Source organism: Canis lupus, chromosome 13 (assembly GCF_003254725.2).
Source record: "Canis lupus dingo isolate Sandy chromosome 13, ASM325472v2, whole genome shotgun sequence".
NCBI classification, from domain to species: Eukaryota; Metazoa; Chordata; class Mammalia; order Carnivora; family Canidae; genus Canis; species Canis lupus.
In genome coordinates, this window is record NC_064255.1 from 11,598,050 (window position 1) to 11,742,228 (window position 144,179).

General features: G+C 33.7%; 1 pseudogene; it reads right to left on the minus strand.

The window, feature by feature from the left end:
- Window positions 1–269: 269 nt before the first annotated feature.
- LOC112662509 (60S ribosomal protein L13-like) lies at window positions 270–75,408 on the minus strand (annotated as a pseudogene).
- Window positions 75,409–144,179: the final 68,771 nt, after the last annotated feature.

Consider the following 144,179-nt stretch of genomic DNA (forward strand, 5'->3'; position numbering starts at 1 on the left):
GAATTTCATCAAAATTTGAAACTTCTCATCTAGAGATACCGTTAAGAACATGAAGAAGCTGCTTCAAACATTAACAGACATGCTGTTTGAGGATTTCTTTAGGTTAAGCCACTAAATGGTAGATTCTTAAATTATATTCTTATCTATAAAAATAAAATTATGCTCAGCTTTGAGTGAAAAGAGTGCTATGATTGGTATTCAATTGATACTACTGAAACAATTATTTCCAAATAAGGTTAATACAAATGTAATAACTTAAAGGGTTGACTCTACAAAATATTCTTTGAATAACTTTGAGAATGGAAACCCTTGGAAGCTGAAATCCATCTATTTTTACAATAAACTGTTTTTTTGTTTTGTTTTGTTTTTAGGAGTTGCCAATAGCACTTTATTTTTTTCTTTTCAACATCCTGTTCTGCAGCTTCCTTGGCCCTTTTTGCCCAGATGCCAAAGAGCCGGGCATTGCATGGGCCATGCGGAGGCTGGCAAATGCCTTGAAGTTCTTCTCCTCTTCTGTGATGACTCTGGCCTTCTCCTTCTTGTGGACATTCCGGATGGGCATGACCGGTCCCGTCGTCTGTGTTGCCAGTTTGAGTTCTTCAGCTGAGCTGTCGCCTTCTTGGGGGCCAAAGGCTTCCTGGGGAAGAGGAGGAGCTTGGAGCAGTATTCCTTGAGCCGCTGCGCGGTGGCCTGCAGGGACTCTCTCCGTGGACTGGTTCCGCCGCGGGTCCACCGAGATGCCAATGGTCCGCGCCACCTTCCTGCGGAGCCCGCCTCCCGGAGCTCCTCCAGGCTGGAGCCCCTGCAGCCCGCACCTTCGTGTGCCAACTCACCCTCACCGTGGGGCAGGGAATAAAGAGGTACGATTTCTTGTAACATTACAGCTCATTTCAAGTTAGCCTGATTCTTTATATCAATGCATGTCATTGGCAACCAGGTATTATGAAGCAATACACTTAAGTCACCTTTTTTTCTCTAATCACAGAACACCAAAAATAATGGCAATTTATATATTCATAGAATAGCTTGAGGCTACAATAAAAGCATTAGATGTACTTTCACTATTTTCACATTATTTCCTAAAAATGTTTTAGTGTCATCAGAGGGAATTGTCTTAACAATCTCTAAAATGAAGGAAACATACCATCTCTAAAATCAGTTATTATCAAAGGGTTTCTAATAAAAGCTGATGAAATCTTGTTTCCAACAGTAATTTTTATTATTACAACCTTTTTCAATTTATACCACAAAGTGGGTCAAAAATAAATGAGCTTTTTAAAACTACTGGATTAAGCATCACTGAAGTTATCATTTGTAAATTGAAATATCTTTATATTAATCAAAATAAAATGATGCAATGATAACATGCATATAATATTCAGCTATTACTGTTATTAGAAACTACATTATTTCTAAGTATTCAAGGACAAGGCAAATATTTTATTAAATTAATAATTATTAATTATTAAATTAATAATTGTTTTTCTTTAGAACATTGACTTAAATAGCATTAATCTGGTCACAAATTAAACAGGCTATGACAAGAATATAATCTCCACAATTCAAATTTAAAGAAGAGTCTACACTTATAAGATAGAGCTATTAATAGATCCTTTGTTACTAAGAATTTTTTTCTGAGAGATGTATAATAATAAAGAAATAAAATAAATTTTGGGGACACAATTTTTCACTTTCAAAATCTTTCAGTTAATAGTTTCATTTCCCTGGATAGCCTATCAGCAGAAAATCAGGAATTTAGACATGGTGTCATAATTTAGACACCATGAATAAATCATTGTGTAGATTTCTCAAGCTTTGGACCCTGCAATGTGTATTGTTTTTACTTTTTTCTGCTTTCTGTATTCTTGTTTTTGTTTTGTTTTGTTTTGTTGTGTTTGTTTGTTTTGTTTTTAGGATAAATACATCAGCAGTAAGAGGGAGTGGGAGGTATACTACAATGAATTTTTGGTAAAATTTCATTAAAGAAAACATTAAATATGAACCAATTTGATGTGATTCAAACTAGAGATTAGTTACCAATATATTTATAAAGGAACTTAAAACTTTAGTTTAGGGATGCCGGGTGGCTCAGCAGTTGGGTGTCTGTATTCGGCTCAGGGCATGATCCCGGGATTCCGGGATCAGGTCCCACATTGGGCTCTTTGCGTGGAGCCTGCTTCTCCCTCTGCCTGTGTCTCTGCCTCTCTCTCTCTCTTTCTCTCTCTGTCATGAATAAATAAATAAAATCTTAAAAAAAAATTAAACCTTCAGTTTATAGCAATATGCTAACATAGGATATCTAGAAATATTAAAAGTGTAATTTATTTAACACACTTAGTTTTGTTGCTGTAAACTCTTGAAGTTCAAATCAATAAAAATGTAGCTATTTTTCAATCATTTCTACCATCAAAGAAAATGCATTTGCTTCCAGACAAATCCTTCCATGCTATTGCCATAGTTTGATTTACTTTCTAGCGTGTGACAGGAGGCACCAGGTCTAAGGGTTCCCAACTGCTATAAGCATACTTTAACCTGTCAAGTCTTTAGGGAAATAACTTACCCAAGTAAGTTTGAGGTAAAGGAATTGCCACCTTATCCACCACTCCTCTTCCTACTCCAACCCTCGCTCTCCATGGCATATAATATAGCCACATACTTTCAGCCCAAAGACTACAGTAAGACACATTGTAATCAAATTGTTTAAAGTCAAGGACAAAGAGAAAATTTTGACAGTACCAAGAGAAAAGTGTTTTTTCCCTGTATAAGAATAGCTCATAAGATTGACAGATTTCTCAGAAGAAACATTGTAGGCCAAGAAAGAATGGGATGATATATTCAAAGTAATAAAACAACTACCACATAAGAAATCTATACCGATGAAATTATCTTTTAAAAATGGAAGAGGGGATCCCTGGGTGGCGCAGCGGTTTGGCGTCTGCCTTTGGCCCAGGGCGCGACCCTGGAGACCCGGGATCGAATCCCACATCGGGCTCTGGGTGCATGGAGCCTGCTTCTCCCTCTGCCTGTGTCTCTGCCTCTCTCTCTCTCTCTCTGTGACTATCATAAATAAATTAAAAAATATATAAAAAAATTAAAAATGGAAGAAAATTGGGTGGCTCGGTCGGTTAAACATCTGCCTTTGGCTCAGGTCATAATCTCAGGGTCCTAGGATGCAGTCCAGTTCTCTGCTCAGTGGGGAATCTGCTTCTTCCTCTGCTCCTCCTCCATGCTTGTGCTCTTTTCTCTCAATAAATAAGTAAGTAAGTAAATAAATAAATAAATAAATAAATAAATAAATAATAAAATAAAAAGAAGAAGAGGAAAAGAGAAAATCTTTCTCAGACAAAAATTGAGGGAGTCTATCATAAGACCTGCCTTATAAGAAATACTTAAGGTCTTCAAATTGAAAACATGTTACCACAAAAACATGTAAAAACATTACTGTAAAGACAAATATATAGGCATAGACAGGTTAAGTAATGCTATAAAGGTGATGCATAAGTCACTTTATGCTCTAATGTAAAGTTAATAGATAAAATTTTCTTAGTGAATGCACAATATAAAAGGAAACAAAAAGAAAGTAGGAGAGGAGAAGGACAAAAGAAATGGAAGATAAACAGAACCAATTAACGAAATGCCAATAGTCCTCACTTATGCAAAAGTACTTTAATATAAATGAATCAAACTCACCAAACAAAAAGTACAGTGTCTGAATGGATACAAAAACAAGATGTACTTTCACCAGTTCCACCTGAAAGGAGCTAAAATGTCTCCACTAAGTCCTAACAATAAGTTAAACAATGGAGACAGTAAAAAAGTAAGTGATTGCTAAAGGTTGATGAGGCTGGGAGTGAATAGATGGGTCATAGAGGATTTGAGGGCAGTAAAAATACTCTGTGGGATACCATAATGAGGTATTTGTCCAAATACACACCAAGAATGTACAACACCAAAATTGAACTAAAATGTAAACTCTGGGTTTGTGTGACAATGATGTGTCAATGTAAGTTCATCACTTGTAATAAATGCACCACTCTGGGGAGGTTGTACATGTGTGAGAACAGGAGATATATGGAAACTATATTTTCTGCTCACTTTTGCTGTCGATCTAAAACTTCTAAAAATAAAAACAAAACTAAGATCCAACAACTTCCCATCTGCAGAAGACTTACTTTATAATTAAAGACACAAATAGGATGAGAAGTGAAGATAAAAGCTACTTCAAAGAGAAACCAACAGTGCTTACGCTTATTTTAGAAAAAATGGACTTTAAATCTAAGTGTAGAGACAAAGAACGTCATTATATGCTGATAAAGGGTCAATTAAACCAGAAGATATAATAATGATAAATATACACCCATCAAACTTCAGAGTACCTAAATTTATAAAGCAAATATAGACAGAACTCAAGGCAGAAATTGACAGCAATATAATTTCTATTTCTATAATGGAATTTCTATAATTTCTATAACCCACTTACAATAGTGGATTATATGTATGTGTGGTGTCCAGAGAGAAAACTCAATAGAGAAATAGATGACTGGAATAGCACTTATAGACGAAATGGACCTAACACATGCAAACTTTTTTACTTAACAGCAGCTATTCACAATCTTATGGCACTCTATAACAAATTGATTAAAGACTTAAGTGTAAGACTTGAAACAGTAAACTACAAGAAGAAAACATAGGAGGAAAATCTCCTTGACATTGGTCTTGGCAATGATTTTTTTAGGTATGACATCAAATGCACAAGCAACAAAGCAAAGATAAATAATGGGGACCATATCAAACTATTAACCTTCTGTACAGCAAAAGAAACAACAGAATGAAAAAGCAACCTACTGAATGGGAGAAAATATCTGCAAATCATACATCTGATAAAGGGTTCATATTCTAAAATATATAAGAACGCATACTACTCAATAATTTACAAATAAATAAATAAATAAATAAATAATCTGATTTTTTTCCCCAATGGCAAAGGATCTGAATACACATTTTTCCCCAAAGAATAGTTGCCAACCACTCATCTGATAAGAAGTTAATATCCAAAATATGTAAGGAACTCTTAAAACTCAATAGTAAAAATACGTAAATGAATAATCCAATTTAAAAATGAGCAAAGAACCAGAATAACATTTCTCAAAAGAAACAAACTGCCAACAGGCTTATGAAAATTCAGCTCATACTTTTATTTAAAAATCCAAACAAAAGGGGCAGCCTGGGTGGCTCAGTGATTTAGCGCCACCTTCAGTCCAGGGCCTGATCCTGGAGACCCAGGATCAAGTCCCAGTTCAGACTCCCTGCATGGAGCCTGCTTCTCCCTCTGCCTCTGCCTCTGCCTGTGCCTGTGTCTCTGCCTCTCTCTCTCTCTGTCTCTCATGAATAAATAAATAAAATATTAAAAAAATAAAAATCCAAACAAACAGAAGTAGATAACCTAGTGAGTGACAGTGAGGGGAAAGGAGTTATCCACACAGTCTGACATAAAAAATATATAAGATCAGGAGCACCTACATGGCTCAATCAGTTAAGCTTCTGATTCTTGGTTTCAGCTCAGGTCATGATCTCAGGGTTGTTTGATCAAGAGCCCTGCGTTGGGGCTCCCTGCTCAATGGGTTTTGCTTCTTTCTCTCAATCCTTTTACCCCTTCCCCCACACACCCTCTAAATCAATCAAACTTTAAAAAAAAACAAATCAGGAGATTGAACAAGCATAAAAATTAGGCTAGAGATTACCTCTGGGTTACCATTAATGTTATTAGAAAGGAGTTTATTGCACCTCAAGAGTGCTGACTGGGTTTTATTTCTTGACCTGGGTGGCTATTATATGATGGCTCACTTGTGCAAAATTTATTAAAATTTATCATTCTCTTTAGGTGTGATAATTTGTAATTATGAATGGTTTAACTGTAGATCACTTTATCAGAGGAAGGTTTGTGGGAAAGAAAAAAGAAACAATCTGGTGACTGGCTTTTAGCAGTATGTACTCATTTGTCTAGGATTGATAATGGTAAATAGGCCTGGAATATATAAATTTATGAGGCATGGCTTCCAGGAAAATGTCACATAAGCCATTTAGCCTCTGAGTATAAAATGAAGATGTTTCATTACCTGGCTTCTGTGCCAATATGGTCACTACCCACCTATCTTAGAAATATATCTCTTAATCTGGGTCAGTGAATATCAAATGAAGAAAGAAAAGACCTAAGGAGATATGTCTATAGTCCTGGCCTCTTCTGTTTTCACCTTGTACTTATTTGAAAAGCTTTATGGACCACAGTCTCTGATTCACGAAAATCTGATTAGGAAATCCAGTATCAGTGCCGTTTTGATGATACAATATAAAAAATAAGTATGTTTATAAAAATAATAAAAACACAAGTATGTTTATACAATTCACAACTATAACATAGTGTTAAAAACTGCTTGATAACCATGGTAGTAAAATTCATGACACTAATATATTCTTGAAATTATTTAACTAGATATATTAAAATAATTCACGTAATCAACATAATACATAAAGTATGTGATACAAATATTTGATAAAAAGTATTTCATATAATCAAAGACTAATTTGAAATTTAAAATGCTTCATAGAAAATTAAAAGAATATCTTTAACCTAATAAATGTTACTTATCACAACTCTACAGCAAATTTAAGGACCAGAATGTACACATAGACACCACATCTTTAGTATTGTTTCTGAACTCATAGGCAACAAAATAAATTAAATAATAAGAAAAATATGTCAAAAATTGAAGTTATAAGTATTAGAGAAAAAGAAAATATACTTACCATATCAATTGCCATTAAGAAGTATTTAGAAGTATCTACAGTAATGAGTCAAAAACATTTGCGTTTTACAAGAACCATTAAAATAATTTCATTTCCAAAATAAACAAATTTAAAATATAACAGCAAACAAAACACATGAATAAGATTAATCTAATAGAGAAAAACATTATTTTAATCAAAATATAAAATTTACTTAAAAATATAGAAAAACAGACCTAAAATGATGCATTTTATTCAAGGAAATAAAGACACAAACTTAATGTAATGTGAAATTCCAATATGGCACTTTAGGGAATTTGACAAGGTAATTCAAAATGCCAGTGAAATAAATAATCATTAAAATCTAAGAGTATTCAAAGTGTTTTTATCCATCACCTCAGAATAACTTTTCAAACTTTCTAACTAGTCACAAATTTATACAACATATATGGCTTTATTTGGAGGTTTGTTTACAATTCTATAGTCCATTCATTTTTTTCAATTGTCATATTTTGCCAGAATAAGATTAGTCAATTTAATTTAATCAAGAGTTAAATAATTTATAACTGAGATAGTTTACAGTTTAATTTTGTCAAGGACCGTGGTCCCAGACCTTTAGACAAATGCTATAAACCTCTAGTCAGCAACTTTGTCCTTCCGTCAACATAGAATAGCATGAATTAAGGTGCCCATAGTGTTTTTGGCTGTAATTCTTACAGAGGTATAGAGAGTAACCTTAGTCAGTTGAATGAAACATATATAAATATATAATATCTGAGTTAATTTTAGGATTGTCCATTTTTTGTTCTCACTTTCTGAGGATTTGTAGATCAAAGGCAAATATATATTTTACCATACACTGCTATTGAAACTCCTAGTCTTTATAGGATGATTCATTAAAACATGTCCTCAGTGGAAAAAGATGTAAACATTTATCATTCAGATAAATATGTCAATTAAAACATACAGTTTGTTCAAACAAGAAAAAGAGACCAAAGATTCACAGTGGTCTACGTAAGACAAACTCTGCTTGGGAGACAATAAGAACATTGTGATTATCTGGCAACTGCTATATTTATCTTAATTTGAGTTACAATCCTCACAAGGTACAATATTATACTCCAGATCAAAAATACATGAAAATATATGGCTATCAATTGATCTAAAGATGTAACCATCATAAGTATAAATAGGAAGTGAATTGATAAGGGAGTTAAGTGCATTTTATAACAGTACCATTATCTTTTTTTTTTTATTTTTTTAGCTTGAGATAACACAGACATACAAAAGCAATTAAGATAGATGCAAAAAATTAATCTAGTAGAGAGGAAGTACAATATTTTGCCATTGCTCATATTTCATATTTTGTCTAAATAATATTTTATATTTTTGTTAGCATTTATAAGAATTGAAAACAATGTAATATGTCTTTTGATTTAAATGATTATATGGTCTTATATTTCCCATGCTCAGATTTACAAAAAAATCCATTACATTTTTACGCCTTTGGGCATTGCTTCTTCCCTTCTTAGGTTCAGAGTTATTCCATCCATACATCATCTTCTACTTGGTCAAAGAAGTTTTAACTTTAATATCCTTGGTATACTATCATGTGTTAATCATCAAATGTTTTTGCACATGCATAAAATACATATGGATATTTAGTTTTAACGTCATATGTGTAATCATAATTAACATATAATTTTAATACTTCATTTACGTAGGCAGCTCTGGTAAATATTGTAGTATATTGCTTAGATGTCATCTCCTCTAGCTCTTTCAAGAACAAAATAGTCTTCCCCAACTTCAAGTCTTAGAAAACTCAGGAGGCTAAATATTATGCATAATACCTGACAACCCAGTCTTAATCAGTGGTAGAAAAAAGCCTCAAAACTGTTCGTCCCAATTGGCCATTTTAGTTTAATAGTAAAAGACCAATTAATGATAACAATACTTAGCAAAACCTTCAGAAGGAAAAGAGAATGTTTTATGGACCATTTGTGTGTGTCTGTGTGTTTGTGTTTGTCTGGATGTATTCATGGCAGCTTTAGGTTGTTAGTTTTTAAAGTCAGTACTTTTTAAGTGAAAACAACTTGACCAAGAAATCTGTCACAGAATTTTTGAAACCTATTAAAAACAAAGTCGATGAGAAAAAAATCCCGTCCCAAACAGACTAACCCCATGCCTACCCTAATTTGCAGACTTACTGGTTCCTGCCTCCTCTCTTCTCTGCCTCAGGGAGGAAGATCCCCACCAATGGCTCTACTTTCTAGCTGATCACACCCATTTACCTATGCAGATTTATGTGGCACAAAGAGTACTTCAAGAAACCAGATGTCTCTCAGGGGACATGTTGCTAAGTGTGTACTTGCCTTACGACTTGTTTGCAACCAATTAAAAAAGAAATCTAAAACTCAGTCCTACAAAGAGATCACAACATGAAAGAATTGTTTAAAACCTCTTTTTTTTTCTATCTTATTGTCAGTCTTTTTGGACTATTTTACGTACTAATTGAAACAAATTTACTTAAGAGTCAGAAGTCATCTAGCTGTTTTCTAGTCTCTTCACTTTCTAAACTATATTCACTCTGTTTTTAAAAGGACCTGAAATTTTGGCTAATGTAGGATATAATGGTGGTGGCAGAAACTTAAAAAAGGTGTTTTTTGTTGTTGTTTTGTTTTGTTTTGTTTTATACTTCCAATAGATGCTGCTGAGTTCAATTGATGCCTTGGAAAGGCTGAGGATGATCAATCCTCAATTAAAACCTAAATGTGAAAGGCATATGGCTTCATTGGCAGCATGTACAGGGACTCTCATTTCCTGCAGCTGGAACATAGAAAATACGTAGGATCAGGGCTATAACTTAATTATGAAAGAAGCAGAGCTCCTGAGAAAGTTGTATTCTCAATCCCAGCAATATGTTACACTAAGGTCAGGGCTCTGAAAGGAAGGATTGGGACTCTGAGACTTCCTATGGAGTTTTCTTTGTAAATGCACACTCAGAAGTCTTCAAACATCAGATTCTTCTGACAGCTTTGCACTTGGAAAATTATCCCTTTGTGTCTTTGTGCCAAAGCTCAGAATTCACCTCTTGGTTGAAGAAAATATAGAGGTGTCTTCCTTGTAGGAAACATGTGCTCCCCTCATCATCTAACTGCCTATTTCCTCCTGACCACAAATTTAATTAGCATTGTTAATCATTTCCTGTGGCTGCTGCAACAAATCACCTAGGTGCTTCAAACAATAAAAATTTATTCTTTCAAAGTCCAAAAGCAGTATTACTAGGTGATAAAGTGCCATCAGGGATGTGTTCATTCAAGGGGGTCTAGAGAAGAATCATTCCTTGCCTCTTTCCGCTTCTGGTGCTACCTACCTTCCTTGGTTTGTGGTCATAATGTTGCAGGGTTGCAGAGTTTTTGTCTCTCAGAATCAAATGAATCCTGTAGACACAAAAGGGTGAAGTGAAAGTTTATTAAGTGAAGTGTTTATTAAGAATGGGAAAGAAGGGATACCTGGGTGGCTCAGCTGTTTAGTGTCTGCTTTCTGCCCAGGGCATGATCCTGGAGTTCCAGGATGGAGTCCCACATCAGGCTCGCTGCATGGAGTCTACTTCTCCTTCTGTCTGTGTCTCTGCCTCTCTCTCTTTCTGTGTCTCTCATAAATAAATAAATAAAATCTTAAAAAAAAGAAAAGAATGGGAAAGAAAAGCACCTCTCTAGAGTGAGAGGAGTCCAGAATAGATTGCCAATGAGGTCTTTCATGGTACTCTTTTACAGGAAACTGACCAGGGAACTTGGTAAATTTCTTGTCAATATCATGGTGGACTTGTAAATATCATGTCTATATTTAGAATAAACATGGTGGACTTTTAACTATCATGAGACTAAACAAGGGTTCATGTAAATATCATGAGCCCAGACAAGGTGTTCCCTTCTCTCTGGTTAGTACTTCATCCATAACATTTCTCCACATCTGGGATTTCTGTGAGCCTGGTTTCAGTCTCCCTGCATGAGCTTGATCACATAGCCTCCTATCAATCCCTACCTAGCCTCTCCTGCCCCTCCGATCTCTTTTATATAAAGATGCCTGTGACTGTATATAGTGCCCACACTGATAATCCAGGATAATCTTCCCATTTAACTATCCTTACCTTAATCTCAGCTCAAAGGCCCTTTTTCCTCATAGGATAACATGAGTTCTCAAGCATTAAAGACTTGATAGTTTTGGGTTGTCATTCCTTAGCTTACTACAGAATTAATTCATAGCAGTATCTGACATGGAAAGAGGTAGGCATAGTAAAAAAGGAACAGACTATACTATTAATGAACTACAGAATTTAGTCAACAAGTATGTATTAGCAGAAGATGGGATGCTGTGTGTATGGTTGGATCCTGAAGATACTGAATCAAGAGTGGTGGAATGTAAGGTTGGATTAAGAATTCCCTTCCACATAAAAGCCCTCTCCTGTGAAAGGCAGCTTCTCTACTGCACCAGGAAGTAAGAAAAGAAGTCACTGATGGGGCAAGGGTTCCTATTCCTGATCAGCTCTAAGAAATTTGGGATGCTTTTATATGATGAGGGCAGGAAGGAAGGGTGTGTAACCCTGGTGATCCACTTCTGCATCCCTTAGCATTTTTTCTTGCCTGATTGTAACTGAATATATATGTGCAACATTTCAACCCTGAGAAGAGTAAAGTTAATAAGAACCTTTATCACTTAGGAATGAGAGTTTAAGTGTAAGTGATAGTGATAATGGAGAATGAGGATTTAGAATAAATAATAGAAAAGGAAGATGATGGGAACTAGTTGTGGCCCTGAAAACAACTGCAGAACTGGACCTGCATGTCACTAACCTTCTTCCAAATTTTAACTGAGGAAGTGAGGCCCAAGAGAGCCATAGAAAAGCTGCTTCCCATATATGTGTAGAGAAGTGATTTGTATAGCACATGGTGCTATGAAATTGTAGAGAAGGTATTTTCATGCTTCTAAATGTTCAGGGCTTTTGGAGCAAAAAATACAGACAATCTAGGTTAAAGAATTGTTTAGTAGTAACCCTAAGAGTAAAATACCTCTGAGAGATTTATTGGTTTACCTCTTCTGAGCTATGTGTTTACAGTCCAATGAAGAATTAAAGCCCAAGCCATTAGTTTATATTCCAAAAAACTGTAAAATCCCAGACACCTCTCTCATAGAAGATTTGAGGGTTTTCTCCCTTTCTCCGGAGAAGAGAGTGGCAGCTGTGCAGCAATTCCTCTATAAACTCCCAAATTTATTACATCAGTGTTCCTCCTCAGTAGTACATCCTCCTGTATGTGCAGCTGACAACTGCCTTCATTGTATTGCCCCAGAGAGATTGGGGTAAGGGGAAATGATGCTGCTTTGCTATAGGTAATTCTGATGCCTCAGCCAGAAACTGCATGCTTTATTTTATCTTACTTATTTTTTAAATATTTTATTTTGAGAGAGAGAGTGTGCATGTGCATATGTACGAGGTGGGGGAGGGACAAAGGGGGAGAGAGAGAGAAAGAAAACAACAACAAAAAAAAACAAAACCAGACTCCCCACGGAGCTGAGTGTGGAGCCCATCACAATGCTAGATCTCATTACTCTGAGATCACAACCCAAGCCACAATCAAGAATCAGATTCTTTTTTTTTTTTTTTTTTTTTTTTAAGAATCAGATTCTTAACCCACTGAACTACCAGGCACCCTCCACATGCTTTGTTTTAAAAAACAATCCATCTATCCATATAAAACTTAACAGGAGTAGACCTTGGCCGCCGTAGAGCTTTGCTGCTAAGATGCATTTGCTTTATTAAAACAGACAAACAAACAAACAAAAAAGCTTTATTGAGGTATAATTGATATGCTAAAAACCGCACACGTTTAATGTTTACAATTAAATTGAGTTTGGACATAGGCAAACACCAGTGATTCACTATCCAGAATCTCCCAAACTTCTTTGTGTTCCTCTGTTTTGGGATTTGTTTGTTTTGTTGTTTGTTTTTACTTTGAAGAGAATTATTGTGAGTGGAGTAGTTGGTATACACTCTCTAGCTGCCACACAACTAGATGCCCAGCAGTGCTCAAGACAAAGCTTCATTCTTTCTGGCCTGCTCACAGACAAGAAGTGAAGATGACAGGGGACTACTGGGTCATTTCTGCCCAGTGTGGTACTCCACTAATGGCATTTTCCCCTCTGGGCCTTTCCATCTAATTGGCCAACAATTTTTGAGAACTTCACTGCAGTCTGAGAATCTTCTTTCCAATCCTCATTTCTTCCTCTTTTCACAGTTATAAAACCTGTATCATGGTTGAAGGCTCTGCCTACCTTTTCCCACCATACATCTCTTCATTGTTTAATTAGGTCTTTGCATTTGCTTCTCAGGAGAACTGAACTAACACCAAAACAGTTTGGATATAGGCGGGATCCTAAACAACACACAGTTGCCTCTTCTCTGCCATAATATATTCTATAGAAATAGGGCATTTCACATACATTGAACTACTATATCAACAACATTCTTTTAATTCTCTCTCAATAAATAGAAAGTGATCAGTAGATTAAAAATGTTGGTAAGACACATGCATCTCACACAGTGGATAGCAAAGCTCACAAAGATTCAGGGGCTTTGTACTACCATAAAACTATGAGGTGTCTAGCGCTATAGGTTATCAGTATACTCAGATGACTACTCCAGAGTAACAGATTAATTATTACATTTTACACCTTCCATAATAAGAAAAAGAAGCAAAACCTCTAATAGACATCTTTAGGTTCTGGATTACCATGTTCCACAATTGGTAATACTATTTTAATGCATGTACAAGGTGACACAAGAGGCTACCAGCGCTGAGTGGGGATCAGAACAGAAAAGGGCACTACAGAATGTCCAGGGCATGATGAAGGTTCATACTACTTTTTGCCATATAATCCAGCAGACCCTATGGTATTAAAAGTATTAGTGCTACAGGACTATGGATGACTTATGGAGTTTATAGCAAGTCCTAGTAGGATAATGACATGTGACAAAAACCATGCTATCTACAGAGGAAAATTATACATCTTCTGCAAAATAGCTCCTAGTATGGTATTGAGTCCTGGTAGAGATGAAATGCCTAACCAGAACATCAAATAAGCTCTGTTTCATCCTTTAAGTTATAAGATTGGGTAAACCAGTCAGCATTCCATAGTAAGGCAAATGTGGAAAATCCAGTTCAAAAGCAATATTGGAGTAGACAAATACATTATGTGAGCAGATAGTCAGACCCTATATCTTCTACCATGATTGTACCAGTGCATCTCCATTAGGAATATAATACTCACCAGGCATAGCAGTGGGAACTTTGGTTTATCCTACTAAATGTCACCTTGTAAGTACTCCAGGAAAAGCAGCTGACCAGAATTATGGAGAATATACTTCCCTAACATATTATATGAGTAAGTGGATGCAAGGATCACAAGGGTTAAGTCTACACTGGATGCCGTTGGGGCTTCCTAGAATTTCCCTGCTATTAGAATAAATCATTCATTTCCTTGGTGTCAGGAGTGTTGGGAGCTGACAATAGTCAACTGTGTACCTCTCCAGGAATTGTTCTTATCTGAAGAATGCTTTCTTGCCCAAAGTTATACCTCTTATCCAAAAGACTAGTCAGTGCAAGAAAGGTAGGCCAAGTTCCATTGCATCAATATGGGACAAGTTTGCAGGGCCATCCCCATCACAGATATCTGAGTTTGATGAGCTGAGACTGTTGTTATAACGAAATATCACTTCAAGTTCTTGTTCTATCACTTTCGCTTTTTTCATTTCTCTACGATGTACATCAAAAAGCACTTCCCAGTTAATCTCCTGGACATAAACTCCTGTCTCAGATTCTGTTTCCCAGAAAACACAACTTCCAAGTTCACTTATTTATATTATGATTTTTAAGGTTATGAAACTGTTGATAGATTTATATATTCTGGGCTAAAAACAAAACAACAACAACAACATAAAGGAAATAGGAATTTTTTTTTGCTTTTCCAAAGTAATGTGAAACTATTGTGGGTAGTCAACATATCCTTGCTTTAAAGGTAATGAATCTCTCAGATCATTGGCTTCCTATCAAAGAAGATGGAATGTAGAGAGATTTTTCAAAATAAATGTGATATCAGTTGTCCTACTGAGATGGTGTATCCTCATTTAGTTTTTTAATACCCATAGGTCATTTCCTGGTGTCATTTAGACAAATAAATCATAAACATGGGCAAGCCCCGGTGGCGCAGTGGTTTAGCGCCGCCTGCAGCCTGGGGTGTGATCCTGGAGACCTGGGATCAAGTCCCATGTCTGGCACCCTGCATGGAGCCTGCTTCTCCCTCTTCCTGTGTCTCTAAGAATAGATAAATAAATAAAATCTTCTTTAAAAAAAATCATAAATACTAGATTAGATCATTTCTGGCTCCTCCATATTCTGGACTGTAAATTGTAATTTTATTCATTAATCCTGGTACTCGATATATATATTTCTTGTTTTATAATGTTGATGAGGATTAAGGTCTTTGAGATATCCCATTTAGAATTCCCCTTATCCATGTCCAAGGCCTGTGGTCTTTTTGCAACAGCTGCACAAATTCATATATATACATATATACAGATATATCTATATATCTATATCTATATCTATATATCTATATCTATATCTATATCTATATATATATATATATATATATATATTAAAGTAATCTCTATTACCCAACATGACCCCAAGATCAAGGGTCACAATCTCTATTGCCTGAGCCAGCTGGACACCCCTACATAAATTAGTTATAAAACACACCCAGGGAAACATGAAAACATTCCCAGTTACCGCAACTTAGCAAACAGATTTGTGTTACTTATTTTCTCTAATGGTCTTTCTCTTTTATGTAATCTCAAACATGAAAATCAAAAAACAAAAATTTTATCTCATTCAAAATACCTGAGCTCTGGCATACAGCTTAGGTCCATCCAGACAGTTTTGATATTTTAACGAACCTGGAGAAAAAGATTAAGATTTGTTACCCATACCATTGATAGGTTCCTACCATATGCCTCAGGGTTTATAAGGCAAAAAAAATTTTTAAATTTAAAAAGAAAAGAATAAGTAAAGTAGTCCTTTAGATGCAGAGAGAACTTCATTCTTAAGATAAATAGCTCTTTATCTTGGTGCTATCTCTCTTGGACCCTTTCCCAGAACTTTTTACTGTCCAAGTTGATAGTCTGTCAAGACTTTTGACCTGGGTATAGTAATTTCTCAGAGTTTAACTCTTTCTGCAATTGAATCAATCCCTTTAAATTTTATTAATTCTCTACTAGGGTTTTTATGGATTTGAAGAACAGGTTTTTAAGAAAAAAATACTACGATCAGGTAATTTGTCTTTGTCCAGACTATGTAATGCATCATAAATAGAGCAAGAAATTAGCTACTCAGAATCTTTCTCATTAGTCATTTCCCTAGGAATTTCCCCCACATTAACTCTGTCTCTGTTAAAAATGTTCTAAATGGAGAATATGAATATCACAAAGCAGATTTAAGATATCAATTTCAAAAAGAAAATTTTTCAAGCAGTGCAGAATACCAGCCCCTAGACAATCTGGGTGGTAGATTAGGTTTGGTATCCCCCTTTCAACATTTTTTTTAAAGATTTATTTATTGGGATGCCTTGTGTGGCTCAGTGGTTGAGTGCCTGCTTTCAGCTCAGGGCATGATCTCTAACTCTGGATCACAATAAGGACAATGAGGCCCCTAGTAGCTAGTTGGTTAAGCATGTGCCTTCAGCTCAGGTCATGATCCTGGGGTCCTGGGATCAAGCCCCAAGTTGGGGGTCCCTCCTCAATGGAAAGCCTGCTTCTCCCTCCCCTTCTGCAGCTCCATCTGCTTGCATTCTCTCTCTGTCTCTTTATCAAATAAGAAAAATAAAAATTAAAAGAAAAAATAAAAATAAGGACAATGGATTTATGTTATGCTCTTAGAGACTAAAACTCCCTGGAGGACCCTCAATGTCAGCATATTTAACAGTAGCTTTCAATGGGCCTAACCAGCTGAATAAACCTGACTTGTTTACATGATTTCTTGCACAGATATTGATATTTGAAACCATAAACACAGTACAATACATGAGTTCAAATAAAAAAAACATGAGAAGTATGCACATAGCATGTCTCATGGACCTACGGTGCTCACCTGCACTTTATTCCGCTGCCTCTATCCTTTGCCCTAAATAATAACTATAATGAGTATGTTCTGTAAAGTCTTGTGAGTCCTTTCAAATATCTGACCCAGGGAATTTTGTACTATTCAATTTCTCTTGCTCAGGTAAATAAATTCAGTACCCTTTCTATAAATTTATACCATTGGAAAAAAAAAAAAAGAAAGCAAGCTTTCTTCCCCTTCTTCCCTCCCCACCTTCCCTGACTTCCCCCTCTTCCTTCCTCTTTCTTTCTTGCTTTCTCTTTCTCTTTCATTAGAATACAATTTCTTATACCTGTACAATTCTCTATCTGGTATACTTCTTTTGCTTTTGTTTTGTTTCATTTTGTATGGCAGATATGCGTGCTGACCCTTCTGGGGACAGGCATAGTCTAAATTCAGATATCTAGTCTCACTCAGAAAGACCTGGATGGGATCAATTTGACAGAAAGCTCCCTTTTCTAGAGGTCTTTTTTTTTTTTTCTTTTCTTTTTTCCCCCTCTGGTTTGCAGGTAATTTGTCTTCACACTCTAGTCTCTGAACCTTCTCTAATTATACAAACTGGATACATGCTAGTTAGAGTATGGGTTACACCTTTGGGGAAGGTTAATTCCCTGCAATTTACTAAATATATTTACAGACTTAAGAAAAAGGAAAGGAATCATTGAAAGAACCTCTAGCCTTCCATTATCACTTCACCTGGTGTTCTTCATCAAAATTTCATGCAAATGAGAGAAAGGTTTAATTGTGACTCCTAGATTTTGGCCTTGGGTAATTGAGTGAACACTGGTGACGTTTAAAGGTAGGGGAAGCCTTGGTTGTTTATTTTGTTAACTGCAGTGTTGAATGATAGAACGAAGTATTTAACTGTACAATACTGTGTTTGAGTTTCCTATAAGACATTCAGGTGAAAATGACAAATGGGCAGGTGAATATTTGATATACTTAAGAACAGATGGTATTCAATAGGAGTTTACTAAGATACCTATATTTGTTTTGAGTGTATCAGTATTGTAATGTTATAATGAGATGTCAAGTATTTTTTCACAAAGAAAAATTTCAATGTAATTTGAAATTAAGCAATAAAATTATTTTCCAGGTTATTATCATCATCATCATCATTATTATTTTAGTTTTGGTCAACTATCCTCAGGGTACATAAACCCCAAGTAAGCCACTGTTCATCCCAATAAAAATCAATGGTTGTCCTCCCATTTCACTCCATTATCAGTAAGGACTAGAAATGACAAAAATAATGGATATAGCACAATTTGACTTGGAACATTTTCTTGAAGACAACAAATAAAAGCTCTTCAACATAGAGCACTATCTAAATAATTCATCTTTGGGCTTACTCTCTTGTGTTGTCATATTTTATTTAGAATACTTCTTCCATAAAATTGTTATAGTAAGATAGAGATGGATCTACGTCCCTTAGCTTGCAAAGAGGTGTAAGTAGAAGATAAATCAAAGACAAGTTATGAGGGCAAACTAGAAAGTGAGCAACAACTGAATGGGGCAAGTCATGTAGTCTGTCTTACTGGTGTATAAGATAAAACAGAAATTTTGGATTATAATATAGTTTAAAGGAAACGAACTAGGGGTGGTGGAAGAGGAGGAGGGCGGGGATGGGGGTGTATGGGTGACGGGCATTGAGGGGGCACTTGACGGGATGAGCACTGGGTGTTATTCTGTATGTTGGTAAATTGAACACCAATAAAAAATAAATGTATTAAAAAAAGAGTAATTTTACCAGAAGTCTGTCATTCTCTGTGTATATGTATGTGTGTGCATACTCACATACATATATATTACTTATATATGTATATATATATTAGTATTTAATTTTTGAGACCTGTAACAATAGTAAGCTGAAGTTAGATTTCATCTTCTATAATGCTTAACTCACTCAAGACCTTAATGGTATTGGCATTTGTTAGTTAAGGATAGATCACTAGTTCCCTCTCATAATCTCTTCTTTCTCTATAACAGACAACCTTCCAGGTTCTGTTTTTTTCTGATGAAAAATTTCAGTAAAGCCTTAGAGTCACTGTCAATATAATTTTGGAAATTATGAGTTTTATATAAAAAATTCAAGTGAGAATAATTATTTTATGCTTAAAATGGTATATGCATTTAATATATATTTAATTAGGTATAAATCACCACTAATCAATATTAGGAGTTATATATATCTGGTCAGAAAATATTCCCAGCCTTCCAAACACTTTGCATTATATTGATGATGATTTTTCTAACCTAGAGCTGACCAATTATTATGGGGAGGATTTACAAAATCTGCAATAAAATATCAGAAGTAATATTCTGGATGAGAATTTATAACTGGAAAGAATGAGATAGGAGAGTAAGAGTAAACATAATGTCTCATGGTTGAAACTGCTAACAACTTTTTCTTAAGATGTTTGATAAACTGGGTCACCTGGTGATTCAGTCAATTAAGCATATGACTCTATCTTTAGTTCAGGTCTTCAAACTGTGAATGTAACTTTTGGACAAGGGTTATGAGAAAACTGCTCAGTCACAAAGCAAGCATATCCCCCAATGCTCACTTCAAATTTAGCCAAGTAAGACTGGAGAAGGGAAAAAAATCTTAGGAAGCAGAGACAAGATTCATGGTAAAATATCATATGGGGATTCCTTACCCACTGAGGAGGAGTACTGGTGGGGGTCCTTGATTATAACTGCCGAGCAGGGTATCAGGTTTGCTACAAACCAGTGGCTTCTGTGTCTTTTCTCTCTTTCTTTTCAAATGGGAGTGTTTATTGTGGTGTGTTGGGTATTTAGAAGGTAGATAAGTTGTCATTTTATTTTATAATAACTGGTTCAAGTCTGTCTGCTACAGAGATTACATGTAGGCATCTTGGACTTGAGTTACCTTTTAGAGAAAAAAATCATTTTTTGTTTGTTTTGGATTCTAAACTGAACCAAATGCTTTGTGATCATGGGGTATTTACTGCTTCAATTTTATAATAATTCTGATTCTCTGTTTTTGGATTCTGATGGCATTACACTTTCTGGCTCCTTTTCAGTGTGTGTGTGGGGGAGGATAGTTATATCCAATGAATTGTTAGTAGAAATTTTAAGTGTCACTTCTGAATATCAGCATGTTACTGGGTGCATAAGATTCTCTGAAGATCCCTATTATTCTGCCAAGAAGAATGCCAATATTTACTTGGGTGACTCTTCTTTCAGCCTGGGTCCTAGAGTAGCAAGTGAGAGAGTTGCTTGGCTATGGACATGTAGTGTGAACAATAAGTAAACCTTTGTTATCTTACATTATTTTAATTTTAGAATTGGTTGTTACTGTACATTAGTTGTTATAACCTGAATAATACAGAAATAATTATTAGAGTATTTCACATTACTTAATTGAATATTTACAAAATTATTAGTAAGTTTTTAGATTTCCTAATTATAGATGAAAAAATAAAGCTTTAAAATGCATATTTCTTAACTTTTAAACATGTGTGTCTGCTCACCTTTTATTAAACTTGTGATCAACCACAATTTTGATAGTATATCTATGTGAGTTCCTAAATGGGGGATGGGAAATAGATGTTAGCATATTACCCAGGAGCCAAACTTAAGGATCCTCTAGAATTAAATGAAGATACATATATTCCAAAATATCTAAATATTAAAAATGTATCTTTTCCTTTGTTTAAGCCATAAAATGTATTTTACTTGGAACATACCAGTACTCTTGCAATAATGTATTTATAATATACTGTGATAGTGAATGTCTTATTTATGGTAGTTAGCAGTGTAATTCTTACAATGATTTGTTCTTTCATTATAGAATAGATAAATAACACAAGGATTGTCCTATCAGACTTAGAAAAATCAGGTATCTTTCTCAGAATCAATCTACCGATAGATCAAAAGTTACAGGTAATTATAAAACACAGGCAGAGCATGGAAGACTCTGAGGTGACCAGTCCATCTCCACAGACCATTGTCATGTTAAGACACCTTGGTCCAAATTTAACATGTCAGCTTCTACATGATGCAATCAGAGTATCACTTTCAAAGAGACCTTTTGAGATTGTTAATTGTTTTGGGCCCACACAGGAGAGGAAACTACATAATTGGTTGAACAGGGAAGGTTTAATATAAAGCATCATTAACTATGGTAAGTGATTAGAGGGAGGAGTTATTGTGAAGTAAAAAAAAAGTGAAATCATGATATAGAAATAACAGATTTAAGGAGCAGTCACAAGTCCTGTGGTTGAGAGAAATTACCGGGGTAATTTCTCAGGTGGCTCATAGGTTTAGCGCCGCCTTCAGCCCCTGGCGTGATCCTGGAGATCCGGGATTGAGTACCACGTTGGGCTCCCTGCGTGGAACCTGCTTCTCCCTCTGCCTGTGCTTCTGCCTTTCTCTCTCTGTGTGTCTCTCATGAATAAATAAAATCTTTAAGGAGAGAGAGAAACTACCCAAGGAAAAACCAGCAGAGCTGGAAATATGTCATCTGGAACTTGCCAGAAACCCTACTACTGGCTAAAATTGTTCATTGTGGGATTCTGCTACCTACTGTGCACTTCCCTCAGCAGGGAAGACCCTGGCTGAGGTGCGAGGAGTGTCTGTCATCTACGGAAGGCTGCTGCTGACATGGACTGCATGAGCTGGACACTGGGACCCATTCTTTTACAAAGCTGTCAGATGTCACAGGAAACTGCTGGTTGCCAGATATTGCTTCTTGCCCTGTGCTGGAAGATAGTCACTAGAGAAGTTGTGAGCAGTGCAGGAACCTGCAAAGCCAGCACAACAGAAGTAAGAAACAAAACTCTTTCTCTGACAGTGGGCTCTACTGACAAAACTTTATGCCAACTGACAGAGGAAAAACATATTTTAAAGGACCTCACTCCATTTTCACAGAGCTATCTAAAAAGGTGAATTTGTAATCAAGAAGCAACAAAACTATAAGGAGCAAAATCAAGAAATATCAACACTTTTTACAAAAATTACATATCTCATATATTTCTGGGTACTGTACCCTACAAATCCATACATTTCAAATGTATTTGCCATGAGTAACCTAGGCCGCTCAGATATGTCCTGCTAAAAGCTTGCCATAGAAGAAAACATCTGTTCTGTTAATAAATGCTATCAAGAGATCCAGTTAACACATTTAGAAGAACATTTATTTAATTAGACCATTTTTCCCCAGGTGACTTCAGGGAAGGAAACTTGAATTACATTTCAGCTGGTAATCCTTTTATTCTCAATTGGTTATTGGGTAATAGTGTTGGCCATAGCATTTGAATAATGCAGAGGGATAGCTTGGGTTTGGGATATAATCAGGGTTTTTATTATTAGAACATAGAAACTTATGAGAAATAACTGATTAAAGTACCTGTAGGAGAGAGGAAGAGTAAGTCTATTATTTCATAAGATGTGGAAATGTTGATGGCAAGAAGGTTTCAAAAAAAAAATCCTTTGAATATATTCCAGGTTTTCCAGAGTCAGTAGTTTATACATTTATTTACATCATTACTTCAAAATATTGTTTTCTGCTCATTTTCCAGACTATAACCTATCATTTTAACTGTATTTGTAAGTTGACCAAAATGTTTACTGAAATGCACATCATTTTCCATCTTACAAAGTCATATATTATATTATGAACATGATATTTTACATTGTCACTGCTTACTATATTTTCATAACAAGCAATTACAGGCAATCAATCAAAATGCCAATTGTTTGTATCACAGCATTTAAAAATCTGTGATCATTAATTTCAACATTCAGAAGCACTGAAAGATCAGTCTCAGTATCATAAAGACATGAGACGTCATGAAATAAAAATAGCTTCATAGATTTTGCCAAAGTCTGTCACTTCTTTGCTTTCAGATATCTTCTCCGAGTAAATAAATTAAAAGGAAGGAACTAAAAATCTATATTGTAATAAAAAGCAGGCCATGTGTGAAATTATTTTTGTTTTTATTTTACAAGAAACAATACTAAAGACATCCGCATTTTCTAGGGAAAGCTCAAGTGCAGTATACATTTCCCTAACCAAGGAAAAGTTTCTAAGCCTCATTTGTTTTTTGTTTTTTGTTTTTTTAATTTCCTACTTAATGTGGTCATGGTAGAAAAGAAAAGTGAAAAATGATTATTTCTTAGAGGTAATGTGGAAGGGAAAAGACTAGGTGAGCATAATTTTTGATTTTGGGTGTTATACTATTATGTGAAATTTAAAAATTTAAAAATTTGACTTGTAAATGAAAAAGACCAACTGAATGGAAGGCATTTTTGAAGAAATATGTGCTGATGCTCAAGGTCCTCATCTATTAATTTTTTCATGGGCATAATTTTGCATACTTCTTTGGCTACACCAATAGAAGCCACCCAGTGGAGCCTATACTCAGCACCCAGAGGTCAACAGGCCATAAGCTTAGTCAGAATTATATGAGAATAGGGATAACAATCCAAAGAAATGTGTTTTCCTTAAATATCTATAACAGTATTTTTCAAGTGAGGCCCGTTATAGGGTGGAAGTTTCAGAGGCCATGAAAACTGTAATAATTTTGAATTGCAGAGCTGATATCTCTAGTTTAGGTCAAATTCTACCACCCAGTAAATTGCAACTTTAGTATGTTAAATGGCGCTTAGTAGCCTGACAAAGTTTTTTTTTTTTTTTTTTTTTTTTTTTTTTTAAATTTTTTTATTTATTTATGATAGTCACAGAGAGAGAGAGAGAGGCAGAGACATAGGCAGAGGGAGAAGCAGACTCCATGCACCAGGAGCCCGATGTGGGATTCGATCCTGGGTCTCCAGGATCGTGCCCTGGGCCAAAGGCAGGCGCCAAACTGCTGCGCCACCCAGGGATCCCGACAAAGTTAATTAGCTTCTAAAATATTAAACTTATTTTTACTGAGTGACTAACTGGAGGAATCTTGCTGATTATGGAGTATAACATGAACATATTACTATTATTAATAAAACTAATTATGTGATAATTATTTCATAATTTGACATTAGCTTGTGTGTTCTAAAGACATAACACACTAAATTAATTCTTCCTGAGCAGCAAGCTGCCACTTAGTACCCAGAAAGAAGTAATTTACTAATACCTGATTCTTTAAGAGTTCCATATCTTGTGAGGATAAACACTGTATCTCTAGAATATTTTTCTCATCATCATTTATCATGGAATTATTCCTAGTATTATAAAAGCAAAGCATATAATTATACCTTTATGCTTCAATGTATCACTTTCATTTTTAAAAAAAAACTATTTATTCATAAGAGACACAGAGACAGAGGCAGAGACAACTATTTTATTTTATTATTTTTTTAAGATTTTATTTGTTTATTCATGAGAGACACACAGAAAGAGAGAGGCAGAGACACAGGCAGAGGGAGAAGCAGGCTCCATGCAGGGGGCCTGATGTGGGACTCGGTCCTGGGACTTCAGGATCATGCCCTGGGGCAAAGGCAGGCGCTAAACTTCTGAGCCATCCAGGGATCCCCATCATCCTGCATTTCATATTGCTTTGGATAGTTAGATTTTAACCTAAGTAATTCAACACATTTAGTTCTCTATCTCTGTGAGTAGCAAGTAGAGGAAGGATGAACAGCATCTGAAGACTTTCCAGCTGTTTTTGTCTTCCTGTTATTTGACTTTATTTGTATTTTTAAAATTAGGCATTTAAAAAATTGAACTATCCTATCTGTATCTCTGCCTCCTGCTACTTTATGATTTCCTTACTATAAAACATGGTTGTGACAGTAATAAGATGTCTTAAATAGTTTAGAAAATGCAATCTGTTTTATCATCATAGTATAACATAGTTTTATTATAGTACAGGGAAATGATATTTGCTGTATTCAAACAAGAAACCATTTTTGCTTTTATTATCTGTCAGCTTTGAAGCTGAACCCTCTCGACTTTCACTTAAATGCTTACGTATGTTTTCCACCCTAAATCATACTTGGCCTTAGTTGTGGTCAATAGTTCACTGTCTTAATATTGAGTAGGTCTCAATGCATTCTTTATATAAGCTGTTTCCTAAGTACATTACCTCTTTGCCCTTTTGTGTAAAGTTCTTTTGTTTAGGACCTAAAAACCTTCAGATAGATTGTTTTCCCACTTTTCATATTACTTTTTTTTTCATAATGATGAATCCTGAATATCTGGTAATAAATCTGCTTTTGGTTAGTTCTTTTTGTATTAAATAATAAATTTTTACAGAGTGCACACTGTCTAGGCATTTTAACAAATACAAAGAATGTAGATATAAATATGAAAAAATCCCTACTTTCAAGAAACTGACTGTCAAACAGCAGTAGCAAATACATAAATAACTTCAGTATGATATGATGAGTGATATGACACAGACAAGGTACAAAATAGTAGAAAAAGATGTGATCAATCTGGTGGGATATGTTATTAAAATTGTACATGACTTTCTGAGCTTAGATCTTTGTCAGTGGAAGACTCTGAACTATATTTGATAAATGGTTTGCAACTTAGAATGACTTATTAGAATGACTAATGAGCCTAAATCATAATAGTATTATTACACTGTTCTTTTAATCAAAATACTCAACTAAACAGTTTTACAAATTACTATTGAGTACAAACCTACTTGATCAACCATCTCTGAATTTGCTCTTATATTTAATGGTTAATTTTACTTGCATTTCCCCAATCTAACGTATCACACTAATACTAAAGGTTATGTTCTAAAATTTGTCTATTACATCCTAAACTCTGGAATAATAACCTAAATTTCAGAATATAGTGGACAATAAAATTTTTTTTCTGTTTGTTTATAAGCAATCTCTTCCTTTCTTCTGAGAATAGTCCTTTCTACTAGATCCTGCTCCTATCTTCCCTCTATCCATAGGGTTCTAGAAAAATCTTTCATATTTTACTATGGTCCTATCAGCTGCAAGTTAATGGTTCAAGACAGATTGTCTGGCATAAGATAAAACAACAAGAGCACATTTCTGCAATTTTTCAAACTTAATTCTTCAAAAATCTTAAGTAGCAGAAATATTAAAACATATATCATATAATTTTAGCAACATGAGATTAAAGACATTATTCAGTGAGAAAAAAATGAAACAATCAGAAAATTAAAGAAAAAGGATACAGAAATATCTAGAAGCATTTAAGCCAATAATTATAAATATTACTGAGTACAGTTGCATTGCTAAACTTTCAACTTTTTGATTTGACATATTTTTAAAAATTCTGTCAATTTTATCTAAGTCAATTTAAGGAACAAAAAATGGCAGCTGCAATCCAGAATGTGTAGCTATTAATCACTGAGGGCATAGATTTCAAGGGGCCATGTTTTGGAGAACAGTACTAGAATCTAATATATCATAGACTTACGATGTTGAGGTTAATTTAAGCACATGATATTTAGTTCAGTTATTTAAATGATGACAGCCAACAGCATTCGAATAGGCTGCAAGTCGAGATCACTGTACTGATAGCAATTTCAGCAATACAGTCAAGAAACAAAGATATGTTTTATTATTATTATATATTTTTAACAAAATACCAGTTTACATTAGGGCAAACAAGAGAGCAGAAAAAGTCACAAAACAGTATTCCCTATTTGTTGATAAATTTAAGTAATCTCCACCTCTCATAATAGCACTAAATAGAGAAAAGAGTATGGGAATTGTGACAATAAATGTGAGGAATTTAGAGTAAGACTTTCATTTGTGTGACTTAGGTTCTTAGAGGAGCAGACACTAAGACAGTATTAGACACAGAGGAGATTCACTGGGAGAAATACTTGTGAGGGATAGTGGGTATGGGCAAGAAGGCTAAAAAAGATTTCAGACTACAACACAGGTTTGACCACCGTAGAAGAAACAAGGCAGGATGGTTACCTAGGAAGTCTCTGATTGCAGCGTGGTTACAAGAAAGTTTCAGTCAGGCCAGTGGAGTCCTTGAGCCAAAGCCGACCATTCATCCAAAGAGTCCTGTGTCTTGTAGAAATCGACCTGCATTTGTATCCTTGCTATATTCAGTCACTGGCTTGAAACAGCTCATGGGACCCCTGGCCCAGTGCAAAAGCACCACTAAATTCAGAGAGTAGCAGCTGGAACCAACAGGCAATTATATTGCATGAGCAGTATATCTGAATAGTGTATTTTATGCTTGCTATTAACTCTAGATGTCTTATTGTCCCTCAGCAGGGTACTGATGCAATTTAACAGAAACGCACTAACTCCACTGTCTCTGTTGATATCATTGCCCATTTATCTTTTGAATGCTTGAATCATTCCACTTCAGTGGCCTTCTCCTCCAGCAGGACATTTAGGCATCACTTGGATTAGTTGGGGTTTTCTGAGAAGCAGACATTCAAGCTGAACTAGACTGAAAAAAGATTTATTGAGGAAAATTTCTTTGACAGAAAAAACAAGAGGAGCCAGAGATAGTGAAGAGAACCTTCAGAGCATGATTCATGTATTACCTCTATGGCAGAGAATGGGAGAGAAGAAGGGTCAGAGGTCTAAAAAATATTCAGCTGGTCAAATGAGTCCTGAGCCAAAGTCTCCCATCAGAGGAATCTTACATCATTTTGTATGTATGGGTCTGCATTACTGTATGTAGCTACTCTCAGTTATTAGCTTCAAGCAGTCTTTCTGGGGGTGTGGCTTAAGTGCTAACAGGATGATGGATTCAGAGTACAGTAACAGGGGCCTTTTGTCAATGTCCCTTCCTACAGCAGGAGATCTGGGTGGGACATATTCATTATCATCATGCCATTTCAGTGGTATCACAGAATGCATGTTCCCCAAATAAGTGAATAAATGAGCAGATAGTAGTTGAGCCATTTCAAGTTCTTGTTTGAACACTGAATTTTCTCCTTGCCCTGTCTTCCTTATTTTGGAATGATAGATAGCATTAAGGCAGGAAACAATTTGATTTCTGGAGAAGGGGAAATCTAGTAGCTCCTCAGGTGAATATAAATTTAATTTATAATGAATCCACCCAGCAAGTTCTGCCTCAAGACAAAATCAACACAATGGAAATCTGAGTTGACTCACACTATGGTACTTGGTACAGTGTCACCATGTACCTAACACCAAGTTCAGCACTCTATAGTTCACAAGACGTAGTACATTTGGGATTAGATGTGCCCAAATACAAATCGTATCATACTTTTGCCATTTTATGTCTGCAGAACCTGGAGTGAAATTTATTTCACCAAATCCCAATGTAATATAAAATACCTGACACAAGGATTGTTTTGGGGGGAGAGAGGGATTTTATGGGATCAAATGGAGAGCCTAACAGGTGTTCAGTTCATATTACTTTATTGATTGGTAGACTAGCAATGTTTGGCTGCAAACTTAGGCATTACATTAAAGCTGAGTACACTTTTAATGGTCCTTGTATTATATGAAAAGGTGTTTTAACACAATGTTGTATCTTGCTTTATAATAGTTATGTTCCAGTAAGAGTATATTGTAATGTTTTCATGGATTATATACATTATATTAATAATATAAACCATTAATTTATCACTTTTTTTCAAATCTGCCTGTACACCATAATCACTGTGGAATACTTTAAAATGTCCAGATTCTTGTATGCAGGCAGTCTCTGGCTTACAGTGGTTCAATTTAGGATTTTTTGACTTTATGATGGCGTGAAAGCAACACACATTCAGTAGAAATTGTACTTCAAATTTTGAAGTTTGATCTTTCCTCAAGCTGGCAATATGCGGTATGATATTTTCTGATGATGCTGGATAGTGGCAGTGAGCTGTAGCTCCTAATAAGTCACATGATCACAAGGATAAACCACTCATCCCCTTACAATCATTCTCTACCCATACAAGCATTCTGATTTTCATGTTCAGTACAATATTCAACAAATTATGTGAGATTTTCAGTACTTTATTATAAAACAGGCTTTGCTAGATAATGTTACCCAACTGTAGGCTAATGCAAATATCCAGAGCAAGTTTAAGATAAGCTAAGTTATGATGTTTAGTATGTTAGGTATATTAAATGCATTTTTGACTTATAATATTTTCAATTTATGATGGGTTTGTTGGCTATAACCCCATCATTACAGTACATTAAAGAAGATCTGTACTTGCTCAGATAAACTTAATCAGAACCTCACAGGATTGAGTTTTTAAGTGATGCTTAGTTATCTAATTAGAACACAGTTTTATACTATAATTTGGTAACCATCCTCCTAGCATATTTTTAAAGATTTTACTTATTTATTCATGAGAGACAGAGAGAGGCAGAGGCATAAACAGAAGGAGATACAAGCTCCCTGTGGAGAGCCCAGTATGAGACTCAATCCTGGGACTCCAGGATCATGACCTGAGCCAAAGGCAGATGCTCAATCACTGAGTCATCCAGATGTTCTCTCCTAGCATAGTTAGATAAATGAAGAAAAATATAGTTTTATGATACTATTCACAATAGTGAGCAACATCACAACTTTAAATGTCATGAAGGCTTTCATTTTCTGATCATTAGGCCCTTAAAAACAAGGAGTTACCCCTGGATAAAAATGAGAATTGTGTTTATTTGCTTATTATTTATTTATTTATTTATTTATTTATTTATTTATAATTTTATTTATTCATTCATGAGAGACACAGGAAGAGACAGAGACATAGGCAGAGGAAGAAGCAGGCTCCCTGTAGGGAGCCTGATGTGGGACTTGATCCCAGGACCCCAGGATCACGACCTGAGCCAAAGGCAAACACTCAACTACTGAGTCATCCAGGTGTCCTGAGAAAGGTTTTGTATTAGTTAACCACTGCTGTAGAACAAATTGCCCCAAGATTTAGAGGGTCAATATAACGTATATTTGTTTACTCACATTTTCTGAGGGTCAAGAATTTGGATGTCATTGACTCAGGGTTACTAACAAGGGTTCAATCAGGATGTTGGTCCTGTATAGTCATAGAAAGGCTCAATTTGGGGAAGATGCACTCCTAAACTCACTCATATGGCTGTAGGCCATATGGCTGTAGGCTGGTCTAAGATCTCCACTTGTTGGTTGGACACATCAGTACCTTGCCAGATGGATTTCTCCATAGTTCAATTCACACATCAGTTGACTTTCTGCAGAGTAAGTAAATCAGGGAATTAGAGAGAGACCTGAGTCAGAAACTACTGTATATCTACAACCTAATCTCAGAAGTGTTCTCTCATAACTTCATTTTATAAGTGAGTCGATATGCCCAATCTACATCCAAGAGGAGAGGATTACCCAAGGTTGTGAATACCCAAAAGCAAGTATCATTAGGACCCATTTTTGAGGCTACCTACCATGGCACTACCATTAAATTCCATATCACTGATTTCCTCTCCAGTTCTATTTATGTTAATGTATTAATTCATTTACTTTTTATTCATGGATGTTATTGATTTATTGTGGTCTCTTTGAAGACATAAGCCCATTATGAGTTTATGGATGTTTTATTCTGTTCAGGCTACTATAACAATATGCCACACTCTGGGTAGTTTATAAACAACAAAAGCTTCTTTTATCACAGTTCTGGAGGATGGGAAATCCTAGATCAAGGTCCCAACAAGATCACCTTCTGGTGAGGACTCATCCTTGTTCAAATCTGGTGGTCTTCTCACTATCTGCACATGGAAGAAGGGGCTAGGGATCTCTGTGGAGCCTCATTTTTAAGATTGCTAATCTCATTCCAGAGGCTCCACCCACATATTCTAAACATTTCTCAAAAACCCCCTCTCCTAGTACAATCAAGTAGAGCATTAAGATTTCAATATATGAATTTTAGGACATAAACATTCAAACCATAGCAATGCTCTTCAGAGAAAGAACCTGTATATTTCCCATTCATTCTGTTATTTCTAGAGTAATAATGGATTTATCCATCCTGAAAACTAATATATGACTAATCATTTGATTTCTCCACAAAGTTTTCAATGTGGTTCTATTTATCACATTGCTTGATAAATGCCTAAAGCCTGAGTTTTTAAATCTGTTTTCAAGAAGCCCATGCGATTGGATGACCTACTGCTACATTCTCTAGTGATCTCCTCTATATTATACCTGGCAACATTTTTAGTTTGAATATTAGTTCTAATAACCCCAAAATTCAGATGAAATATGGCATATCAATAGGTTGATACATGGACACTCTGAAGATGAATAAATAGGCATTCTGAATAATGTGGTTTTCTCTATATTTTTTTCATTCAACCAGATACTTTGTAACTAACTTGCTTATTATGACTTCTCAAAAGTAGAAATTCAAGATATATTTATTTGCACAGTAGAATATTTCTCTCATAATTCACAAAAACATGCAGTCTGAACCTTGATCCTTTCTTTGTCCTTTTCTCAGTGTTCCCTCTTTTGGAACCCAAGTCCTATCTCAGTGCAAACTAATATAGAAAACTTTCCCAGAGCCACTATTTTACTTAACTAAGTACTCAAGATTTTCTCTATACTGTCCCATTTACTGGCCAATATGGACCCTTTTCAATTGTCACATATTACTTTGAAAAACTTTTCATTCCTGACCTCAGTTGAAGTGAAGTATATCAGATCAGGTGTTATCAGTTGCTGTAACAAAAAACAATTATTGAAATATACAATAGTTGAAACAGACATGAGAAATATCTATGTTATTTAGACAAAGTCCACCATGGCCATTCCTGTTTGATGGGCAGCTTATCTCCAGTGGTGATTCAGGAACACAGGATTCCTCAAATGTGCAGTTTTACATTTTCCAGATTTGAATTCTGAGGTCAGGTAATCATGTACAACAAATCAGTAGAAGGAAAAAGAATGTGGAAGATTGTGCCTAGCAAATATTCATGAGCCAGTATTAAAAATGGCTCACAGAATATCCATTTACATGCCACTGACTAGAACTCTTGAAGAGAAAAGTATCAAAGAATGTGCATGTATTTTGAAATCACTATTATTACCTGCTGTAAGTTATATCAGATATTTGCTTAAGTAAAAAAAAAATGTGTCTAGGGCAAGATCATAATTTAACAAGAGAAAATTTAAAATGCATAAGCAATTAAGTCAAATCTATATGACATACTGAAGTGTAAATTAAAATTATGGACATATAAATGAATAAGTATTAATGTTATAACTATGGGAGATAAGAATTTTTTTAAATGTAGCCATATGTTGCTAAACATTGAAGAGTAAAATCAATCTCCATAAGTAGATACTTAGATAAAGAATGGTGTTTGATCACTATTGTGATCATTATCATAATAGTTTCAGACAAAAGACATTGAAGAATAATAAGTCCAGTGGCTGAGACATAATATGAAAGACAGTATGTGCATCTTATCTTTACTGCATATAATATACTTATAATTTTTTCGATTTTATTTATTCATTCATGAGAAACAGAGAGCGAGGCAGAGACAGGCAGAGGGAGAAGCAGGCTCCATGCGGTGAGCCTAATGCAGGACTCCATCCCATTACCCTGGGATCACGACCGGCCAAAGGCAGACAGTCAACCACTGAGCCACCCAGGTGCCCCATATAAAATCCTTATTTATTTTAGAGAAATAATTTTATATTATAAAATGTGGAAGACTCCATCTTACCTAAGTAATTAAATTAATATCATTAGTAATTAGAGGGATAGATATTACGTGCTTCCTGATATAATATTGAGAAGGAAACATGACCTTCATGCAATTCCTGACCAAAATACATAATCTGATTCTGTTTATAAGGAAACTGTCTAACGTGTAGCCATGGAATTTTAATTTATGGAGGTAACTGAGTGGCAACACAGAGAAGCCAATGCCATTGAAAGATTTTTATTACTTACACTTCTGAGAGAAGTGCATGCCATACCATGCAAGGCCACAGGGAGAGTATATTGGTTAGGAGACAGAAGCAGGAGCAAGAAGAATGTTTAGCCCAAAATCTTTAATGGAGTTTTCACAGGGAAGGAAAGGCAAAACAGGGTAAACAGTTTCGGATAAGCTAGTTTGAATAATTTCAGCAAGCAATAGGAATAATTAATAATTGCCTCCATTTGGCCCTAGATGATTTAGAGGAGGGGAGGTACTGGCTTTTGTGTGAGTTTGATAAGAAAATGGCTGGTGGTAAGGCTCTGGACTGGTTAATTTGGATGTGAAAAGCATGCTCCCAGGTAAAACTTTGCTATCTAAAAATTGACTTAGCTCTGAGAAGGGTCATTCTGTTCCCACACAGTGAGACTATAAATGCCTAAGCATTCAGAATACAGAAAATAAGAAAATATAATTAATATAATTTGGCCAGTGTTGAATGAATGCCAAACAGACAAATACAGAATCTATGAAAGCACATTTGGAATGAAAGCATAGAAAAACCCAATAGAGGTACTGCTACAAAATGAGTAGCTTATATTCTTCAAAGATGTTAAGGCATAAAGATAAAAGATAGGAAAACTATCCAATTTTAAGGAGATTAATGTCTTGTTTTGTTTCTAAAACACAGCAAGGATTCACCTTTACAGTTAATCAGGCCAAGGTTAGCATACCTTCAGCAGTTCATTCTATTGCCACTCAGTCTGGTCATGCAATTATTCTAGAAGAGAGGTATAGGAATGGCAGGGAGTGAAAACAAAGAGGTAAATTGATTTCATAGGTCCTGGATAATGTGCTCTTTCATGAGAAATGAAATAAAGTATGTTTGGTTTTGTTTTTGAAATATGTTCCTAAATAAGGGCTTGTTGGCAGATGGATTCTGAGGAAAGGACGATAATTTTTTATGTCCACTTGTCTAACACACTAGTATGAAAGAGAAGAAAGGACTTCTATAGCAGAGTGTTTACTGAAGATTATTTGGTCTGTCGGTTTCCTGTTCAGGAGGTGTTGTTTGTAAAGCTCAGAGCTCCTAAAAGAGCTACAAGTGATTATATCAGTGGTGAAACTTGATATATCTTAACTGCTGGGAGGTGAGTGTAGCTGCTGCAATCATCTTTTGCTATAATTTAAGGTGGGACAATGGAAAATATGACAAGATTTGGAATGTAGAGAAAGTCAGGTGTAATTTATTTGTCAGCATTAACTTTATTCGTGCTCTAAAGATAAGTATATGTTAATGATAAGAGCTGCTTTCACTATCAGGTTGTATTTTAATTTCCTTTCATAGTGTATTTTATATTATCTGAAAAGGTTGTCACATTTATTTTACGAATGAAGACAAACTTCCCAGATAGATTTCATTTGATTTTTTTTGAAATTTCACATAACGTTATGAGAAAACTTTTGGTTAAAATGTTGTAAGAAAGATCAATTTAGACCTAAATAAACCAGAAAAATTGAAAGAATGTTTAAAAGTAAAGTAGTTTGGTGATCTCTGGGTGGCTCAGTGGTTTAGTGCCTGCCTCTGGCTCAGGGCGTGATCATGGAGTCCCAGGATAGAGTCCCAGGATCGAGTCCCACATCAGGCCCCCTGCATGGAGCCTGCTTCTCCCTCTGCCTGTGTCTCTGCCTTTCTCTCTCTCTCTCTCATGAATAAATTAATAAAATCTTTAAAAATATATATAGTAGTTTGATAGTAAGAAAATGAAGAAGCCAAGATAATCTTTGTATAATTAAAAACAAATTAAAAATGATAAACTAGCAATTTGATATGGGTTATAGGTAGCTAATATAGTAGGTAATTTGATATGGGTTATGGAAAATCTATGATTAATATTTTGGGTATTTCTATACAAATAGAAGATTTAAGCATAAAAACAAGATTTTTATCTAAGAAGATATGGAAAAAATATACACTTAATGAAAGCCTAAAATAATTTTATCAATGTAAGTATAAATAGGTTCATATGAATTAAAAGATGATAATATATTTGAAATTATGTTTCATATGTGCAGATGATGGGAATCTTACAAATATAAAGTGCACATTCATTACAATTATTATGGTGAATTTTTAAAACTAAGCATATGTTGACCCACAAGGAAAACCTTAGTAAAGTCAAAATGCAGAATTTGTTTAGGCCAAGTTTCTCTATGAAAACAATATAAGTAAAAATTAACAGTGAAATCCAAGTTAACAAAAAACAAACACTTTACCTTAAATATTTGGGCAAAAGAGAAATATCAAAATTACATTTATACAATTCTGAGTAAATTATTTAAAAAAATAACTCACATATATATTTATATACACACATGTAAGCACATTCACATAATAGTGATAAAACTCTATTCAGAGAAAAACATGAATTTAAATGTCTGGTTAGCAGAAACCTATAATGATTTTTTTTTAATGTTCATGGGTTGATAACACTTCATATATCTATTTAAAAAAATGCTTTTTCTTAGGAAGACTATACAATCTCAAAGGATATCCACACATCTTATTCCAGGAGCCTAATCCCACACTTAAAAATCAGTGTCAAAAATATTCAAAAATGAAAGTTTTAACTAAAAAAAATAAAAAAGAAAAAAAGAAAGTTTTAACTAAGAACTAGCATTTCCTTTGACGTTTTAGCCAAAGCACTGTATTCTGTAAACATGAAGGTGTTAAATGACTGCTAAGCACTAATCACAGTAGAGTAGAGTGGGGGTGGGGGGAGAGAAACAAACAAAACAAACAAAAAACAGGGCAAGAGAAATTTATTTAACAACGTGGAATAAATAAAAGCAATGGAGTGCCTGAGTGGCTCAGTCACTTAAACATCAGACTCCTGATTTTGGCTGAAGTCATCATTTTAGGATTATGAGATTAAGCCCCATGTAGGGCTCTTAGTTTAGCACTAAATCAGGTTGAGATTTTCTGTCCTTTTCCCTCTGCCCCTTCCCCCACTTGCACACTCTAAATAAATAAATACATAAGTAAATATCTTAAAAGTTAAAAATATGTGCCAACTGTGTTAGATCTGACACATTTCATCACTGAATGTTAGATTAGTAGGACTAATACTAGTAGAAGTATTGAAGTAGTAGCTGTGGTAATGATAGTAGTAGTAAAACTAGAATTTATTTTTTTTTTAAGTTTTATGATATATTTGGACTTGTTGAAATTGGTAGTTTGGAATTTTACAACATAATATCTAGGAACAAAATATGCTTAAAACTTTAAAGAAAGTTTTAAGTGGCACAGTCATCTACACAAAACCACATGGCCTGTGATTTATAGGATATCTCCAAAACTAGTAAAAAGTATTTAATATATATAGGTCAACAATGAATAAATATTTCATAGTAAAGAATCATATATTTGGCGTGAATTTGTAACATGATTTGGGAAACCTCTTGGTTTATATTAGAATATATTAGAATTGATCTATGTTAACAAATAATGTCAGCTATGTTATCCAAATGTTAAATTATCTATGTTAAATAGGTTAAAATGTTTACCTGTTTTCCCTTCACATAAATTTGATACTTTTTTTCCCAAATATATAAGCATTTGAGATTGACTTCATCATATTTAAAAGTCTAATTGAAATTAAACTCAATAATATCATTATTGAATGACATTTAGAGATTAGATATGCTGCATTTTGGAAAATCTACATGGAGACACCTGGGTGGCTCAGCAGTTGAGCATCTGCCATTGGCTCAGGACATGATCCCTGGCCCCAGAATTGAGTCCTACATTGGGATTTCCACAAGGAGCCTGCTATTCCTTCTATGTCTCTGCCTCTCTCTCTCTTTAAATAAAATCTTAAAAAAGAAAAAAGAAAAAAGAAAATCTACATGAAGTTATATATGACATTCAGTGAAAATTTGTTTTATAACCTTAAATGCATTAGGATAAAATCCAAGTATACAGTATATACAGTATATAATTTATTATTTATTATGTTTAAAAAACTCCCAACAGGAATTTTTTACCTTTTGTCAGTTAACTCTTCATAGAATCAGAAGATAAACATTCAGTTTCCACTCCTTGTTTCATTGTCATGTGCTATCTGTCCACCTTCCTGGTTTTTCCTGCAGATTCAGGATTGTCAGAGCCTGATAAATTGGTGCTTTCACTTAGAGCATCTCCCTTACCCTCTAAATCCCCAATCCATCTACCACTGTCTGTGATTCTTGACGACAGGCTTTGTGGGATATTCTGTTAGCACTATGCAGCTATACTGAAGGAAGAGACAGGTTTGCTACTGCAAAATTTGTGAGCATGTAAAAAAAATCCATATTTTTAGCATTTTCTTTTTCTACTTTTTTTTGTGTGGTGTGCTATTTGATTTCTTTAGCCATATTTGATTATGTGGTGTTTTAATTTTAATTAATATTTTCATTGTATGATTTAAATATAGATTTTATTTTCTCAGTAATAAAGCTCAGGAGTATATCTTAATATTATAGGAATAATGACATTTTTCAAGGGGCAAATGGGTAAACATGAAAATATAAAGGAATTTTAATTAGCTGATTTGTTTATTTAACTGAGGAATGCATGCATTGACTGTTGTGCTATTAGAAAATGATAAAAAGATATTTCACAAATATGACTATTTGGAAAATTAAATAAAAATTCCAATGTATAAATATTACTAATTTCCTACTTATGGTGATAGTTTAATAAAATTTTGATGGATGTTGACATTTATTAACTAAGTAATTTAACTTAGATAAAACAAATTTAATAAGAAAACAGTTCTAATATACTATTTTTAAATGTTTTATTTTGTTTTATACAATATTGACTTGTATTATAATATAAAGCATCTAACAGTAAGACATGGATTGTGGCCAGGGAAGGCCTCAAATTCCAGCTGTCTCTAAAAGATAAAGGCTTCAGTGCTTTCTTGATGAAAATTAAAAAGAAAGATACCAGCTATAAAATTGTGTTTTCTTTAAACAAATGACATCTTTGATTATATATACATATTGTCTGCCTCCTAAAACTATTGTTTGCCTGCCTTTATTTTCTATTATAGGAATATGTTTTGGATATTTGTGTTCACTTTATGTGATTAGTATCTGTTTGTTGACTATGCATTTATTATTGGTCTGTTATATAAACAGTTTGCTTTTGCAGCTGACCTCCAAAGAAATTTTAAATAGTTTATAGCCAGTAACTTATCAATGAGTAAGTATTTTTTAGCTTAGGAAAGAATTATGTTCAAGTCAACTTTCTTCTAAAAATGTGGCTGTATCCTTTATTTTCTATGAAAGTTTGGTAACCTTACGATGATTATCTCTATGATTTTTGTTTCTTTATTTTTAATCAAAAAGAACTTCCATGAATTTGTTAAATATCTGAGTCATCCAGTGTCTGCTTATTTAAATAGTCATTCTAATACATGATTTTTTTTTTTAAACTACACTGAAAATACGTGAATGGATATAACATCTCATTTAGTCAATAGGCAGTCCTAACTCAATTAAAGCTCCAGAATGATTGTCAGTGAAATACAGTTGCTACTCAGGATTTAGGTGGTGTTACTTATCTAGAAAATATGCATTTTGAGAATGGAAATGCAAGGAAAAATAATTCACATGACAGTTTTAGTATAATTGAAGATTTCTGAAATATCTAAGATAATCATTACTCTCATGTTTTATATATATAGTTTGTGTTAGATAGTAAGGTTCATATACAAGTATGAAATGGATTGTTTTTTAAAGATTAATTTTAATATATTTCAGAACTATTCAAAGTTTTTGGAAGAAAACAGAATCAGAGTAATCTATTTTTGAAATTTTACACCTATTTTTCAAACACCACTAATTGGATTTAAAATTTAATTTATATTATGAAAATCGTGAACAGAATCATTTTATTTTTTAAAGCTTAAAATGAATATTTTTAAAAACAACAATCTTGATGAAGTTTGCTTACTAGTGATTTTTTTCCTAACAAATATATTTGTGATTAGGTTTTCAAATAAGTGATTTTTTTTTTTCTAACTGGTATAAGAAACATAATTCAAAGCAAATGACTACCGTGGGCCTACTATCTAGAGAGTCTTCTGAATCATTGTTGGTCCTCAGAGCATAATTTTTGTTCTTTCAAGTCCCCACTGAGTATTTTGCCATCATCAATTATAGCCTACACACCAAGATTCTTCTAACATTTCAAACCTCTGTGGTAACACAGTGAGATCACTGCCATTTGTTGCCCCCAAAACACTCAGTAATTTCTGTTATTTTATTATGCTATAAACTTCAACTGGTTTAGTTGCCCTTGTGAAAATATATCTTGTGATTCCTTTACCCTGGATCTAAAAAAGCAGTAAATTTCTAATCTGCTTTCTATGTATAAATGAGCTTTGAAGGCACAACTGAGAATTGAATTAATTTTCTTTCTTCAAGCCACTAATATATATTTTGAAGGATTGTTTTCAAACTTGGTCAAATCACATGTTATATCTCACAATTGATAAGTTTAGATATAAATATGCAAATAAAACCACCTACACAGTTAAGTACCGAACTCTTATGTGCCTATGTGCATGTACACACACAGGTTCCTTACCAAAAACTGTCAATGTTTAAACTTTTTTGCCTCCTCCTACACTGCTGCTTTGAAGGTTAAAACAAAAGGTTGGAGAGGAACTTTTTTTTTTTTAATCAGGGAAGGTGGCATCAGTTATAGAAATCTAGGTCACTTTTGCAATCCTTATATAATAAAGATATTTTAAGATATTCCTCTTAGAAATATGTTTGATATTTCCGATCTATATTGTAAATGTTAAATTTATCAAATAAGTGTTTTCCCTTGACAAATATTAAGTTACTTCTATGTCAAAAACACTTAGCTTTGCTGAGACATCAATTTAAGTAGCATAATTAGATATAGTCTAACAACAGCAACAGCAAACCCTTGAATTAGTTACTATTATTTTTCGTGTTTGAACCTCAGAGACATCAAATGACTAGCCTTCCCTTGCACAGAGTCCATAAATGAACCACATGCTCATTAGCATATGCGTTACACAGAAGGTACTGGTAATCTCTGAGCTCTTCAGCTTTGGTAGGAGTTGGAATAAATTGGATTATGTAATAGCTCACTTGGTTTAGCTTTCATCTCAGAAGTTTGGATGTGGGTCTAATATTCCTCAGGAATCACTCCTGGAATTTCCTGTGAGTTAGCATTCACTTGAGCAATGTAATAAATGCATGCCTGTGAGGTTGCTGAAACAATCACAAAAACCTGAAACCATAAAAAGAATGTCCAAAGGATCATTCAGTTGACCTTGCTTGTCCCCTGTAGCATTGATTAAGTAGACTTTATCTGGATCATGTTCAGTCATCATTTTAGAGGTAAAAGATTGTAGAAAATACTGAATCTTGAGATATTTTTCAGGAGTGGAATTTCTCTTCTGATGTTATTCTATTGGCCAAAGCAAATCATGCAGCCAAGCATGGAAGAATAATCACTCGAGATGAGACACGAATACTACAGTACATTTATAGACTCTGATACCACCTCTTACCTTCTCTCTTCCTTCTTTAACCTCTTAAACGTAATTGCCCACTTACCCAGGCAAAGCTCCTGTTGCAGTTTCTTAATACACACTGACTACCCATATTTTCTGCTGTAGCACAACCTTGTTTGCAGTTGGGTTGATTGAAGTGATACGTGTCCAACTGCGGCAAATAAAAGCCATTTCATCTCTTCTTTCCTCTCCACTATCTGAATTCTACACGTTGACTTGGTAGCGTCATAGGAACCATAGATACAGTGTGGCAATGTGTCACTGTATTTAAGAGTCATTCCTTTGACCTATAGTAGATTTTCTGTGAATAAGAAATAAACTTTTCTTGTTCTATAACAATGTAATTTCAGGATTTATTAGTTAGTCTGGGGATCCCTGGGTGGCGCAGCGGTTTGGCGCCTGCCTTTGGCCCAGGGCGCGATCCTGGAGACCCGGGATCGAATCCCACATCGGGCTCCCGGTGCATGGAGCCTGCTTCTTCCTCTGCCTGTGTCTCTGCCTCTTTCTCTCTCTCTGTGACTATCATAAATAAATAAAAATTAAAAAAAAAAACATTTAGTTAGTCTGGCTTAACTTGACTAATTCGGCTGCCCTTCCCTAGGAACTTTTATCACATATGTTTATCTCAAATACTAGCTATATATATATTTTACTTTGGTAAAAATTGCATTATGCTAGGAGGACACAGAGTTCTATTTCTCATTTTGATTTATTCTATTTTACCAGCCAAGCTCATAAAGTTTTAGAAATGGTACAAGATGACTTCATAGCCTAAGTAAGCAATAGAAATCATAGTAACTAAGTATGCATATACAGTCTGTTCTAATTTGTTTAAAACGAGCAGCATCTTATATCTTGTTCAGATTTCTGTTCTTTTGCATATTTTGCCCACATTTTTCAACAAATGCATACACACACACACACACACACTAAACACAAGTGTTTGCACATCTTTTCTTTCAGAATGTATATCTCAGTCTCTCTAACTATATTCTACTGTAGAAGACAAATGTGGCAGATACTGTTAATGGTTAGCAGTTTGCAGTCAGATAGTTTTAGTGAACTGTTAGTAGTCTTGACATATAAATTCCTTGGTTCCTTCTTTGTAACAGACTCCCTGTATTATTTAAGTGACTCAGGGTAAGCCAGGCACACTCCCAGATTCAGTTATGAATTCTCACTAATTCGAGTGAATCACGCTGCTCTCTTGACCTACACTGGTGAATGGCTCTGGAATGTGATTGTAGTCTAAGTCTGCTAACGAGACACGAGACAGCATTACCTGAGAGTAAACTGGGTAAAATTTCTTCACTCCATTGAATACCATGGACATTTTTCCCATTTATACACGTCATATTTGTTACCTGTCACATCTCCAGTCATCTTGATGCCAAATGAACGATCAAGCCAACATCTGGAAAGGGTTAAAATAAGACAATCAGAGACACAGAAAAAGAGCAAGGATAGATTGTGCCTAGATCCTCCTTAGCCATGAATTTCTCATGTGAATTTATAAATGCTTTTGTTTTTTAATTACCTTAAGATTGTGTAATATTTGCACTGTATGTGTCCTTAATGACACACTAGAAGTAAACATCTTAAAAATGAATAACATAAAGCAAGAGTAAATGTATTATTTTTGTGAAAGAAAAGAACACTGAACTTGTATTGGGAAAACCTGGCTTTAATATTCAGATGCATCATTTGATAGTGTTGGGGTAGGTGCCTAAACTCAATGAAGTCTTAGTTTCTTCATTTTAAGTGAAGACAATTATGAAGACTGAATTACAAGATTTCTTTATAAATTTAATTTTTATAATATGAGAGAATTAACATACTATGGTTCTTGGGACATATTTGGAACAAAATAAATTGTTTAAAGGTGAAAAGTTTTCTTTTTATTATTTTTATTATAATGATAATGAACTAAGTCAAATGTTTATATTATTTTATTGTATGATAATAAATAGGTCTAAATTATGTCAAATGTTTTCTTTTGGAAGAAAACGCATGACTTGTTTTAAGGTAACACATTAAACATTAACAAAAAATAGAAAAAATCAAATGATTAATTTTTTAAATTGTATCACTTTACTTATTAGGAGATAATGAGTAAGTGGAAAAAGGCAAAAATATTAAGTTGAACAAATATATAGCAAGAAATACTCCAATAACTTTGAATTGTACAAGAGAAAATACTGTTAACAGAAGACTAAGACTATGTTATTGCCATTGTATTTCCATTATTTTTCTAAGATGCAATTGCATATGTTAAACTCATAGCAAAGACCTATATTTAAAATAAACTACCAGATATTCTAAAATAAAAGCAATTGCCAGAGGAATATTCAATATATTATCTACCCTTTTGTCCTTGAACATTAATGAGATTTCCTTGGAGACATAACAAACACATTTTCTGTTTGTGAAGATTGCCTGAATAGGTGAATATGCACTTACCATCACTGTGGAAGAAAATAAGATCATAGCAACTTATGTCTCCTAGATTTAAGAAAAACCATATTGGGATTCTGAAACTACCTTAATCTATGTAGACTAGTTGGGTTCTAATGTCATATTCATACTTCAGTTTATTTTTTTATAAACTAGCTTAATATTTGCCTCATAGAACTGCAAAGATTCAAAACTTTTGTAAGATTCGAGTAGTTACTGGAATAATTTAACTATTCATGAAATATCTACTTTGCATTTCTATCTACCTTGTTTTTGTAGTGTATTTGTCTTCCTCACTTTCAGTGACATGCTAAGGAACAGATTCCATTTTCTAAAGATGAAGCTGCCATATCCATTCTCCATAAAAACATGCTTGGCTTCATGTCTTCATGCTCTCTTTCTGCCCATACTGGGGGTACCTTGCAAAGTCCACATCAGTGACCCTCCCATGGTTGGTGCACATAAGATTCACATGAGCAGCTTGCTAAGTATTTTGATACCAGGGGCCTACTTCAAAGTGTTCTGATTCCAGTAGCTGTGGATTTGTATTTTAATAATTGTCCTAGACTTTGATATAGCTGGTCTTTATATACAAGTCCTGAAACTTTTTCACTATAACCAAGCCATAGTGTATTGGAATAGGGAAAAATATTATAAACATAACTTGATATCAGAGAAGTCAGAGTATCTTCTTCCATGCAGATTATGAGGATAATCATTCAATAGTAGAGGTAGCAGTTCAACCCTGGAAATCACGAAAATCTTACATTATTAAAGTTCTGTGTTGTGCAGGGAAACTGTGTGATCACTTGTTTTAGTGTCCTGCACAACTAACGTAATTCTCCCATATGTATTTTATGAAAGTAGTTCTACTGGTTGGCCCTGAGCATCCTGTTCTGTTATAATCATGGAATGTCATTTTTTACCTTTACTTTCCCATGCTATATAGAATGACCCCTTCATCCATGAATGGTGTTTTCTTCTTCTCTGTTGTGGAATTTTACTTATTCTTTAATATCCAGATAAAGCATCATATCTTCTGTGATTTGCAGTCTTCCCAAGTAGTTTTAGTTGCTCCTCTATTTATATTTCTCTAATATCTCCAGAACTCCTACAAATTCTGCAGTTTTTTATTGTGTTATATGCTTTAGTCCTTCACTCTGACCTATTTTTTTTAATGTATGCACCAGCTAAAGACTAAGTGCAATAAATGAGTGTTTAATGCATCTTAACATATGTATCAATCTGTTTTATTTACATATGACTGACAGAATGTCATCAGCACTATAGAAAGTTGATCATCTATGAAAATGACATTCCATGAGTAAAGCATATAGTTGACCCTTAAACAACTTGGATTTATGGCCACCAACCCCTCATCCAGTTAAAAATTTGCCTGTAATTTTTGATTCCCACAAAACTTAACTACTAATAGCCTAGTATTGACTGGAAGATTTACCAATAACATAAACAGTTAACTAACACATATTTTGTATGATATATATATATATATATATAATATACTATATTCTTACAATAAAAAAGCTAGAGAAAAAGTGTTATTAAGGAAATCATAAGGAAGAGGAAACAGATTTATAATACTGTACTGTATTTACGAAAAAAAAATCCATGTGTAAGTAGACCTAAAGTTTGAACTCGTGTTGTTCAACACCTTATTAATAATAGTTTAACATCTAAAGCAAGTTAATGATAATGGTTTATTAATGAATTTCTTTAGACTTGAAATGCCCCAGTTATATAAATGTCAAATATTTGATATTTTAAGTAATTATATTTACATCATGATTTACCCCAGAACAAACCCATTACCTCTAGAAAACTTTAATAGTTATAAAATCATGTTAAGATGGAATCTTAAACAGTGTACTATATCTAAATTTTCTTTGTTAAATTATAATTGTTAAATAGCTAAAATTAATTGCAATTTTAACAAAATGTGCTATTCAAAGAAAAGTGTGTGAGCATGATCTGTATTCATATTAATGGTACATTTTTTCCTCCATGGAAATAAACATACATTATATTAGTTCAGCATGGAATTAATCGATGAGCTTAATCTTTTCTGAAATTTACTTTAAAATATAAAACAAATCAAAATTATAAACTTTCAATTCGGGACCCCTGGGTGGCTCAGTGGTTGAGTGCCTGTCTTTCGCCCAGGTCATGATCCTGGAGTCCTGGAATCGAGTCCCACATTGGGCTCCCTGCATGGAGCCTGCTTCTCTCACTGCCTATTTCTCTGCCTCTATCTCTGTGTTTTTCATGAATAAATAAATAAAATTAAAAAAATAATAAAATAAAAAAATAAACTTTCAACTCTAATATTTATAAAGCTATAAATATAAGGCTTTGTATATGTGATATTATTAAAGTTCCCAATTGAATTAAAAAAGCATTAAAGGGATGCCTGGGTGGTGCAGTGGTTTAGCGCCTGCCTTTGGCCCAGGGCGCGATCCTGGAGACCTGGGATCAAATCCCACGTCGGGCTCCCGGTGCATGGAGCCTGCTTCTCCCTCTACCTATGTTTCTGCCTCTCTCTCTCTCTCTCTGTGTGGCTATCATAAATAAATAAAAATTAAAAAAAAAAACACTAAAGATTTTTTATGGTCATTGTATAAATTTTAATTATAATTTAAATTACTGTTTAAAAGGTAATACATTTTAATACATTTGACATCTTTTAGAAATATTTCTAGAATAAATAATATCACTTTATAGTTTGTTTTCTAATTTTTTTTAAGTAGGCCCTGCACCAGTGTGCAGTCCAGTGTGGAGCTTGAACTCATAACTCTGAGATCAAGACCTGAGCTTAGACCAAGAGTCAGACATTTAACCAACTGAGCCATCCAAGTGCCCCTTGTTCTCTTATTTGAATTACAAATTCATTACACTAGCCATACATAATTTAGAATTCTAATCATTTATAAGGTGCTAGAACAAGAGTAGGCATTCTGAAATCTATGTATAACTTGTTAGAAATAAGAATCCATTATTTAATTATTTAATTAATGATTATGTTATTCGACATAGATTTATAGTCTATAATGCAAAATTAAGGTACAAATAATAGGGACAGTTAAAAATAATGAAAAGTTTAAGATTGTTAGAAAATTATTTTTATTAGAAGAAAAAATACAGATATTCATTTCAAAGTTTTTATCATTTGATTAGAGGTTTTCATTTAGAAAGTAGGTTGCATAAAAGACTAAAAAGTAGTTTGCAAATTGATCTATTGGTTCTGGTTTCCTAAAAAATTAGTATTTGAATTGGCTCTATTTTAAATTTGTGCTACAATTTGAAACTTAACATTTCAGATTATTAGAAAATATTTGTTTATTCATTTTAGAGACAGAGAGTGCAAGTGAGGGGAGGGGCAGAAGGAGAGGGAGAGAAACCTCAAGCTGACTCCCCAGTGAACACTGAGCCCAACGTGGGCTCAACCGTAAGATCATGACTTGAGCTGAAATTAAGAGTCAGATATTGCAACCAACTAAGCCACCCAGGCATCCCAATATTTCAGATTTCAAGTCCCACTAAAATTGATTTAGGAAATTAATTATATTTTAAAATATTCAATTTATTAACATATATTTAGATGAGATAGAGGTGCAATATGGTCTTAGTTTCCTACAGAGTTAAAAATCTAGGTAAATTAATGGAAGAGATTTTTCATTAACCTGTTTTATACTGCGATTTCATTTATGCTAAATGAGTTGTAGTTAATATTACTATAACATTTTTATAACAATATGCAATAGAAAGTATATGAACTCTTCTCACCTCATTAATAAATCAGAAAAAAAAATATATGAAATAACTTGGAACTAATTTAGAGAATATATTTACCAAAAACAAAGAAATTACAGAAATATAATATGTAAAAAAATTCAGAGCAAATATTTGTGTAGTTTAAAACCAAAACAATTATGTTATTCTTAGAATATGAAATTTTGTTTTGATATATATATTAACATATAAAGAATTAATAGTTGATAGAACTTAATGTAACCATATTATTTAATACAAATTTGTTAGAGATTGCATATTCATAATACATAATTGTATGTGCATAAATTCATTAGTGACAGTTTCTACACTTTAATTCCTTAACATTGTCATATAACAAAGCCATGCAAATTCAGTTTCAGTGTCAATACAAGGAATAATCATAGGAAAACTTAAATAGATATGTTGATTCATGTAGACATGAGGTACTTACATGACTGCCAATCAGAAAACAATTAGAATAGAATTTTCTCTGAGGATAAACACTTTACATCCATTTTTATCATAAGTTTTGCCAATACACACTGTGTAGCATATGTTGTATACCTCTGTGTTTTTATAGATCACATGTTGTGAGCATCGGATTTCTAAAGGCTACTGAACTATTGATTCCTCTTGATTTTTAGTGACGTTACTTCATGAAGCATCACCCTGTTCAAGGATATTGATTTCAGCTTCACCCCATTCCCAGTTTGAATAGCAACACTTTCTGGCAAAGAAAGCAAATGTAATCTAGTTCAGAGACACAGTCTAGATTAAAGCACTGATCTTTGCAGCAAATGTACTATTTTAGATTGAGCATTATCTGCAAAAGATAAAATGTATCACGTTGAGTAGCAAACACTTGGAGGTTAAACTACTAAAAGCAAAAGTACAAAAAGAGGAGTATTGTAAAGGATCAAAACAGAGGTTTGGGATTTTTTTGTTGTTTTTTTTTTGTTTGTTTGTTTTGTTTTGTTTTGTTTTTATTGGTGGGGTTTTTTATGCTAGAAAACAGGGTTTCAAAAATCCTAAGGAGAGAACTTATAAAAAGACAATTAGAATGTATGTATTATTGGGACACCTGGGTGGCTCAGTGGTTGAGTGCCTTCCTTCGGCCCAGGGTGTGATCCAGGATGGAGTCCCACATCTGGCTTCCTGCATGGAGCCTGCTTCTTCCTCTGCCTGTGTCTCTGCTTCTCTCTCTCTCTCTCTCTCTCTCTCTTTCTCTGTCTCTCATGAATAAAGTTGTTAAAAAAAAGAATATATATTATTATATTAATTGTTTTCCCAGATCTTAGTTTTATCATCTTTTATTTTTTTTAAATATGGATTTTTGTCTGTTTTTTAAATTGTATTTCTTTATTTGATAGAGAGAGAGAGAGAGAGAGAGAGTGTGTGTGTGGTGTGTGCGCGCGCGCGAGTGTGGGGAAGGGCAGACAGAGAGGAAGAGAATCAAGACTCCATGCTGAACTTAAAGGCTGATAAGCAGCTCCATCTCACAACTCTGAGATCATGACCTGAGCTGAAATCAAGTCAGATGCTGAACCAACTGAGCCACCCAGATCCCCTGGGTTTTATCATCTTTTAATGCACCAGATTGAAGTACTTCCTACATATCTATTTTATTTATATCATCACATATGTTAAAAATATTAAGCTAAATGTGGGGCACCTTGCTAACTCAGTTGGTAGAGCCCCACATTGAGTGTGGAGATTACTTAAAAATTTAAAAATCTTAAAAAATTAAACTAAAAAATAAAGTGATATAATACAAGCAGATGAAACCAGGCAGGCTAAAGGAATAAAACAAAGTTTAGCAAGAAAATATGCTAATATAATACATGAATATAATTTGAAGGAAGCATTATAAATCAATGGGAAGGGGTAGAGGATGTAAAAATTGGCATACAAATAGTTTTTAGAGAAAAAGTCTCACATCAAATAATCAAATGTATTAAATATTTTGACATAAAACAAATAAATAAAAATCAGAAAGAAATTGAGGTGAATATTTGATTTTTGATATAGAAAGGATTTTGAAGAATGAGCTCCTTGGTACTACGTATGTATTTATATATATAAATATATGAATATAAATCATTTTATGTAAATATATGAATATAAATATTAAAATATATGAATATAGATCATTTTATATAAATATAAAATGAATATTTTATTCATTTTATTTTTTATTGTCTTCTGTCCTAGAACCAAATAAATAAAACATGTTATAGATGTTCAATGAGGATTTACTGGAGAAATAAAATTAACCAATTCATTAATGAATTATAGCTTCGTTAACTTAATTAAAACTTCATTTTCTATTTCGTTTTATTTTTTATTTTGATTTTCATCTCTCCCAGTTTATGTATTTCAGGGAGACAAATTAAATCCAAATTTTGAATTTTAACTTGATTATTTCTACATGAAGATCTAAAAATGATTAGTTTTCTAATCATTTAAAGTAATTTAATTATCTCTCTTATTTTAGTTGAATATAGTTGACACATAATGCTTCATTACTTTCAGGTGTACAGCATAGTGATTCCAGAAGTATACATTATGCTATGCTTATATGTGTAGCTACCATTTGTCACTACACAGCACCATTACAGTACTATGGACATATCTTTTATCCTCCTGACTTATTCATTCCATAATGAGAAGCCTGTGTATCTCATTCCCCTACATCCATTTTGCATATCCCCACCACCACCATCTTCCCCTCTGGCAACCATCAGTTTGTTTTCTGTATTAATATGTCTGATTCTGTTTTTTGTTTATTCATGTTTTGTTTTTTAGATTCCACATATAAGTAAATCATATGGCATTTGTCTTCTGTCTTTTTTCACTTAGCATAATACCTTCTAAGTCCCTGCATGTTGTCACAAACAGCAAGATCTCATTTTTTTTTTTAAGGCTAAGTAATATACCAGTATGTGTGTGTGTGTGTGTGTGTGTGTGTGTTTGTGTGTGTGTATCACATCTTCCTTATCAATTCATCTACTGCTGGATACATGATTGGCTATTGTAAATAATGCTGCAATAAAAGTAGGAGAACATATATATTTTTGAATAAGTGTTTTTGCTTCTTTGGGTAAAAATACTCAGTAGTGGAATTACTGAATCACTGGATCATATGGTAATCCTATTTTATTTTTTTGACAAACCTCCATGCTATTTTCCAGAAAGACTGTACCAGTTTACATCCCCACCAACAGTGCATGAGGGTTCATTTTTCTCTACATCCTTAACCAACACATTTTTCTTTTATCATTTTATTTTATTCAGTTTGTTCTCTATAGTTGAGTTTATTTCTTTATTTGCCTCACTTTCTCTTTTTCTCCTTTGCTTATTTGTTTTGTTTCTTAGATTATTTGTTTTGTTTCTTAGATTCCAATATAACTGAAATCATATGGTATTTCTCTTTTTCTGACTGACTTATTTGCTTAACATTATACTTGCTAGCTCTATACACGCTGTAATTAATAGCAAGATTTTATTCTTTTAATGGCCAAATAATATTCCATTATATATATAAGTATATATTATTGATATATATATAGTGATATATATATATATATATATATATATATATATCACTTCTTTATCCATTCATCTATCAGTGGACATAGGCTGCTTTCATAGTTTAGCTATTTATTGTAAATAATGCTGCAATACACATAGAGGTGCTTGTATCTTTTTGAATTGTTTTTGTAATTTTGGGATAAATTCCCAGTAGTGCAATTACTAGATTGTAGGGTAGTTCTATTTTTAATGTTTTGAAGAACCTCCATACGTTTTTTTTTTTACAGTGGCTGCAACAGTTTGCATTTCTAACAACAGTGTAAGAGGGGTCTTTTTCCTCCACATCCCTAATAACACTTGTTGGCACTTGTTTCTCGTGCTTTTGATTCTAGCCATTCTGACAGGTGTGAGGTGATAATTGTGGCTTTGATTTGCATTTCTCTGATGATGAGTGATGTTGAGTATCTTTTTATGTGTCTGTCAGTCATCTGTATGTCTTCTTTGCAAAATGTCTGTTCATGCCTTCTGCCATTTTTGATTGGATTATTTGTTTTTTGGGGTATTGGGTAGTATCAGTTCTTTATATGTTTTGGATACTAATCCTTTATCATATATATCATTTGTAAATGATAAACTTCTTCCGTTCACTAGATTGCCTTTCAGTTTTGTTGATTGTTTGTTTTGTTGTGAAGATTTTTTTTTTATTTTGATGTAGTCCCAATAGTTTATTTTTGTCCCCCACCCCCATGCCTCGGGAGACATATCTAGAAAAATGTTACTATGGCCAATGTCAGAGAAACTACTGCCTGTGTTCTCTTTAAGGATTTTTATGATTCAGGTCTGACATTTAGGTCTTGAATACATGTTGAGTTTATGTTTGTGTATGGTGAAAGAACATGGTGCTGTTTCATTCTTTGCACATTATTGTCCAGTTTCCCCAACACAAGTTGTTGAAGAGACTTTTTTCCATTGTATATTCCTTGCTCCTTTGTTGAAGATTAAATGACCATAAAATTATCGGTTTATTTCTGTTTTTTTCTGTTTTATTTCATTGATCTATTTGTCTATTTTTTATGCTAGCACCATACTGTTTTAATTACTAACACTTGGTAATATAACTTGGAGTCTGGAATTATGATGCCTTCAGTTTTGTTTTTATTTTTCAGGATTACTTTGGCTATTTGACATCTTCTGTGGTTCCATGCAAATTTAAGGACTATTTATTCTAATTCTATGAGAAATATTATTGGTATTTTGATAAGAATTTTATTAAATCTGTAGATTACTTGGGTAGTGTAAACATTTTGGCAATATTTGTTCTTCTAACCCATGGACATGGAATGTCTTTCCATTTCTTTGCATCATCTTGAATTTCTTTCAGCAGTGCTTTATAGTTTCTTTTTTTTTTTCTTTTTTTATGCTTTATAGTTTCCAGAGTACAAGTCTTTCACCTCTTTGGATATGTTTATTCCTGGATATTTTATTATCTTTGGTGCAATTGTAAATGGGATTGTTTTCTTAATTTCACTTTCTATTGCTTCATTGTTAATGTATAGGAGTGCAACAATTTTCTCTATATTGATTTTGATTCCTGTGATTTTACTGAATTCATTTATCACTTTTAGTAGGTGTTTTGGTGGAGTCTTTAGGGTTTTCTATATACAGTATCATGTCATCTTCAAATAGAATTTTACTTCTTTACTAATATGGATTCCTTTTATTTCTTTATATTGTCCAAGCACTGTGGTTAGGATTTCCAGTACTATGTTGAATAGAATTCGTGATAGCAGACATCCTTGTCTTATTCCTGACCTTAGGGCAAAAGTTCTCAGGTTTTTACCACAGAATATGATGTGGCTGTGGGCTTTTCCTATAAGGCCTTTATTATATTGAAGTATGTTCCCTCTAAACCTACTTTACACAGGGTTTTTATCATGAATGGATGCTGTGCTTTGTCACTTGCTTTTCTACATCTATCAAAATATGCATGTTTTTTACCCTTTCTCTTATTGATATGATGAATCACATTGATGTTTTGCAAATATTGAACTACCCTTGCATCCTGGGAATAAATTCCACTTATCATGGTGTATGATTTGTAATATATTGTTTGATTTTGTTTGCTAATATTTTGTTGAGAATTTTTACATCTATATTCATAAGAAATATTGGCCTGTAGCTCTCTCTTTTTCTGTGGTGTCTTTATCTGGTTTTGGTATCAGAGTGATATTGGCCTCATATAGAATGACTTTATGTTTTCCTTCCTCTTGTATTTTTTGGAATAGCTCGAGAAGAAGTATTAACTCTTCTTTGAATGTTTGGTAGTATTCACCTGTGAAGCTCTCTGATCCTATACTTTTGTTTATTGGGAGTTTTTTTTATTACTGATTCAATTTCATTGGTGGTATTTCATCTGTTCAAATTTTCTATTTCTTTCTGCTTTAGTTTTGGTAGGCTACATGTTTCTAGGAACTTATCTATTTCTTCTAAATTGTCCAATATGTTGGCATATAGATTTTCATTATATTTTACTAGAATTCTTTATTTCTGTGGTGTTGGTTACTTTCATCTTTCATCAGTGATTTTGTTTATTTGAGACCTCTGGCTCTCTTTCTCTCTTTTTATGATGAGTCTTGATAAAGGTTTATCAATTTTGTTGATCTTTTCAAAGAACCAGCTCCTGGTATCATTGACTGTTCTATTGTTTTTTTTTGTTTCTTTATTATTAATTTATGTTCTAATCTTTCTTATGTTCTTCCTTCTGCTGTTTTGGGATTTTCTTTGTTCTTTTCTTAGCTCTTTTAGGTGTAAGTTTGGATTGTTTACTTGCGATTTTTCTTGCTTATTGACATAGACTTGTATTGCTTTAAACATCCCTCTCAGAACCACTTTTGCTGCATCTCAAAGATTTTGGACCACTGTGTTTTCATTTTCATTTGTTTCTATGTATTTTTTTTTTATTTCTTCTGTGATTCCTTGATTGGCCCACTCATTGTCCAGTAGTATGTTACATATTTGTGCTCTTTCCAGATTTTTTTATTGTGGTTGATTTCTAATTTCATAGAATTTTGGTCAGATAAATTTCATAGAGGAGTGCCTGAGCTGCTCAGTTGGTTAAGTGACTACTCTTGACTTTGGCTCAGGGCATGATCTCAGGGTCCTGGGATTGAGCACTCTGTTGGGTTCCAAGCTCAGCAGGGAGTCTGCTTGAGGATTCTTTCCCTCTCTTTCTGCTCCTTCCTCTGCTCACTCTCTATCTCTCTCTCTAAAATAAATAAATAATAAATATTTTTTTTTAAAGGAAAAGATTAATAGGGGGTGCCTAGGTGGCTCAGTTGTTTAAGCATCCAGCTCTTGGTTTTGGCTCAAGTCATTACCTCAGGGTTGTGAGATAAAGTTCCATATAAGGCTTTGTTCTCAATGCAGAGTCTGCTTGGGATTCTCTCTCTCCTCTTCTCTACTCCCCCTCCCCTTGCTCTCTCTCTCAAATAAATAAATCTTATTTTTTTTAAAGAAAAGATTCATGGTATAACACCATTTTTCAAATTTGTTGAGACATGTTTTATGACCTAATATGTGATCTATTTTGGAAAATGTTTCATGCGCATTTGAAAAGAATGTATATTCTACTGTTTTAGAATGGAATGAATATACTGTGACATCCATGTGGTCAAGTGTGTTATACAAAGCCACTGTTTCCTTGTAGATCTTCTATTTGGATTGTCTGTCCATAGAGGTAAGTGGTGTGTTAAAGTCCCCTACTATTATTGTATTACTATCAATTATTTCCTTTATGTTTGTTATTAACTCTTTTAGGTATTTGAGTGTTCCCATATTAGGTGCATTAATATTTATGACTATATACCCACTTGTTGGACTAGCCCCTCTAATATTATAATATAGTGTACTTATTTGTCTTCTGTTAGTCTTAGTTTTAAAGTCTATTTTGTCCAATATAAGCATTAATACCTCTGCTACTTTTCACATCCATATACATGATAAAGGGTTCCCTATCCCCTCTTTCAATCCATAAGTGTCTTTCATTTTGAACTGAGTATCTTGTAGACAGCATATTGTTGTTGGTTTTTTTCAACCACTCTCTTACCCCATGTCTTTTGATTGGAGCATTTAGTCCATTTACATTCAAAGTAAATTTTCTTTCTTCTCCTTTGCTCAACTTGGTTACTTTCCATTACTCTGTCTTCCAAGTTAGTAATTAATTCTTCTGCTTCATCTAGCCCACTGCTTATTCAATCAGGTATATTTTTAATTTCATTTATTGTGTTCTTCATCTCTAGTTCTTTTTATTTTCCTCTGTGTTAAGGGTCTCACTGGTGCCCTCCACTTTTTGCTCAAATCTGGTGAATATCTTTATGATCATTATTTAAATTCTCCATCAGGCATATTACTTATATCTGTTTCATTTTGGTCCCTTGCTATGGTTTGTCAATGCTGCCCTGGCTGCCACAGGTGGCCTTTATTTATAGTGGGGGGTGGCAGAGGGACATGGCACCAGCAAATCCCTCTGCTCATAGTGTTTTCAAACTGCTGATTCTACACTGTATCTGCTCAGGTTGTTTGTCCTGCTGTCTTTTTAAGGATGGGAACTTTGCTTCCTAATGTCCTCTGGCTCTACCAGTGCCAAGATTGCTGATTTTTTAAAAAAATATTTTATCTTTTATTTATTCATGATAGAGAGAGAGAGAGAGAGAGAGAGAGAGAGGGAGAGGCAGAGACACAGGCAGAGGGAGAAGCAGGCTCCATGCAGGAAGCCCGACATGGAACTCAATCCCAGGTCTCCAGGATCATGCCCTGGGCCAAAGGCAGGCGCTAAACCGCTGAGCCACCCACTGCCCAAGATTGCTGATTTTTAAAATCCCAGGTTTTAAGTCCCGCTGGTTGTGAGAACTCACAAAATTCAGCCCTTCTCACTTTCAAAGGCAAGTGATATGGAGATTTGTTCTCCATCTGTGGCCTCTGCGGTGTGAAAATCAATTTTTCACCCTTCTCCATGCCACTGGCTCTCTCCCCATTGCAGACACAGTCCATTTCACTCCTAGACAATGTGGTTTCTTCTCTACCTTTAGTTGTGGAGTTTGTTCTGCCAGTATTTGGGTCATTTTCTGTGTTATTTATGCTTATGTGAGTGTTACCCAGTTGTATCCATGGAATAAGGTGAGCTTAGGGTCCCCTACTAGGTCATTTTCCCAGCCAACCTCTAGCAGTTGTTACTTATTATATATAAACTTTTTTTATTTTGGCTATTTTGTTAAGTAAAATATGTTACCTCAGACTTCAAGATATACTACAAAGCAATAGTAATCAGAACAGTGTAGTATTGGCACAAAAATAGACACATAGATGTGTGGAACTGAATGGGGAGGCCAGAAATAAACCCAAGGTTATATGGATAATTATTCCATGTCTAAGGAGAAGGAATATACAATGAGAAAAAGACAGTCTTTAGTAAAAGGTGCTGGGAAAATTGGACAACTACATGCAAAAGAATGGAACTGGACCACTTTCTCACACCATATACAAAAAAAAAAAAAAAAACTCAAAATAGATTAAAGACCTAAAGATATTAAACCATGAAATTTCTGAAGATAATATAGACAATAATTTCTTTGATATTGACTTTACCAACATCTTTCTAGATAAGTCTCCTCAGGCAAAGGAAACAAAAACAAAAATAAAATATTAGAAGTACATCAAAATAAAAGCTTATGTAAAATGAAAGAGACCATCAATGAAACAAAAAGGCAACCTACAGAATGGGAGAAGATATTTGCAAATGATATATCTGATAAGGGGTTATATCAAATATATATAAAGAACATACACAATTCAGGAAATAATCTAATTAAAATGGGCAGAGAACCTAAATAGACATTTTTCCAAAGAAGTCATACAGATAGCAGACATATGAAAAGGTGCTCAACATAACTATTCATCAGGGAATACAAATCATAACCACAATGAGATACTACTTTAGTGTAATTTAATTCATAGGGATATTTTATGGTAATGAAGGCTGTTTATCTTATGTATTTTAAAAATTAAATTACTTTAAAGTAATATTCCCACCAGCATGGTATGGGAGTTCCAGTTGCTCCACATTCTAGTCAACACTTAGCATGAACAACCATTTTTAATTTTAACTTTTCTTCTACGTTACTGGGTATGCAATGATATCTCACAGAGGACTCACTTTACATTTATTTAATGACTAATTGTGTTACATATGATTGTCTCCTACGTATTTACATATAAAATCTTCTTTGCTATGTGAATTTTTCCTTGGTGAGATGTCTGTACACATTTTTCCCCCATTTTTAATTGGATTGTCTTTCTAACTGGAAAGTTGCGATAGTTCTAAGGTTCTTTCCCAGCATCACATTTATGAATATAGTCTCCCTTTTGGTGGCTTCTCTTTTTCTTCTCTTCATAATAATTTTATTTTATATTCTTAAAGAACTTATTTATTTATTTATTTATTATTTATTCATTTATTTATCTATCTATTTATTTATGAGAAAGCACAAGCAGGGGGAAGGGCAAAGGGAGAAAGAGCGAGAGAATCTAAAGCAGATTTCCAAAAAAAAAAAAAAAAAAAATTTTTTTAAAAAAAAAGCAGATTTCCTACTGAGCACAGAGCCTGATGTGGGGCTCAATCTCATAATGCTGAGCTCATGACTTGAGCTGAAATGAGGAGTCAGATGCTTAAGCAACCAAGTTACCCAGGGGACCCTTCATATGACTTTAAAAGAGAAAAAGCTATTAATTCATGAAAACTAATTTATCAACATTTTTATTTATGTTTCATATATTTTTTCCCATTTAGGAGATCTATAATTCTAAGATCACTAAAAATTTATCCTAAATTTTCTTTATACGTTTTATTAATTGTATCTCTTTCCTGCAAGAGTATTATCATTTTCAAATTATTTTTATGTGGTGTGAAGTAAATACCAAATATTGTTTTTCATATAACTATCCAATTTTTCTAGTATTCTATTTGTTGAAATATTCTGACACTGAATTGTATTGTCAACTTTGTTGAAAAACTAATTGACTATATATGTATGGATAGGTCCATTTGTAGACTCTGCTTTGTCCCATGAAGCAGTATGTTTTTATAAATGCTCAAATTACATGAACTGGTTAACTATAACTTTTAAAAAAGTCTTGAACACAGGTAGTATAAGTTCCCTAATTTTGTTCTTTCTTTTCATAATTGTTTTTGATTGTTTTAGATGCATTTAATTTCCATGTATTGTCTAAAAGCAGTTTGTGAATTTCAGTAACAAAAAAAAGCCTGCTGGAAATTTCACTGGGATCAGCTGAATTTATACATCAAGTTGAGTAGAATCGGCACCTTAATATATTATCTCCCAATACATGAATCTAGTATTGGGAGAGTATTGAAAGTATTTTCACATTTATCCTCAAATTATTTATTTGTTTTTGAAATTCCTTCATTTCTTTATTTATGTTGGAATTAACTTTTTTTGGGTATATATTTCTATGTATTTTGTATTTTGATAAATGTGTTCAGTAACCATTAGCACAACCAATACACAGAGCAATTCCATTGACCATTAAATTTTCCTTAAGCTGTCTTTTTTTTTTTCTTTTTTTTTAAATAAGCTCCACACACAGTGTAAAGTCCAATGTGGTACTTGAACTTATGACTTTAAGATCAAGACCTGAACTGAGATCAAGAGTCAGACACTTAACCAACTAAGCCACTCAGGAACCCTTAAGCTGTCTTTTTTGACATTGGGTACTTCTGCACAAATACACACATAAGCAAATAATAGGATGGATGTCCTGTCTTTATTATTTTGTCTGTTCCAGAATCTCATGTAATTGAATGATACAGTATGTTTTTTAGTCTAGCTTCTTACATTTAGTATAGTGTTTTTTTTAAGATTTTATTTATTTATTTATTTATTTATTTATTTATTTATTTATTCATGATAGAGAGAGAGAGAGGCAGAGACACAGGCAGAGGGAGAAGCAGGCCCCATGTAGGGAGTCCGACATGGGACTCAATCCCAGGATTCCAGGATCATGCCCTGGGATGAAGGCAGGCACTTAAACCGCTGAGCCACCCAGGCTGCCCATAGTATAGCATTTTTAATATTAATTCATGTTGTTGCATATTTGTTATTCATTCATTTTTACTGTTGGGTAGTATTACATTATTTCCATATCTCATATTTTGGCTATCAGTCATCATTTGGTAGACATGTTAGAAGAGTTTTAATTTGGGGTAACCTTTAAGAAATGTATAAGTGACATTTGTTTACAAGCTTTTATATGACTTTATAAGCTGTCATTTATCTCATAGGATAAATAAGATTCCATTTATCTTTTCATTCCATATCTAAGAGTGGGATTGCTTGGATATACACTATGTACAATTTTTTGAAAGATTTTATTTATTTATTCATGAGAGGCACACAGAAAGGCAGAGACACAGGCAGAAAGAGAAGCAGGCTCCATGCAGGAAGCCTGATGTGAGACTTAATCCCAGGACCCAGGATCACACCCTGAACCAAAGGCAGACATTCAACCACTGAGCCACCCAGGCATCCCACTAAGTACAATTTTTAAGTTTTAAAAGCCTGATAAATGTTTCCATAGTGAAAGTAACATTTTGCACTCTCCTAGCAATATAGAAAAGTCTCAATTGTTCCACCTCCTTTCAGCATTTGTCATTGTCAGTTTTACTGCTTTTAGCCTTCATAATAGTTGCATAGTAGTTATCTCATTTCTTTAAAATTTATTTTTTGAAGATTTCTTTAAAATTTAATAAATCTTAATAGCATGTCTACTGTTGGTCATTCCATCTAATCTTTTCCATGTACTAGTTACTGATCAAACAAATAAATAAATAAATAAATAAATAGTTTTATGAGGTATTTTTATTTAATCAAAATTATATTGAATTATGATTTTTCTTGTTTCATTGTAATTATTTCCTTTATAGAGGTACCAATTATTTATATAATGTTCTCTGTTACATTTGAGTAGGTTTTAACTGTGTTTATTTTGATTCTTCCCAGTATTTCCACTTTTTCATTTTCTATTCATTTCAAGAAATTATTTTCTTGTTTTGTATTATATTTGTATTGTTTTATTTGTTTCATCTCATACTTATAGTTTTTGTCATTTCTGAAATAATCTTTTTTTTTCTTTTGCATCTCATTCTTATCTATGTTCTATTACCTCCCTACTAGGTGTTTTTTGTTTGTTTGTTTGTTTGTTTGTTTTTAAAGATTTTATGTATTTATTCATGAGAGACAGAGAGAGAGGCAGAGACACAGGCAGAGGAAGCAGGGTCCCTGCAAGGAGCCGAATGTGAGACTCAATCCCAGATCCTGGGATCATGCCCTGAGCCGAAAGCAGACGCTCAATCACTGAGCCACTCAGGTGTCCCCTTATTAAGTGTTTGATCCTGATTTATATTTTTTCTTATCATTTGTCTTTATTCAGTCTTTTATTTTTAAACATTAGAAAATATGTTTTATATTTTTCAATAAACATAACTCTCTGCCATGTTGTCATTATCTAATATTTCATTAATTTACTCCTTACTCTTTTTCCTTGTAAATTTGTATACGATTTGATCATTATTACTTTTTTTGATAATTATAGGTGAAATTTTAAGCACTATTAAAAGAATTTTAGTACATCAAAGTACCTTTAAAAATATGCTTTCATATACATCTCCTGAAATACTTCCCCATTTTAATTTTGATATTCTTTTTCCTTTCTCCCTATTGTATCTGCCTTGTTCACATTAGTTTATAGTTCCAGAGGTTTTTTTTTTTCTTATCTTAGTCACTATGTTTTTTCTCTGATTTCCCTAGCTGCTAATACAATGGAAGTCTTGTATTAGTGGCATTTCCCACATGCCCCACTCTTGGATTTTGTTAACACACTTTGTAACCTAAATTTTTTAAGCTTTTTTTGTTTGTTTGTTTTTGTCCTCGAGATTTTGGTTTTACTACCCTTTTTACTCTCTCTAATATTATGGTATCTGAAATAAACTGAATATTTTTCTATTACTACTAACATTTTCCAAGTATACATAACACTTTAAAATACAATATAGCAATCGGTTGCAGTTCCAGCTATATTAAGATGGCTAAATTTTATTATACCTCAAACAACTTAAGTAGACATGAAGATAAAATGACAAATTCTGACAAACCTGCTATAGTAATATTGAAGGAGCAAATTTGAAGATGCATGTGAAAAGCTCGAGTACCTGGCTTTATGAAATGAACATGTTTAAAACAATAGTTTTATGTTAGTTTGTGTAAGATATATTTAAATGAATACTTTCTAGTCAATCCATGAATTATAAACATTATTGTGTTTTCCTATTTCCTTTACACTCATTAAAGTTAATATATTCGGAAATTTCAAAGAATCATATAAACAACACCCCCTCCTCCCCAAAAATTAGAAGAGATTTTTGTCTTTGTGATGGGAACATATTTCTTTATATTAAAGATGGCTTAATATACAATAAACCCATTTTAATTAAATATTGGATTTATTATCAGGTGCTAATTTACTTAAATAAGTATTATTAATGTCTTTATTAATTCCAACTAGAAGAAAACAAGAGTGCTAACAGATGATAAATGTGACTCACACTTAGTCTAATTCAAGGAGATGACAGGGAATAATGAGTACTAGAATGGAAGCAGCGCCTTGCCCCAAAAAGAACAGATGACTCTCAAAAAAAAAAAAAAAAAAAAAAAAAAACAGATGACTCTCAGCTTTGTCTGATTGTTCCTATGCAACCATACAGCTTTGTGACACCAGATTTTCTTTTCTTCCGATGAATCTAGAAAATAGGAGTTTTAAATTAAAAATAAATAAACACAGTCATTAATTATTATTTAAAATTTGCCAAAGCAAATAATGAAGGTTAATAGTGCACACCTTAAAAAACATCTTTTAGCTTCTATTTGACAAATTTGAAGCATCTGTAGAAATTTGTTCTCATACTCAGAACTTTATCACATTCACTATTACATATGAATTTTTTAAAATAATAAATTTATTTTTATTGGTGTTCAATTTACCAACATACAGAATAACTCCCAGTGCTCATCCCGTCAAGTGCCCCCCTCAGTGCCTGTCACCCATTCACCCCCACCCCCGGCCCTCCTCCCCTTCCACCACCCCTAGTTCGTTTCCCAGAGTTAGCAGTCTTTTTCTTCTCCCTTCCCTTATATTCCCTTTCACTGTTATTTATATTCCCCAAATGAGTGAGATCATATAATGACTGTCCTTCTCCGATTGACTTACTTCACTCAGCACAATACCCTCCAGTTCCATCCACGTCGAAGCAAACGGTGGGTATTTGTCGTTTCTAATGGCTGAGTAATATTCCATTGTACACATATACCACATCTTCTTTATCCATTCATCTTTCGATGGACACCGAGGCTCCTTCCACAGTTTGGCTATTGTGGACATTGCTGCTAGAAACATCGGGGTGCAGGTGTCCCAGCGTTTCATTGCATCTGTATCTTTGGGGTAAATCCCCAACAGTGCAATTGCTGGGTCGTAGGGCAGGTCTATTTTTAACCCTTTGAGGAACCTCCACATACATATGAATTTCTATTTCAATTTTTAAACTTCATATTGAATCTTAAAGATGTGGATAATGTCCATAGGCAAAAAGAGGAATTAAAAAAATCCACCACATTAAAACAAAGAAAATGAAGTACTACTGAGTATAGGTTACATGTGTGTTATCTTATGAGGGCCTTTTATAGATTTGTCTGAGAACACAGCCAAAATATACTTCAAATTTATATCATGGATAAAAATAGGCATATATATGAAATTTTAAATATAACTTTGCTATGTAATACAATATACTGTAAATGTGATGTCTTGTAAATTGTTTTGTTTGGTGGCTCCAAAGTTTTTTGAAAAATACAAGTATGAGAGACAATTATATTTTAGATTATATAATCATAGATATTAAAGTATGTATACATCACAGTATTTAAAACATGTATTATTGTATTGATAACCTTAATCTAACATAAAAATAAAATACTAATTAACAGTGAGTAATGTATAGTATTGCTTAATTATTATTTTGTACACTTGAACCTAATATAATGCTGTATATTAATTATACTTCAATGAAAAGCATAATATTAATTAAAACAATTTAGATTTTAACAGTTCAAGGAACAACTTATTTTTTAAAAGCTGGTGATATACACAAGTAGTGTTAAATTCCTTAGTCTTCTAAGAAATATGAGAGTAAGATATTATTACATTTGTCTTTAATATGTGAGGATTAGACTTTTCCAATTACAAAAGGGTAAAATCTCTTATAGAAACAAATTTTTATCAGAACTTTTCAGAAGAAAATATTTTCCCCTCTACTCCTTAAAGTTTGTCATGCTTTTATATTACAATGTCCGATGAAATCTTATTGCAATGACAGAAGTATTCTGTCATTATTTACTATTAAATAAATAAATTTATTAAATAGAGGTCAAAATTGTATAAATTCGTTTTTCCAAATTACTTTTATAAGTTTGGGTATTTCTTTGAATACACAGTTGAAATATAATGAGAATGAGAACAAGAAGAATGTTAAAAATAACCATCAAGAACCACCTACTTAGTCAACATATTTGAGAGTTGTTCTCACATTGATGAGGAGTTTGAAAAGAAACTCCCCCCCCCCGATTGCATGAATAAAAAATAAAATACTGAAATGAAATTTATTATTAGTGAATTAGAACATTAAGCACTAAAATTTAGGGGATCCCTGGGTGGCTCAGCGGTTTAGCACCTGCCTTTGGCCCAGGGCACAATCCTGGAGTCCCGGGATCAAGTCCCGCGTTGGACTCCAGGCATGGAGCCTGCTTCTGTCTCTGCCTCAATCTCTCTCTCTCTCTCTCTGTCTATCATGAATAAATAAATCTTTTTAAAAAGTACTAAAATTTAAGGTAACATAATCTCTATCTTATTTTTAAATCACTGAAAGCCAAGTATATTTATATTATGTCTAGATAGATAGGTAGATAGATGATAGAGATAGATGATGATAGATAGATAGATAGATAGATAGATAATAGACATACATAAATATATAATCAGCTTTCTTTTACAGATTGGAATGCCTCATATGTACCACTAAATCATGGTTATTATACATGGCAATGTACAGGAACTAACATGACATCCCATCTTTTCTTATATTTGTATTTAGGAGTATTTTGTGAATGTGATAATAGAGTATAAGTGAAAATAATATAATTAAGGAGCCATAGAAAATAAGAAAATGAAAAGATAAGCTATAACTCTTCGTCTTCTTGCTAAGGATTACTTACAGCTATGGTTGCAAATGAAGCGTTTTCACTTAGCTTATAGCAAAGATTTTCTTCTCTTTTTTTTTAACAAACCATAAGAAAAATGTATATGATAGCAGTATAGCAGTATATAATTGTGAGAGAAGATTTTGCAGGCCAGTCAACCAAAATAAAGAGGAAAAGAAACAGGTGATCAATCAAAAAATAATACCTTATTGCTTCACTCATACATCACTACCACCACATATACTGCACTACTCACTGAGTCTTGGTCTTCAGTCTCAAGAGTTGGCAGTTTTAGTGAGGTTACAAGGAAAATGTGAACCACATAGAAATATAAATGATATAATAGAGTCAACTAATACACTGATAGTGATTTATATCCTTGAGCATTTACTGAAGGGTTGTATCAGTAAGGATGATTTGGCAGAGAATGTATCTAAGTGTTTTTCCTTAAGGTAGTCTTTGAATGAATGTAAGATTTGTATTGCTAATCAAGAATAAAAAATGTTTTTTAAAAACACATGACAATGCACAAAAGTCATTTGTTTCTATTAACTAGCAATAAGAGTCCAAAATTGAAATTAAAAAAAATAATTTCATTTACAGTAGAATAACAAAAAAGAACAAAGCAAAATAAAAAGATCAAAACACATAAAATAAATTTTAAGTTTTTTCCACACTCCATACCTGTCTATCCCTTTCTACTTTTCATTAAAAAAAAACAAAAACAAAAACAAAAAACGAAAAAAAACCCTTCATAATGGATATGATCCTAAATGTAATCCTTAATTTAGTAACATATATCATAAATATTAATCTGGACATCTGATTTTTAAAAAATGGTAAAAGGTGCTTATGTTTTGCATAATTTAGTCTATTAATATTTGCTATGTAGACTTTTCCAATTCTTCCATCAATATAAATAGCGCTATAAGGAACATCTATGAACAGAAATCCTTAACAACATAGTTTAGTTCCTAAATCTATTTCTGAGTTACTTGGTTAACACCTTGTAAAGTTGTAATAATTTTGATACATTAAACAAAATATTACTTTTTTAAAAAGGATTATTTTAATTCACAAACTGATTTCAGTTCAAATTTCAAAGTTAAGGTTACAAATAGGGATCCCTGGGTGGCGCCGCCATTTGGCGCCTGCCTTTGGCCCAGGGCGCGGTCCTGGAGACCCAGGATCGAATCCCACATCGGGCTCCCGGTGCAGGGAGCCTGCTTCTCCCTCTGCCTGTGTCTCTGTCTCTCTCTCTCTCTATCATGAATAAATAAACAAAATCTTTTTTAAAAAAGGTTACAAATAAAAGTAACTTTTACTTTATTTCAATATGTGAGTAGTTTTATATTCAATGATATTGTATCATCAAGATAAAACAGTTGTTTAAGTTTTCTATATTAAAAAAAAAGAATTCTATATTAAAAATCATAGAATATATGCTCATAGCACCATGGCTTACTAATGAAAGTGAAATGGAATGAACTGGAAAGGCCCGGATGGAATTACTTTTGAATAAAATATTTCTAACTGCAATTACATGGGCAATTCGTGCAGATAGATTACAATTTTTTTTACCTTGTCAATCAAGAGAGTTTCGTGTGTTTTAATAAAAATCTATAATATTGAGTATGAAAATTTTTATAAAGCTCTAAACACATAAAATGTAGACACGTGCAAGATATTCAAAAGTGCTAGAAAACAACCTGATTAAAAAACAACAAAAGAAAAAAATCAACTCATATGACTACATCAAACTAAAAAAGTTCATCACAGCATAAGAGACAATCAACAAAATAAAATGGTAAGTATGGAATAGAAACAAATATTTGCAAACTATATATCTGATAAGGAATAATATTTAATATATATAAGGAGCTCCTACAACTTGATATAAAATAAACAATCAGATCAAAAATTGGACTGATAACTTGAATAGATATTTTTCCAAAGAAGGCATACAAATGGCCAACAGGTACATGAAAAGATACATCACTAATCACAAGAAATGCCAATCAAAACCACAATGAAATATCAACAAATCCTGGTAAGGATATAGAGAAAAGAGAACCCTGGTTCACTCTTGGTAGAAAGCTAAATTGGTACAGCCACTATGAAAAGCAGTGTGGAGTTTCCTTTAAAAATTGAAAATACACTATGATATGATGTAGCAATTCCACTTCTGAGTATAAATCAAAGGGGATGAAACCAATACCTCAAGGGGATATCTGGGCTTCCATGTTTATAGCATCATTATTATTTACAATAGACTGTCGTGGAAACAATGTTCAATAAACTATGATACATCCAGACAATGCAATAGCATTCAGTGTTAAAAACTAAAAGAGCTAGCAAGCCATGAAAAAAAAATAAAATTAAATTAAATGCATATTACTAAGTAATGGAGGCCAATGTGAAAGGCTATAATACTGTATGATTCCAATTATATGACATTCTAGAAAGGATAAACTATAGGGAGAGTTAAAATATCAAGGATTGGGATATAGGGAAGAATGAACAAAGAATAAATAAGAATGTATAGAGTTCAGAAGATTTTCAGGGCAAAAGAACCTCTCTGCATGATACTCTATTAATAGAAAAATATCACTTTATATTTATCAAAACACATAGGATATAAACATGAGCCCTTCTGTAAATATGTGTCAGTGTAGGATACATGGATTGTAAAAGATGTACTACCCTGGTAAAAACATGTCGATAGTAGGGGAGACTATGCAAACTATGCATGTGTAGAAACAGGAGTTATATGGGGAATTCTGTGCTTTTTCTCAATTTTTCTATGAATATAAAATCACTTTAAAAAGTAATGTCTACTTTTAAAAGTAAGTGTATATCCAAGTCAATATTTGGTGTGACTATATTATTATATTTTTTTTCTTATTTCTTCTATGGGATGCTTTTTAAAAATTCCATTTCATGTTTTTATCTGGGTACCTTTGTTGTGTTATTTTGAAAATAGCACGCATTTCTTGTAAAGATTACAATTTATTCAACCTTGTTGCTGTTTTCTATTGGATTTTACTTTATACCCTGATGTTTTCATGGGTGAATACCTCAAATATGGAAGGAAATATTTTTATTTGTGGCCTTATAAGTTACAGAATTTCCTCACTCTTTAGCACTGTCTTCACTGCTGGTACATGAAAGTTTCACAGTGAATATTTATATCTATGATATGAATTTGTTGTGGAAAGGTGTTTCAAATAATTAAGATAGAGAAAGGTCAAAGAACTTGTCATTTTCTTTTACCTTACTTTCCAAAACCATTCCCATAGAAACCACAAGCAAATAACCTTATTTTAGTCCCAAATTTAAGAATAAATCCTAAATATGAAGGCATTTGAGCAGGATATTTAAATTGGAGCACATTTTGAAATAGATGAAGTCATCTATATAATAAGGCATGTTGCTGTAGGGTAAAATGCATAATGTCAATTTTCAGATTCTTCTTCAGTATCACCGGATTTTGAGCTATAGGCTTGAAATGTACAACTATTGTCAGAAGGTCCTAAGCTCATAGAAAAAAAATCAGACATTTGATGGATGTTTTTTTCAGGTCTATTCATTTCCAAGGCAGATAATTATATGAAATTGTGACAATCACTATGGTGCTTTAGGGATGAAATGCCTAAGCACAGCTATAATAGTTTGGGCAGCATGTCACTATCATCCAGAAACTTGGCACTGCTTTCAGATTAAAAGTTTTCTCATTAAAATATTAACATTATGAAAGCAGTCCAGCAAAGGTTGGACTACGAGCAAAGTAAATTTATTTTATTTGATGTTCTTACATCTCATAAATATAGGTAAGTATAATAATTAAGAATGTGAGCTTTAGGGGTTCCTGAGTGTCTTGGTTGAGTGGCTGACTCTCGATTTTGGCTCAGGTCATGATCTCAGGGTCCTGAGATAGAACCCCACATCAGGCTCCTATGCTCAGCATGGACTCTGCTTGAGATTCTCTCCCTTTGCCTTTACCCCACCCCCAAGTGTGTACTCTCTCTCTCCATCTCTCTGTCTCTAAAATAAATAAATAACATCTTTAAATAAAAGGAATGTGTGCTTTGATGGAAAAAAAGATAGTCTCTTCAACAAATGGTGTTGGGAAAACTGGACAGCCACATGCAGAAGAATATAACTGGACCACTTTTTTACACCATACTCAAAAATACATTCAAAATGGATGAAATACCTAAATGTGATACAGAATCCATCAAATCCTAGAAGAGAACACAGGCAGCAACCTCTGACCTTGGCCATAGCAACTTCTTGATAGACATGGCTCCAAAAGCAAGAGAAATAAAAGCAAAACTGAAGTATTGGGACTTCATCAGGATAAAAAGCTGTTGCACAGCAAAGGAAACAACAAAACTGAAAGGCAACCTATGGAATAGGAGACAATACTTTCAAATGACATATCAGATAAAGCGCTAGTATCCAAAATCTATAAAGAACTTCTCAAACTCAACACTCCAAAAAATAAAAAATCCTGGGCAGCCTGGATGGCTCAGCAGTTTAGCTCCGCCTTCAGCCCAGGGTGTGATCCTGGAGACCGGGGTCCCGCGTCGGGCTCCCTGCATGGAGCCTGCTTCTCCCTCTGCCTGTGTCTCTGCCTCTCTCTCTCTGTCTCTGTGCGTCTTTTATGAATAAATAAAGTCTTTAAAAAATAAATAAAAATAAATAATCCAGTCAAGAAATGGGCAGAAGACATGAACAGATATTTCTCCAAAGAAGACATACAGATGACTAACAGACACATGAAAAAATGCTCAGCATCACTCATCATCAGGGAAATACAAATCAAAACCGCAATGAGATACCACCTCCACACCAGTCAGAATGACTAAAATTAACAATTCAGGAAACAACAGATGTCAGTGAGGATCTGGAGAAAGGGGAACCCTCTTACACTGTTGGGAATGCAAACTGGTGCAGCCACTTTGTGAAACAGTCTGGAAGTTCCTCAAAAAGTTAAAAACAGAACTACTCTATGATTTAGCAAGTGCACTACTAGATATTATACAAAAATAGTGATTTGAAGGTGCACATGTACCCCAGTTTTTATAGAAGCAATGTCCACAATAGCCAAAATATGGAAAGAGCCCAGATGCCCATTGACAGATAAATGGATAAAGAAGTAGTATACAGATACACAATGGAATATTAGCCATCAGAAAATAATGAAATCTTGCCATTTAGAACAATGTGGATGGAACTAGAGAGTCATGTTAAACAAAATAAGTCAGAGAAAGATACCATATGATTTCACTCATATGTGGAATTTAAGAAACAAACCAGATGAACATAGGAGAAGGGAAAGAAAAATAAAATAAGATAAAAACAGAGGGAGGCAAACCATAAGAGACTCTTAACTTTAGGTAATAAACAGAAGGTTGCTGGAGGGGAGGTAGATGAGGGCATGGGGTAATTGGGTGATGGGCATTAAGGAGGGCACTGGGTGTTAAATGCAACTAATGAATCACTAAACTCTACCCTGAAACTAATATTACACTATCTGGTAGCTAACAAATTTAAATTAAAAACAAAACAAATGAATGTGACCTTGTGTCCTATTTGCCTATGTTCAAACTTCGGCTTCCCAACCCTTTTGCTTAGAATCCTATACTAGTTATTTCTTTGAACTGCAGTTTCCTCATCCATACATTAGAGTTGTTGATAGTGTCTTTTTCAAAGAAAGGCTATAAAATTAAGTTAGTTAAGTCCTATAAAGTTCCTGGAACAGTGTTTAGCATAATTAGTGCTCAAAAAATACTAATACTATTACTATTCTTAATAGTACTATTTTATTGCTTATTGTTAAATAATTATAGTAATCTTATAATTTTAACACATATTTTGAGTAACATCTATGTATTCTCAAAAAAAGTAGACGATAACAGGAAGTTTATAGCTCTCATTCTCTTGGAATTCTCTCATTCTTAGACTTATTATTTTCAACAAAAGTGGAAAAGAAGTTAATTTCAATATAAAATAAACTATTTAAGAACTTTTTTGCATGTGGATTTTCTTTTTTATTTCATACTTAATAACATTAAAATATTTATTATTTTTAGTAATGCTTGTCAAGTTTACTAAATTGTTAATATTTTTATTACTAATGATACTTATACTACTAAAATATACATTCAATATTTATAAAAGTATTTTTAGAAATTATTAATTTGGGCAGCCCTGGTGGCTCAGCGGCGCCACCTTCAGCTCAGGGTGTGATCCTGGAGACCTGGTATAGAGTCCCACCTCAGGCTCCCTGCATGGAGCCTGCTTCTCCCTCTGCCTGTGTCTCTGCCTCTCTCTCTCTCCTCTCTGTGTATTCTCATGAATAAATAAATAAAATCTTTTTTAAAAAAGAAATAATTAATCCATCCAAATTGTTAAAATTTCTCTAAGCATTGACTAAAGACAGCTTAGAATATTTTGCTAATTGAAAGCACAATAGAAATGTTAAATGCGCATTTACATGCTTTAAATGTTTTTTTTAACGAAGTCACTAGTGAAAATGAAGAAATTATGTCATTTTTACAAGCTTTTGAGCATATCCTAAAGTGAAATATTTTTTATTCTTGCCCAAATAACATAGTTAAACATATTTTGTTGTGTTTTACAAAAAGAGCATTAGGAACATTCATGCAAGGTTTTGTAAGTGCATATGCCATCATTTCCCTTGGATAAATACTTAAGAAGAGAATGTCTGAGTCATATGGAAGTTATGTCGATTTTTTTTTAGAAACTATCAGATTCTCTAGGTATTTTGTGCCATTTTATATCTATAATAACAGTGAATGGGAAAGGTACTACACATCTCTGCTTAGAATTGGTATGGTCAGACTTTAATACACACCCACATACACACAGAATCTTCTGAAAATGAGCAAAGTATATATTTTCACTTATGTATCATGTATTTATGTATTATGTATTCATAAATCTACCTCAATATTTGTAGTTCCAGTTATACAGGTATTCTACTTTTATTATATTTATCTCTAAGTATTTTATATTTTTTGATGTTCTGGTAAGTGATGACTTAAAATTTTAATTTCCAATTGTCCACTGCTCTTATATAGAAACACAATTTATGTGTGTATATTGGTATTGTATCATACAAATCTGCCTAAACTCATCTAATAGTTTTAACTAACTTATTTGTAGATGTCATTATATTTTCTGCCAAAAAAGAGAGTTCCTCAATGCAATTCTATTTTGGACTGTATAATTATTTGTTGTGTGAGGCTATCCTGTGTGTTGTAGCATTTTTAACAGCATCCTTGTCCTCTACACACTAGATGTCAGTAGTACCCCATTAGTTTTGATAATTAAAAATATCTCCAGATACTGCCAAATATCTCCTGGTGGCAATAGCACCCCTAGTGTAAAACCATTGATATAATTATTCATGTCATCTGTGAATAAAGACAGTTTTCTGATTCCTTTCCATTATGAATGCCTTTTTGTCTTTCACTTATTTATATTGATTGCATCAATAAGAATTTCTAGTACAATGTTGAATAGAAGCAGTGAAGATGAATATACTTATTTTATTCTTGATCTTAGGGTGGATATATTTATTCTTTTGCCATTTAGAATGACATTAGCTATAGGTTTTTCATAAATGCTCTTCCTTAGGTTAAGAAAGTTGCCTTCTGCACCTGGAGTGTTGATCTTTTATCAGTAATGGATGTCGGAATTGGTTAAATGTTTTTTTGTTGTTATTCCATCATTTAAGATTATCATATTTCTTTTTTCTTTTAAATCTTGCTATTATTGTAGATTACATTGGTTGATTTTTTAATGTAAAGCAATCTTATATTAGTGAGATAAACCTTACTTGAATATAATTCATTGCCCATTTCATTTATAACCGAATTTGATTTGTGAAAAATTTATGTAAAATGTTTACATTTATATACATGGAGGATAACAATCTGTAGTTTTCTTATAATGTCTTTGATTTTGGTTAAAGGTAATACTGATTTCATAGAATAAATTGGAATGTATTCCCTCCTTTTCAATTTTTGGAAACATTTTCTGCTAGATTGTTTGATATTTGGTAGGATTCATCAGTGAAGCCTGTGAACCTAGACTTTGCAGAAAAACTTATAAATACAAATTTAATTTATTTTGTTTAATAGATATGAGGCTATTATATATATGTATATATCTCACATATTATATGAGATGTGACACTCATATTACACATGTATTCTTGAATAACTGGTAATTTTGTCTGTAGAGCAATTGTCTATTTTAAATTTTGTAGAATTACTGACATGTAGTACATAATTCCTTTTTCTCCTATAGGCTGAGTATATATGTCCCCTCAAAATTCATATGTTAAAATCTAATCCCCAGTGTGATGGTTTTTGGAGGTGGAGCCTTTGGGGGCCTTTGGTCATGAGGACTTCTCTCTTATAAAAGATTAGTGCCATAATTAAAGCATATCCCAAGGATTTCTTTGCCATGTTTACCATGTGGGAATATAGAGGAAAAAATAAAGGTCATCTGTGAACCAAAAAGCAGCTATTACCAGACACTGAATCTGCTGGCACTTTAATCTTGGACTTCTCAGCCTCTAGAACTATAAGAAATAAATTTTTATTGTTTATAAGTGACCCAGTCCATCATGTATTGTTATAGCAGCCTGAATTGGCTAAGACATTACACTTTTAACTATTATAGAAGCAGATTTTGTTATAATTGATTTCCTCTACTGTCTTTATATTTTCTATTTTAGTGATTGTATTATCTCATCTTCATCACTGACTTTCTTCTACTTATTTTAGGTTAAATTTACTCATCTTTTTTGTTTGTTTGTTTGTTTATTAAGTTAAAGTCATTGGTATGAAACTATTTTTCTTCTCTAGCACTGGCATATACTACTATAAATTTACCACTACCTTATTCCTTAGTGGTAGTCTACAAATTTTCATATTTGTATTTTTTATTTTCACTGAGTACAAAATGCTTTGTGTTTTTTAATGCCATCTTCACTTTCATTCAATAAAAATATTCTCTAACCTCCTTCTTAATACTTTCTTTAATCCATGCATTATTTGAAAGTTGTTAATTTGTTTTATATTACATGGGATTTTTCCAGAGATCCTTTTGTCATTGACTGCTATCAAAACTCCATTGTAATCAGAGAACATACTTTGTACAATTTAAATCCTTTAAATGAAGGCACCTGGGTGGCTCATTTGGGCTCAAGTCATCATCCCAGGGTCCTGGGATTGAGCCCTGCATTGAGCTCCCTGCTCAATGGGGAGCCTGCTTCTCCTGCTCCCTCTGCTGCTCCCATTTGCTCGTGTTCTCTCAATCTCTCTCAAATAAATAAATAAAATATTTTAGAAAAAATTTAAATAAATCCTTTAAACTTATTCAGAATCATTTTATGGTCCAGAATATAGGCTATTTTGGTAAATCTTTTTTTGTCCAATTGAAAAAATGTATACACTTTTGTTACTGGGTAGAGTGCTCTGTACATGTCAATTGGGTTAAGTCGGTTGATGGTATTCATCTATAGTGAGGGTTTTTTTTTTTTTTTTGTCTTACTGATCTAACAATTATTAAGAAAGCAGAATAAGCATGAAAATTAACATTCCAACTACAAGAAATAGTTTTGGGATCCAGTAAGTTAATGCTTAGTTGGTGATACATTTGGTTTGAATTTAGCAAGACATAGCTATAGATGTACATGTAGATACATATCAGTCTCTTCAGTATATATTTATTATTAACCATTCTTGAATGCAAATATCTTCTAGAAATATCCTTCATTAATTTTGTGGATATACTTACAACCTTGAAAAAAATATGTGGGCTTTGGCAATGCTTACTGGAAAGATGAGGTATAGTAGAGGAGAAAAATATTGAAATGAACATAGGCAGGAGATGATTGGCAGAAAAAAATACTAATCCTAGTATGGAAGATTTAGCTCCCTTTGAGACCTAGTTGAAATGGAAGTTCTTACTCATCAGGAACTGATACTGTAGTATATAGAGGCCACCCTTAGGCAATAGGATTGAGCAATGAAAACTTGAGCAAGGCAGAAGGGCTCACAGTGACCACCCAGATGAAAGCAAACAGGCTTATAAAGTGACCCACCTTGAAATAGCCATAGGCCCTAACTGACCAATTACAACCAGTCACAGTTCATAAGATTACCAAAAGGGAAGATGCCATACATCCTCTCCAACTGTGGCCCCTCACCATTTAGTGGCAGACAGTCTCTCCTTTGCTGTTCTGCAAATACCTGGCAATGTATTAAATAAATTTCTATCTCTTTTGTCCTGCCTTGGGCGAATTCTTTCATTACATGAACCACTGGACCCCTCCCAATTAGGATACCCCACACTTATTGGCTCCCCATCTGATCAGGGACTCTCACGTTGTATATAAAATTATAAACACAGAATTTTTTTTCTGGTTTGATTGATATAACCTGAAATTAAAATATCAGAATCTGTGCATTCATTGTGCACACAAACCAGAGTATGTCCACTTTTAAATGCTCACAGCTTAGGCATCAAACAATACATAAAAATAAATAAAGACCAATCATGATATGTGACTGAATTATCTTTCTACTCTTTCTTTAGAAAATTACATTACAAAATTATTGTGATATGAAAACACAATTAGAGTATCCAACAATCAAATGCAGGAGAAATTTTATAGAGTAGTTCAAGCAGGTAATTAATAATAATAATGTGTTGTGGTTTTTTGCAGTTTTTAATGTTATAGAATTCGTAAGTCTTCAAAAAGATGTAATTTGTTGTGATTTCTCTGCACATTTCAAATTAGTATTCATTCTCATACATAATTTGTTTTCAATATTTTTATATTTATATTCTTTTAAGAGTCTCCCAGTACCTGAATCTTATATGATTGTGTAGCAAAAGCTTACTAGAATGAAAGAGTATTAGGAAATGATAGGAGAAAAGTAATGCACAGTCAGATTCTGTTGGACTTTTAGGCTACAGGAGTGAATTTAAGTCATTATCTTACAGCATTGGGCTAGTGTTAGGGGGAAAATAAAAAGAAAAAAATCATTCTGGTTCTGGCATGAAGAATAGATCAGAGAGAGCAAACACAGAATCAGATTCCAGTTGAAAATGTATTTCATTATTCAGGCTTAAGATGATGGTAACCTGGTCCAGTATTTCATGATGAGATTGAGAAGATATAGAAAGCTTATAGAAAGGGATGAAATAAAGTGTTATAAACACACAAGGAGGTTTTTGTTTTGTTTCATTTTGTGTTAAAGTGTATTGTCATGGACACATACAGCAAGTTATATAGATTCATGAGTATTTGTCTTGAGCCTCTGGGCAAATTTTTGTCCATTTACAAATATAAAAAAAGAATAAATCTTAAACATCTATAGCTTGTGTAAAGCACGTATCAGGAGATCTCATCAAAGAAAAGAGAAGAAATGGCTGAATGGCTCAGAGCCAGAATAGTGCAATAATTCACAAGAAGTAGGGTGTGTTCAGTAGTGACAAATTCTGCTGAAATTGATGTGGGCAGAGATGTGTTCAGTGGATCTAAAAATAACATTACTTTGGAAAGAACACATTTAATAATCTGGGAGTTTCAAGCTTTTTTGCAAAATTGGAGTGGATTGAAGAGTCAATAAGGTGTTAGGAGATGATAATCTATCATTAATGCTATCAAGAAGTGTTTATTAATGATGTTTTCCCACAGGTCACCACCTGTGATCACAGTGAGCTTTGAAGTGTTCATAACCTGAACCCATCCATCTGGGGGCTTACCTGCAGGTTGGGAGGAGGAGCCAGCTCATGTGTGCTGTTTCTCACCATACCTACTGCCATCTTGCCACTAACACTTCTAGGTTGCTGTGAATCATGGGCCAAGCCAGCTCATTAGTCCCTCGTTCTGTAGCCTGGGGTTATACCTACAGCCCCTGGGCCCACAGAGAATCACATTGTTTAAAATGCTAAATATCAAATATACTTCAAGACAGAAGTTTGAGTGAGACACCTTGTGGCCCTGTGCCTGGGAAGAGTAAGGGTACCTCGCCAATATAATTTTTTAAGTGTTTATTGAAGCTAAGCAGAGAAATGAGAAAATCTAGAGGGAATATAAAGTTTATTTTTTTGGGGGGGCGATATGATGTTTAGAAAGAAATGGATAGTGGAGGAGCTATTCTGAGTTATTATTATAAGAATAGGGAAATTCATTTATCTTAAAAATAAATGGAAGTTGAAAATTTGTTAATGCAAGGGAGAGACTACCAAAAGGCTAATTTATGAATGTTTTAAATGACACTAAGGTAAGAATTCAAGAAGTAGTTTATTTAGAAGATATAAAAACACTAGTAGGGCAGTGGGAAATTGAAATTGGAACAGAAAGAAGCCAATAAATTTGTGTCATCAATCCAAGTAGACTATGAAAAATAGTGTAGAGCACACATTTGTTATTCTATACAAGGAATAGGAAGTCGGTACAAACTTATTTGAGAGCTTCTCCTAGTCCAGAACTCTCAGCTCTGACAGCATACAGTAGTCTTCCCTGGAGAAAGCCCTCAGGCAGAGGTAGAGATAGTGTGGCAGCTGGAATTTGTCCAAGACACCAGAATTGTAAAGGCCTAAGGGCTGTAGGTGTAGCACCTATAGCATCACCCAATTCAAAAACTAGATATGTTATAACTGAATATTATAAATTCTAGGTTAAAGTGCACATTTCTACTTAAGAAAGTAAATGTTATAGTTTTTGTTCAAGTTTTCATATTTGAGTCATTTTTAAAACAAATGACGTGTTGTATTTAAGTTATTCCTTTCAATTGAATATTTGGGTGGAATAGATTGCAGGATAAAAGCAATGGATATTAATATAAATTGAGAAACAATTTTTCATTAATTTTAGATTTAATTACGGGATAGCATGTGCAACTTATCAAATAAGTTTTGTCGTTTTGCCTAATGCAACTACCTGCGGCTACAGATGACAAAACTGGAAGAGAAGGAGACTCCTAACTAGTGAAGGAGACTTTCCTTTGTTATCATTTAACTTAATTTTAAAAACTTTTACATAGAATAACTCTATTCTTTAGTCACAAATACTTAAATTGGAGAAATGTTAAAGGGAAACTATTTTATAAAGGCAAGCATTTTGGAAAGGAATACATTGATTAAATTCACAGTAAGCCTGTGAATGGTTTTGCCCAAGGTAAAATGATCAACTAATTCAATTCAGGGAAATATAAAAGAGGGTGAAAACCACCGTTTTAAATATTAATTCCTTGCACTGGAAAGGTAACAGCACTTCTTTAAACTCTTATATCACAGTCCCAGTTGGTGGTTGATGATTCTGACAAGCTGTGATGCTATCTACTTAACAAAGCCCAGAGCTTTCATGCTGTTATACAACAGTGATTTTCTGATATGCTTGATATGAGTATAAGGTTTTATTCTAATAATGCTATCTTGAAACTCTGACACCCCTGTAGTCTTTCTTAGAAAAGAATGTGACAGCCCCTGGGCCCACAGAGAATCCCATTGTTTAAAATGCTAAATATCAAAAAAATAAAAAATAAAAAATAAAAATAATAAAATGCTAAATATCAATGACTGTTGGAGAAAAGAAGACTGTTCAGATGAGTATAGATTTCTAAGCATCATTTCCATTCACTTTACTAAAAAGAAAAAAAAAGACATTAAAAACTAAAACTATATATGTACATTTTTGCATGTTACACTACTATTCTGATTTCCTTATGACAGCTAAACAACTAACATTTGATATAACTGTAAATATTCTACAAACATTTGACATTTTGCAAATTCACTTTCCTGATAGGCCCTCTTTTTAATTATTAATATTTTAGTTAAATATTATTTAATATTGGTATAATATAATAAGTTCTGTCCCTCCCACCAAACTTGCAGTTATGAAGAAACAGGAAACAGTAGTCTCTACTACTTAGAAAAGTACAGAAATATAGAAATGGTCTCCACGATGCCAACTTGAAAGGATGACTGAAAGCTGCAAGTGAATGTGATACCTTTGAGGATTTCAGAGCTAAAACAAAAAAAAAAAAAAAAGAAGTGACCAAGAGAAGGCAGCAAGCTTTATTGGGTGGCCACTTAGAAAGGATTGCATGAGGGATTCATTCACACCAAGAGATCTTTTAGAGGCAGCAGTGCAAGACCTTAGTCTAGAAATGGAAATGGCCAAGGTAACTCCCATGGGAGAAGGAATTTGGAGAGGGCATTTAGTTTGTCTATGATGTTGCTTAGCAACAAAGTGGGGAATATGAATTGCCAAGCACCAAAGAACAATAGTAGCTTGTTTTTTTTTATAGATACGAGTTTTGTTTTTTTCATGGCTATTGTATGTTGAGTGAATTTTCATATGTTATAAAAAGCAGGTAGGATCTATATGGCAAAACTTTGCTGATTTGAGCTGTATTTCAAGTAATTGCATGTTTAAGAATTTGAGTTTTGTGCCAGCAGTCTTTAAGCTAGTGATCTGAGCTTGCTATGAAGTAACCAACAAAGGGGTGAATAAACAGGTACCATCTTTTGCCATTTATATAACAATCCATCCTTTGGTCCCATGTTTTTTACATACAATTTTGTGTGCACAATCCTTTGGATGTCACTATCTGGTGTTTCTTTTTACTGCTGTGTTAAAGAATATAGAAATATACTTGTATATAAACATAAAGTATTACTTTATAATATTATAATATTTATAATAGTATTATATTAAGCATACTTAAATATACTGGTATATTCTATACCAGGAGGGCTATTAGAAAGTTGCTTTATGTCATTGGAGGGTTGCAGCTAGCATGGTTTTTAGGGTCAAGTACTAGGGGATTTCACTGCTCATTAAAAATCTATTGGAATTTTGAGCTAAAGTCGAGTACCAGAAATATTGTCCAAAGTTGGATGAGGGAAGCTTATGATAGAATAAGCAATGTGACTTCCTTACAGGTTCACCAGGCTCCCTCTGCTGCCTGTATACTGTGTTTTTATGAAAGTCAATTTGTATAGTTTAGTGCAATTTTAAGTGGTGCTAATTGGAGCCTATAATAGTGTCAAAAAGCTTGGATTTTATCTGCCTTGCATTCAGACATGGGTCTAATAAATTGGTTATTTGTGATAACCACAAATTACTAGGAATGTAATTCCCAGTAATGGTAGGACTCATCCTACCATTGCCCATATTATTCGTGTGAGATTAGCTTCTGGATATTGCTGTTGGATGTCATTGATTAAGGGCATAATCTTATTTTGGTAAATAAAGTTCATATGGGAAATTGGCCAGGAGAGGTTTATTATGCTAAATGTATTAAAATTAGGTTGGAAATGTCCTATATCCATGCTATGCAGTGTAGGTGCCACTGGCCACAAGCACCTATTAAGTAATTGAAATGAAACTAGTGTCACTGAGAAACTGGATTTTTAATTTTATTCAGTTTTTAACAAGAGTTTGGTGTGTACTGACATCTCATTGTGGTTTAATTTTGCATTTCCCTGATGACTAATTATGTTGAACATCTTTTTGTGTTTATTTGCTCTCTCTCTCTATCCTGTCCATTAAGATATCTATTAAAGATTCTTTCATCTTCATTGAAGTATATTGGTATACAAAAAAAAACAAATATAATTAATGCACATAATTTGGTGAGTTTGGACATATGTATATACTCATATTACTATAAACACAATCCAGGAAATAAACGTACCTGTCACCTCCAAAAGTATCCTTGTGCCCCCCTCCCTTTTTTTTAAGATTTTATTTATTTATTCATGAAAAACACACATAGAGAGAGGCAGAGACATAGCAGAGGGAGAAGCAGGTTCCCTATGGGGAACGTGATGTGGGACTCAATCCCAGAACCCCGGGATCACAACCTGAGCCGAAGGCAGATGCTCAACCACTGAACCACCCAGGTGCCCCCCTTGTGCCCCTTTTTTGATGTGATTCTTTTCTTTTCTTTTTTTTTCTTTTTTTTCTTTTCTTTTCTTTTCTTTTCTTCTTTTCTTTTTTTTTCTTTTCTTTTCTTTTTTTTCTTCTTTCCTTTCCTTTCCTTTTCTTTTTTCTTTCCTTCTTTCCTTCCTTCCTTCTTTCCTTCCTTCCTTCCTTCCTTCCTTCCTTCCTTCCTTCCTTCCTTCCTTCCTTCCTTCCTTTCCTTCCTTCCTTCCTTCCTTCCTTCTTCCTCCCCTCCTTTCCTTTTTTCTATCTTTTTTAGTAAGAACACTTAACATGAGATCTACCACCCTCATACATTTTTCAGATGCAGTAGTTTATTGTTAACTATACACACTTTGTACAGCAGATCTCTGTAACTTACTTGTCTTATATACCTGTAACTGTATGCTTATTGAACAACTGTCCATATTCTCTGTTACAGCATTTTATTGCACACTTCTGTACATTTGACTATATAAGATGCCTCATATAGTAGTATTTGTCCTATTGAGTTATCTTACTTAACATAAAGTCATCCAGGTTCATCCATAATATCACAAACAACAAGATAATTTTCTTTTTAAAGGCTAAATACTATTCTGTGTGTATATATACCACATTTTCTTTATCTGTTCAACTCTTGGACATTTATTTGGTTTCCAAATCTTAGATATTGTGAGCTTTGGTACGTTGAACATGGAAATGCAGATATCTCTTTGAAATCTTGATTTCAATTCTTTGGATACATACCTAGAAAGGAGATTCCTGATCATGTAGTATATCATTTTTTTTTTTTTTGAGGAAACTAAATATTGTTTTCCAAAAAAGCTGTATTATTTTACATTCTTAGTATAGTAGGATTTCAACTTCTCCACAAACTTACCGGGGCATTTTTTAAAAATAATAGCTAACCTAACAGGTATGAGATAATATCCTTTTGTGGATTAATTTTCATTTCCCTGATGATTAGCTATATTGAACATCTTTCACATATCTGTTGGTCATTTGTATGTCTTCTTTGGAAAAATTAAAGGTCTTTTTTGTCCATTTTGACCAGTTTGTTTTCTTACTGTTGAGTTGCATGAGTTTCTTATATATTTTGCTGGGTGATGAGCATTAAGGAAGGCACATGAAGAGATGAGCACTTTTATACTATATGTTGGCAAACTGAATTTAAATTATATATATAATATTTAATATATGAATAATATTTATATATATAAATTAATCCCATGTCATTTATGTGGCTTGCAAATTTTTCTCCCATTCATTTGGGAGATTGGTTGCCTTTTTACTCTGTTTCTTCTGCTGTACAGAAGTCTTTTAGTTTGATGCAATCCAACTTGTTTATTTTTGCTTTTGTTACTTGTTTTTTTTAAATTCATATAAAAAAAAAGTGTTGCCAAAACCCATGTCAAAAAACTTTTATCCTGGGATCCCTGGGTGGCGCAGCGGGTTAGCGCCTGCCTTTGGCCCAGGGCGCGATCCGGGAGACCCGGGATCGAATCCCACATCGGGCTCTCGGTGCATGGAGCCTGCTTCTCCCTCTGCCTGTGTCTCTGCCCCTCTCTCTCTCTCTCTCTCTCTGTGACTATCATAAATAAATAAAAAAATTAAAAAAAAAAAAAAAACTTTTATCCTATTTTTCTTCTAGTAAATTTATGGTTTCAGATCTTATTTTTAAGTCATTAATTCTTTGATTTGATTTTTGTATACAATGTAAGACAAGGATCCAATTCCATTCTTCTTCATGTGGATATCCATTTTTCCCAGCACCATTTGTTGAATAGACTATCCTTTCCCATTGTATTTTATTGATACTGTTGTTGAAGTTTAGTTGACTATAAATGTGTGAATTTATTTGGAGGGGGAACTTAGAGCTTTTCCTCTAAGATCTGGTCATCACTCTCTCTTCTGCTATTTAACATAGTATTGGAAGTCTTAGCCAGGACAATTAGATGAGAAATAGAAGTAAAAGTCATCCAAGTTAGAAAGGAGAAAGTAAAATTATGTTTGCAAATGACATGATAGTATATGTAAAAAGCCCAAAAGACTCAATCAAAAATAAAACAAAACAAAACAAAAAAAAGAAACCCCATCAGAACTAATGAACAAATTCAGTAAAATTGTGAAATACAAAGCCAACATAAAAAATTATACTTCATTACAATAACAGCAAACTATCTGATAAGGAAATTAAGAAAACAATTTCATTTACAATAGCAACAAATAGACTCAAATACTTAACAATAAATATAACCAAAAAATGAAAGATTTGTACACTGAAAATGATAAAACAATGGTGAAGGAAATTAAAGAAGACATAGATAAATGGAAAAAATATCCCATGTTGGAAGAAGTGAAAGCAATTTGAGCAAGTACAAAACTAGTGGTATACTTCCCGACTTTAAAATATATTACAAATCTGGGGCACCTGGGTGGCTCAGTTGGTTAAGCATCTGACTTCAGCTAAGGTCATGATCACAAGGTCCTGGGATCAAGCCCTACATTGGGCTCCCCACTCTGTGAGGAGTCTGCTTGTCCCTCTGCTCTTCCTCCTGCTCATGCTTGCTCTCTGTCTCTCAAATAAATGAAACCTTTAAAAATAAAAAGTAAAATATGTTACAAATATACAATAATCAAAACAGGCATAAAAACAGACATATATACCAACAGGATAGAATAGATATCTCAGAAATAATTTCACACATTTGCAGTCAATTGATTTTCAATAAATATTATAGTGCTCAGTTTAAGCCTTGATCAGTTGATCGATTAGATGCTGCTCATGGATATCCAGTTGCTTTAGCACCATTACTTGCAAAGACTATGTAACTATCCTTTTTTTTTCTTTTTCTTTTTCCTTTGTCAAAATTAGGCATAATTTTGCATGTATGTTTCTAAATTTCCTATCCTATTGCATTGATCCATGTATGTATCTCTCTGCCAATATCACATTCCTTTTAAAGATATTTATTTATTTATTTATTTATTTATTTATTTATTTATTTATTTATGAGAAAGAGCTTGCATACATGCACATGAGTTGGGGGAGGAGCAGAAGGGTAGGAAGAGGGAAGGGGAAATAATCTCAAGCAGACTGTGCAGAGCACAGCACCTACTCAGGGCTAGACCTGGTGACACTGAGATTGTGACATGAGCTGAAACCAAGAGTCAGACATTTAACCAACTGAGTCACCCAGGTGCCCCCTATATCACTTTCTCTTTAATTCTGTAGCTATATAATAAGCACTATAATTAGGAACAATGATATTTCCCCACCTCATTCTTTTCATTTTTCAAAGTTTATTTTTAGCCCTTCTGGTTCTTGTGCCTTTCTATATGATTATAGTATAACTCATCTATCTCTGTAAAAAAATCTTGCTTGCTTTGATAGTAATTATAATAAGCTTATAAACTCACTTAACAGTTTACAGTTTACTATGCTGATGCTTCTAAATTATGAACATGGAATATATCCCTAATTACAATAAGCTTATAAACTCAACTTGAAGACAGTTTACCCTTTAATATGCTGATGCTTTTAAATTATGCACATGGAATATATCCCTAATTACTGAAGCCTTTTTTATTTCTTTATCAACATTTTTCAATTTTTAGAATGTATTTTTCATTTGTAATTTTTTTTGCTTCTGTCATACCAAAACATGTCATTATCTTTGTAGTAAGTGTAAATGGTATTGTGTTTTGAATTTTGGTTTCCATATGTTCATGATTATTATTTAGAAATTTTGTTGAATTTTTTGTACATTGATCTCATATCTTGCATCATTGTTGAACTCAATTATTAGTCTAGGAAAATTTTTTTTTTTTTTAGATTTCTTGGAATTTTCAATGTAGAATATCCTGTTATTTGTAAATAAATATAGCTGCAGACTGTTTCCAATATGCAAGAATTTACTTATTTTTATTTTTTTATTATAGTGATTTGAACTTCCAGGACCACGTTGGATAAAAGCAAACATCTTTCTTTAAAAAGAAAAAAAAAACTCCTTTTATCCTAGACCTTAAGGAGATCTTAGGGAGAAAACATTAAATTTTTATCTACTTAGCAATAGGTTCTCCGTAGATACTCTATATCAAGTTAATAAGATTCCTGTCTGTTTTTAGTTCTTTGAGAATTTTATTTACTTGTTGGATTTTTGTTAAATACTATTTTTTAATCAAGTGATATTGATCATATAATTTTTCTTCTTTAGTCTTTTGTGGTTGGTTAAATTGATTGATTTTCTTTCTTTTTCTTTTTTAAAGAGGTGAGACAGGGGGAAGGGGCAGAGGGAGAGGGAGACAGAATCTTAAGCAGACTCCATGCCCAGTGTGAAGGCCAGTGCAGGGCTTGATCTCACAACCCTGAGATCAGGACCTGAGCCGAAATCAGGAGTTGGACACTTAACCAACTGAGACGCCCACGTACCCCACACTTATTGATTTGCTAATATTGAACCAGCTTTGCAGTTTTGCACTAAAGTCCACTAATTATCATGTATAAATTATATTTATACATTGTTGAATTTGGTTTACTAATATTTTAATGAATATTAATATTCATCTAGAGTATTCTTTTTTTTTGTATTGGTTTCTCTCTTTTTGGTATTAGGGCAATAACAACTTAGAAAATGCAGTGGTCCATATTCTTTTTACTTTTATGGGATGGGGGAAATACTGTGCAAATATTATGTTAATTTTTCTTTAAATTATTGGTAGAATTCTGCAACTAAAACTTCTGGCCTAGAAGTCTTTCTGAGTAATCTTCATTTCTGAGGGATAATTTTAATGGATATTATATATATATATCATATATCATATATCATATATCATATATCATATATATCCTACTAAGCCACCCAGGCGTCCCTGCAGATATTTTCATCATATTTTCTAAATCTTATTTTACCTACTTTCCAAAACACACAGCCTTATGTTCTTATTGCTTAACAATTAACTATGTTTGCTGATTAATATTTAATACCCTTATTGATTTCAATATATTTTGTATTCCTGCTTATTAATTACAATAGCATATTAATTACAATATATTTGCTATTCCCACTCAATGGCCATGACATTTATCATAACAACAAATGTATTTTTATCTAAGAATTCTTTGGAAAAATAAAAAAATATTCAATGAATTATAGTTTGTGAATGGTAAAAAGAACTAAGAAGTATATCAACCATATGAATTTAATTTCATCATTTGAAAATGCTGGTGAAGAGAGGTATTTGATGACTCTTTGCAGGACATTATCACAGGCATTTATATTTGTAAGGGGGACATGCATGTACACACATATTTACATTTGTGTACATAGGCACACAAGCTTCCTTCTAACACTATAACAGATTAGCTCATACTATGAGATTAGGGTACACACATTATGTACCATCCTATCAAAGATAAGGATTTTGGGCACCTGGGTGGCTCAGTGGTTGAGTGTCTACCTTTGGCTCAGGTCATGATCCTGGGGTGCTGGGATCAAGTCCTGTATCAGGCTCCTTGCCGGGGGTCTGCTTCTCCTTCTGCCTATGTCTCTACCTCTCTCTCTCTGTCTCTTATGAATAAATAAATAAAATCTTAGAAAAAAATAAGGATTTGTAGAATAATTTAGGCAGAAAATTTGATATAAATTGGCTTTGGAATTATATATTTCAAGTAAGAGATGTGATGTTCTTTTTTTATTTTTATAATAAATTTATTTTTTATTGGTGTTCAATTTACCAACATACAGAATAACACCTAGTGCTCATCCCGTCAAGTGCCCCCCTCAGTGCCCGTCACCCATTCACCCCCACCCCCGCCCTCCTCCCCTTCCACCACCCCTAGTTCGTTTCCCAGAGTTAGGAGTTATATGTTCTGTCTCCCTTTCTGATATTTCCCAAACATTTCTTCCCCCGTACTTTATATTCCCTTTCACTATTATTTATATTACCCAAATGAATGAAAACATATAATCTTTGTCCTACTCCGATTGACTTACTTCACTCAGCATCATACCCACCAGTTCCATCCACGTCGAAGCAAATGGTGGGTATTTGTCATTTCTAATGGCTGAGTAATATTCCATTGTATACATAGACCACATCTTCTCTATCCATTCATCTTTCGATGGACACCAAGGCTCCTTCCACAGTCTGGCTATTGTGGACATTGCAGCTAGAAACATCGGGGTGTAGGTGTCCCGGTGTTTCACTGCATCGTATCTTTGGGGTAAATGCTCAACAGTACAATTGCTGGGTCGTAGGGCAGGTCTATTTTTAACTCTTTGAGGAACCTCCACACAGTTTTCCAGAGTGGCTGTACCAGTTCACATTCCCACCAGCAGTGCAGGAGGGTTCCCCTTTCTCCGCATCCTCTCCAACATTTGTGGTTTCCTGCCTTGTTAATTTTCTTCATTCTCACTGTGTGAGGTGATATCTCATTGTGGTTTAGATTTGTATTTCCCTGATGGCAAGTGATGCAGAGCATTTTCTCATGTGCATGTTGGCCATGTCTATGTCTTCCTCTGTGAGATTTCTCTCATGTCTTTTGCCCATTTCATGATTGGATTGTTTGTTTCTTTGGTGTTGAGTTTAATAAGTTCTTTATAGATCTTGGAAACTAGCCCTTTATCTGATACGTCATTTGCAAATGTCTTCTCCCATTCTGTAGGTTGTCTTTTAGTTTTGTTGACTGTATCCTTTGCTGTGCAAAAGCTTCTTATCTTGATGAAGTCCCAATAGGTCATTTTTGCTTTTGTTTCTTTTGCCTTCGTGGATGTATCTTGCAAGAAGTTACTGTGGCCGAGTTCAAAAATGGTGTTGCCTGTGTTCTCCTCTAGGATTTTGATAGAATCTTGTGTCACATTTAGATCTTTCATCCATTTTGAGTTTATCTTTGTGTATGGTGCAAGAGAGTGGTCTAGTTTCATTCTTCTGCATGTGGATGTCCAATTTTCCCAGCACCATTTATTGAAGAGACTGTCTTTCTTCCAATGGATAGTCTTTCCTCCTTTATCGAATATTAGTTGACCATAAAGTTCAGGGTCCACTTCTGGGTTCTCTATTCTGTTCCATTGATCTATGTGTCTGTTTTTGTGCCAGTACCACACTGTCTTGATGACCACAGCTTTGTAGTACAACCTGAAATCTGGCATTGTGATGCCCCCAGATATGGTTTTCTTTTTTAAAATTCCCCTGGCTATTCGGGGTCTTTTCTGATTCCACACAAATCTTTTTTTTTTTAATTTTTTTTTATTTATTTATGATAGTCATACAGAGAGAGAGAGGCAGAGACATAGGCAGAAGGAGAGGGAGAAGCAGGCTCCATGCACCGGGAGCCCGACGTGGGACCCGATTCCGGGTCTCCAGGATCGCGCCCTGGGCCAAAGGCAGCGCCAAACCGCTGCGCCACCCAGGGTTCCCTGATTCCACACAAATCTTAAAATAATTTGTTCTAACTCTCTGAAGAAAGTCCATGGTATTTTGATAGGGATTGCATTAAACATGTAAATTGCCCTGAGTAACATTGACATTTTCACAATATTAATTCTTCCAATCCATGAGCATGGAATATTTTTCCATCTCTTTGTGTCTTCCTCAATTTCTTTCAGAAGTGTTCTATAGTTTTTAGGGTATAGATCCTTTACCTCTTTGGTTAGGTTTATTCCTAGGTATCTTATGCTTTTGGGTGCAATTGTCAATGGGATTGACTCCTTAATTTCTCTTTCTTCAGTCTCATTGTTAGTGTATAGAAATGCCACTGATTTCTGGGCATTGATTTTGTATCCTGCCACACTGACGAATTGCTGTATGAGTTCTAGCAATGTTGGGGTGGAGGCTTTTGGGTTTTTTATGTAGAGTATCATGTCATCGGCGTAGAGGGGAGTTTGACTTCTTCTTTGCCAATTCGAGTGCCTTTAATGTCTTTTTGTTGTCTGATTGCTGAGGCTAGGACTTCCAGTACTATGTTGAATAGCAGTGGTGAGAGTGGACATCCCTGTCTTGTTCCTGATCTTAGGGGAAAGGCTCCCAGTGCTTCCCCATTGAGAATGATATTTGCTGTGGGCTTTTTGTAGATGGCCCTTAAGATGTTGAGGAATGTTCCCTCTATCCTTACACTCTGAAGAGTTTTGATCAGAAATGGATGCTGTATTTTGTCAAATGCTTTCTCTGAATCTAATGAGAGGATCATATGGTTCTTGGTTTTTCTCTTGCTGATATGATGAATCACATTGATTGTTTTACGAATGTTCAACCAGCCTTGTGTCCCAGGGATAAATCCTACTTGGTCATGGTGAATAATTTTCTTAATGTACTGTTGGATCCTATGGGCTAGTATCCTGTTGAGAATTTTTGCATCCATGTTCATCAGGGATATTGGTCTGTAATTCTCCTTTTTGGTGGGGTCTTTGTCTGGTTTTGGAATTAAGGTGATGCTGCATCATAGAACGAATTTGGAAGTACTCCATCCCTTTCTATCTTTCCAAACAGCTTTAGTAGAATAGGTATGGTTTCTTCTTTAAACGTTTGATAGAATTCCCCAAGGAAGCCATCTGGCCCTGGACTTCTGTGTCTTGGGAAGTTTTTGATGACTGCTTCAATTTCCTCCCTGGTTATTGGCCTGTTCAGGTTTCCTATTTCTTCCTGTTCCAGTTTGGGTAGTTTGTGGCTTTCCAGGAATGCGTCCATTTCTTCTAGATTGCCTAATTTATTGGCGTATAGCTGTTCATAATATGTTTTTAAAATTGTTTGTATTTCCTAGGTGTTGGTAGTGATCTCTCCTTTCTCATTCATGATTTTATTAATTTGAGTCTTCTCTCTCCTCTTTTTATAAGGCTGGCTAATGGTTTATCCATCTTATTAATTCTTTCAAAGAACCAACTCCTGGTTTTGTTGATCTGTTCCACAGTTCTCCTCGTCTCGATTTTGTTGAGTTCTGCTTGAATCTTCATTAAATCTCTTCTTCTCCTGGGTGTAGGATCTATTTGCTGTTTTTTCTCTAGCTCCTTTAGGTGTAAGGTCAGCTTTTGTATTTGAGTTTTCCAGTTTTTGAATGGATGCTTGTATTGCGATGTATTTCCCCCTTAGGACTGCTTTTGCTGCATCCCAAAGATTTTGAACGGTTGTATCTTCATTCTCATTAGTTTCCATTAATCTTTTTAATTCTTCCTTAATTACCTGGTTGACCCTTTCATCTTTTAGCAGGATGGTCCTTAACCTCCATGTGTTTGAGGTCCTTCCAAACTTCTTTTTGTGATTTAGTTCTAATTTCAAGGCATTATGGTCTGAGAATACGCAGGGGATGATCCCAATCTTTTGGTATCGGTTCAGACCCGATTTGTGACCCAGTATGTGGTCTATTCTGGAGAAAGTTCCATGTGCACTTTGAGAAGAATGTGTATTCAGTTGAGTTTGGATGTAAAGTTCTGTAGATATCTGTGAAATCCATCTGGTCCAGTGTATCATTTAAAGCTCTCGTTTCTTTGGAGATGTTGTGCTTAGAAGACCTATCGAGGGTAGAAAGAGCTAGATTGAAGTCATCAAGTATATATAAGTGTATCGTTATCTAAGTATTTCTTCACTTTGGTTATTAATTGGTTTAAATATTTGGCAGCTCCCACATTCGGGGCATATATATTGAGGATTGTTAAGTCCTCTTTTTGGATAGATCCTTTAAGTATGAGATAGTGTCCCTCTTCATCTCTCACTACAGTCTTCGGGGTAAATTTTAGTTTATCTGATATAAGGATGGCTACCCCTGCTTTCTTTTGAGGACCATGCGAATGGTAAATGGTTCTCCAACCTTTTATTTTCAGGCTGTAGGTGTCCTTCTGTCTAAAATGAGTCTCTTGTAGACAGCAAATAGATGGGTCCTGCTTTTTTATCCAGTCTGAAACCCTGAGCCTTTTGATGGGGTCATTAAGCCCTTTCACGTTCAGAGTTACTATTGAGAGATATGAGTTTAGTGTCACCATGATATCTATTCTGTCCTTGTTTTTGTGGATTGTTCCACTGAACTTCTTCTTAAAGGGGAATTTTAAGAGGCCCCCTTAAAATTTCTTGCAGAGCTGGTTTGGAGGTCACATATTCTTTCAGTTCCTGCCTGTCTTGGAAGCTCTTTATCTCTCCTTCCATTTTGAATGAGAGCCTTGCTGGATAAAGTATTCTTGGTTGCATGTTCTTCACATTTAGGACCCTGAATATATCCTGCCAGCCCTTTCTGGCCTGCCAGGTCTCTGTGGAGAGGTCTGCTGTTACCCTAATACTCCTCCCCATAAAAGTCAGGGATTTCTTGTCTCTTGCTGCTTTAAGGATCTTCTCTTTATCTTTGGAATTTGCAAGCTTCACAATTAAATGTCGAGGTGTTGAACGGTTTTTATTGATTTTAAGTGGGGGATCTCTCTATTTCCTGGATCTGAATGCCTGTTTCCCTTCCCAGATTAGGAAAGTTTTCAGCTATGATTTGTTCCAATACATATTCTGGCCCTCTGTCTCTTTTGGCGCCCTCGGGAACCCCAATTAAACGTATGTTTTTTTTCCTCAGGCTGTCGTTTATTTCCCTTAATCTGTCTTCATGGTCTTTTAATTGTTTGTCTCTTTTTTCATCAGTTTCCCTCTTTGCCATCAACTTGTCTTCTATGTCACTCACTCATTCTTCCACCTCGTTAACCCTCGTTGTTAGGACTTCTAGTTTGGATTGCATCTCATTCAATTGATTTTTAATTTTTGCCTGATTGGATCTAAATTCTGCAGTCATGAAGTCTCTTGAGTCCTTTATGCTTTTTTCTAGAGCCACCAGTAGGTGTATAATAGTGCTTCTGAATTGGCTTTCTGACATTGAATTGTAATCCAGATTTTGTAACTCTGTGGGAGAGAGGACTGTTTCTGATTCTTTCTTTTGAGGTGAGGTTTTCCTTCTAGTCATTTTGCTCAGTGCAGAGTGGCCAAAAACAAGCTGTATTGGGAAAAGGAGAAAAAGAGAGGAGAGAAAGAAGGAAAGAAAAGAGAAAAAGAAAAAGGAAAAAAGGAAGAAAAAAAGAGAAGAAAAAGAGAAAGAAAAAGAAAGAGGGGAAAAAAAGGGTGGGGGAAGCAAACAGAAATCAAAAAGCAAAACAAAACAAAACAAAACAAAACAAAACAACACCCGGGGGAGTATCTTCTGATTCTGTGTACTTTAAGTCCCTTGACTTCCCCTGGAACTTGTCCGTCTAGCTGGTCTTCTGGGGGAGGGGCCTGTTGTGCTGATTCTCAGGTGTTAGCACTTGGGGGAGCTGCTGTGCCCCTGCCTGGTGCAGGGCTCAGTGGGGGCTGTTTACCCCGTGAGGCCGCAGGAGGAACAACTGCAGTGGCGGGGCCATCTCTGGAGCCCTGGAGTCAGCCCCCGCAGTAGCTCCGGAGCTCTCGGTCTGCAGGGCCTGGAGGCTCCGGGGCGGGGCCGCTGATCTGCTCAGCTCGGGGCAGGAGCGTCCTCGCTGTCCTGGGCCCTCCCGGCCTCTGCCTGTCCCGGGGGAGGCCGGATCCTGGGCTGTGTCCCGGCGCCCTGTGCTCCGGAGCCTGCGCTGGTGGATTCGGCTCCCGCCCCGCAGCCCCCTCCGCTGAGCCACCGCCCGAGCCCCCCCGGAGCTGCTCCTGGAACCGTGCAGCCCCCTCCGCCGGAGCCTCTTCCTCTGCCGGAGCCAGAGATGTGATGTTCTTATAGATTCACCATTTTTGATACATTAGTATCCTTTTGAGATGTGGTAACATCTTTTTACAGAAAGAGTCGGTAATAATATTGGTATTGTATTAAATGTATACATTAAAATGTTTCTGTCTTCTATTTATATAATATTATATTTTGCTTATCAAAAATTTTAATCTCAACATCAATTTTAACATATACTCATGTTTTCTGTATATTTGCTAATGATTTATTTTTAAGTAGTTTCAGTTAACTGATAAAGAAAATAATAATATAATTATAATGTCAAAACATTTTTCTAAATCTCCTTAAAAATTAAAAACGTGTTTTTGAAAGAAGACATACTACAATAATAACAATGTACAGATGAAAATTAGTATCAAAATACCCAATGGTGTCAATAAAGAAGAATAATTAGATCCTAAACACTTTATTAAAAATAAGACGCATTTGAGACACCTGGGTTGTTCAGTCAATGAAGTGTCTTCCTTCAGCTCAGGTCATGATCCCAGGATCCTGGGATGAAGCCCCAAATCAGGCTCCCTGCTCAGTGGGGAGCTTGCTTCTCCCCCTCCCTTTGGTTGTCTCCCCCACTCGTATTCTTTCTCAATTGCTCTACTCTCTTTCTTAAATAAATGAATAAAGAAATAAATATTTAAATAATAAAAATAAAAGCATTCAAAATATACTATTTCATATTAACTCTGATAGAAATAATTTTAAAAATAAAATGATTAACCCAGCACACGAATTATATTTCATATATAAAAAGCCAAAAAGAAATGAATGATGAGGAATTAAAAATCAGAAATCAGTAGATTTAAGGATTAATTCACTAGTTTGAATATTGAAACAACATTGATGAAATGCCCCAGTGGAAAGGAAAGCCTAAGATAATGACTGGTCAATTAAAATTACTATTATTTGAACTACCTATGTGCCATGTGCCAAAAATACAAAGGAAAATAAGACAGGCATTCTAATAGGAAAAACAAACAAACAACAAATAAGTTAAAAAGTAATTATTACAAAAGTGATACCTTTAGAGTTTGAATTGCCTAGATTTATATAATAGAGTCAAGTAGTTTAGGAAGAATTTAGGCAGCATTGTCAGAAGTATTTTCTTAGGGCAGGTAGAATTTGAGCTCAGACCTGAAAGTTATGGAGTAGCCACATTTAAGAGGATGACCAGATCCTGGAGATTCCCAAGATGAGGTAAATTTATCAAATTTGATTAGGAGCTGAGAAAGTAAAATGTGGTTTCCAGGGTTAGGGAGAGGGGGAGAAGAGAGGTCGATAAAGTTGCCATTCAATGTGTATAAAGATTCAGTTATGCAATATCAATAAATTCTAGATATTTTCTATACAACATTGCATGTGTAGTTAACAATGCTGTACTGTATACCTAAAATTTTGTTAAAAGTGTTGATCTCATGTTACCTATTCCTGTCACAATAAAAAATATATTAATTAATGGGGCACCTCAGTGGCTCAGTTGGTGAAGCATCTGATTCTTGATTTTGGCTCAGGTCATGATCTCAGCGTTGTGAGACTGTGTCCTGAGTCTGTGCACAGAGTCTGCTTAAGATTCTCTCTCTCTCTCTGCCCTTTCCCCCCTCTTTCTAAAAAAAAAAAAACAAAAAAAGTAAATAGATAAAATAAATGTATTTATATATTTTAAGATCTTCTACTTGAAGAATACAAAGATTATTTTAAAAATCATTACAAATAATAAATGAATTTCATTTAGGTGAATATGATAACCAAAATACATATATCAATGGTTTCCATATAACCAAGTAAAATTATTACATAGGCAACAGTATGGGGAAAAAGATAAATTACTAGAATAAAAGTAATATACCTACATAGAAAAACCTATAATACTTTACTTATAACTGAAAAACTAATCTGGAAATAAATGGAGAGACATACTATTATCCAGCATATAAAACCTATTTTCTATATAGTTTTCATATGGAAGATTATCTAAAATAATACATGAAATCATTATAATTTGAATAAAATATCCAATGATGTATTTTAAAACTTCATAAAATTATTTATAAACTTTATTTGAATGAACAAGTATGTCACGAGTGAAAATATTTTAAAAAGAATGAAAAGAAACACAGCCTGTCATTAAAATATATTAAAAATGATACACAGAATATTATTTAATGTCTGCCACAGTAGACAAATAAATATGAAAAATAAAATGCCAAAAAAATTCAAGTGTTTATATGAATTTAACATGTGATAAAGATTCACCCACAAATAGTCATACTAGTTTGCTGGTTTCACAAGTGAAAGATCAATTTTGGGTACATTTTTTTATGTAATCTTAAAAACATAGACTTTGTCATAAAGTGTTACCACTTTCCTGTTTTTTACCCAGAGTAGCCACTCCCTTGGTCTTTATTTTATCATAGGTTTTCTTTGTTTTATTCTCTGCAGTATATCTACACATTCCCCATATAAGAATGTGATGTACATTTTAAGGATTATCAATAATACAATGAAGATAAAGAATGGGTTAGAGAAATAGTCAAGGAAGAGTGAGACCACTCAAAGGGAATCACATCTCTTGATGTTTGAATCAAGAAAAAAATATAAGGTAGCTTTAATTGCATACATACCCAAGGTTTGTTTATTTTTTTATGAATTCTTTTCTTTTTTGTATTTTATTTTATTTTATTTTTTTTTAATTTTTATTTATTATTTATGATAGTCACAGAGAGAGAGAGAGAGGCAGAGACACAGGCAGAGGGAGAAGCAGGCTCCATGCACCAGGAGCCCGACGTGGGATTCGATTCCGGGTCTCCAGGATCGCTCCCTGGGCCAAAGGCAGGCGCCAAATCGCTTCGCCACCCAGGGATCCCATCTTTTTTGTATTTTAAATAGTAAAATGTAACCAGGTAAATTGTGAATGACAAAATATAATTGGTATTAAGAATAATATAAAACTTCAGTATAAGTATTTTCAATTGGCAGAAGATTGGAAACAGCACAAATTGTGCAATTGTATCCAAGAGATTTGAAGTTATACAACAAAAAATATTGAGTTTTTCTAACAAATTCTTCAAGAATTTTGCAAAACGATAAGATTTAGTTTATACATTCTGAATAAATGAATTCATTGTTTGAAAAAAGAGTATTTAGAGGTGAAAGTCAGGGCTTTAGATCTTTTAGATCTTTAGCTTGCTTTTGCCTTATCTGAAAGTTTGCTTTTTCAAGGCAAAGCATTTGGTACTATGACAATATAGGTATGTCAACTGAAATATCTACAGAGTTCTGTGTTTCAATCATAAGAAGATATATTGTGCAAATTCAAAGCTGGCTACTAGAATAAAAAAAAGAATCAAATAAAGCTATTCGAAAATGGTGAAACAGCATAATTTCCTATCAGGAAAACAAATTAGCTGAGATTTTAACTGGCATTTTTTGATACTTTACTGATGTTTTTCAATTTAAAATATTTTCTTCTTCACTATTTTGAATCACTTAACGAGTTCCAGAATTTCATTAGTTACTAAAGCTGAAATAACAGAAAAAAAGTCATCAATAAATGTTGTTTTTAAACATCTTTAATGTATTTACTAACCTCATAAGAATTTTTTTAAATAGAAGAAGAAACTATCGTTTACCTTAAAAACGAAGCACTCAAGTAATGTGTTGTAAACATGGGGAATAATGATCATAGGCTGGAGAACAGTAATGATAGATATATTTTAAGAGTTAATGTATCAAATGACTGGGTTTTGTTGTTCTGATACCATTCAAAATGTGACCTTTACAGAGCAAACAAAACAAAACAGAAAGAAAAGGAAAGGAGAGGAAAGGAGAGAAGAGAAAAAGAAAAAAAAGTCTACATATATTATACCAGATTAAAGATACTATGGGAATTTCTTCTGATGTCTAGCCTGCTTGAGGAAAAATTGAACAAATTGCTTAACCTCTCCAAATTTACTTTATCATTTAAAAATTAGTATGGCACACATGGCATTTCTTATATATAAAAATATAAATGCTATTAATATGCATTTTGTGTTGCTTCTTACCACTTTTTGTGTATGTACTTTATTAATCTAGGATATTTACCCAATGAATCTTTATACTTTTTTATAGCAATGCATTTTACTTCCACCTTTCCACTTTTCTTCAAAATTTATATTTTTTATTATATTGTTATATTTAATTAACTTTCCTTGGGAGCATAGTAAATTAATTTTTTCTTCTTAAAGGTCAGTATTAACCTCTATTATTATCCTTAAATCCATCACTTTCCTTTACAGATTCTATCCAATTCTTCTAACTCTCCTATCCAATTGTAGATATTATTCTAGTTAATTTTTTAAATTTCTCTTATGTGTATCTTTCTTCCCTTCCCACCTGTCCCCTCCTTACCTCTGTTGCTCCATTCTCACCCACGTTCTCGTTCTCTGTTTTTCTCTTATCTCTTTCTTTCCATCTCTGTTTTTCCCTCTTTCCCTCCCTATCTCTCTTCCTCTTACCAAAAAGACTTGAAGTAGTTTTTTACATGCCTGTATTTTCTTATTATTTTAATAGCTTAATATTTTACACTTGAATAATTTTAACTATATTTTAATATTTAGTTTTCTTTTTTAATATTTTATCTAGTCATTCATGAGAGATACAGAAAGAGAGGCAGAGATGTATGCAGAGGGAGAAGTAGGCTCCTCAAGGGGAGCCCAGCGTGGGCTCCATCCCAGGACTCCGGGACCACTCCCTGAGCCAACAGCAGATGATCAACCACTGAGCCACCCAGGCATCCCAATATTTAGTTTTCTTATTTCTTTTACATATCATTTTATAATGTTCTTTATTTCTTCTAATGTCCTTTTCCAGAAGTGTTTTTTTTCTTGATACATAATGACATATTTTATAATCTCAAATTCTGAGTGATTTTTAGATGAAATTATTTATAAATCCCAGAGTTTATTAGAAACAAATACTCTAAAAAAAAAGAAATGAATACTCTGCACCCAAATTTTTTATTCTTTTGTATATAGGCAGAGAAATGTTTCTTGTATCTAATATTTTAATTAAAGCCTTGTAAAATAAAACTCAACTATTTAAATCGAGTATTTTTTGCTAGTCCTTATAAACACTCATCACAAAGAATCAAAGTACATAAACTCCATTACTAATATAACTAAAAATTCAGTTTATAATGATAATAAAATATACCAGTTAGGGCATTTAATGAATCTACAAATTGTCAGCTTCATTTTTTTTCTGAGGGTAAAGATTGATGTATATATTTATATTTATATATATTTATATTTATGTATATGTATATGTATATGTATATGTATATGTATATATACATACATACGTTTGGGAAAGGTGAGAGTAATAAACCTTTCCAAAATACAATGAAAATATTACTTTCTGTCTTTGAAAGATAAGAATTAAGGTTGCTTATTTGAAGACCTCAAATTGGTGAGAACCACAAAGTCCATACTGAATTTCACACACATGTATGTAGTAAAAGAAAAGAACAAAAAAAAAAAAAAGAAAAGAACAATGAAAATTTCTTTTACTACCTTGAGAGATGCATAGATGCACTTTGTGATTGTCTTCTTTATACTCCCAGGGAGAACCCTGAATTCACTGGGGAGGTATAGTTGATGGTTCCAAGTGTCAGAGGGCCTGTGATCTTGCACTGTAAAATTAAAAAAAAAAATTAGTCATTTTATTGTTTGGTATGTTTTAAAGAAGACTCACTAAGGTAGAGAAAGTGGAAAGGTAGTCCCTCCCTCAAAATTCTGTCATTTTATCCTTACACATGGCATTATTTTAGTTCGTCACAAATAGGCAATAATAACTTCTGATCAAACATGTTCTTACATAGACAGCCACACAATTATGTTGAAGAGAAAATTGCAATTAGCTTTGCCATGAGTGAACATTTTAAGTGGAAGTAACAGTGGAAAGAGCCAGAGAGGAAGCACATTGTTATTAGCTGCATGATGATGATGTCTGGCAAAACTTCTGGTGACTCCAAAGCAAATGTGAATGACCTTTTCAGGAGCTGGGATCCTGTATGAAGTAAAGGCAAAAAAAGACTTAGAGAATTTAGGGTGATACACACATTCATAGTTACTCAGCTATTTAACAATGCTTAAGGTATACAATTCATTCCATCAACACATGAAACACAACACACATCGTTTGCAAGGATGTGGATGGAGCTAGAGGGTATTATGCTGAATGAAGTCAGTCAGAGAAAGATGAATAGCATATGATTTCACTCATATGTGGTATTTAAGAAACAAAACAGATGAACATAAAGGAGGAAGAAAAAGAGAGAGAGAGAGAGAGAGAGAGAGAGAGAGAGAAATCATAAGAGATTATTAACTCTAGAGAACAAACTGAGGGTTCCTGAAGGGGAAGTGGGCAAGGGGATGGGCTAAATGGGTGATGGGTATTAAAGAGGGCATTTGTTCTAATGAGCTGTAGGCATTATATGTAAGTAAGGAATCACTAAATTCTACTCCTGAAACCGAAATGACACTATATGTTAACTAACTTGAATTTAAATAAAAACTTGAAACAAACAAAAAACAACACACATATGAATGCATGCATATGCTCACACACATACAAATGAACATGGAGAAATAATCAAGCTCCTTTAGGATAGGAGACATAGAAAGTATAAACAAATTTGAATGGCTTTATGTGGCACACTGTTTCATATCTATAAAATATTTAATATTTAACGATAGAATTACTTATATTACTGGGAATATTGATAACAAGGTCTATAGAGTAAACAGTAGAACAAAACTTCAGATTTGAATTCCTGATATTTTCTGAATACTATAGGTAGAGTTTTGAAAATAATGTTTTTAAGTATACTAAAAATATCCTCCTTATAAGGAAATACCTGTTTCAAAGTTATTTAAAAAGTCAAGAATTAGGACAGCCCTGGTGGCTCAGTGGTTTAGCGCCACATTCAGCCAAGGGTGTGATCCCAGAGACCTGGGTCGAGTCCTGAGTTGGGCTCCCTGAATGGAGCCTTCTTCTCCCTCTGCTTGTGTCTCTGCCTCTCTCTCTCTCTCTCTCTCTCTCTGTGTGTGTGTGTGTCTGTGTCTCTTGAATAAATAAATAAAAATCTTTTAAAAAAGTCAAGAGTTAGATTATAATATTTTGAAGTTTTTACTTTATACATTCATGACTAAGTCAAATGATGTACATTAAAGACAATTGATGAACAACTAGGAATTTCATAACAACCAACTGTAAGAAAAACATAATCAATGAAAAGATTGTATACTTTTTACTTCATTTTTTCAATTTTAATAATACTGTTGAAAAGAATTGTTAATTATAGTGTTAATTATACTTTCACAAGCTGTTATTTCTTAGTTAACCAGTATCTCTCTAAAAGATAATTAAAACTACATTTCCTTGTGACTATTTTCCTAGGTTCCACATATCATTGCTTAATTACTATTGCAAGGATGATTAAAAGTTTTTTAAGAATATTAACTATATTTAGTTAATAACTAGTTGGCTAAAAATGATTGAATGTAAATGTTTATACATATAAAATGTACATATATATGTAAAATTTAACATCTTATACTAGAAGTTCTCTGCATGAAGATAAATTTACTGTTCTAAAAGAAAATGAGATGTGGCACACAAAATTAGAATGGAAGTCATTAGATAGCAATGAGGAAGACTGATTTTATTACTTGGGAAGGTTTATTTTTGATATGGTCTCTAATGCTCTCTTTTGTAATTGCCATTAGCAAAAAACTTCATAAATGACTTATGGTGATTTTTTTTCCAGGATAGTTATTTTAATGTGAACATGTGTGTGTGCTCACAGATATTCTCGTGTTAGACTGACATAGTTTTACAAGAAGTACTACAGATAGAATGGAAGCAGAAACCCCAATGAAGGAAGGACTACAAGGATAAGAACCTCGATTAATTAGATTTCAACTTTTGTCAGCATTTGTAGAGCTCTTTAGAAGTGCTTTACATTTCTAAAGTTTATAGAATTGTGGAATTCAAACCAAGGATAGAGAGGTCTGCCTAAAATTTAAATACTTAAGAAATTGACTGAAATAAATGATAAAGCAGAATAATTACATAAATCATCCCATACAATAAAGTTTACCCAAAAAATAAAAAATAAAAAAAATAAAGTTTACCCACATGATATAGAAAGATTTTTCAAATATCTCTTTGCAGTATTATAATATGATGTCAAAATAGATGCTGGCTTGTATGTTTGTTTTCTTCTATATTGTGAGCTATGCAGCAACCTTGAGTAAATAATTTTACATTTCTTAACTCTAGTTTCCTCATCTGTGAAGTGTGATAACAGCCACATCTCAGATAATCGTATAAGGATTTAACTATATAATGCGTGTAAATACATAGAAAATTACTAGCTTATACTAAACAACCAACAGATGTCCAGTTGTTGTGATTACTATAGAATTGATCAAATTGGGTTGCTCTTACTTTCCATTATAACATCCAGAGAAACTTTGCTTCACTTAAACCTTATTTTAGAGACTTTAGAAATCAGAAAAGTTGTGTTCCTTCTATTCAAGGGAAAAAATGAAAGTGATGTATAAGAAAATTCTAAAAATAATTATCTGGGTGAACAATATATATATAATGAATTTATATTCATAACATATAATATTGATTATACTGATAACACAAAATGCTAAGAATCATGCTAAATGTTATGGAAGTTACAAAGAGAAGCTTTTTTTTAACTTTGATGTTTACGTTTCTCATTATGGAGGATATAATTTCTTTCATTACTAAAAAAAATACAATTCACATTCAGAAAGGAAGAAACTGCTTCTAGCTGAGGGACTGAGTAGAATAATGTAAGAAGTAACATTTGGGTTAGAATTTAGAGAAAGAGTATGATTCTTACAGGTGAAAATTATCTAGAACAGATTATTCTATTTTTTTAGGACAGATTATTCTAAATAGAGAATAGGGTCCAAGTGAAAATGTGGTGTTAGGAATATTTATTCATTTTCTTAACTAATATTTATTGACAGTCTACTAAGTTACTAGGTACTGTACAGAGCCTAGGAATACAATGTAACTGAATATAATCTCGACCAGACCATTAGATCTAGGATAGATATTTAAGCTGAGATCTGAAAAACAAGTGTTAGTTAATAGAAGGAATAAATACGGAAGTGGGTGTCACAATGAAAACACAAGAAGAGTAACCATGGTGATTTAGAGGAACAAAAGGAAGCCAGAATATCAGGGGTCTGGAAATCAGAAGGGATATGTTGAGAGGTGGCTGGAAATCTGAAAGAAGTCAAACTACACAACATCTTGTAAACAAGCAGTGCTGAGAGCCTGATCTTTTTGAGTAGGGCAGTATAAAATCATTGAGGATGTCCAAGAAGGCATGACTGCATATGATGGCATCTTTATCTGAAAATTTCACTGTGACTACAATGGAAAATGAACTTAAGAAAAGAATATACTCAGAATAGGCAACCAGTCAGTGACTATTATAATATTTGAGGCAAAAACAACTGGTGGAAGGTATATTTGAAAAATACAAGTTTAATTTATTTTTATTGAAAAATAGTTGACATACAATATTATAATAGCTTCAGGTATGCAATGTAATGATTCAATAATTCTATGTGTTATGCTATACTCACCATGATAACTACAGTCGCCATCTTGTCTTCATAGAAAAATCATATATTATTTTATTGGATATATTCCCTAGATTGTACTTTGTGTCACCATGACTTATTTATTTTAGAATTGGAGTTTGTACATCTTAATCCTCTTCACCTATTTCATCAATTCCCCCACCTTCTGGGACCCCCTTCTTTGTTCCTTGTGTACAAGAGTTTGTTTGGTTTTTTGTTTGGTTGTTCACTTGTTATGTTTTTTCCATATTCTATGTATAAATGAAAACATATGCTATTTGTCTTTTCCTGTTAAATTCTTTCACTTAGCAAAATCCTCTCCAGGTCCATCCATGTTGCTCCAAATGGAAATATTTCATTTTTATAGCTGAATAATATTCCATTATATATATATCACACATCTTTATCCATTTATCTATTGATGAACACATGCATTACTCCTATAACATAGCTATTGTAAATAATGTTGTAATAAATATAAGGATATATATGTGTGTGTGTGTGTGTGTGTATACATATTTTTTTCAAATTATTGTTTTCATTTTCTTTGTGTAAATACTCAGTAGTGGAACTACTGGATTGTAGAGTATTTCTATTTTTAATTCATGAAAGAACCTCCATACTGTTTTCCACAATGGATGCACCAACTTATATTCCCATCAACAGTGCATGATGGTTCCCTTCCCCCCACATCCTCAGTAACACTTGTTTCTTCTCTTTTTTATTCTAGCCATTCTGACAGGTGTAAGGTGTTTTCTTATTGTGGTTTTGATGAAGTCAGTTTTAATGAAACAAATTGTATCTTGAATAGAATATAATACTCAGTTGGGAATACAAATTTAAAGCCAAAATATTGAGGGAACAATACCAACTAAAATTGTGAATATAATATGATGATGACAAAACCAAAAGATATTGAACAAGGTGTAACATAAAAAGGATTCTAAGAAAAAAAATATCTCTAATCTAGCTTCTTCATAAAAGAAAGGTATTTGCAAGGAGACCAATTGGAAAAGGAATGCTAATTGCAGTGGTACAGAATCAAATAGAGCACTTGAATATAGATGTAGGATGATTGGGAATAAAAGAAAATATAAATTAAAGCAATTTAAAATTCAAAGTAAAAAAATAGAGGAATTATTCTATAGAATAATATATACCACCTTCAAAATATTTTTTAAAATTAAGACAACTTTTTAAAGCAGATAGAGTTTACAGCAAAATTCAGGGGAAGATATAGAGATTTCCCATACATTCCCTGTACCCACACATGCATATAGTATCTCCCATTATTAATATCCCATCGCCACATTGTTCATTTATTATAATCGATGAGCTTACATTCACACATCATAATGAACCAAAGTCCATACATTTTATTACAGTTCATTCTAGGTGTTGTATGGTCTATGGATTTGAGCAAATGAATAATTATATTTATGAATCAGCTATGGTATCATACAGAGTATTTTTACAGACTGTGCTCTTTAAAATTGTCTGTGCTCATCCTATTCCTCTCTTCCTGCCTAGCCAACGTCTGTGTATCTTTTTACTATTCCCGTAGTTTTTTTTTTTCAAAAGATTCATAAAATTGGAATCAACACAATATAGGCTTTTCACTTAGGAACATGCATTTAAGTTCCTTTATTTATTTTCATGCCTTATTACTAATTTCTTTGTAACACAGAATAATATTCCAGCATCTGGATGTACCACCACAGTTTACTTATCCATTCACCTAATGAAGGACATCTTGGTTGCCTCCAAACTTTAGCATTTATGAATAAAACTGCTAAGAACATCTCTGTACAAGTTCTGCGTGTGTATATGGAAATAAAATTTTAACTCTTTGGCAAATATCAAGAAGTGTGATTTCTGGATCATATGATATGATAAGAATATGTTTAATTTTGTAAGAAACTGCCACACTCTTTTCCAAAGTGGCTGTACCATTTTCACTTCCATCAGCAATGAATGACTGAATAAGTTCCTGTTGCTCTACACTCTCACCAGCGTTTAATGTTGTCAGTGTTCTGGATTTTTGCCACTTTAATAGGTGTGTAGTGGTATCTTATTCTTGTTTTATTTACATTTTCTTGATGACAAATGATATGGAGCATCTTTTCATATGCTTATTTGCTGCCTGTGTATTTTCCTTCGTGAGGTGTCTGTTAAGGTCTTCTGCACATTTTTAAATTCGGTTGTTGGCTACCTTATTGTTGAATTGTAAGAATTCTTTTTTTTAATAATAAATTTATTTTTATTGGTGTTCAATTTGCCAACATACAAAATTACACCCAGTGCTCATTCCATCAAGTGCCCCCCTCAGTGCCCGTCACCCATTCTCCCCCACCCCCCGCCCTCCTCCCCTTCCACCATCCCTAGTTCATTTCCCAGTTTTAGGAGTCTTTCATGTTCTGTATCCCTTTCTGATATTTCCTACCCATTTCTTCTCCCTTCCCTTCTATTCCCTTTCACTATTATTTATATTCCCCAAATGAATGAGAACATATAAACTTTGTCCTTCTCCCATTGACTTATTTCACTCAGCATAATACCCTCCAGTTCCATCCACGTCGAAGCAAATGGTGGGTATTTGTCATTTCTAATGGCTGAGTAATATTCCATTATATACATAAACCACATCTTCTTTATCCATTCATCTTTCGATGAACACCAAGGCTCCTTCCACAGTTAGGCTATTGTGGACATTGCTGCTAGAAACATTGGGGTACAGGTGTCCCGGTGTTTCATTGCATCGTATCTTTGGGGTAAATCCCCAACAGTGCAATTGCTGGGTCGTAGGGCAGGTCTATTTTTAACTCTTTGAGTAACCTCCACACAGTTTTCCAGAGTGGCTGCACCAGTTCACATTCCCACCAACAGTGTAAGAGGGTTCCCTTTCCTCCACATCCTCTCCAACATTTGTTGTTTCCTGCCTTGTTAATTTTCCCCATTCTCACTGGTGTGAGGTGGTATCTCATCGTGGTTTTGATTTGTATTTCCCTGATGGCAAGTGATGCAGAGCATTTTCTCATGTGCATGTTGGCCATGTCTATGTCTTCCTCTGTGAGATTTCTGTTCATGTCTTTTGCCCATTTCATGATTGGATTGTTTGTTTCTTTGGTGTTGAGTTTAATAAGTTCTTTATAGATCTTGGAAACTCGCCTTTTATCTGATAGGTCATTTGCAAATGTCTTCTCCCATTCTGTAGGTTGTCTTTGAGTTTTGTTGACTGTATCCTTTGCTGTGCAAAAGCTTCTTATCTTTATGATGTCCCAATTGTTCATTTTATATTCGATAAAGGAGGAAAGACTATCCACTGGAAGAAAGACAGTCTCTTCAATAAATGGTGCTGGGAAAATTGGACATCCACATGCAGAAGAATGAAACTAGACCATTCTCTTTCACCATACACAAAGATAAACTCAAAATGGATGAAAGATCTAAATGTGAGACAAGATTCCATCAAAATCCTGGAGGAGAACACAGGCAACACCCTTTTTGAACTCAGCCACAGTAACTTCTTGCAAGATACATCCATGAAGGCAAAAGAATTGTAAAAATTCTTTGTAATTTCGCATGACAGATGCAAAATAACAACACAGTATTGAAGGAGAAGATTAATACTAACCAATATCAATACTTAACTATAAAACCTGTGGTAATAAAGACTGCATGGTATCAGTGAAAGAAGAGACAAGAAGATTAGATGTAGATGGAAGTAAATCTACATAAGTATAGTCAATCTTTGACAAAGAAGCAAAGGCAATACAGTGGAGCAAAGATGGGCTTTTCAAACAAATGGTGCTGGGACAACTGGACACCTATGTGTAAAAAAAAATGAATCTAGAAGGGGCCACCTACCTTTCACAAAACTCAGCTCAAAATGTATCACGGACCTAAATGTATTTTGCAAAGCTATAAAACTCCTAGAAGATAATAGAAAAGAAAGCCTAGTGACCTTGGGTATGGCAATGGCTTTTTAGGTGCAACACCAAAGGAACAATCCATGGAAGGAATAGTTGATAAGTTGAGCTTCAAAAAAATAAAAACCTCTGCTCTTAGAAAAGCAATGTCAAGAGAATGAGAAAAGGCACAAACTGGGAGAAAAAGTTTACAAGACACATCTGATAAAGGACTGTTATTCTTCAATATATTTTGAATGACATCAAAATGGCTTGCTGTTCATATGATGATCTTTATTATTCTTCACAAAATCTTAATTTTTTAAAGATTTATTTAGTTAATCATGAGAGACACAGATTGAGAGAGAGAGAGAGAGAGAGAGAGAGGCAGAGACATAGGCAGAGGGAGAAGCAGGCTCTTCACAGGAGCCCAGTGTGGGATTCCATCCTGGATCCCGGAATCATGACCTGAGCTGAAAGCAGCTGCCCAACCGCTGAGCCACCCAGGTGTCCCTCACAAAATCTTAATTGAAGTGTTGTCTGATTTGGCCGGTGTTTCATTTTTTTCTCCTCTTTGGTCAACTCTAATGCCTACTGCTTGACAAAGTACTATGTAGAGTTACTTCACAAGTTTATCACATCAAACTGGAAATGCCATTTGTAAAAGCAAGAAGCACTATCAACAAGGATGATTGACCTATAACATTCCAGAATATATGTTCTTTGAAGGTTTAGAAGGGACTTACAACACAAGAAAATGGGACAGCTGCTTGCAAAATATTTAACATAAGGATAGGGCTACCTTTAAACACACACACACACACATACACATACACACTAATTCTACATTTGCTGCAATTAGCTTTTGTGTACTTGGCCAATATTTGAGAAAATGTCTTTAAAGCCTCAGTTTTTGTTAATGAAAATTAATCAACTTCCATGTCTACAGTAATGAGAAATTAAAATCAGTAATAGGAAATTAAAAGCAAAATATTCTAGTTATTAAATCATAAATTTATAGAATACAAATACTAATGTCTTTGTAGTCTCCCTCACATAAATGCAAATAATTTTATAAACATTTTTAGTGATGAAATGTACTTAAATTATGGGACAAATGATTTATCTTAGACCAATGTTGATAGAATAAATAGAAAAAAATTTTAAAAATAAAAAATGATATAGAATCATTAAAGTAAATAAAAAGTATAGTAGAGAAAATATGGAGTGAGATACAAACACAAAATACATATTGAATTGAAAATATTTTAAAGACTGCAAAATTCATTTAAGTGGAAATTTTGTAGTGCTGTGTTCCATGGTGATCCATGTATGTTTGGGTAGCAATGAAGATGATGTTATGAGTTCCTTATGTGTACATTTTGGTGTGCTGGGATACTACAATGTGAGGATACTATAGTACGAGTATTTGCTGAGTTTAAGGTGTTGTAGTTTCCTCTGATGCAGTTTTCATCAAATACATCAACCCTTTTGGGTTGGCCAAAGGGGAGAATAATTTTAAAGAAAATCATGAGATTTTATATGGAAATAGTGTCTACTCTCACATGGACTTTGGGCTAACAGATCCTGATGTTGTCAGTTTAGGTATTTGAAGCAAAGACACACTTTCACTTGAATTCTTATTCTATATCCTGGATGACATAATGTTATTTTCCAGAAGTGAGAAAGGTATTCAGGTTCAGTTCATTTTCAGAATGAAACAAATAGCAATATAGATCGTTGTATCCCCTCTGTTTTTTTTTTTTTTTTTTTACAATTTTGTTTATTTATTCATAAGAGACACACAGAGAGATATAGGCAGAGACACAGGCAGAGGGAGGATCAGGCCCCATTCAGGGAGCCTGATGTGGGACTTGATCCCAGAACTCCAGGATCATGTCCTGAGCCAAAGGCAGACACTCAACCACTGAACCATCTAGGTATCCCTCTTTTCTGTTTTCTATTCCTTCTCAGTCCATGGCCCTGGGTTTTTTCTACACCCACCAGTTTTGAGGAGCGCTAGTAAATGTATCAGAGAAAAAATATATTATAAATTGACTTCTTTTATCAATGTTGGATCGATTCTTATGTCAAATTCGAATGTATTTTCTTTTTTTGATTCATGATATTAGAATAATTGAAAAGGACAGAGAGAGGGGAAGGAGAAAAGAAATCCCAACCTTATCTCAGTGGGACTGTGGGGGAATGAAAAGTGATGAAAGGCAGAGGGAACCTGTTTTACGTGAATATATATATGCTCTGATGCTACGCAAATTTGATAGTGTAAAGATTCAAGCAGTGGATAAAAGATATTCAATAAAAGAGGCTCAGTTTAATACCAGGTAGTAACCACAAGTCATGGGTATTGAAACTATTCAACAAAGCTTGTATTGAGACCTAAGGAGTGCTGACCTCTAAGTTTTATGCCTAGCGTATCAGCACTGAAACGTTTTGAGCCTCCTAATGAAGTACTACACGTTGTATTCTATCCAATCAAAGTCATCTGATTCAAATGCTATTTTGGATTGTCCCTTAAATTTAATCCTACACCAAGAAATTTTCATGTCTTTATTTACAAAGCAGTCAATAAAATTGGCAGAATATTTGCACATTGAAGTATAGCATCTGCCTCCCTCTTACAAATTAAAACTTAAATGTGATACTCCCACTGTAATGTTTCTTGAATTGAACATAATTATCATGCATTCTCTTCTGTTTTATTTGAGTCTTCATTCTTATAGAAAATTGAACAAAACATAATTTTATAACATTTCCCTTTATTTCTCTGTCTACTTTATTTCACCCTATAGCTCCTTAGGAAGATGGTGAAGAATTAATATATGTGTAGATATTTACATATTCTTATTTACATTATATATATATAATATATATAATTACATTATATATATACACACACGCACACACATACACACACATATATATATATGTCAAATGGATAGTTAGAAATCGGGAACAATAGGAATCAGGTAATTCCTTGAGAATGACTTCCAGGCATTTGGTACTTTGGCTATCATTGGAATATTTTATATTCTTTTTTTAAAAATTTTTTATTTATTTATGACAGTCACAGAAAGAGAGTGAGAGAGAGAGAGAGAGAGAGAGGCAGAGGGAGAAGCAGGCTCCATGCACCGGGAGCCCGACGTGGGATTCGATCCCGGGTCTCCAGGATAGCGCCCTGGGCCAAAGGCAGGCGCCAAACCGCTGCACCACCCAGGGATACCTATTTTATATTCTCAACAAAATTTAGTGACATGAATCTTATTCTTTCCTCAAAATTGAAATTTAAATTATTTTTTTGAGAATTAATATCACAACAAATTTTGAATTATGACTTTTCAAAACTATATATGTAGCAAAATAGTATTAACATATAAAATATAAAAATAAAATCATAACATGTATAAACTTGTTATAGGAATTTTTAATTCCTTTCTGGTTTTCAGATTTAATTTAGAGTCAAATGTGTTTTACATCTGAAAGAGATTTTTCTAATTTACAGTTTTTGTTAGGAATTCTTTCTTATCAGCTTCTGATTAGAATGTTTTTCTCCCTATGATTGGGTTGTATTATTTATTTTAACAAGAAAGGCAGGGGAATATAATAGAATGAATATGAGATTTGTATTAAGATGCAGATTTTACTAGCTGTGACACATAACTGGATTTATGAGCATAAGCAAAGCACATTTTTTCTGAGATTTATTTAAAAGTAAATAAAAATACTAACATATGAATTTTTAAAAGAAAACTATGTTAATATATATGTGTATTTCCATGTATGTGCCACATGTCAGACATGTTGCTAAGTGGCTAAGATCTCTCTCTCTCTCTCTACATATATATATATATGTGTGTGTGTGTGTGTGTGTGTGTGTATGTATATACAAATATATATTTGTCATTTTCCACAAATTTGATATTATGATGGGCTCTTTGTACATTTGTACCTTTAGACCCAAAATAGTTGAGAAAGGTATCCAATATTTCACCTAAGAAAAAGACACTCAGAAAGAAAAAGACACTCAGCTACAGATGTAAGCAAGCATGCAGGAGGTTTATTTGGGTGTGCACTTAGGATCATCACCTTTGAAAGAGAAAGAAAGGATACAAGTTTGGGTAAAGGAAATAGGCCATGAAGCAGTCCAGCAAAATCATCAACACCACATGAAACTTTGAAGCTAGAATGGCCCTTCATTGTTTCTAAAATTAGGGCAGAAAAATATAAAATAAAATGAAATAATAAAATAAAATGAAATAAAATAAAATATAAAAAATAAAATAAATAAAATAAAATAAAATAAATAAATAAAATAAATAAAATAAAATAAAATAAAACAAAATAAATAAAATAAAACAAAATAAAGGCAAAAGGTCAGGTCTTTATTTGCTTACATTAACCAGTCACTAGATGCAAGCTTCCCTGGGAAAAACGTGTGATATTTAGTGAGACAAATATTTTTAGCTGAAATAGTTCTTGGAGGGATCCCTGGGTGGCGCAGCGGCTTGGCGCCTGTCTTTGGCCCCGGGCGCGATCCTGGAGTCCCACGTCGGGCTCCCAGCATGGAGTCTGCTTCTCCCTCTGCCTGTGTCTCTGTCTCTGTTTCTGTCTCTCTCTCTCTCTCTGTCTATCATGAATAAATAAATAAAATCTTAAAAAAAAAAAAAAAAGAAAAGAAAGAAAAAGACATAGTTCCTGGAGAGGTCTGACAGTTGAAGGGGATCTGCCAGCAGCACTTCCAGCAACAGGCAGAATAATTCCGCCAGTTTTGAAGGAGGATCTGGGTGGCATATCACAGAGTAATACACTGCATATCATTCTTAAAAAACAAATGTGGAAGAAAATTAATATCCTACCCCACAGTCATTCTCTGCTTTATTTTTTTCTAACAGAACCTCAATTTAGTTGAAATTACTCTAGCAGTTATTTATGTCAGAGAAGACGTTTGTATTCCCAGATCCCAGACTCTGAGAAAAAAATATGGTTAATACAAACAGCTCTTTTCCACTGGGGTTCTGGGAGAGAATTAAATCCTAATGCCCTAAGACATCCATTTTGTGTAATAAAGTAACTTCTCTCCCATGTATCTGAAATGGTGCTGACCATGTACTGTCCTTGGAAAAATTGAGAACATAGTGTTTTATAGTGCTTTATTCTGTCCTGTAAACCTGGTGAGAAAAAGCTAAACCAATCCATGTGGTCTTATTAGCTTTTGCATGGTGGGCATTCTGAAAGAGCTCTGACCTCCTCTATTCTCAGAAGAATACTTGGAAGGTTTACTTGTGCTTAAATAATGGGTGAAGAGAGGGAATATTTTCATACTTAGAACTATACACTAGGATATGAAGATAATTTGTCTAAATATTGTATCTCCATGTATAAAGCAGAAAAAAATGCTAAGAATGACAGAGAAAAGATAAGAGAACATGAGTCCTTGAGGACTTCATTTAGCTTAGGAATTAACTAATCCTTGATCCTCCCTATCAACACTCATCAGCATATGTGAGGTTAAGGGTGTAAAAATCTACTATTTAAACAGATTTTTAAACCCATTTAAGCGTTAAAAGCATTTAATTGTCACAATAAGTACACAGTTTACATATTTATGATTAACCCCAAATCCTGTCCACTTTTCATTATATATGCTGTCTCCTAAATGCATCTGATACCAAAATATACCTGAAAGTGTTTTATAAAACAAAGTATGTTTTTATAAAGCAAACGGATGTGTTATGTATGCAATGATTTCTACTGCCATGGATCTACGGAGATCAGATAAGGTTTCTGAGGCCCTTGAATATATTCCTCCTCTATCCAGGGGTTTGGGCACATTACTTAGCCACCAGAGGCCTCAGCTTAAAATACCTTTCCCATTACTCCTAGGACTAGTCTCTGCTACTTGGGTCTCAGCACCTATCCCTCTCCCTCGCTCTGCACACACTCTTCTTTTAAGTAGTGAGTGCCATGTGTGCTGTTCTTTTCAAGGTAAGTATAAAAAACAAGGGTTTAGAAAGAGTAGATGGCAGAGAAATGGGTTATTGCTGATTGTATTTCAGTTTCATGTGTTAAATTGAGAATTCTGTTCACATACTACTATTATTTTGAATATAAATTAAGGAAACAAACTGGTTTTAGGCTGGAGATAAAGTGTGATAAAATTTAATGGATGTTGAAGTGCTAATTCACCATTTTGTTTGACTGAACCCTTGTGTGTCTTTGAGGCTCAGTGTCTTACCTAATTCACCAAATGAAAACTGTGGATTTCGTGATTTCCAACACCTCTCAAAATCCAAATTCTGTCAATTCTCTTTCAATTGCATGAAAATATTATTGTCATAACATGAAACCTCTTTAAAACGCTAGGTTTTTATTCTTTGAAAAGAAAAAACTACAGGTTGATTTGTAAACCTTTTAAACAGTATGAGTAAGAAGAACATTCTGAAATACTTTTAAGAATCACTGTTTTGAGGAAAAAGTCGCTAGTAACTGTATCTTAATTAAAGTGTTTTTATATTTTAATGGAGACACTTTTATGGTTGGGGTCATATAGTTCTGATTTTAGGAAAAAAATGAATTTATTTAAAATAGGTCATATATATTATGAACCTCATTTAAATTACATTGTAAGATAAAACAAAGAATGAAAAATCTTAAGTGGAATACCAACTAAAAATATATTTCATTACCCAGGAAATGAGTAGTTAAAATGTGAATAAAATCAGAGAAAAATCTAAGGACAATTATAAATGTAGAATCATGGGTTATATTTGATAAACTTTGCTGGATTTTTTTCATTTTAGGATTAATATTATTGAACATGTTTGAGTCACGAGATTCTCTCACATGTTTTCTATTATTGATCTAAGTCTATATTAATACTATATAACTCATAATTATTTTCCTTTCTCCTTGTAAATAATGAAATAGACAAATAAGGGTTAATAAATAAAACTCTCCAAAAATAATGCATTTGTGGCTAATATATATGTAATAATGCATACATATATATGGTATTAGCCATAAATAGCTATATATATATATATATATATGTGTGTGTGTATATATACACATATATATATACTCCCTAAGAGAGGGAATAGGGAACAGTTGTCAAGAAAGAGTCTCATGGTCAACCAGGAAATTAGAGAAGAGTTAAAAAGATTCATGGAAACTAATGAGAATGAATTTACAACAGTTCAAAACCTTTGGGATACAGCAAAAGCAGTCCTGAGGGGGAAATACATCTCAATACAATCATCCATCCAAAAACTGGAAAGAACTCAAATACAAAAGCTAACCTTGCACCTAAAGGAGCTGGAGAAGGACCAGCAAATGAAACCTTCACCCAGCAGAAGAAGAGAATAATATAGATAATAATAAATAATACTAATAAAGATTCGAACAGAACCCAATGAAATAGAGACCAGAAGAACTGTGGAACAAATCAACAAAACTAGGAGTTGGTTCTTTGAAAGAATTAATAATAGATAAACCATTAGCCAGCCTTATTAAAAAGAAGAGAGGAAAGACTCAAATTAATAAAATAATGAATTAGAAAGGAGAGATCACCACCAATACCAAGGAAATACAAATGATCTTAAAAACTTATTATGAATAGCTTTACACCAATAAATTACGCAATCTAGAAGAAATGGACACATTTCTGGAAAACCACAAACTACCAAAACTGGAACTGGAAGAAATAGAAAACCTGAACAGGCCAATAACCAGGGAGGAAATTGAAGGAGTCATCAAAAACCTCCCAAGACACAGAAGTCCAGGGCCAGATGGCTTCCCAGGGGAATTCTATCAAACATTTAAAGAAGAAACAATACCTATTCTACTAACGCTGTTCTGAAAGATAGAAAGAGATGGAGTACTTCCAAATTCGTTCTATGAGGCCAGCATCACCTTAATTACAAAACCAGACAAAGACCCCACCAAAAAGGAGAATTACAGACCAATATCCCTGATGAACATGGATGCAAAAATTCTCAACAAGATACTAGCCAATAGGATCCAACAATACATTAAGAAGATTATTCACCATGACCAAGTGGGATTTATCCCCAGGATGCAAGGCTGGTTCAACATTCGTAAAGCAACCAATGTGATTGATTATATCAACAAGAGAAAAAAACAAGAACCATATGATCCTCTAAATAGGTGCAGAGAAAGCATTTGACACAATACAGCATCCATTCCTGATCAAAACTCTTGAGAGTGTAGGGATAGAGGGAACATTCCTTAGCATCTTAAAAACCATCTATGAAAAGCCCACAGCAAATATCATTCTCAATGGGAAACACTGGGAGCCTTTCCCCTAATATCTGAAACAAGACAGGGATGTCCACTCTCTCCACTGCTATTCAACACAGTATTAGAACTCCTAGCCTCAGCATCAGGCAACAAAAAGAAATAAAAGGCATTCAAATTGGCAAAAAAGCAGTCAAACTCTCCCTCTTCACAGATGACATGATACTGTACTTAGAAAACCCAAAAGACTCCACCCCAAGATTGCTAGAACTCATACAGCAATTTGGCAGCGTGGCAGGATACAAAATCAATGCCCAGAAGTCAGTGGCATTCCTATACACTAACAATGAGACTGAAGGAAGAGAAATTAAGGAGTCAATCCCATTTACAATTGCACTCAAAAGCATAAGATACCTAGGAATAAACCTAACCAAAGAGGTAAAGGATCTATACCCTAAAAACTACAGAACACTTCTGAAAGAAATTGAGGAAGACACAAAGAGATGGAAAAATATTCCATGCTCATGGATTGGCAGAATTAATATTGTGAAAATGTCAATGTTGCCCAGGGCAATATACACATTTAATGCAATCCCTATCAAAATATCATGGACTTTCTTCAGAGAGTTGGAACAAATCATAAGATTTGTGTGGAATCAGAAAAGACCACGAATAGCCAGGGGAATATTAAAAAAGAAAACCATAACTGGGGGCATCACAATGCCAGATTTCAGGTTGTACTACAAATTGTGGTCATCAAGACAGTGTGGTACTGGCAGAAAAACAGACACATAGATCAATGGAACAGAATAGAGAATCCAGAAGTGTACCCTCAATTCGATGGTCAACTAATATTCGACAAAGCAGGAAAGACTATCCATTGGAAGAAAGACAGTCTCTTCAATAAATGGTGCTGGGAAAATTGGACATCCACATGCAGAAGAATGTAACTAGACCATTCTTTTACATCACACACAAAGATAAACTCAAAATGGATGAAAGATCTAAATGTGAGACAAGATTCCATCAAAATCCTAGCAGAAAACACAGGCAACACACTTTTTGAACTCGGCCACAGCAACTTCTTGCAAGATACATTCATGAGGGCAAGAGAAACAAAAGCAAAAATGAATTGCTGGGACTTCATCAAGATAAAAAGCTTCTGCACAGCAAAAGAAACAGTCAACAAAACTACAAGACAACCTACAGGATGGGAGAAGATACTTGCAAATGACCTATCAGATAAAGGGCTAGCATCCAATATCTATAAAGAACTTATTAAACTCAACAGCAAAGAACAAACAATCCAATCGTGAAATGGGCAAAAGATATGAACAGAAATTTCACAGAGGAAGACATAGACATGGCCAACAAGCGCATGAGAAAATGCTGCAACACTGGCCATCAGGGAAATACAAATCAAAACCACAATGAGATACCACCTCACACCAGTGAGAATGGGGAAAATTAACAAGGCAGGAAACCACAGATGTTGGAGAGGATGTGGAGAAAAGGGACACCCTCTTGCACTGTTGGTGGGAATGTGAACTGGTGCAGCCACTCTGGAAAACTGTGTGGAGGTTCCTCAAAGAGTTAAAATTAAAACTGCCCTATGACCCGGCAATTGCACTGCTGGGGATTTACCCCAAAGATACTTATGCAGTGAAATGCTAGAACATCTGCACCCCAATGTTTATAGCAGCAATGTCCACAATAGCCAAACTGTGGAAGGACCTTGGTGTCCATCGAAAGATGAATGGATAAAGAAGATGTGGTCTATGTATACAGTGGAATATTCCTCAGCCATTAGAAACGACAAATACCCACCATTTGCTTCAACGTGGATGGAACTGGAGGGTATTATGCTGGCTGAAAAAAGTCAATTGGAGAAGGACAAACATTATATGTTCTCATTCATTTGGGGAATATAAAAAATAGTGAGAGGGAGTAAAGGGAAAGGAGAGAAAATGAGTGAAAATATCAGTGAGGATGACAGATCATGAGACACTCCTAACTCTGGGAAATGAACAAGGGGTAGTAGAAAGGGAGGTGGGCGGGGGTTTGGGGTGACTAGGTGATGGGAACTGAGGAGGGCGCTTGGTGGGATGAGCCCTGGGTGTTATGTTAAATGCTGGCAAATTGAAATCCCGTAGAAAAAAAAATTAAAAAACAAAAAAATAAAGAGTGTCTTGCACACTGTTTTTAGGTATATTTCACCCCAGGCCACATAAGAATGGATATTGGGCCTGGAACACTTTTCTTAGCCCACAGAGCCTATGCCAGGTTTATCACCTTGTGTTCCCTCTATCATGGTCAATGATGGTTCTTTTGTTCTGTTTAAACATTTGTGTCAATGGCCGTCAGGCTTTTAGCATTTTAGAGTGTAAGGGAAAGGAAGGTGCCCTGCTCCTGCAACAGGAAAATGGTGTTTATACGATAATCATACCATGTTGCTGCCAGGGTCCCCACTAGTCATAAGATATCAACACAAAATGTTGGAGGAGATCCTGTTCTGTCTCTTCTCTGTGTGAGTAAAAGTGTTGTTTCAGTGCTCGACTGTGCTGTATTTTCTTTGACATCTCCTATACCAAGATGCAGTGAGCAGAAGTATTTGGGTTTCTGTTCCTGGTAACTGGAACTGTAATGGCCTTTGCTATCTTCCATGTAGTTGTAAATCTTTTCCTGTCAGTGATGACCATCCATGGTGTTCTGCTCTACAGCACTTATGCTCACTCACAGCAAAAAGAAAAGAAGCAAAGTAAATACAATAATACGAAGGCCAATAATAATGTATTTTTCATTAATGTGAACGCTGGGGGGTGTGATGTCAGTTAAGTTACAGACTCTTGGTTTTGGCTTAAATCATAATCTCAGTGTTGTGAGATTGAGCCCTCAGATGGGCTCAGTGCTCAGTGTGGGGTCTGCTTAAGATTTCCTCTCCCTCTCGCGTTGGGCTCCCTGCATGGAGCCTGCTTCTCCCTCTACCTGTGTCTCTGCCCCTCTCTCTCAGTGTCTCTCATGAATAAATAAATAAAATTTAAAAAAAGAGACCACAAAATTTTATTTTGTTAATTGAATAAATTTTATTTTGTTAAATGAGTAAATATACGTGGTAAGCTCTTACCTTGTTCTAGATAGGCCTACAATTGAAAATTATCAGAATTCCAACTCCTACTCTTCATGTTCAGTCTTCCCAATAGAGAAATTATCTTGTAGTTATTTGGTGTTGTGTAAATTAATTTAATTATGATACTTAAACATTAATTTCCTAACTTACAGATGATAGAAAAACTCCACTGGCAGCCAATCTGGAACATTAAAACTCTGGGTCCTTTGCATAACTCCCAAAGTATTCCTCATTGCATAAACAGATATCTTATTAAGGCTTATTATGGTAAATGGCCGTTGATCTTCCTGGGATCTATTAAATTGTATTCATTATCACCTTCATTCTTATAGAAATGTATTTAATATGATGAATATCAGAAATTTTGAGATTGTGAAAGCTAGCAAATATAGGTTTAAACTCAATATTTGGTATCTAAAGAGCAGATGGAGAAAATAATGAACATTATTTCACTACATTTTAATATAAAGTAGATAAAATATGTAAAATCCATGAAGAAGGATGAGGGAAAGAAAATCCCTGGCCTAGGAAATTTTGAGTAGGGAAGAGTATATTAAGGGTGCACTGGATCTGGCATAAAAACATTTTTGCTTGGGACATCCACCCAGATTTTTCAAAGCATTGCAGAAAATGGAAGAAAGGATCTTTCTTAATATATAATTGAGTAGAGTTTACTGTAAATACATTGCTAAGCAAACAGCCAACTCTGAGTAAAAAATATTTCCAGGTTCTGACAACTGTCAAATGTAGCAAAGTAAACAGGTCTCCCAAGTGACAAACAGCAGACAAGAGACATTTGACAATATATACAGTCAAACTACTGAATTTAACTGAAGATATGACTGTGCTACTCTTGTTTTTCTGAGACATCTAATGATAAAACAACACGACTGATCATATTTCAGTCCTTCCTGTATACATTAGAAGGAAAATGTTTCTGAATAAATACAACTGTACAGAATTCCTAAGAGCTCCATAGATTCAAATGTGAAATCAAGGTTGAGAAGTACTAGAGAGGGTTGAGGCTTTTATCTCCAGGTCCAATACCTTATTATCATGGTTCTGTTGTGGATTTTTTTTCTTTTGATCTGATTTTTGGTAAGATCAAACCTAATATTGCTTCCTGCCTTAGGTATGATTCCTGGAGAAATACTGTGGTTAGTTGGTTAAAAATACAAATTTTAGCGTTAGAAAGTGTTGGATTTAATCCATAGCTTTGTTTTGTTTTGTTTTCTAGTTTTGTTGTTTTGTAAGTAACAATCCCAAAAAATGGTTCATGAGGGAATTAATGCATATAAAAGTGGAAGATAACAGACTGCTTGAGTTATTTTAGTTACCTATTATATATAGTAGTTATTAAGATTTAGTTTATTACATAGGTAGCAATGGTTGAAGTTTTAGGGATTGTGAGAGTGTGGGAGGGTAGGACTTTGATGACATTTGTGACAGGTGGTGTTTTTGTAGCTGTAGGCATTAGCAAGTTGAACTTAAGTGGAGTTCAATGGACAGGAAACACAATGTGAACTGTTATTCTAAAAGTTGAATTCCTTGGCCCCTATAAATCCCTTAGATTTATTTAGGGATCTACAAGGCCGAAACTATTTTATAATAGTTTTTGGATAAAAGATTTTGCATTCTTTTCCTTTTTTTTTTTTTTTAGTGTGTTAATTTTTGCACTCATACAAAAGCAGTGGTAGGTAAAATTGTCAACTACTCAACACAAATCAAAACACCTCTGCCTTCCTATAATAATAGTCATTGTATTTTAAACTGTTGCCTACACAAATGAAACAGACAAAAAAGTTTCCCTAAGAATGTTTTGATGAAGTAGTAAAATAATTAGCTTTCTCATACCTTGAGCTTAATATCTTTAAAAAATATTTTCTGTAACACTTTGGAAATATAGAAAAAGCTCTTCTGTGCACTGAAATAAAATGATTGTCTTGAGGAAGAAACATTTGTGTGATTGTCAGCTGACCTAGCTGATTTATTTTATAGAATGCCACTTTCACTTAAAAGAACAACTGATAGCCTAACTGTGGTATTCAGATTTGGGCATTTGGCAGAGATATTCTCAAAAAAAAAAAAAAAAAAACTTGAAGTGAGCCTGTCATTGCAAGGGAGTAAAATCTGTACTTTTGGATCCAGTGATAGAATTTGAACTTTCAAGGAAAATAAGAATTTTGAAAAACATATCCAGGACCAAGAGCTGAATAGATTTTCAGTACTTAAAAAGGTTTAAAGTGAGATGGGTGGTGATATTAATAAATGTGATTGTTTTTTATATTATACCATATGATTTGCCAATATTTGAAAGAGCTTCAATATCAGTGTTTCAGTATTTTCCAAATGACCAATTTATAATGTTACAAAATGAAGCATGGATGTAATATCCATTCAAAGTACAAGATAGACTGCTTGCCAGTAGCTAAGGAAGTAGTAGGATAGGAGAAAAGAAAGTGTGGCTATTAAAAAGATAATAGGAAAAATCTCGTTGGTGATGAAAATACTATATTTTATATTTTGCAAATACAGACTTTGCAGTTACTGCATTTTGGCACTATTCCAGTGGTGATATTTTATTATAGATTTGCAATATGTTAAATTGGTAGAAATTGAGCAAAGGGTATCTGAAAGTTCTGTGTGTTATTTCTTAGAACTGCATGTTAATTTACACTTATCTCAAACTAAAAACTTAATAGAAGCTATGGGCAATATTAACCTATACTGCTGATATATAATATATATGTATACACACATATAATATATATAAAATCTGTATAGATAAATATATATACTCACAATACTGCTTATATGTATAATATAGGTAGTATTACATCAGAAATTAGAAATAAAATCTCCACCATCTGAGAAATATTATGAATCATACTTATAAATTGCTCTTATTAATAGTATTATATTTACATTATTTTGAATTTGATTTTATTTTTACTAAGTTTTTAATTTTAATTTCAATATAATTAACATACATATTATATTAGAATTAATGTTATATTAGTTTCAGGTGTACAATATAGTGATTCAACAATTCTACACATCATTATTCAGTGTTCATCATCATAAGTATACTCTTAACCTCTTTTACCTATTTCACTCATCCCCCCACTTCCCCTCTGATATGCTTTATTTTACACAAGTACTCTCAGTTAAAGTTGTTGCTTTTCAATAAGAACATTTTTTACTTGAATCATACTTCAAAATACATGATTCTAAAAATATATATGTAAAACATTCTATCCAAGAAAAATGGAATGCACATTTTCTTCAAGTACACAGAGAAGAGGACCCTCATTAAATCTCATAAAGATACAATGAGGTTTACAAATTTAAGAAGACTGAAATGATACCAAATATATTTTTTAACCACAATGATAAAAAAAAACCTAAAGATCAATTATAAAACAGCTGGAAAATCTACAATGTAAGTGTTAAATATTTAATATGGAAATATTAAATAGCACATTGGTATACAAGCAATGGACCAAGTAAGAAATCAAACGGTAAGTCAAAATGTGTCTGACGGGGCATCTGGGTGGCTCAGTTGGTTAAGCATTGGATTCTTCACTCCAGTTAAGATCATGATCTCAAGGTCATGAAATTGAGCACTGTGTCAGGCTCTGTGCTCTTTAGGGAATTTCCTTGAGATTCTCCTTGCCTCTCCCTCTGCCCCTCCCCCTTCTCTAAAATAAATAAATACGTAAATACATAAATAATAATCTTTCAAAATATATCACAATACAAAAGAAAAAACAATATTCTAAAACCTACAGGATGCAGCAAAAGCAGATAGAGTAAAATTTATGCTATAAATGCTTGGATTGAGAAAAAAGTTCAAGGCACCTAGGTGGCTCAGGTGTTTGAGCATCTGCCTTTAGCTCAGGTCATGATTCCAACATCCTGAGATTTAGCCCTGCATAGGGCTCCTTGCTTAGCAGGGAACTTGCTTCTCCCTTTCCTGCTGCCCCTGTTTGTGCTCTCTCCCTCTCTTTCTCTCTATCAAATAAATAAATAAAATCTTAAAAAAAGAAAAATGTTCAAATAACACTACACCACAAGGAACTAGAAAAAGAAGACATTTAGCTGAAATTTAGTATAGGAAAATCAAAAAGAAATAAAATAGAGACCAGAATAAACAACAACATAACATTGAAAGTAATGGCCAATTTTTCCAAAAAAATAAATAAATAAACAAAGTTAGCAATGCTTTAGCTACATTCAGAAAAAAAAGAGAAGACTCAAAAATGAAAATGAGAAATAGAATAAAAAATAAGAGATAAGCACAGAAATATAGAGTATGAAAACAAATTACTATAAACAATTATATACTAACAAATCAGATAAATTAGGAGAAAAAAAAAACAGATAATTCCTAAAAGCACACGTTATCAAGATTGAATCAAAAATCCTGAATCCAAGAAATAGGAAATCTTCTTATAAACAATAAACAAGAATGAAAGTTGAATTAGGAATAAAACATATTCCAGCACAGAATAGTCAAAGACCATATAGGTTTCATTGGTAAATTCTACCAAACAATAAAAAATAATGACAATCTTGATCAAAATCTTACAAATAATTGAATAGAGAAAGCACATTCAAAGTTGTTCTATGAGGCCAGTATTACACTGCTACCAAAACAAGATAAAAATAATACAAGACCAAAAAAGGCTAGTTTGTCCCATGTAAGTATTGCTACTCCAACTTTCTTCTGACATCCTTTTGTGTGATGTTTCTCCACCCCCTCACTTTTAATCTTCAGGTGTCTTTAGGCCTAAAATGAGTCTCTTATAGGCAGCACATAGATGGGTCTTTTTTTTTTTTTTTAATCTATGCTGACACCCTATATCTTTTGATCAGTATATTAGTCCATCTACTTTTAAAGTAATTATTGATTATGTATTTTTTATTACTTGTTTTGTCATTGTTTCTGGATATTATCTCTGATCCTTTCTTGTCTTTGTTACTTTTGGTCTCTCCTTTCCACTAAAAGGGTCCTCTTTAATATTTCTTGCAGGAAATATTTAGTGGTCATGAACTCCTTTAATTTTCATTTGTCTGGGAAATTCTTTATCTCGCCTATTCTGAATGAAAGCCTTGCTGAATAGAAGGTCTTGGCTGTAGAGTTTTCCTATTCAGCACTTTGAATATATCATGCCACTCTCTCTGGCTTCCCAAGTTTCTGTTGAGAAATCTCCAGTTAGCCTTATGGATTTCCCTTGTAATTTAAGGACTTCCTTTGTCTTGATGCTTTTAAGGTTTTTGTTTTTATCACTGTATTTTGTAAATTTAATTAAAAATGTCTTGGTGCTGGCTTTCTTTTGTTGATTTTGATGGGAGTTCTCTGACCTTCTATATCTGGATGTCTTTCCCTTCCCAGATTAGGGAAGTTTTCTGCTCTTACTTCTTCAAATTTTCTGACCCCCTTTTTTTTCCTCTCTTCTTCTGGAACTCCTATAACATAAATGTTATTACACTTGATGAGGTTACTGAGTTCCCTAAATTTATTCTCATATTGTATTCTTTTTTCCTACTTTTGTTCAGTTTAATTATTTTCCATTATTTCTTCTTCTAGTTCACTAATTTGCTGTTCTTTCAATCAAGCCTGTTTCCAATCTCATTTATTACATTCTTCATCTCTGATTCTTTTTTAACTCTTTCAACTCTGTGGAAAGGATCTCCTTGGTGTTTTCCATTCTTTTCTCAAGCCTAGTGAGTATCCTTATGCTTGTTACATTAAATTCTCCATCAGGCATGTTACTTGTATCTGTTTTGCTTAGATCTCTGACCAGGTACTTGTCTTATTCTTTCATTTGGGATAAATTCCTCTGTCTTGGCTTTATATTCAGAACAGTCCTCCATTCTACCAGCTGTGCTGTCAAAAGGTGCTTGTTTTTTAATTCTGATAAATTCATCATAGTTATACAAGATGTTAATATCAGGGAAAGTTGAGTGAAGGGTAAAGAGAATATTTTTTACATTACTGTTATATATATTTAAAATTCTTTCCAAATGGAAATTTTAAAGTCAAGTTAAACTAAATAATTAAAAAGAAAAGCAAAAAAATATATATATTCAAAAAATAAAAATTAAAGTTGATAAAATAATAAAGGGTTGAAAATAAATTAATTTAGCCAAGCATAGGAGGAAGAAAGAAAGTGTTAAGAAAAAGTCTAAAGATGAAAAAGGTACATACATAAAAAAAAAATCTGAAAATCTAAATAAATGTGAGGTACTTTTCGCTCTAAAAAATAGAAATTAAAATAAAAGTGCAAGTTGACATAATTTATGAACATATATATTCAACTCCCAACCAACAAAATTACCCAAATACATGTAAAACATTACTTTTTCTTCTAATGATGAAAAATTTTTTAAAGATTTTATTTATCAGGGATCCCTGGGTGGCTCAGCAGTTTAGCACCTGCCTTTGGCCCATGGCGTGATTCTGGAGTCCGGGGGATCAAGTCCCACATCAGGGCCCCTGCATGGGGCCTCCTTCTTCCTCTGCCTGTGTCTCTGCCTCTCTCTTTCTCTCTGTGTCTCTCATGAATAGATAAATAAAAAATATTACATATATATATATATAATAAGCCAATATATTATATATTATATTATATACTTTTGTTTCCCTGGCCAGATTCATTTAAACATATCTTTTATAATCAGAGCCCTCTCCCTCTTTTCCTATTTAGTTGGAAAGTCAGTCAAATATGCATGGATTGTTGGAGTTCTTTCCTTTCTCCCTCTCTCCAGTAACCACAAATTTAGGAATATGGTTCATATATATATATATTCAGAATATTTTTAGAGTGCCTGGGTGGCTCAATAAACATCCAACTACTGGTTTGGGCTCAGGTCATGATCCTCTGATCATGGGATGGAGCCCTGTATCAGACTCTCCACAGAGTACTGAATCTGCTTCAGATTCTCTCTCCCTTTCCCTAACCCTCTGCCTCTCTCCCGCACTTTTGCCTATGTGTGCTTTCTCTCTCTCTTTAAAATAATAAAGTATTTTTATTTTTATTTATTTATTTTTAAAGATTTCCTTTATTCATGAAAGACAGAGAGAGAGAGAGAGAGAGAATGAGAGGCAGAGACACAGGCAGAGGGAGAAACAGGTTCCATGCAGGGAGCCTGATATGGGATTCGATCCTGGGAGTCCAGGATCACGCTCTGGGCCAAAGGCAGGCACTAAACCGCTGAGCCACAAAGGGAATCCCAATAAAGTATTTTAAAAATATATTATTCCACTGTTAGCTATGATAATTCAGGAATGGGCACATAAATCAAGGTAAAATAATTAGAACATTTCCTGGACTTCATTTACCAGATATTTTGCCCTTTGGAGTGTGCTTAGTGTAAAAAAAAAAAAATCCAATCCAAAAATATCTTTGGAAGGAAAAAAATAAAAGGAAGAATGGAGAGAAAAGAAGGAATGGAAGAGGAGTTTTCAAATGTAATTGTCAACATAATAAATAGAGAAAAGTTCAATTAGACAATTCTTTGTTGATAGGATTTAATGTTCTCTCTATGGTGGTGTAATATTAGACCTAGGATTGCCATACGTGATTTCATGTATACACAGATTAATTTTGTTATATCTCTCTAAAGTTACCTTAGCCAGATACTTTGTTTGAAAGAGAGCTTATTGCCCTATTATATTTATTAAAATATTAAAGTCAGACTCAATTTATATTTTTCTTTAGTGCATTTAAATTATTTTGGAGAGCTTAAGCATTTCAATATTTTAGTAAAACATTTTAATGTATGAGGAAATATGTTCATTTAGAAAAATATGAAAATATTAGTTATCAAGCATCTTTTATTTAGTCTCCTAGAAATTATTTCTAATATGGTCATTCTTTAATGAGATTATTGAAGAATATAAAAATCTATCTCCAAAATTGAAAATACAACCAAGTCATGGAAAAATGACTTTTAAATCTAAATCTTCTCTATATGCCCTTCACAGAACTGCGCTGCATTTTCATTTGGCTTTTATGTCAATCTACTCAACTTGAAGCTGTCACTATCATAGCAGCATATGTATTTTAGTGGATTTAGTAGAAAGCAGCATGCAAAAAGCAGCATAAATTTAAAGGACAGGAATACTACAACTAAACGTTGAATTATATTTAAGCCATTTCCTATATGATAGCGATGTAGCACTTTTCCACTGTCGAAGAACTTTATGATAATTGTAAATATTGAGTTCCTTTCCATGAGGCCAAAAAATTGAATGTTCTTCACCTTAAACAGCTCTCAAGGAAACTGATGTATAAAATATATAAAAGGATGGTATAAGGTCATCTCATGAGTAAAGGAGTATTTAAGATTAAAGGAAAATATATTGATAGAAAAATGAAGACGCTTTGATTATGAAATTCTACATAGAATGCCATAATTGGAGAATATGACATCTTTTATTATGTAAAATGTATATATATACTTATGTATTATATACAAATATATATTTTTCCCTCTTAGCTAACTATGTATGAATTCTAGCAAAAAATGTCTTTATTGAAAAGTAAATGTCTTTCATTGAGGATGCCTCAAGGAATTTGGAAAAGCATCATTTGACTTAAGGTCCATCTCAACTGGCAGTTTTAAAGCATATCATTTTCCCCTGTTACAGAATATAACTATTAAATATTTGATGTATACTCCTGTCCATATTCCAGGACATGTGCCCTTTCACTCCAGTCATTTCCAAAAACTGGCCATGTCATATCACCTCTACCACTGTGATTTATGACTAAATGATATGGTATCTCTTTGAAAAGCAACCCCTCTAATTTTATTAAAAAGTGAAACTTCAATCCTTATTTTATCTAGAGTGCCAAATTGAGTTTAAAAACAGAAAAACTTTGGGTACAAATTGACCCATTAGCAAAAGAACTAACCCAAAGACAGAAATGCTACCCTGAATTTCCTTCTCTGAGATTCCAGAGTTTTTACATCAGCCTTGTAGATTCTCTTCAGATGTGTGGAACACTGAAGAGTGTGCCCTGAAGCAGAGCCCTCACAAACAACACATCACAAACAAATCACATATGAACAGTTGTCATAATCTCCATACCTTTAACCAGCAGAACTAAAATAAAAAATAAAATAAAATAAAATAAAATAAAATAATAAAATAAAATAAAATAAAATAAAAGCATCAGGCCATGCTACTTTTTATTTTATTCAGGTATAATTAACATACAATTTTGTATTAGTTTCATATGTACAGCATATTGATTCAACAATTCAATGTATTACTCACCACAATAAGCGTAGTCACCATTTGTTACCATACACATTATTACAATATTATTCACTGTATTCTCTATGCTGTACTTTTCATCTCCATCACTTATTTTATAACCAGGCATTTGGACTTCATATGTTTTTAAATATTGTGTTGTGAAAATGTTACAGATTCACAGAAACCTGCAATGCCATGTATTGGGAGTCCCCTTCGTCCTTCACGTACCTCCCCCATTGTTAATATCTTGCATGCCTATAGTAGAATATAAAAGTTGGCTCAGTGTAATCCAAATATCTTACTAGATTTTACCAGTGATATATGCATTATTTGTATGTTTGTGTGTATTCCTGTGTTTGTGTGTCTTTGTGTGCATAGCTCTATGCAATATTACTATATGGATAGTTTCAGGTAACCATCATCCTAATCACAATACTTAACTGTACCATCACCAAAAATGCTGTTTTTAAGTAGCTAATATATCTGAAGTACTCTGTTAAGACTTTTTTTTGTGCATTACTTAATCTACAAATCACAAGAGGTAGATCATATATTTTTTTGATGATAGGGAAACAAGTCTCAAGAGGTTTACTTATTCAAAATCATAAAACTAGTAATAAAAAGTTGAAAAAGTCAGGGCTCAACTCAAACTTTTTATTAACCCCAAAATTCATACAAAGTATTTTCATAGTTCACATCCAAGCAGGAGACACTTCTATTTTTCAAAGAGCTAGTATTTTGGCAGAATTGGGGAATGAGGACAGCTATACGGAGAATGATTTTGAACCCTTTTACTCTTGATGTAAAAAACTGAATCTTCTCCCTTGTTTTTCAAACATGTCTCCTCATTTGAATTGCCTGCAGAATTAGGGGATGAAAAAGAGCGAAGAGAGATATATGGAAAATATGTATGCAACATAGATATTTGGCATATGCATATACAAATATGTGAATGTACACATGTACATATTCATATTCACATAAACACACGCATTTGTCGTGTACATATTCTGCATTCATACTATGGATAAATATTTTCAGAAATGTTTTCTCTCTTGGGGTGCATGGGTGACTCAGTGGTTGTCTGCCTATGGCTCGGGTCATGATTCTGGGGTCCTTGGATCAAGTCCCACATCGGGTTCCCATGGTGAACCTGCTTCTCCCTCTGCCTATGTCTCTGCCTCTCTCTCTGTGTCTCATGAATAAATAAATAAAATATTTTTTAAAAAAGGAGGGTATTATGCTGAGTGAAGTAAGTCGGTCGGAGAAGGACAAACATTATATGTTCTCATTCATTTGGGGAATATAAATAATAGCGAAAGGGAAAATAAGGGAAGGGAGAAGAAATGGGTGGGAAATATCAGAAAGGGAGACAGAACGTAAAGACTGCTAACTCTGGGAAACGAACTAGGGGTGGTAGAAGGGGAGGAGGGCGGGGGGTGGGAGTGAATGGGTGACAGGCACTGGGGATTATTCTGTATGTTAGTAAATTGAACACCAATAAAAAATAAATTAAAAAAAAAGAAATGTTTTCTCTCTAAAGTAAGAGCAAGACTGAAAAGTCATCAATCATGTTTATATATTTAAGAAAGCAGAACAAACATTGGCATATTGTTAGGTAAAGTAACTTCTTTTTTTTTCCAGTTTATTTTTTTAAACTACCCATTTCTCTGACCCCCAACACCCACCTCTGGAAAGCACCAATCTGTTGTCTACCTGTATGAGCTTTGTTTTTTCTCAAAATTGCATTGGTTATTTTTTTTTTAATTCTACACAAATTTTAGGACTGTTCTATTGCCATGAAAAAATGCCATTGAGTTTTAATAAGGATTGCTCTGAAATCTGTAAACGGCTTTGCATAGTATGGACATTTCAATAATATTAACCCTTCCAACCCATGAGCATGGAACATATTTCCATTTATCTGTGTCTTCCATTTTTTTCATTAATATATTCTAGTTTTCTTTATATACAAGTCCATCACCACTTTGGTTAAATTTATTCCTAAGTATTTTATTATTATAGATGCAATTGCAAATGGGATTGTTTTCTTAATTTCTTTTACTGATAGTTTATTATTCATGTATAGAAATGCAACAGATTTTCATGTATCAATAATGTGTCCTACAAATTTGCTGAATTCCTCTATTAGATCTTAAATTTTCTGATGGAGTATTTAGAGTTATCTATATATAATTTCATGCCATCTACAAACAGTGACCATTTTATATATTCTTTTTCGATTTGGTGTCTTTCGTTTCTTTCTCTTACCTCATAGCTGACTGACTGACTCACATACATGTAAACTCAATAGCCCAACCCCCTTCCTTCAAAGTAAGATAATTTTGCAATATAATGTATATTTTTTAGATTTATTTATTTATTTATGAGAGACACAGAGAGGAAGAGGCAGAGACATAGGCAGAGGGAGAAGCAGGCTCTTTGCAGAGAGCACAATGTGGGACTTGATTCCAGGATCCTGGGATCATGCCCTGAGCCCAAAGGAGAAGCTCAATGGCTGAGCCATCCAGGCATCCCATAATGTGCATTTCTTTGTGTTCTTCCAAATCAAGTCAAGGCTAAAAGCTACATAAAAACATACTTGTGCAAATTTTCTCCAGTTCTTATTCTATGCTTTGTTGGACAACTCTATTAATCAATTGTATGTGATTAAATTCTTGTCTCAGGGTTTGTTTCTAGTTAATTAAACTTATGTCCCATGGCATAAGCTGTGTTCCATCCATTCTATTTATACTCCTTCTTTTGATTTACTTTGCATTTCTTTGCTTTTTGAATTTAGAATTTTAAAACCACAATGACATATCACATTATACCTGTCAGAATGGCTAGAATCAAAAAGATAACAAAAAGTCTTGGTGAAGATACAGAGGAAACAATCCTCATGCACTGTTAGAGGGAATGTCACTTGGTACAGCCAAAGTCAAAAATATTATGGAGGTTCCTCAAAAAATTAAAAATAGAAATACCATATGACCCCCGCAATTCTACCACTGAATATTTGCCCAAAGAAAACTAAAACATTAACTTGAAAAGATATATGCACCCATATGTTTATTGCAGCATTATTTATAATAGTCAAGATATGGAAGCAGCCCAAGTATACATTGATAGGTGAATGAATAAAGAAGGAATATTACTCAGCCATGAAAACGATGAGGTTTTGCCATTTCCAACAACATGGGCATTATGCTAAACCAAAAAAAGCAGAGAGACAAATACCATAAGATTTCACTTACATGTGGAATCTGAAAAACAAAATTAATAAACAAAAAGGAGAAACAGACCCACAAGTACACAGAACAAACTGATTATGGCCAGAGGAAAAGATGGTAGGAGTATGGGCAAAATAAGTGAAAGGGAGTGGGAGATACAGCCTTCCAGTTAGGAAATTAATAAACCCTGAGAATAAAAGGTACAGCATAGGAAATACAGTCAATTGCATTGTAATAGCATCGTATGGTGACACATCCTAGCTACACTTGTGAGCATAGCATAACATGTAGTTATGAATCAGTATGTTGTAATACCTGAAACTAATGTCACATCCTGTGTCAACTATACTAAAACAAACAAAAAAGAATTTACTTTGTATTATTTTGTTTCTGTTAAAGGCTGTACATTTTTCTCTAATTGGACATAGAATAGTTCCATGACTTTTTTCCTAAGTTTTGCTTTTGGTTTGCCTTACCCCTTTAATCAAACTTATAAAATATTCATAAATTCCCCTACAGATGAGTCTTTATTGTTAGTGTCAATTTCTAGTTTTATTATTTTGTGATTATTTTTTCTTGCTACATGAGACTTATTCATGTTTTGGTTGATTACTGTGTGAATGTTTAATGTAGACTTGAGAAAAGATGTATTTGTTAATATTAAGTGTTAATAAATATCCATAAAATCTACTTTATAGATTATGTAATTTACATATTGTAAATACTTCCTTATTTAACCTGCTATTATTATGTCATGAATTCGTGTGTTTTAAATATCATGTATCATTAATGTGTAACTGAATTTATCTCCTTCAATCTATAACAGTTTCTGCTCTGTAAAAGTTGATACTATTTTGTCTGGTGAATATCCAAAATTGTGTCATTAACATTGCAAACTGTAAAAATTCTGAATCCTTTATGGATTAAAATGTATCTTGTTTAGATCACAAAAGCATTTCCTCTTCCTTATTTTTCCCCATTTGACACACATACCAAATATTTAATGTCCTATTTTATAATAGGATATTTAAGCTACTTCATATTTATTGGTCACAATGCTATAGTAGTCTCATTGTTTTATATTATATACTGTATGTGTCATACTGCATTTAATTTATTTTTCTTTTTTTAAAGATTTAAAGATCTTTTTTAAAGATGTTTATTTATTTATTCATGAGAGACAGAGAGAAAGAGAGAGAGAGAGAGAGGCAGAGACATAGGCAGAGGGAGAAACAGGCTCCATGCAGGAAGCCTGACGTGGGACTCGATCCCCGGTCTCCAGGATCACACCCTGGACTGCAGGCAGCGCCAAACAGCTGAGCCACCCGGGCTGCCTTAATCTATTTTTCTACATAAACTTTTCCTTTATTTTTTATTGTGGAAATAAACTTAGTAAAATTTGTATTTTTGTTCCAATGTTTATCTTTTAACTAATATGATTTGGAATGTTTTTTTCCATATGTATATGTGTGTGTGTGTGTGTGTGTGTGTGTGTGTGTGTGTGTGTATTGCAGTTAGCATGGGGGTTCAGATATCTGTTTGACGTAGTGATATCATTTCCTTTTTTTTTTAATTTTTGATATATCCAGAAATGGGATTGCTGAGGCTGTGTTGGCCAAGGACAGAAGCAGTAGGAAAGGGAAGGTGCTTAAGCCAAAGCCTTTACTGGGCTTTCCCGGAAAAGGTAATGAAGGACTGGGTAAACACTTTAAGATTTAGTTTGAATTATTTAAGCAGGCTTTGGGTGACAGCAGTGATCTCTAGTTGTTTTGGGATGATTAAGACTAAGAAATATTGCCTCCCAGGGTGCACTGGCCAGATAGAGGAGGTATGGCTTTGAATTGGTTAGCTTATATATCAAAAGAGTGTTTCACAGCAGGGCCTTTTGCCATCTCTAATAATTGGCTAGCCCAAGAAGAGGCAATCTCTCCTGAGCTGGAAGTTTTTTGTTTTTCTTTTTTTAAGATGTCAAAACATCATAAATACAAAAAATTTTATACATACATGTATACACAGAGAGAGAATACAGACATGACAAGAATTTGGGATGTTATTTTCAGTAAGATGAGAAACCATTTCTAATTTGTTGACAGAGAAATTACATGATACTCATGTTTTTTAAAGGATCAGTCTGCTGGCTGAGAATAGGAAGTGTGGAAGCAGAGACTTTTGAGAAAATTATTGACATGATCAGTGAAATGTGATGAAAGTTTAGTCAAGAGTGTTGGTGAAGGCAATAACGGTGAGAACTGGCATCAGTTTTTCATGCTTTGGATGTGGTAATGTGAAAGAAAAAGAGACCTAAATAGTGTCTTTAAAATTTGGCCTGAATACCTGACAGATTAGATTTGCCTTTTATTTAAATTAGAAAAGAAAAACAAACAAACAAACAAAACAAAACAAAAAGGCAGTTGAAGAGGGCCTATCAAGACTTCAGTAATCCATGAGTTATTAAGGATACATTTGTAATATGAGTTTAGCTTTCATTAAGAGATCAAGAATGAGGATATATGTTTGGAAATACGTGTGGTAGGCATTCCAAACTATGAACTTGGACGAGATCACCAAAAAGCATTGTGCTGAAACAGGCCCCTGGATGGCGCTCAGTCAATTGAGCGTTGGATTCTTGATTTCTGCTCAGGTCATAATCTCAGGATTTTGAGATCAAGCCCCACCTTGGGCTCTGTGCTGGATGTAAAGCCTGCTTAAGATTCTCCCTTTATCTCTGCTCTTCCCTGTCATCCCACTGGTATACAGTCACTCTCTCTGTCTCTGAAAAAAAAAAAAAAAAAAAAAAAGACTGAGAGACACATAAGTTTCAGGACTGATTCTTGAGCGGCACTCTAAAATTCCATTTTCATAAGAAAAAAAGCAGAAGTGAAACCTAAGAAAGAATGGTAATAAGAATTAAGGCAAAGAAAAAAAGCATTTCAAAAAAGAAAAAAAGAAGAAACGTGTGAGAAACTATGTCGAATACACCAAACAAGTCAAGTATGATAAACCCTGGGAATAACCATTGGGTTTCCAAAATAAAGGTCATTGGTGTTTTATATAAGAGTAATTTTTGGGACACCTGGGTGGCTCACTGGTTGAGTATCTGCCTTTGGCTCATGTCGTGATCCCTAAGTCCTGCAATTGAGTCTCGCATCAAGCTCTTCGCAGGGATCCTGCTTCTCCCGCTGCCTATGTAGCTACCTCTCTCTCTGTGTGTGTCTCTCATGAATAAATAAAATCTTAAAAAAATATAATAATTCTTTTCCTCAAGTTTACCAGTATTCTATTCCAGAAAGGTTTTATTTGTAATAGTCCATGAAAATTACTCTTTCTTTTTTAAAGATTTTATTTATTTATTCATGAGAGACACAGAGAGAGGCAGAGACCCAGGCAGAGGGAGAAGCAGGCTCCATGCAGGGAGCCCAATGCGGGACTCAATCCCGGAACTTAGGATCACACCCCGGGCTAAAAGCAGGTGCTAAACCACTGAGCCACCCAGGCATCCTGAGGAAAATAATTAGACTGAACTAAAATACTTAAAATACTTTAGGTATTTCTTTTGAGGAAACTTGATTTTTCAAGGGAAATAAATAAATGGAGAATTAGCTAAAGGGAAATGTGGAGTCAGAGGTTTTTTGTTGCTATTATTTTAGTTATGTGTAATTTATGATTAATGGAATTTCATCATGTTTGTTTAATGATGAAAATAAAGGAGAGGGAAAAATTATTCAGGATACAGAGCATAGGCAAATGCTGGAGTGCAAATGTGAAAGGGTTGGCCTAATATAGGAGAACATAATAGGAGAAAGTAGAGTGTATGAGCAAATGTGCAAACAGCTGCCTAGCTGTTGGATTAGAATTTATGGAAATTATATTCTAATTGCTTTTATTTTCTCAGTATAGAAGTATAGAAGCCAAATTATTTACTAAAAGTGAGGATGTGAGAGGCATTATTGTAGCTTTTAGTAGAGAGGCTATAATAATTAATAGTTGTCTAAGACAGAAGTCTTATGAGACTGAAAAAAAATAGCCATTTGAGTTTGCTAGTCCTGAATTTAAAATAGGATCAATCAACAATGATTAGTTGTTTTTTTATAGTCATATACGGCCTCTTTGGAATAGGCTCCTTATTAAGAAAAGATGAAATTTAACTGGGGTTGCAGTTCTTTCCAATAAAGTCAAATGAATTGAGAATGAAAAAGTTAAAATTCTATAGAGAAGGAATCAAACATATTGATGGACTCTGGAATCTATACTGGATAAACAGACAAATCAGAACATAGAAAAATGAGGGTCAGAAAATAGTAGTATTAATAGATTGTTATATCGGTGGAGACTAAAATTTATTTGTGCCAGTATTAGAATAAGCAGGAAATTGAGTAGTTGTAACTGTTAGTGGAAATTATAGGTTTGACATTTTTAAAGTCAGTGTGTTTGAATAAGGGAGGATGATAGTATCAAGGAAGAGACCATATCTTGGTGAGGCCAGTATATCTGAAGTATAATCTACATACATTTTGCAGTGTCTAGAGATTTGAGAATGTGTATTAGGAAGAGTGATGGCAAGACAAAAACCGAAATCTTTATGGGATGAGGAATGTGAGGGGACAAAGTCTTATAACTGATTATAATAAGAAAGACCAGTGATTCAAATAGACTAACTAAGATTTTTTTTCCAATATCTATTGTAAGTAGCAAGGGAGAATGGTCTAAAAAAAAGAGGAGTGAAGACTTTACCAACCTGCTATCTACGTCATTGATTATAGGATAGAGAATAAAATTTCAAAGGAAGGTTTTCAAGAAACACTGTCCTAAGAAATAATCTATGTCTCAGTAAAAGTGAGAAAGCTATAACTGACTTTTAAATTCTTATAAAAATTTATAAGAATTCTTTAATTCTCTTTTATATTGAAAAGCTATCATTAGAGGGTAGTTGGGAAGAGGTAGATATTGGTGTTGGTCTTATCTTCACTTTGTCATTATTACTTCTTAAGAAGTAATACTTAAGAAGTATTAATGAGTGTGTGTATATTTACAAGTCAAGTTAATGTGTGTGTGTGTGTGTGTGTGTGTGTAATTGTTTAAGTGATTCTGGACAATTAAATATTTATTGACTGAAACATTCTAATTAAAATACTTTTAAATAAAACTTTGGGATAAAGGTGAAATACATGCATATGAAATATTGGAAAAGATAACCATTTATTTTATACTTGTAGTAGAGTTAAAATTTACACAATTACTAATGTGTGACTGTATAGCTTTATTACATTCCAGAATTGACCTTCCCATTCTCTAGATTCCCCATTAACAATATTGCTGGAAAATACTTAATTTTACCATTTAAAATCTGTATATAAATGGTCCACTCCCAGGTAGTTTGGAATAGTTGGCTTTAAAACCATTGCTCTTCCTAAGGACAACCTAAGAAATAATGTACTTGAATTCACAGAAAGCTTTCAAATGATAAATGCAGGGATATAGTCCAGAAAGAGAAGAGAAAGAGGTTATATTTGCAGTTACTTTTGCCCAGGGAGCCAGCATTAGTTCATTAGTTCATGAAAATGTGGATCCTACACTTGTGACACTTGTGACAGAGTCCTGCTAGAGGAAAATTATACTGGAAAAACTTCACATCCCTTAAGGTACAACTGATTTTGCCTCAGGACATTTGGTGAACTCAGACTCTGTATAGATAACTAAACACCAAGGGTGAGTGAATTAACTTGAATAATACTAACCATTCCAAACAAAATTAAAACCTGGAAAAATGTGAAAACATTTTTTCATAGGCATGGGAGGTCAGTTAATGATGTGGAGGCTGTGGTTCCCGAGAGAAAGAATATATATTAGGGGAAATTCCACATTCAAAGTAGTTTTTTTTCTCTGAGCACATTTAACTATTCATAGTCCAGATTCCAAGCAATAAGTAGACTGTCCCTGAGACTAGAGTCCTAGCAGGAAGCAGGTGGAATTTATGCTTTCAATATCACAGGAACTTGAGGGACAAAATCTTACAAAGGAGAAACCACAAAGAGGTACCCTGCATGAAATGCTTGAAAAATATTGTTGTGGCCCTTGACATTTTTAGCAGTTCCTAAACTGTAAGGGACTCCAAGAAAAGAGTGAATAGTATCAGGATATTAAGGAATTTAGCAGAGAATTCAGCAACTGTGTGGTACTAGGATAACAGAGGTTGGAATTCAAGGTCTGCCAAGGTGGCGAGGCCCAGTAAGGACCCTAGGCTTTCAGTTAGATACAATAAAGCTCTAGAGTAGACTAAATGGAAATATATCAGCAGAAACAGAATCTAAAATTATTAACAATTTTAGTCTATAATTTAACATAAAAGACCTTTAGTAAAAATATTTTCTGGAGCTTTTAAAAATTATAAGTTAAATGTAATATACTTAATCAATCAATCCATTAATAAAAGACAAAGACATCAATAAATTTCAGAGTAGGCAGCCCCTTACTCCTGTCTCTCCACACAAACATGGAAAAAACAAGCAAAAATTGTCAGAACCAACCTTGTTACAACTTTTGAAGAAGTCGAAGATTTGTAGCACTAAGCAAACACTGAATTTTAAAAAAGGCAATTAAAAAATGCTCCTGCATGGGGTACATGGGTGGCTCAGTTGGTTGAGCATCTGACCTGATCTCAAGTCATGATCTCAGAGTAGTGGAATTGAGCCTTAAATCAGGCTGCATGCTCAGTGGGAAGTCTGCTTGAGATTCTCTATCTCCCTTTCTCTCCCTCCCCACCTCCACTCTCTCTCAAATAAATAAATCAATGTAAAACAAACAAATAAATAAAATATTCCTGCCATTCAAGAAAATCTTTGTCAAAATTATATTTGAAAAAAGTTAAAGGAGCAAGGACTTCAGAGACCACACATAATACAGTACATATTTTTGAAAAAATAGCTTGGAAAAAGTAACTAAGCAAACAGATGATAGTAGCCTTTAAAAACCAATAATAGCAAATTCTGGGGAAGAGGAAAAACTGATTTCTTTAGTTACTACATTACAATATTCAAATATTCAATTTTCAACAAAATATCATAAAGAATATAAAGATACGGGAAAGTATGACCCCATTTATAGGAAAAGTATAAGTAAACAAAAACTATCCTCTAAGATAAACAGGGATTATATTTACCAGGCAAAGAATAAACTAATTACACTAATTACGCTCAAAGAGCTAAAGGAAATCATGAAAATTAGGAATATACTGCAAGAAAAAAAGATTAAAACATTAGTAAAGAGAACCAAAGTATAAAAAGGAACCAAACAAAATGTCCAGAATTAAAACAAATGAAAACCCAATTCATTACAAATGTTCACTGATCTTAAACTCTTCTAAAAAAAACTGAAGAAGGAGGGCTCCGTGGGTGGCTCAGTGGTTTAGCGCTTGCCTTAAGCCCAGGGCCTGATCCTGAAGTCCCCGGATCAGGTCCCACGTTGGGCTCCCTGCATGGAGCCTGGTTCTCCCTCTGCCTGTGTCTCTGCCTCTCTCTCTCTCTCTCTCTCTCTCTCTGTCTTTCACGAATAAATAAATAAAAATCTTTTAAAAAAAAACTGAAGAAGGAGCACTTTCTAACACATTCTATGAGGCCAGCATTATCCTGATACCAAAGCCAGATAAAGATATCATTTGAGAATAAAATTATAGACCAATAATTATTTGGATACAAAAATACTACACAAAATAATAGAAATTGAATCCAATAACACATTAAAAGTATTATATACCATAGTGAAGTGAGATTTATCCTAGGAATACAAAAGTTGTGTAACATAAAAAAAAATAAGTGTATGCAATATATCACATTAATAGAATGACCAAAGAGAAGACATGTTCATCTCAACTGACACATAAAAGGCATTTGACAAGATGTAATACCCTTCATGATAAAAAAGCTTTCAGAATACTAAGACTAGAAGGAAAGTTTGTCAACATGATGAGGAACAGTTATAAAAAACCAACAGCTAGCATCATAATCAGTGATGAAAGACTGAAAGCTTTTCTCCAAGAGTAAGAAAAAATGTCAGGATACCTACTTTCACCACTGCTATTAAACATTGTATGGCAAGTTTTACCCAATCAATTAGACAAAAAAAAATGTATTAAATTAATCCAAATTGGCAAAGAAGATGTAAAAATATCTCTATTCATATATAACAATATTTTTTATCTACATGTATATAAGACCCACAAGAGTCCACAAAAAGCTATTAAAACTAATAAAGGAATGCATAAAGATGATCACACAAAAAATGAGATGTTTCTGTATATCAGTAATTAATTCATAAAACAATAAACCTAAAATCTATGCTTTTATTATACATTATACATACCTCAATAAAATTTATTTTTTAAAGATTTATTTATTTTAGAAAGAGAGAAAGTACATTGGTTGGGGAGGGACAGAGGAAGAGTAGCAGATTTCCTTCTAATTGCCGAGTGTGACATCTGGGGGCTGGATCCCACAACCCTGAGATCCTGACCTGAGCTGAAATCAAGAGTCTGACCCTCAACCAACTGAGCCACCCAGGTGCCCCTCAATAAAATTTATTGTTAAAAATAGTTCAGACACAACAGAAAACATATTTAGTCATTGGCAACAGATCAGGAGAAAATATTCAGAATTATGAAGGAAAAATATGAAATACAGGAAAAGCAAGTTTACATGACAAGTTAGAAATAGTGAAAATATATTAATATAGGTAAATAGAGTGCTGAAAGGTGAAGGAATGGAATGGTAGCAAAACAATATTTGAAAAAATGTCAGCTAAGTATTTTCCAGAACTGATGGAAAATTTAAAAATACATATTCAAATTTTTTTAAAAATTGAAATCAGGAAGCATACTAGCATTACCCCAACATTAGAAATTATATATATGCCTGTTGTATTATGTTATACCTTATGTTAACATATTTACCTTTTCCTGAACAATGTGGAGATTTATACATGTTTATTTAAGCTGTCATGTCTTTTGAAATATTATTGTCACATATTTATAACCAGAAAACATTTTTGTACTACTATTGTCATTTATTTAATTTTATTAGACATTATTTTTATTACTTTAAAAATAAATATATTCATATATTTACTTGGAGGTTCATGCTTTCTAGTGATGTTCTTTCTCCTGGCATTTATGCAATTCCTTTAAAGACCACATTTTTTTTTAATGAACTACCAGTTTCATTATATCTCTTATTGTGGATCTGCTCATGAAAATTTCTTCTATTTTTGTCTACTAGAACATATTCATCATAAAGGTAATCTATGAAAAAATGTTTATGGGTAATCCATGAGAAGGCAATATCTGATAGAATGGAGTAAAGAAAAAGTTTTATAAATAGAAAAACAGAGATTCAACTTCCACCTAAAAGTATGGATAATTACATTAATATTCATGAGCCAAATACTGCAATTAAAAAAAGAGGGTGTCAAGTTAAGATATGTGTGTATGCATATAAACATATATAAAATCTTATAAACTCTAACATGATTGTGTGTTAGGATACATACATTGTGTTCATAAAAACAAACTTTAAAATGATAAAAAGTTGATGTTAGAAAAATCATATATTTTAGGAAAACCATTAGGTGCAGAAACACATATGTTAAAAAAATGACACTGTTAATTTCATGTTATAAACACTCAACAAGTTATGAATAAATGGAAAAATTATAAATCTATTGAATTTGTCTAAAAGATATATAAAGTAATAGCCATGGATGTGGAGAAGATATTTATAAAACATCATGCTGACAAAGGACTCAAAAGGCTGAAGAATTGATCAGATATTTTTTTAAAGAAATCCACCAAAAAGGTTAAGTATTTTTTTTAAGATTTTATTTATTTATTCATGAGAGACACAGATAGAGAGAGAGGCAGAGACACAGAGGAGAAGCAGGCTCCATGCAGGGAGCCTGATGTGGACTCGATCCCGGGACTCCAGGATCACGCCCTGGGCCAAAGGCAGGTGCCAAACCGCTGAGCCACCTGGGAATCCCCAACAAGTATTTTTAAATGCCTCAATTTAATTAGTTATTAGCGAAATGCAAATCAAGAGCACAATGAAATACCACTACATTCCCATTGGAATAGATATAATTAAAAGGATTGACAACCCCAAGAAATAATGTGCACAAATGCAAATACACATTGTTGGTGAGATTTTAAATTAGGGCAACCACTTTAGAAAAATTTTGCAGTATCTAATAAGGTTTGGTTGTATCTACTATATATATGTATATAATTGGTGAACTAGAAATTATGTTTCTAACAGAGAGGAATTCTAATGTCCATCAAAAAACAAATACAACAATGTTTATAGAAATTTTATTCACAATATCAAAGACTTAAACAAAGAAGATTTCTAATAACAGAATCGGTACATAAATTAAGAAATTGTAGGTTAATTGGCACAATGGAATACTACACAGTAATTAAAATGTATGAAATACAAGAGGATGAATCTCAGATATGATATTGAGGAAAGGAAGCCATAAACAATAGTTTGTTTATGCTTTATTGTTCCATTTATATGGAGATCAAAATCAGGAAGAATCATTCTATGGTGATAAGAGGTTACAATAGCAGTTAATATTTTGGGATTACTGACTGTGAACTGATGCCACAGGATTGCTGATAATGCTCTATATCATAATCTGAGTACAGATTTGATGAGAAAATACATACCTGAAAATATATTAATCTGCACATCTTACTGTATATGAGTTATATATAATCAGTTTGTTATATTGCATTTATTTCCAAAATTCTTTCCAGATAGCTCATGTATCAATTGTTACACATATTAGAAAGCACATGGATCTTTGGGAAATAAAATAAATTCTAAACAAAACAACATAGCAGAAACTTTCTATATCTATTATTCATTTGAGACATAATAGCTCTCTTGCTTTTTCCTAACAATAAAATTCTTCCTTAACAGCTCCATTGTTTATCTGCACATCTGTTTCAAAATAAAAATAAATGTATAAATAATCCACAGATGTGTAAGTGCCTTCTGGGATTTAAAACAAACAAAGGTGTTAGGGTAATAGCAGGTGTTTTAGCTTAGTACTGAGGCATGGAAGTAAATGAGTATAAACCAGAGGATTACTCTTCCTAGACATTCTTTCAGTTTGCTTTATGACAAATAAGTCCCATCTGGCCCTTAAATCTAGGGCTTCAGATCCTAGAAAGACAATAACTTTATATCAAGAACTAACAGATCATATAGTTTACCCACTAATTGTGGAAATAATTCTGACAGTATTTTGGCCAAGGATAATGAATGTAACTACCTCAGAATCGCAGGGGTGATTTGAATAGGGTCTCTGAGTTTTGTTGTGAATATATTGGAGGACCGAAACCCAAACCTGTCCTTAGGTTTACATTACAATGTTACAGTGCCAAACTTTGTATCCAGTTTCATCACCCTGATTGTTGAAGTCTTCCTTCTATACAGATAGAATTTTTTTGATAGTTTTTATTTAAATAACTACACTCTCCTCTGTGTATATCACAAGAAAATCTACTCTTCACAGGCCACAATTTTAAAAACAACACTGTAGAGGATGACATATTTTTTTCTGTATTTAAATCCTTGCCCATCTTTCCTTTTATAACAGGAATGTTAGCTGGTTAGCTCATTAATTAATTCATGCAGCACATACTTATAACAACTCTTCTATAAGCCATCTCTTATGTATTCCTTACTATACGTTCATAAATAAGTTTTATTAAATGAAATCAATAAAACTGTAAAAGGGAGACAAAGGTTTTATGGTCTAGTGGATGCCTGCATCATAAAGACAGGCTTCTACTCATGCCCTTTATTCACCTTCAAAGAAGACTTCTTAATTTTTCATGTGTCTTCAAAACTTCTAAAAGATTTAGGTAGAAATGTGAGTTTGATTGATGATATGATATCAAGAAAAAGGCACTTTCATTACATACTAAAATTTTAAAATACATACATTTCCTACTAGTAGTCTAATTTGTCATCCCTAAATCTCTCTCTTGCTAGGTCTCACGTCTCTCTCCATTTCTCATCTTCCATATCTTTGTCTATTAGTTGAAGACATTTTTCTCACCTTGTGACTGGCACTTACAAAAAGTCTGTGGTAGCAGAACAGAGACCCACAATTGTTCCATAAGCATGGCCCTTATGAGTTTCCCCTGATAGCCCCAACAATTACCACAGTATTAACCTGATGAAAATAGTATATAATTTTGTGTCTTCTTTGAAAATAGCAGAATGGGGAACTTGGAAGGTTTTCCTTTTCCAAGGAATCAAATTCTCTTTTGTATTATTATGCTATGAGAACTCAGCAAATATTATTTCCCTTATGACACACAGGATCTTCTTGTTATCCCATTCCTATTGCAATTACTCATTTGAACCTCAAAATATATCTATGGATGATAGATAATAGCCTGATATTTTGGTTACACTCCACAGAAAATTAGGTAAAATTATGTAAATTATACATATCTATATACAACAGATTTATACTTAATATAAATATTAAGTATAATAGTGTGTGTATATATAAATATGTAGAGTATATATGTATGTTTGCATATGTTTACTCATTTTCTATGCATTAAAATCAAGCTTCCAGCTAATAACATGTTGAACTACTATCCACCATTCTCACTGCAAACACACACCACACACAGGCACATATATATATGCTTTAAAAATAATTTTTGTAAGTATATTTCATGTACTGATGTGTGCATAATTGCATATATTGATAGGTCATTGTTTAAGTATATTAATAGATCAAGGGGAGGAAAATAGTCAGTATTCTCTCTCTTACCTTTGTCTCTGATCCACTTCATTTCATGAGGCTCCTGTTAAGGAATCTTGCTAGAATCAACGTTTACTTTCAGTCTTCATCTGACTACATCATTTATCTTCAGTGTAATAAGTATTTTTTCCCTAGACATGTTTAAAATTAATGATTCTTCTAAAAGTAGTAGGTAGGCAAACTCTTTCAATGTTGATTAGCTAACTGTTCTCAAATTTGATGTGGACAAGTAAATATGTAACATATAAACAGTTTGCATGGAAAGTTTGAAAAGAAAAGAATAGCATAAAGAGATCTCACTCTACCAGATAGTAAAATATATTTCAAAATGCTTAATTTACATTAAAACATATCAACCTAACGGCCATTAATTCCAACTGGGTAGCCATCTGGAAGAAAGAAAACTACATCTTTATGAATATTTTGGGATTAGTTTTTTATTTTTTAATTTTCTTAGTAATAAATTTATTTTTTATTGGTGTTCAATTTGCCAACACACAGAATAACACCCAGTGCTCATCCCGTCAAGTACCCCCCTCAGTGTCCTATGACCCAGCAATTGCACTGCTGAGGATTTAGCCTAAAGATACAGATGCAATGAAACTCTGGGACACCTGCACCCCGATGTTTCTAGCAGCAATGTCCACAATAGCCAAACTGTGGAAGGAGCCTCGGTGTCCATTGAAAGATGAATGGATAGAGAAGATGTGGTCTATGTATACAATGGAATATTCCTCAGCCATTAGAAATAACAAATACCCACCATTTGCTTCGACGTGGATGGAACTGGAGGGTATTATGCTGAGTGAAATAAGTCAATCAGAGAAGGACAAACATTTTATGGTCTCATTCATTTGGGGAATATAAATAATAGTGAAAGGGAATAGAAGGGAAGAAAGAAGAAATGGGTAGGAAATATCAGAAAGGGAGACAGAACATGAAGACTCTTAACTCTTTATGAATATTTCGTACAACAATTCTTGTTTTTTGAGTACTATTAGTGTTTAAATATATACATATATATAAAACAACTTTATACATTTTATATATTTATGTAGTTTTATTTACATATAGTATTTATTATCTAAACATTATTTTGTAGTTCTAAAATCTACTAAAGATTAAACCAAAAGTAATAGATTTGACATATACCCAAAGAAAAAATATGTGTGAATAAAGCCCAAAGTGCCTGATATATTGGGGAATATACAGACAATACATATAGCAAACACTTTATCTCTTTAATATAATAAACATTCTTACTGTGCAGTATGAATTACAAAAATGCATTGGTAAAAATTAAATGGATAAATTACACAACTATACAGTTTACAGATATTTCTATTTACTTTAAAATACATGAAAATATCCCCAACTTATTTCTGATAAAGGAAACTTAAATTAGAAGAGTAATTTTCTACATAGAAATTATTTACTAGATTGGCAAGCCTCCACAATTTGATGACACACCATGTGTGTGATAGTTTGTTGAATTTGTTACTGGCAAATATTGCTCATGTTTGTATATTTTGATGATATACAATGTGGAAGAATTATCAAATACTTATTAATATTTTAAACAGATGCTAATTTTTGACCCATAGATTCTCCAGTTCTAGGAAATTAACCTAGAGTAATCCGGAACACTTAGACTTTATACATAAAAATATTCAAGCATTTTTTAAGACTTACAATTTGAAATAGAATATGATTGGTAGAGTATGGATTAAATATGTGCACATATAATGAAAACTCTACAGCTGTTACAAAGAAGTGAGGATCTCTATGTGCTGATATGGAAAACTTACACCCTATTTTTAAAGAAATATAGTAACATATGAAACTGTTTATAAATAGTCCACAATTTCAAAAAATGTGAAATTTCAAAACCAGATCACTATTTGCAGAATGGGAAATGTCTGAGAACCCACTTCCTGAACCCTCAATTCCTTTCATCATTTTAAGTATAAAAGACCTCTAGTGAAGGGAAGAGAAGGAAATATATTGGAGGCAGCTATTGCCTTGTCATGTTTGTTAGGCATCCCACATAGTGGGAGAAGTAAGTGTACTAATTCTAACCTCTGCTTTAGTAAGAAAAGCTTCCAAAGTGCTTTGAAATATACTCCTGTCATTGAGACACAGAGAAGATTGGTGCTGAATCCATACCTAAGAAAGTCCATCCATGAAACAAGATAGAAGGAAGTGTTATGGGCTTTCTTGGACTCACAGAGTTTTCCAAAGCATGAATAGTTTTTGTTTTGTTTTGTTTTTTTGTTTTGTTTTGTTTTGTTTTTAATATCTATTTCCCAATTCCTTTGCCTTGGTCTGTAGATAAGATGTATAGCACACAGAATAAAGAACTGAGATCAGGACACATTAAATCCTGTCATATATGTCCCTTTAAGTACAAGGAACATTTCCAGCAGCAAAAAGTTGAGAGACAATGCTGGAACTAGATTAGTTATAAACAACAACCAGCAAGAGTTAAATGAGGGTAAGAATAATGTCAGTTGGAGAGGCATGCCATCAGGAATCTCTAGTGATTCCATGAAAAACGTAATGGTAAACTTCTGCCATGCCCACAGAGTACAAGTTCAGCCCACAGAAAAAGGAACATCTGCAATTAAAA